The 144,179-nt window shown below is 37.8% G+C and overlaps 1 protein-coding gene across 1 annotated transcript; it reads right to left on the minus strand.

Annotated features, from left to right (window-relative positions):
• Nucleotides 1-32,957: 32,957 nt before the first annotated feature.
• On the minus strand, nucleotides 32,958-33,761 carry LOC149234356 (uncharacterized). The gene has a single exon (XM_089368249.1). The coding sequence runs from the start codon at nucleotides 33,759-33,761 to the stop codon at nucleotides 32,958-32,960; it is 804 nt and encodes a 267-aa protein (XP_089224375.1).
• Between the last annotated feature and the right edge of the window lie 110,418 nt (nucleotides 33,762-144,179).

Here is a 144,179-nt window from a genome sequence, read left to right on the forward strand (position 1 = left end):
TATGAACGAATGGACCTTAGGTAGACATATCACCGGAAGACGAGATGGGGTTTTGATACAATGATGAGGCACTAGGAGTGCCTAAAACCAACTTAGCTAGAAAAGTATAACCATGCGGCAATATGGTCTCACTAAACTCAGGATAAGAAAGGGATGGGACTCTTCCCGTGAAAGGGAAACCTTCCAGAGGGAATTCGTATCCCTACTCATCACCCATGTGAGGAGTGTGAGTAGCAGAAACTTCCGACTGACTTGGAGAGGAGACCAGTATTTCGCCTTTTGACTCCATAGAAAGCAACCGGCGATGAGCCGAAGATGAATGAGGAGACAACTCCAAAGGAACACCAGGCTAATCGTACAGACTATAAGGATGCTGAGGAGATATCACAAAATGATCTGGTGGATAAGAAACTGGTCTTTATGGGCTTTCAAGAGCCTGTGGACTCTCAGGAGTCTAGATAGGATTACTAGAGGATTCCGGGCCAGATTCGTAAGATGACCCAGTCTTTGAGGGAGGCGGACGAGATGATAAAGGTTGAATACTCAAAACAATCCCAAGTTCAACGCCTTAATCCTCAAGTGATTGCGGAAGTTCAAGGAAAGCTTCTCCGGATGACCTTCCAGATGTCAGAGAGGAAGAGGAACGAGGCAAACCTGATGGTTCAACCACAATGACTTTGTCTCAAACAAAAAGTGAAGAGATATTAATTTCAAGGCTTATTTAAAATATATTAAGGATATAGCCACGATGTGGTCCAGAATAAAACTATCAAGAATGTGATGTTATTTTGGGAAACAATTTTTTAAGACGCTAAAATAGACTTATGCATGTTCATGTTTTAAGAGTCGAGAACAAGGCAAAGATGACTCTAGTCACCTTCAGTTTGAACGAACTTGAAATCTAGGCAAAATACCAGGTAATCATGAACTGTAGAATACCTCCCGGTGAATAGAAAAGTACGAGCATGCAATCTCCCCTAATGTCGTGTTCAATGTATCAAGTTTACAAGGTGGCAGACTCAACTTCCTATGGATAAAGGATTGCAAACCTAGTGGGGTCTCTCTTTATATACGCAATGGTATGAGGAGCACAAGTCCGTACTAACAATGTTTAATGCTGAATCAAATGACATATGCTAGGTTTAAAGATGTCGGAACATGTCTCTAGCCTAGACCTCTAAATGTGTGAATTTAGTTTCAAATGTGCCTTAGGTTAATTGAATATATTCTAAAAGTTTATCTTGAAATTAAGTCAGTTTTTAGGCCTTATCGATGTCACCTGAAAAAATCGTATGTGCAGCTATATGAGACAAAACCCTTTCAATTCGATGAATGCTTACACTAATTGAGAGAAGAGAAAACAATAAATGCAACAAACAAGCAACTGAAAGTAAGATGACTCTTCACTACTTCGCTTTTCAAAACAAAACAATGAAAATTATTTTCCACTTCCTACTCTTCCTATGAAATGCACTTCAACTAGTCCTTTTAACAGTAAAAGAAGTTTATTTTATTTCAAATGCTCATGATGATGTAATTCTAGCTTTCAATGATGCTACTCAATGCAACATGTCAATTAAACAAACTAGAATGATGTATTTTCTTCAATGGAATGCTAGAATGAATCTTTCACATAAACATTTCAATGAACATTTCAAACAACCGAACATCAATCATATGCAAATCACAATACAAAGAACTCCTTTCAAACCTATATGCATGTTAGAAAATTATATATTACTGAGCAATGGAACACATAAAATATCGCATAAATATAAACACAAAAAATGCATAAAACAAGAGAGACACAGATATACGTGATTCACCCAGTTTGGGCTACATCCACGGAGAAACAGCCAGTCCTTCTTTTATTATATTATCTAGCAAATTGAAGAGATACAACCTACAACAGATCCACTATAACACCCTCTTCTCTCTCAATCTCCCCTCTCTTCCTCACTCAGAATACAGATATGCATAGACGCAATACAATTCCCTCATATATAGTGAGGGGTTGCCTTCTAGGGCAAAAAACCCTAAATTAAACATAACTTCTACCGTCAGATCATCTGCCTAAAGAACGGCCTAGATTGACTAGAAATTACTAGACTTTTAAAAGGCAATTTTACATCTATTTTTAGCTTCGGGGGTACTGCCCCCGAACCCCTGCTGGGGGACCGCTGGCCCTCGGACCCCCCAGCCGGGGGGATTTACCCCCCCGAACCCCCGCGGGGTGGAAAATTCCCCCCTGCAAACCCCTGCATGGAGGGGTGTACAGTCTTCCTGGGGTATACATCTGGCTGAAACCTTTGAATATAGAAGATAATCAGGCTCCACACCCAACAATCTCCCACTTGGAGACTGATTATAGCAACTCCACCGCTGCTTCATTTGCTAGACAATGACTCCACTTTGGACTTGGTTGTTTCTCATCTTCTTCATCATACTTGAAGACCAATTGAAACTGAGCAGATTCTCAGTTTCTCCCTGGTTACAACTTTTGTTAACATATCTGCAGGATTCAGGCTAGTGTGCATCTTTTCTAGCTTCAACTATCCATCTTCCAACGCTAACTGTATGAAATGGTACTTGAGTTGTATATGCTTAGTCTTGGAATGAAATGCAGAGTTCTTTGCAAGACGTATGGCACTCTGGCTGTCACTGTATAACTTTCCCAACTCCTGCTTCTTACCCAATTCATCCAGAAACCTTTGTAACCAAAGCATAATGCTTGATTTGTGGTACCTCTCAAATACCTGAGAATCCACTTCACTGCCATACAATGTTCTTTTCCTGGATTGTTCATGTACTTGCTTACAACTCCCACTGCATGTGCAATATTAGGCCTTGTGTAGACCATTGCATACATTAAGCTTCCAACTTCTGATGCATATGGAACTTTAGACATATGAGCCATTTCTTCCTGAATCTTGGGACATGCCTCCTTACTTAATTTGAAATGGCTAGCCAAAGGTATACCAACTGGTTTTGCATTCTGCATACTAAACCTTTTCAACACCTTGTCTATGTACTCACTTTGAGACAATGTTAATTTGTGATTCTTCCTATCTCTAGTTATTCTCATACCAAGGATATGTTTTGCAGCACCCAAATCCTTCATTGCAAATGAGTTTGCCAATTTTCTTTTGAGCACATTTATCTCCTGCATGTTAGAACCTGCAACAAGCATGTCATCTACATACAATAACAATATAATATAACTGCCATCATTTTGCCTTTTGAGATAAAAACAATGATCAGAGTGACACCTAGTATAACCTTGTTCAGACATAAACCTGTCAAATTTTAGATACCACTACCTTGGAGCCTGTTTTAAGCCATACAAGCTCTTCTTCAACCTGCACACTAGTTTCTCCTTCCCTTTTACCTCATATCCTTGTGGCTGCTGCATATATATATATCTTCCTCCAAATCCCCATGGAGAAAGGTTGTCTTTACATCTAACTGCTCAAGATGTAAATCTTCAGCACCTACGAGACTTAGAATAGTTATGATTGAAGTCATTTTCACAACAGGAGAAAATATCTCATCAAAGTCTATACCCTTTTTCTGTGCAAACCCTTTCACCACAAGTCTAGTTTTATACCTTTTTCTACCTCCATCTTCTTCCTTCAACTTGCAAACCCATTTATTCTGCAATGTTGTTTTACCTGCAGGCAACCTAACTAAGTCCCAAGTTTGGTTATGTGCTAAGGAGTCCATCTCTTCTTTCATGGTTTGCTCCCACTTCTTCTTGGTTTCTACCTGCACTGCTTCTTCATAACATTCTGGTTCACCAGAATCAGTCAACAATACATAATATAATGAAGGAGAGTATCGTTCAGGGGGTCTACTTATCCTAGTAGATCTTCTAACACCACTTTCAGGTGTTTGAAGTGCTTGTTGTTGTTGTTCTGGCTGTTGATCATTATGATTTTCAGGCACCATCACTTTTCCTGTGATATCGTCAAGAACTGTGTATTCTTTGTTTTCTTTTCCTGTTTCTTTTCCTGCAGCTAATCCTTATATAAACCTTTTCATTGAATATGACATCTCTGCTCCTAATGATTTTATGTTTTTCATAATCATAAAAGCGATAACCAAAATCATTAACACCATATCCAATAAAGATACATTTCTTTGATTTTGCCTCAAGCTTTGCTCTATTTTGTTTGTTAATGTGGACAAAGGCTTCACAACCAAAAGTCTTTACAAAAGAGTAGTTTACCCTTTTTCCTGTCCATGCCTCCTCTGGAATACTACCATCCAAGGAACTTGAAGGCCCTCTGTTTATTAGATAAACAACAGTATCTACAACATATGCCCAAAATGGTAAAGGCAATCTTGCATGTAATCTCATGCACCTTGCACGCTCCATGATTGTCTTATTCATTCTTTCTGACACGCCATTTTCTTGTGGTGTTCCTGGAACTGTCTTCTCTCTATGAATTCCATTCTCTGAACAGTACCTATCAAAATCTTTGCTACAATATTCACCCCCATTATCTGATTTGAGACACTTCAACCTTTTTCCTATCTCATTTTCAACCAAAGCTTTCCATTTCTTGAAAGTATCAAATACATCAGATTTATTTCGAATACAATAAATCCAGGTTTTTCTAGTTGCATCATCAATAAAAGTAACATAATAACGAGAGCCACCAAGAGATGATACCTGAGCAAGTCCCCATACATATATATGCACAAGCTCTAATTTTTCACTCTTCTTTTCTTTCCCAACTCTAAGGAATCTGACTCTCTTCTGTTTTCCATAAACACAATTCTCACAGAATTTTAAATCAACATGCTTCAAACCTGGCAACAAATTTCTTGAGTGAAGAATCTGCATCCCCTTCTCACTCATGTGCCCCAACCTATGATGCCACAATGCTGTATCTTCTCCTGTAGAGGCTAAATCATTAACAGAATTAGAAATACCATTGCATAAATACAATGTACCAACCTTTTCTCCTTTCGCTATTACTAGGGATCCTTTAGTGACCTTCCAAGTTTTATCTGTGAAAGTACTTACGCAACCTTCACCTCCCAACTGCCCTGTTGAAATTAGATTTTTCTTCAGATCTGGAACATGCCTTACCTCCTTCAATAGCCATTGATTTCCATTCTGTTGTTTTATGAAAAGCATACCCATTCCAACAATTTTACAGGGTTTATCATCACCCAAGCAAACTTGTCCAAAATCTCCTTGAACATAATCATGAAAATGTTTCTTATCAGGTGTGGCATGGAATGAGGCCCCTGCATCTACCACCAGGGAATCAGTAATATTTTCAAAAGAAAGAATCAAAGCATCTTGTAACACCTCACCTGTCACATTTGCTTCATGATTGTTTTCTTGCTGCGCATCTCCTTCTTTTCTCTTCCGAGATCTACAGTCTTTATTTAGGTGTCCTTTATTTATGCATTTCTAGCACACTATCCCTGATCTGGACTTGGATCTGCCTTTCCTTGATTTACTGCGATATCCTAAGATCTTTCCTCTTTCCATTTTTCTTCGCCTAGACTCTACACTCAAAGCATTACCTGATGCCTCACCAGAGCTTTTCCGTCACATTTCCTCGCTAAGGATTGCACCGACAACATCATCAAACTTTAAAGTACTAGATCTAGAGACAAAGTTACTAATAGCCATAACTAAACCATTCCACCTTTCTGACAATGAGCACAGAAATAACAGAGCCCTAACTTCATCATCAAAATTTAACCCTACAGAACTTAACCGACTTGTATCTGTACTAAAATCATTTAAATGGTCTGCAACAGATCCACCTTCTGACATCTTCATATTAATAAATGCTTCATAAGAAATACCTTATTTAAGGCCGAGGGTTTTTCATATAGTTTGGCCAATGCCGACATTAAACCCTGTGTTGTCATTTCCTTTCAAATATTAAACGCTACTGACGCCGCTAGGAATAGCCGTATTGTTCCAAATGCCTTTCTGTCGAGAATATCCCATTCTATTTCTGTCATACTCGTCGATTTCCTTGTCTTTCCACTCAATGGTAGGTATAGATCTCTCTGATATAGATAATATTCCATCTACATATTCCACAGCTGGTAGTTTTGGCCGTTGAATTTTTCGACCCTAAACCTACCATCTTCCGCCATTGCTCCCACTTGAACCAGGAACCCTTCTCTCCTGCGAGTTTATTATCCAAATAGACCTTCGGCTCTGATACCAGTTGTTAGAAAATTATATATTACAGAGCAATGGAACACATAAAATATTGCAGAAATATAAACATAGAAAATGCATAAAACAAGAGAGACACAGATATACGTGGTTTACCGAATTTGGGCTACATCCACGGAGAAACAGCTAGTCCTTCTTTTATTATATTATCCAGAAAACTCAAGAGATACAACCTACAGTAGATCCACTGTAACACCCTCTTCGCTCTCAATCTCCTCTCCCTTACTCACTCAGAATACAGATATGCATAGACGCAATACAATTCCCTCATATATAGTGAGGGGTTGCCTTCTAGGATAAAAAACCCTAAATTAAACATAACTTCTACCGTCAGATCATCCGCCTAATGAATGGCCCAGCTTGACTAGAAATTACTAGACTTTTACAAGGCAATTTTACATCTATTTTTACCTTCGGGGGCGCTGCCCCCGCACCCCCCCCCCCCCGCGTGGAGGGGTGTACAGTCTTCCTGGGGTATACATCTGGCTGAAAACCTTTGAATATAGAAGATAATCAGGCTCCACACCCAACAATGCAAAGATTCAACCGAAACAAACCGAGCAACGTAATCTATGCTCAGAAAAGAGACGTTCAACAAGAGAATAGCAAACGAAACTTTTTCACTTGTTCAATTGAAAACAAAGAAATATAGATGCAAGGAATAAAACATGAAATGCATGAAGTAGCAAATCAACAACTTGACTTGATGAGAAGATAAGAAAATGAATGGACAATGACCTAGATTCCATAGGAACACAAACCATCCAATAAGTCAAAAAATCAAGTAATGTAATCTCAAACCAATCAAGCAAACAAATCAAGCTAATAAAGCATTCTAGCTAGGGAGAATAAATGCGAACAAGCCAAGAAACAAAATCTATGAGGACAAGACGCACTGGCAATGATTTAAGAGAATCCCTTATTTTAACCTACATGAATCAGCACGACTATCTAACTAGCAACAAGCGCCATAAGGTGTTGTGGCACAGCTGTTCGAAAGGAACTCGTGCTGGTCAGCGCTATTGTTAGCAAAATAAAAGCGTTGATCCAGGGATTCAAAGAAAAACAAAAAATTTCCACAAACCAAAACCAGACTTGTCACTCTAAATTCAAGAATCAAAGCAATAGATAACGTAAGGTACAGATTACAAAAAAGAAAGAGTGTTATGAGAAAAGTCGCCACAAATCATGAAATGAAAAACAATCCAAAGAGAGGGATGGTTCCCCAATGGAGTTGCCAATTTGTGGAGTAGGAAGATTCTCTCTGCGGACAGAAACAATCCCTCTAGCCCAAGTGGGAGGGTCTAGCCACAAAAAATACAATCTAACATAATTTCCCTTAGACTGAGAATGGATAAGATCCTACCTCTTGTATTGCTAATACTTGTTTGATGAAGTCCTTGTGTCCTTGCTCCAACGATCAACTCCTTAATGTCAATCAAGTACTTGAAACAAATAGACAAGAAGCCAAAGCACACATGATAGCATACAATAGATTCAACCTACTTAACAGGCTAAGGAGTCTTAAGCTACCAAATACCATATGCAATTGATATAGGAAACAAAATATCAGTTGTATTATTATGAAAAAAGGAAAGGACAACCTTCGCCTTAGCGTTGCATGTTTCCTTTGACGTGTCCAGGTTCTAGCACCACTATTAGCATCTCATGATTCACCTCAAACAATGGAAGTTCAAAGCCTCTTCCTCTTTGCTCCAAACCAAACAAACTACAAGCTTATTCTCCCTTTACAAACATAAAGTAGAAGGATAAGGCTATCAAGAGTTGTTTTGGCTATCAAGATTTTGCAGATTATTCCAGCCTTTTCATTAGCTAGATGAGGTTGGAATCGGAGGAGTTTATATAGCTTGAGAGAGGGAACATGGATCCTCTTATGATGGGAAAGGTCTTATCCCTTTGTGTTTGTTCCATTTTAATAGGAGAAAAGATCCCAAACAGTGTCTCTCGGCTCTATCTTGACTAACCATTTACTAGACTTCCATTCATGAAGCTTCTAGCCCTGGAAGCTTCGACTCCATTTTTAAAAGCATTTAAAAAGATGATTGGCATGGGTAATGGATGGATACTAGCACTGACCAGCGCTAGGCTCAATGTTGAACTCTGCAAATCAGTGCGGGGAAGAAACTGAGGGATAGCTCTGGCCTTTAAAACTGAGTTTGAAGGAATATTCTTGGGAAATGATGTAAGAGGGAAATGTCCTGCAGATGAAGAGTGATGTAAAGACATGTTCTTCATGATAGGAAAAGACATGAGGTTCACTGTAGAGGTCCTCTAGGATTGAGGAATTGGGAGTACAAGAACAGTGACAAATGTTGTGTAACACTCCTCCCTGACACATCTCCTCAAAATTTGATCTGGGCCTATCTTGAAGAGATTTCCTCCAATCCAAGTGAATGGGGCACTCTTTCTTATGATTCTACTCTTTTCCTTAGAGGACAGATTTGGAGGGAACTGTGTAGCCACTAAGTAGTTGTCTATGTCAGAAAACCATGGAGAAAGAACTTAAATAGAAAATAAATGCTCATCTGGAAACTGATCATCAACCATTCCTTCCTCACCTACAGGAAAAGCAAGTCTAGAGAAAAAATCTGCAATTACATTTTCTCTACCAGTCTTATCAATGATAGTTAGATCAAACTGTTGTAATAAAAGAAGCCATCCAATAATTATGGCATTCACATGAGGCTTGTTCATCAAATATTAAATAGCAGCATGGTCATTATGTACAAAGGTCTAGTAACCAATGATGTAATGTCTAAATTTATTCAAGGAATGGACAACAACTAGGAGCTCTTTTTCAGTCATAGTATAGTTCAATTCAGCCTTGGACAGATTATTGTTGATGAAATAAATGGCATAAGGAAACTTGTTATCTATCTGTCCTAGAGTTTCTCCTAAGCTTTTTCAAAGGCATCAACATGGATGTGGAAAGGAAGAGCCCAATTTGGGCCTCGGAGTATAGGTGCAGTATTCAACTTGTCCTTTAAGGTTTCTAAGGCCTCTTGGCAGTTTTCTAACCAGAAACATTTAGATTCCTTGGCCAATAGTCCAAACAAAGGTGAGGCTACTTTGCTAAAGTCCTTTATGAATCTCCTATAGTATCCAGCTAAGCCCAAGAAACTTCTGATATCCCTCTGCTTCTGAGGAGTAGGGACCCTCTTTATGATAGCAATTTTATTTCGATCCACTTGCAGTCCTTCCTGGGATATTCAGTGACCTAGAACAGTTCCCGCATTCATCAAGAAATCACACTTCTTAGGACTAAGGGATAGGTTCATTTCAATGAATTTATTTAATACTTTCCCTAAGTTAGAGAGAGCCTCCAGGAAATCACACCCATAGGGAGTGAAATCATCCATATAAATTTCTACAGAGCCATGGACTAGCTCTGTAAAGATGCTTAGGATTGCCCTCTGAAAAGTGGCAAGGGAATTACATAATCCAAAATGAAGGACCTTATAGGCAAAGGTACCCCAAAGACAAGTGAAGGTCGTTTTATCTTGGTCCTCTAGGCTGATCTAGATCTGATTGTAACCACTGAATCCATTCAGGAAAGAGAAGAACTTCTTTCCTGCAAGACCATCCAAGACTTGATCAACGAAAGGTAGAAGGAAATGGTCATTTTTGGTGGCTTTGTTTAACTCTATGTAGTCCACACATATCCTCCACTTTCCATTCTTCTTTGGGACCAAAACCAAAGGAGACACCCACTCACTATCTGAGATGGGATAAATGAACCTTGCATCCAACAACTTCTACATTTCTTCTTTAACTTTGTCTTTGAGGGCTGGGTTCATTCTCCTCTGAGGTTGGTGCACTGTCTTGCAACCTTCCTTGATGTAAATTTGGTGAGTACACACCTAAGGGTGAACTCCCTTCATTTCCTTATAACTCCACGCAAAGGCATCAAAATTCTCTCTTAGCATGTCACATAACTCCTTTTCCTGATGTGCGGAGTGTTGGGTGTGGAGCTATCTTCTGTATTCAAAGGTATCGCAGCATTGGACCCCAGTTTGAAATGGCCATAAAATATTCACTACAGGGGGGGTCCAGGGGGGGCAGCTGCGACCTTTTAGGAGCCCCCCCCCTGGTGGGGGGTTTCGGGGGCAGCACCCCTGAAGCTAAGAATAGATGTAAAATTGCCTTGTAAAAATATAGTAATTTCTAGTCAATCTGGGCCGTTCATTAGGCGGAGATCTGACGGTAGAAGTTATGTTTAATTTAGGGTTTTTTGCCCTAGAAGGCAACCCCTCACTATATGAGGGAATTGTATTACATCTATGTAGATCTATATTCTGAGTGAAGAAAAGAGAGGAGATTGAGAGCGAAGAGGGAGTTACAGCGGATCTGCTATAGGTTGTATCTCTTCAGTTTGCTGGATAATATAATAAAAGAAGGACTGGTTGTTTCTCCATGGACGTAGACCAAATTGGGTGAACCACGTACATTTGTGCCTCTCTTGTTTTATGCGTTTTCTGTGTTTATATTTCTGTAATATTTTATGTGTTCCATTGCTCTATAATATATAATTTTCTAGCGACCTCCATTTTCCATTCTTCTTTGGGACCAAAACCAAAGGAGACACCCACTCACTATCTGAGATGGGGTAAATGAACCCTGCATCCAACAACTTCTACATTTGTTGAATTGAGGCTTCTGTGATCCATAATAGTTGAAAGAATAACTTCAGCGTAAATCACATGTAGACAGACATTTGTCGACGCGTTTCGAACCAACTAGTGTGGTTCATCGTCAGGGCAAGTTGAAGAAACAGATCCAGCTTAGCATGTTAAATAGTCTGAGCAGAGTCTCCAACGGCTAAATTGACTAACGGCTAATTTTGACCTTAGGACCCATGTCAAATTATTATTTATTAATTTAATATTATTATTATTTTATTATTATTATTTATGGAAATAAGTTAAATTAGGTAAAAATACATAAATAAATAAAATAATTTTAATGGTTGGTTTAAAAAAGCAATTTATTTATTTATTTAAATTAATTATTAATATATATAAATATATATTTTAATTAAAGTTATAATATTAGGTTATTAAGATAAAAGCTAGGATTAATAAATAAAATAATTTCAAAGTTAGTTTAAAAAGATTATTTATTTATTTATTTAAATTATTTAATAATAATTATTAATATTATACATATATATTTATATTTTAATTAAAATCATAATATTAGGTTGTCAAGTGACCAGTATTTTCGTTCAATAATAATTTTAATTGTTGGTTAAAGAAGTAATTTATATATATATATATATATATTAATTAAAGTTATAATATTAGGTTATTAAGATAAAAGTTAGGATTAATAAATAAAATAATTTTAATGGTTAGATTAAAAAGATAATTTATTTATTTATTTAAATTATTTAAATATATATATATATATATATATATATATATAGAATATTAGGTCGAGAATTTTCATTTATTAATTTAATAATAATTTTTAATGGTTAGTTTAAAAAAATAATTTAATAATTTATTTATTAATAATCAAATATATATATATATATATTAATTAAAATTATAAAGTTAAGATAAAACACTATATAAATAAATAAAATAATTTAATGGTTAGTTTAAAAAGGTAATTTATTTATTTAATTAAATTATTTATTAAATATTGTTAATATTATATATATACATATATATTCTAACTAAAATTAATATTAGGTTGTTAAGTTAAAAAAATAAAAAATAAATTAATAAATAAACCAATAATAATAATAATAATAATAATTATTTTATATATAAAAAGAGCTCAAAAACGAGTAGGGGGCAGAAAAACCGACTAAGAAGAGAGTGTTGGAATCCAGTACCTACTGATTTTCCAGCCATCATCTCTATTGAGATTCCTCGGCCTCTTTTCAATCTCAGTAACTTCCCTCAATTTACGATGATGGAACTGAGCAACTTTGGCAACAACCTTGGCCTCCTCAATACACACCTGATGCTTGGTCTTTTCCACATGCTCAGCTAATGCTGAAGACTTGGATCTCCCATGTCTTAGGTCGGCCGCATGTTCGCAGATCCTTTGATGGATGGAGCGCCCTGTTTCCCCAATATAGGGGGTCCCACAAGAACAAGGGATCAAGTAGACACCCTTCATGTCCTTAGGGTTAACGAGATCTTTCACCAATTGGAGGGAATTGCGAATGGTGTTGAAGGGCCTAAAGGTTGAGGAAATATCATACCTTTTAAGGATCCGAGCAATCTTGTCCGTGGTTCCTTGAACATAGGGAAGATGGACACCTAGACGACGCTCTTTTGGCTCTTTCTTAATTAACGCATTTTTAGAGGCTTTACGGAAAGCCTTCTGACCCAGGCGTCTACTATATCCATTCTCCACAAAGACATTAAGGAGATGGGATCTCTCATTATCAAAGATCTCACAATCAGAGATCCTAATGGCACGAGTAGCGAGGGTGTTAAGAACACCCAACTTCTGAGCAGGGAAATGATGGGAATCAGCATGAAGATACTGCTCAATATGCGTTTTCTTTCGGAACACAGAGTGGGAGAGAAAGCCATCATTATTCCGAGATATAAGAATATCCAGGAAAGGGAGGCAACCATTGACCTCTTTTTCCATGGTGAACTTAATGGCAGAGGACCGGCTGTTGAGGTGATTAAAGAAACGATCCATCTCCTCAGGGCCATGGGGCCAGATGACATTGGTGTCATCCACATACCTTTTCCAAAGCTTAGGAAGAAGACGAGCTGAGGATAAAGCTTTGGCTTCGAAATCTTCCATAAAAAGATTCGCAACAATAGGGGAAAGAGGGGAACCCATGGCAACACCACAAGTCTGCTCAAAGAATTCACCCTCAAAACAGAAGAACGTGGAAGTGAGACAGATCTCCACCAGATGCGCGGTATCAAGGATCTGTTAGGCGATGGATCACTTCCAAGGCCTCCTTTATAGGGATGCAAGTATAAAGGGAGACCACATCAAAGCTGACGAGAATGTCCTCGGGGCTAAGCTTAATATCCTTAAGCTCCTTAATGAAGGATGCAGAGTCTTTCACGAAGGACTCAGTGCGGCCAACCAGGGGCTTAAGTTTAAGGGCAAGGAACTTAGCCAGAAGATAGGTCGGACCGCCAATGGTGTTGACAAGACCAAGCATGTGGAAAAGACCAAACATCAGGTGTGTATTGAGGAGGCCAAGGTTGTTGCCAAAGTTGCTCAGTTCCATCATCGTAAATTGAGGGAAGCTATTGAGATTGAAAAGAGGCTGAGCAATCTCAATAGAGATGATGGTTGGAAAATCAGTAGGTGCTAGATTCCAGCACTCTCTTCTTAGTCGGTTTTTCTGCCCCCTCCTCGTTTTTGAGCTCTTTATATATATATAATAATTATTATTATTATTATTGGTTTATTTATTTATTTATCTATAATTTATTTATTTATTTATTTTTATTTTTTTAACTTAACAACCTAATATTATAATTTTAGTTAGAATATATATGTATATATATAATATTAACAATATTTAATAAATAATTGAATTAAACAAATAAATTACCTTTTTAAACTAACCATCAAATTATTTTATTTATTTATATAGTGTTTCATCCTAACTTTATAATTTTAATTATAATATATATATATATATATATATATATATATATTGATTATTAATAAATAAATTATTAAATTATTTTTTTAAACTAACCATTAAAAATTATTATTAAATTAATAAATGAAAATTCTCGATCTAATATTATGATTTTAATTAAAAAATATATAGTTGAATTGAGGCTTCTGTGATCCATAATATTTGAAAGAATAACTTTGGCGTAAATCACATGTAGACATACATTTGTCGATGCGTTTCGAACCAACTAGTGTGGTTCATTGTCAGGACAAGTTGAAGAAACAGATCCAACTTAGCATGATAAATAGTCTGAGCAGAGTCTCCAATGACTAAATTGACTAACAACTAATTTTGACCTTAGGACCCAGGTCAAATTCTTATTTATTAATTTAATATTATTATTATAATTATAATTATTATTATTTTTCTTATGGAAATAAGTTAAATTAGGTAAAATGGTTGGTTTTAAAAGGGAATTTATTTATTTATTTAAATTAATATATATATATATATATATATATATATATATATATATATATATATATATATATATATAATATATAGGTTATTAAGGTAAAAGTTAGGATTAATAATTTCAATGGTTGGTTTGAAACGATAATTTATTTATTTATTCAAATTATTAAATAATTATTATTGGTATTATATATATATATATATATATATATATAATCATAATATTAGGTTGACTAGTATTTTTATTCAATAATAATTTAATGGTTAGTTTATTTTTATGGAAGTTAGTTAAAATATAAAAATAAAATAATTTTTTTTTTTCTCGTTAAGACTATGCTATTCTATTATATACATTAACAGGAAAACATTTACAGTCATTGAGTCATACTGCCAAAGGCCATGGATGGCACTTTGGACTGAAAGTTAACAGAAAAAGTAGCCCACGCAGGGGCACCGCAACTGAGACAAACCACCCGCGCAGGGGCGTTAAACCACCAAGGAACTATCAGTGCAAAAATTGACAGCCCGCGCAGGGGCTCAAAAAAGAAAAAGAGACTTTCAGTAGAATCCCTCGCAGGGGCATCGGAAGCATTGAACAGGATTTCTTTCAAATCATACATAAACATCAAAAACATACAGTAAGCCATTGTAACAGACATAGTAAATCATGGGTGGACCTGAGCAGCGTTTGAGCAGGTGATGCTGAGCGAACGAACTACTAATCATCCGGCTCCTCCTCGATGATCCTATACCAGCCGCATCCTTCCGGGAACTGGTCCCATTCTGTCTTGTCCCTCGCTGGAGAAGGCTCTGCCTGAGTCGGAGGTGGGTTGACAGCATGCTCTGGACCAGCCTCTGGCGATCCCTCGACACCCCTTGAGCTTCCTGCCTGGTGCATCTTCGAGCTGGGTTGTTCCTCGCCCTCATCCTGCGGTTCTTCAAGGAAAAGGACCGAGACATGGGCGTTGATGCGGGATGTTCCTTGGGAGCTGCTGAAAGAGAAGACGACAGTGCCAAACGCAGGAAGAGGTGCCGAGTCCGAATCTGGACTGCTAGAGTCCAAGAATTGGCTCGATTGGATGGGATGGGCTTCTGCAACTTGATGGCAGAGGCATCGACAGCAGCGGGATTGGGGAGTTGCAACTGAGGGCCGAGAAGACCCACCTCTGCTAGAGCCTCGACGGCTGAGAAGGCGCTGTCGAGGCCTGACCATTTTGCCACAGATAGCAGGGGGAAAAAACAGAGTAGAATAGGAGGAATTGGGGAAATTGAGACGCCCTTCACCCACACTTTCAGACCTGATGCAACAGACAATTGGCAGAGGAGTGGCGTGAGCAGAAGCTCTGTGAACCATCGACCAAGCAGATGCACACCCCCAGACACATAGACCCAATTCCAGATTCTGAGCTCGACCCAGCATATTGCAATCCACCCCCTCTCCATACTTAAGCTCCTCCTCTGTTCCTCGAACTCTGCATGCCATAACTGCAGATTGAATTCGCACCTGAACCCCGGACAGTGCAATGAATTGCCGTCCATGATCGCGCCTGAACCCACGCTTAAATTCTTTGACGGCGGATCGAATTGAATGCTTGTCTTAGTCTTGGGGCCGCACATGGCTTCCATGTGGCACCTCGCGCTCAACCGTAGTGTCACCCGCATCCGGGGAAAAATAAAATAATTTTAAGGTTAAAGATGTAATTATTGATTTATTTAACTTATTTATTAACAATTATATATATATATATATATATATATATATATATATATATATTCTATAATTAAAGTTATAATATCAGGTTATCAAGGTAAAAGTTAAGATTAATGGTTAGATCAAAAAGATAATTTATTTATTTATTTAAATTATTTAATAATTATTTATATATATATATATATATATATATATATATATATATATATATATATATATACTAATCATAGGTTCAGAAAGTAATTAAATAATTTATTTATTAATAATCAAATATATATATAATTTTAAAAAGTAATTTAATACTATATTTATTAATAATAAAAAAAATTAATTAATTAATTAACTAATAAATAAATTAAGTTAAAATAAATAATGTAAGGTTAGTTTAAAAAGATAGTTTATTTAATTATTTATTGCTAACATTGTTTGGTCTCAGTGGACGTTAACCATCATCATCATCATCATATTATAATATTAGGATTCTTAAAAAAAAAATAAAAAAAAAATAAAAAAAAAAAAATTTAAAAAAATAAATAAATAAATTGGAGGGGGCAGAAAAAACGATTAAGAAGAGAGTGCTGGAATCCAGCACCTACTGGTTTTCCAACCATCATCTCTATTGAGATTGCTCGGCCTCTTCTCAATCTCAATAGCTTCCCTCAATTTACGATGGTGAAACTGAGCGACTTTGGCAACAACCTTGGCCTCCTCAATACACACTTGATGCTTGGTCTTTTCCACATGCTCTGCTAATGCTGAAGACTTGGATCTCCCATGTCTTAGGTCGGCTGCATGCTCGCAGATCCTTTGATGGATGGAGCATTCTGTTTCCCCAATATAGGGGGTCCCACAAGAACAAGGGATCAAGTAGACACCCTTCATGTGCTTAGGGTTAATGGGATCTTTCACCGATCGGAGGGAATTGCGAATGGTGTTGAGGGGCCTAAAGGTTGAGGAAATATCATACCTTTTAAGGATCCGAGCAATCTTGTCCGTGGTTCCTTGAACATAGGGAAGGTGGACACCTAGACAATGCTCTTTTGGCTCTTTCTAAATTCATGCGTTTTTTGAGGCTCTCTGGAAAGCCTTCTGACCTGGGTGCCTGCTATATCCATTCTCCACAAAGACATTAAGGAGATGGGATCTCTCCTTATCAAAGCTCTCACAATCGAAGATCCTAAGGGCATGAGTAGCGAGGGTGTTAAGAACACCCAACTTTTGAGCAAGGAAATGTTGGGAATCGGCATGAAGATACTGCTCAGTATGCGTTTTCTTACAGAACACAGAATGGGAGAGAAAGCCATCCTTATTCCGAGATAAAAGAATATCCAGGAAAGGGAGGCAACTATTGACCTCTTTTTCCATGGTGAACTAGGTGGCCGAGGATCGGATGTTGAGGTGATTAAAGAAACGATCCAGCTCCTCAGGGCCATGGGGCCAGATGACATTAGTGTCATCCACATACCTTTTCCAAAGCTTAGGAAGAAGACGAGCTGAGGATAAAGCTTCAGCTTTGAAATCTTCCATAAAATGATTTGCCACAATAGGGGAAATAGGGGAACCCATGGCAACACCACAAGTCTGCTCAAAGAATTCACCCTCGAAACAGAAGAACATGGAAGTGAGACAGATCTCCACCAAATGCGCGGTGTCGGGATCTGTTAGGCGATAGATCACTTCCAAGGCCTCCTTTATAGGGATGCAAGTATAAAGGGAGACCACATCAAAGCTGACGAGAATGTCCTCAGGGCTAAGCTTAATATCCTTCAGCTCATTAATGAAGGAAGCAGAGTCTTTCACGAAGGACTCAGTGCGGCCAACCAAGGGCTTAAGCTTAAGGGCAAGGAACTTAGCCAAAAAATGCTCCCAATCCTGCAATTAATGCACATTAGACCACATGACATAGCATCTCACCTTTACCCTTCTCACTAAGAAAAATATAATAAAATATGTAAAGAAACTTGAAAAAAATCAATTTTAATAAGCTGGGGAGTGGCATTAAGGCCCATATAATTTATCTATTGATGAGCCTCATCACTTATAGGATATTAAACATAGAATGTCATAGAGCGTGAAGATGTCTCAGAGACAGAGAGAAATGAAAGTTGTGAATCAAACCTAAAATTTCATATATCCTGGCCTGGTAGACGAATAAAATGGGGAACATATATTTTCTCTACCAGCCACCAATGAGACTCTCTACACCGGCTCTGACAACAACACTATTAGAGTGTGGATATTTTCTCGGCTAGAATTTGTTGAATACAACCGTCTGGATTCCGAAAGCGGCATGGTAAGGGCAACTTTAGGATCTGACAAAATTCATGGAGGTAAAACCAGGATGGATATGTAGATTTATTTGGGCAGAGATACCTTGCCGTAAGTGTCCTAACTGGGATCAGTATGCCCCAACTTACCACATTCAGCACTCCGTGTCTATTTTTGAAAGTTTGATGTGGACTGGTGGTAGATGTAGTTTCCACTCTAGACTTGAGATCTATAGTTCCCTTACTCTACAAATTGGCCCCAGCCAAGGAGTGTGAACCAGGAACCAATTCTTTGACTTCTATGTTGGTATTCCACACATGATTCACAGTGGTCTAATTGTTCTTGAGCGTCCATGTTGCGAAGATAGTGATATGGTTTTTCTTGAACTTTGTGATCCTGTCAACCACAATGTAATCGATTAGTGATGGTTACATAGGTGCGCCCTTGTTATTAGTCGTTACGTTGTATGTCAGCACGAGGAGGCTATTGTTGGAGTGCCTAAATGCGATCAGGGATCGAGTCCCGCCCATGAGCATCACCACCAGGTTGATTCCCCACACGACCCACTCGTTCAGGGTCTCCAGCCGGGCCGTGAAGGCCATGTGGATGGATCCATTTCCGGGCTCATACATCCAAGTGAAATTGGTGCCCCACTGCTGCAGTGCCTGATAGTCTCTGAACAACTTGTTACTATCGAAGGAGTTGTTGCATGTCTGCACCCACAATGGGTGTCCGACATTGTAGAGGAAAACAAGACAGAACAATAACGTGAGTGATTTCACCTTGAAAAAATAGTATTAGTGTCGGAATCGCTGAATTCTCGAAATGAAAATGGGGTGAAACGGATCGCCCCACCTGTGTTCTGCTCAGTGATCTCTACTAGCCATCAAATCTCCCATACAACGAATGATATACAAACCTCTGTGGATTTAATGTTGTGTTGTATAAATAACTAAAATAATGAAGAAAATACAAAGAAACCACAACAGAATGACCAAGACACGAAACTGAATTTGATTGGAATTTTTATTTAACAATGATTCTCCGCATTACATTTCATGGGCATTTGATAGTTTTTATATCATTGACTGTCGTTACATAACTAATTATTCAATATAAAACTGTCTAGTTACATTTTACCTAAAGTTACTAATTTGTTGTCAAACTAACAAACTCCACCTTGACAACAATTTTCCTAATTTCTTGCCCATGCCCATTCATCATCTTTTCTGCAAGCCAAGAGAAGCTAAACACCACCGCAGCTTCTCTATTGTAACTGGCTTTTTGAACATGTCTGCACAATTCTCTCGTATATGGACCTTTTGAAGAGCTACTTTTCCGCCATTGATCACATGTCTCAGAAAATGATACCTTACATCAATGTGCTTGGTTCTGCTGTGATAAGCAGGATTTGTAGCCAAGTGAATAGCGCTTTGACTGTCACAAAGTAGATTCACTTTCTCTTGCATCCTTCCAATCTCATCGAGCAGACCCTTTAACCAGATTTCTTCTTTACTGGCATCTGAAGCAGCTATATATTCAGCTTCGGTAGTGGACAACGCAACTGTTTCTTGAAGCTTTGACATCCAACTAATTGCTCCACCTGCAAGAGTAAAGACATAACCTGTAGTAGATCTTCTTTTGTCCAAATCACCTGCATAGTCAGCATCTACATATCCGCAGACTGATCCTTCACTACCATTAAAGGCGATGCAATGGTCACTTGTGCCTCTTAGATATCGAAGCACCCATTTCACTGCTTGCCAATGTTCTTTACCTGGATTTGTCATGAACCTGCTGAAAACTCCAACTGCATGTGAAATGTCAGGCCTTGTAGCTACCATCGCATACATTAAGTTGCCTACAGCGTTTGCATATGGTACATGAGACATATACTGCTTTTCTTCATCAGCTCTAGGACTCAAAACCAAAGAAATCTTAAAATGGGAAGCTAAAGGAACATTAACAGGTTTCACATTATTCATAGAGAACTTTTCAAGTACCTTCTCCACATACTTCTGCTGTGACAACCAAAGCTTACCATTTTTCCTGTCTCTATGTATCTCCATGCCCAAGATATGTTTTTCTGCTCCAAGATCCTTCATATCAAACGTCCTAGAGAGTTGAGCCTTTAACCTGTTGATCTCTTCCATGCTTTTGCTTGCAATAAGCATATCGTCAACATACAAAGCTAAGATAATGAATATGCCATTGAAACTTTTGAAGTACACACAATGATCATACTCACTTCTTATAAAGTTCTGGCTCACCATGAAGGAATCAAACTTCTTGTACCATTGTCTGGGAGACTGCCTCAGACCATACAATGATTTCCTGAGCTTGCAAACTAATCTTCTGCTGCGACCTCGTACAAAACCTTCTGGTTGTTCCATATATATCTCTTCATTCAAATCACCATGTAGAAAAGCTGTTTTAACATCTAACTGTTCTAACTCAAGATTAAGCAACGCAGTTAGTGCCAACACAGTACATATAGAAACAAGTTTTACAACTGGAGAAAAAATCTCATGAAAGTCTATACCTTCAACCTGAGAATACCCTTTTGCTACCAATCGCGCCTTATACCTTTCAATACTACCATCAACTTTCCGTTTCAGCTTGAAGACCCATTTACATCCAACAACACTTCTCCCTTCAGGAAGCTCTACAAGATCCCAGGTATTGTTCTTGGCTAAGGAGTCCATTTCTTCTTCCATAGCCATTTTCCATTTCTCGCTATCTGTATCATCTACTGCTTCCTGATAACAAGAAGGTTCCCCATCTTCAGTAATCAAAGCAAAAGATGAAGCATAATCTCCATACCTTTTGGGAGTTTTCCTTTCCCTTGTAGACCTTCTCAGAGCGACTGGTTACTGAACTGGTTCAGAAACTTGCACTGGTTCAGAAGCTTCAACGGCTTCCTTTGTGTCTTCAACACCTTTTTCTCCAGAAGTCTCTCCTTCCTTTCGACTGTCACCGAAAGGTATAGCCTCCAACTGAACTCGTTGACTCGACGATACCTGCTCCTGTTCAATTCTTTCAACATTTGATTTTAACAAAGAGGATTCATCAAATGTTACATCTCTACTAATGACTATCTTCCGCAATGTAGGGTCCCACAACCTATATCCTTTCACTGCATAGTCATACCCAACAAAGACATAACATTTCGACTTTGGATCTAATTTTGAACGCTGATTTTTTGGAATAAGAGAATAAGCATCACATCCAAATATCCTCAAATGTGAATAGTCACAAGACTGACCTGTCCAAACTTCTTCAGGAATTTTACAATCAATTGCTACTGAAGGTGATCTGTTAACTAAATAACAAGCAGTAGATACTGCTTCTGCCCACAACTCCTTTTGCAAGTTAGCATTGTTGATCATGCTTCTGGCTCTTTCCATAAGAGTTCGATTCATACGCTCAGCAACACCATTTTGCTTAGGAGTATAAACAACAGTTTTGTGTCTAACAATGCCCTCATCCTTACAGTATTGTTCAAATTCAACAGAAGTGAACTCACCACCATTGTCAGTTCTTAGACATTTAATAGATTTGCCTGTTCTTTTCTCTACCATTACTTTAAATTGTTTAAAGACATTTAATACATTAGCTTTCCTTTTTAGCATATAGACCCAAACTCTAAGGGAGTAATCATCAATGAATGTTAAAAAATACAATGCACCTCCATATGACACAACAGGGGAAGGCCCCCACAGATCAGAATGGATGTAGTCTAAAACATCTTTACTATTATGATTTCCAACTTTAAATCTTTGTTTACACTGTTTTCCATACACACAATGTTTACAGAAATCTAAATTCAAGGATTTCAGACCGGGAAGAGATTTACGTTTCATCAGTATATGAAGACCTTTCTCGCTCATATGACCCAATCGTTGATGCCACAGACGAGTACCTGCTTCTTCCTTTTCTGACGCAACCGCTGCTTCACTGACCTGAGTACTTCCTTTTAACCTGTAAAGATTTCTGACCTTTTCTGCCTTCATAACCACAAGGGCTCCTTTAAAGACTTTCAAGACGCCATCCTGACCTGTAAACTTATAACCATCTGAATCCAACACTCCCAAAGAGATTAAATTTTTCTTCAAATCAGGTACATGTCTAACACTAGTTAATGTCCTAACTGTGTTATCATACATCTTAATCCTGATATCTCCCATCCCAACAGTCTGACATGACACATTGTTACCCATAAACACAGAACTACCGTTTACATTTTTATACGAAGTAAACCAATTTCTATGTGGGCACATGTGATGCGAAGCACCAGAGTCTAACAGCCAGCTATCAAAACCCTGAGAGACATTACATTCAGGTGAAGTTTCATCTACCATACATAATTCTTTAGCAGATAAAACTTCGTCTATCATACCTGAATCGACCTGATTCACTTCATTCTTCGGGTTTTCGGATTCCTTCCATTTCCAACTGTCCTTCTTCAAGTGTCCAACTTTACCGCAGTTCCAACATTTTGCCTTACACTTCTTGCCCTTCGATTTCGACCTGGAAGACCCCCTTGGTTTTTCTCCTCTTTCCTTTGAGCGTCCTCTAGCGACCATGGCTTCTGATGCAGCTGTTTCAGTGCTGGATTTCCTTCGTACTTCTTCAGACAGAAGAGATCCCACGACTGATTCAAATTTCAAAGAATCAGCAGAGCTGACGTTGATTAAAGTTACGAAGTGATCCCATCATTCAAGAAGAGAACACAGCAAGGTTATGGCTTTATCTTCTTCCTGTATTTTGACTTCCATATCTGTTAATTGACAAATTAGTGTATTAAAAACATTCAAATGTTCTGCAACGCTTGAACCTTCTTTCATTCGAAGACTGTATAACTGTCGTTTTAGATAAATTCTTTTGGTTAATGATTTTGTCATATAGAGGTTTTCAAGTTTTTGCCACAATCCTGACGTCGTAGTCTCTTCAACAATGTTGAAGAGAACTTCATCCGCTAGGCATAACCGGATGGTACTGAGAGCTCGGGCATCCAAGTCCTCCCAGTCTGAAGTAGTCATGGTTGCAGGTTTCTTAGTTGCCCCATCCAATGCCTTGTGCAACCCTTGTTGCACAAGCAGATCTTTAACCTTCAGTTTCCAAAGAGAAAAATTGCTCTTTCCGGTGAATTTCTCCACCTCGAATTTTGCATTCGACATCTTGGCCATTTTCTAAGACTTTCAATCTTCAGTCTAGGGTTTTTTTTTTTTTTTTAATTTCAATTTTCTTCTTCCTGTTGAGATTGCAACAAGATGATGGAGCTTAGTGAAAAGAGTCGCCTTCACTAAGTGGGCCCGCAGGCTATTTTTGGCGCAAGTCTATTTTTAGACTATGTCTATTTTTAGACATATGGATCATGTCTATGGATTGCAGGTTGTTGTTTATGGATGATTGATCAAGTTGTGAAAAAATAGATGGACTTCTATTTTTGATGAAAGTGTGAGTGATCACAGTGTGAGTGATCAAAGTCTATTTTTAGACTGGCTGTCAAAAATAGAAAAGTCAAATATTATTATCTCACAATAATATTTGGACTATAAACTTAATCTTATTCTCTTGGAGCACTTCAGTTTGAGCTACAGAGGTGGTACATGCAGCTGTCAGAAGGAAATACGCTTTTCTTATGAGTCAGTTGAGTTGTTGCATGCATGACTTCAGTTAGAACTCAATCAGTTGAGTTTGGTGGAGTTGATTGTGGAGTTGATGGAGTTGTGTTCAGTTTAGCTTTGTTAAACTGGTTGTATTTAGTCTAACTGGAAAATAAACTAGAGATGAGTTGGGTGAATTAGTTATTAATTAATTCACAAGTTATTAACTCATAAATACAACTAATGAATACATCAGTTAACTCAGTTGCATGTCAGTGCATGTTCAGTTCAACAGGGACAGGTGGTAGAGAATCAGATTGCTATCAGTTGTGACTATAGTTGTGCACCACATCTTGCACAATCAAGGGATTGAGTATGCCAATGAGTTTGCTCACATATTTTCCCACATTATAGCTTGTGCTCACGTCCAACAAAGAGTGAGTGACTATTTTTCAGGTGAAAAACGAGTTTGGTGAGCCATTCTCATCAGTTCTTGAGCAGGTATTGAGCAGTGGAGGCAGGCAAGCAGTGGAAGAGATTTGGAGATCAGATCTGAGTTGTATTGTGTGTAACAGAGGTGGAGATACTTGTGAGAATTATTATGCTGTGTAATGTTACATGACTCAATCATTAATATACAGATAGTTGGGGTTTTTAGCGAGATGCTTTCCCCGGGATACATACTGTGTTAATGTGTGAATGCTCTTGATGTTTTATTGTTATTGATGCTGCTATATTGATGATCAACGTAGAGGAGATTATGTATTGTGTATGTTTTCCGCAATAGTACATGATCAGGATAATCTCTGTTGAATATGTGTTAAATTATTCAAAATTTCTACACTTCCAAAAAAATTTTTCCAATGCCAACAAAGGATTTCCAAGTTTTAACTCTCCCTACTTCATTTTTTTAAAAAAATTGCTGAATAATTTTTCTAGGGAAAAAACCTTTGTTTTTTTTTCGATTCAAAGAAAAACCCTTTTAAAAAAAAAAACTTTTTTTTCTCCTTTCCTTAAAGAAAAAAAACTTGTCTTCTTCTCTTCAAATTCTCACATTCACCCCTTTATTCAAAAACTTTCTGAAACAAAATTTCTTAAAAAAAAAAAATACCCGGATTTTAACAGCAACTTCGGCTCCTTCACGCAGCAAAGAAAAACGCCTCACGCAGATCAATCATGCAACTCGCACTGCAGGTTCTCACTCTAGGCAGCAATCTGGCAATCTCAACTCGCACTGCAGGTTCTCATCAAGCAGGTTTTCACACAGGCAATTATTCAACTCGACTGCAGGTTCTCATCCGCTCGCCCTTTTTTTTTAAATACGCAGCAATCTGGCTCTGCGTTCCTTGCTGAACTGCAACGTCTTCACACAGTCACGCAACAATCTGGCTCTGCGTTCCTCGCTGGACAGTGCTCTGCGTTCCTTGCTGAACTGCAACACACAACAACTCCACTACGCAGGCTCTGTGCGCACAACGACCTTTTTTTTAACACGCAGCAATGCAATGCCTCACGCAGGTGCACAACCACCTTTTTTTAAACACGCAGCAATGCAATGCCTCACGCAGGTCTTGGTCTCACGCTCGATTCAACGCACAACCACTTTCTCTCATGCCCAGGCTCACCGCCCTCGGAGCTCCGATACCACTTGTTGTATAAATAACTGAAATAATGAAGAAAATACAAAGAAACCACAACAGAATGACCAAGACACGAAACTGAATTTGGATTGGAATTTTTATTTAACAATGATTCTCCGCATTACATTTCATGGGCATTTGATAGTTTTTATATCATCGACTGTCGTTACATAACTAATTATTCGGTATAAAACTGTCAAGTTACATTTTACCTAAAGTTACTAATTTGTTGTCAAACTAACATGTTGGTTGTCTCTCATGGGAACTTTTCACATCGTAATGATGAGTACATATTCTGACGTATCAGTTTCAAGTTTCTGGCATCCATAAACGATGGGAAACAATCTTGACATTGATTGATTCTATACACTGATGGATGAAATTGAAACCCAAGGTTCTTGGATGGGAGCAGAATCATGAAAGTAATCTAGTGGTGATGCACACAGGAAAAATATCGTCGCCCACTTATCACGACAGTTTCTTGTATTCAGGTTCTTGGGACAAACTGTTAAGGTGTGGATAATTTTGGATCTCAAGTGCGTGGTAACCATTGAAGCCCATGTAGGTACCATGTACGCCATTGTTTTCAACCATAATGGATGGCTTTTTAGCAACTCGGATGACTACATGGTCAATATCTGGAGAAAAATATCAGATGATCCCCGCATTTGCTGTTGGCAACCCTATGCGACTAGAACTGGCCCGTCAAAGCTCTTGCTATGAACTCCAATGGATATGCTCTATACGTGGGAAATTCCAATGACCGAATGATTTGGTGGTAGAAAGATCGATACTCCACCCAAATGCACCACATCGACATCCTTAGGGTACATCTACACGCAGTTCACTTTTTGACAGCAATGATGGATTCTGATCTGTTATTCAATGGTTTTAATGATGGAACCATTATTGTTTGGAACATTGGAATGGAATCTCACATGTGTACTTGTTTGGAAACTATTCAAACACATGGAGTTCATGTGCCTAAATTAGAAATTGCACAAGTCATCCATGGCGTTACAGTGACCATGCCAGAGGAAGTCGCCTTCTTTCTTGAAATCTATAACTGGCAACTTGATTCGGCCCTCCATTCTTTCTTTGAAAACAACAACAATAGTGATAATTCTGCCCCCATTTCATCGCTCGTCTTCGAGCCTCTACTAGTTACGATTCTTTGAAAACAACAACAATAGTGATAATTCTGCCCCCATTTCATCGCTCGTCGTCGAGCCTCTGCCAATTATGAAACCTAGACCTCTTCCTATTCCTCCTCAATGATATCATGGATGATTAGGAAATAGAAGTCCATTTCTTTACGCACAATCGAGGTAGAATAAAATTTTAGCTATGAGGAAACTTAGTTGAGGAATATTTTTGGAGAATTGTTTGAGTAGGTCTTAGATACAACAATTATATATTGCAAAAGAAGGTGGGATCTAATTGGTAAAGAATCATGTGTTTCATGACAATTCCAAGCATATTTATATCAGATTTCATTACATACATGACATGGTGCAAAGAAGAGTTGTGAGACTCCATCATACTTTGACTCATGAGCATATTGTAGACATAGAGCATCTTGGACTGATGTATGTGACCCTCTTGGGTAATGGTCCTGGATGATCAAAGACATTGAGCTAGCTCTTCCCTCCTGTCTGAGCTCCTAGGGTGATGAATTGAACCAAATATCTCCTAGGGTTAAGGGAACTCGTAGAAAATAAGTGTGTTTGATCCTTACCTCATAGTAAGTGTGTATCTCCCTCTGTCGAGTATACCCTAGTTGGCATCTATCTTTTCCACCCATCTAGCCAATGGGTGTTGGTTGCTTGTGTTAGGCGTGATCCTTACCGTTTATGGTAAGTGTCATCTCGCCCTAGCTATAGATGCAAGTGTTCTGCCACTAACTCTTAAGGGTCAAGTTGGAATATCAACATATAATAGGATAGGCGTGATCCTTATCATTTATGGGAAGTGGTATCCTTCTTATTATGAGGTAAGGAACAATCCTTACCTCATAAGATAAGTGGCATCCCTCCTATTGTATGTTGATTCCTAGGTAGTAGCATTGGCTCCCCATTGGAAACGTTTCTCATCTTATAACATTGAGCTCCCCATTGGCATGGTTTTTGAAGTTGTAGTATTGAGCTCCCTGCTAACAAATATTCCTAGGTTGTAGCATTGAGCTCCCTACTAGAATATTCTCAGGTAGTAGCATTGGAATCCCCACTAAAATATGATTCCGAGTAGTAGGAGTGACTCCCTGATGGATTGAGGGTGTAGCTTGAGCTCCCATCCAATTTCAAATTCTTCTTCATTTAGATTTGAAAGTGTTCAGCATATGAGTAGAAATGAGTAGTGACAACATTTGATGAAGATGAGATATCTGATGGGACATATGTCATACTCAGTAATTTCTCCCTAGCTGAGAGGGAGTGTTAATTTGAAAGCTCAGGGAAAAATTCCCTTCTTTGGACAACATTCTTCATCAAGCAAAACCCCTCCTAGCCCTTAGAAGAATTTAATGTTGGGTGTGTCTTATATTCTTTCCACAACTAGTCACACGCGTGAGGGGGTCACAGGGGGGAAGGCCCCCCTGTTTGTTGCGTCGGGCGCAGTAGGGGGGTCACAGGGCGGGCATAGCCCCCCCCGATAGGGGGGCAGTAGCCTCCTTGCACGGGGTCCGAGAGAGCGCCCTAGGAAAAAAAATTAGATCCTATATTAGGTGGGCAGACCTACCTATGGTTTTTTGCATGGATTTTGCACATGGTTTTGGACATGATGATTTTTTGCCAATAGTATTTTGTAGATCCGGTCAAGGGAACTATGTCTATGTTCTAATCCAGGGATAATGGATTGGGGTTTATGAATGCTTCGGCATATATATATATATATATATATATATATATATATATATATATATATATATATATATATATATATATGTGTGTGTGTGTGTATGTATATATGTATGTATGTATATTATATATATATATATATATATATATATATATGTAACATTGAAAGGAACATAATGAAAGATCAATCTGGTAGTCCCAGTTTGGGACCCAGGGGAAACTTTATGTGTATTTGTTTTATATTCTCATCATTGTTTATTTTCTATTTTTAGAATTCTTCTACAGGTAATTTATGTACAAGGTTAAACCTACAGGAAAATTTTATTTTTAATATGGAAACCCACATGTGCGCAAAAGTTCAAGTCAACCAAAAAGATAAATTGGACACCCTTAGATGGCTATAAATACAAGTCAATAGAACCTCATTTGGACATCATCATCGAGCATTTTCTTCTCTCCTTTTTGCTAGCTTGCACAATTCTAAAGTTGGTTTGCGGAAATTGGTCCTTACAAGTCTAAAATTGCATGGTCTAAGCTCGCACGTATGGATTAGGGTTTTGATCTGTAGCCGCAAGGTTAGAACAGGTAAATTTCAGTTGGAGCTGCACACATATAGGCTTCTCAATACAGTTAGAGCATTTCAGTCACATGCATGATACAATGCTATGTGCGGTTGGGAACTAGGGTTTCTGTTGACAGTTGACCACAAATCTTGACAGTTGACCGCAGGCTTGGAACATTGACTCTAATCAGTATTATTGTTGGGCTCATCTCTTGGATACTGTTTGGTATTTTTTGTCTGGATAGTATTGTGATTGAAGAATTGGAACATTGTACTCTTTCTTTTCTAAACATTTTATGACAATATAATAAGAAGAAGAATTTGAAATGGTTTTCCCCCTTGTGTTTTTCCTTGGCCTTTGACCAATCCTGGTGTCTCTTAATTGTCTCTTATTATTCTTTGCATTTATTGTTCTATTAACAATTGCTATTGATAGTTGGAAGATTCAATTGTGTTTAAAGATTGCTAATTGAAAATAAGAATTGTGCTAAAGTAATTATAATAGCATAGATCAACAAAAAAATTAACATATTTGGTATAAATATTGAATCAAAACTGAATATAAATGAAGGTCATTAACCAACCATCAACTAAGACAACAATGTACAGAATTTGAAGGTCCAATCATGATCTTTTGGAGAGAAAAATATTTAAAGAAAGACCATGATAGCACGAACTTATTCAAGTTGTAACATATATCCCTTAGTCTAATCCAAAAAGGTCCTAAATTCCTCCAGGAAACCCTTCTATATTAGTGCAAAAGTTCTCTTATATTCAGAAAATTGAAACACCACCCTCTTTTACAGACCTCCATTATATGATCATATAGTTTAGTTGAAAACATAGGGTTGTTTAAAGACAATTCAATTCTTATTTTTTTGGAGTTGATTAATCCAATTTCCCTCTGAAATTCCAGTCCATGAATACTGAGACTCCATGTGGTGATAGTCTTATAAAAATTTGTGAAAATGTTCACAAAATTATCATTAAAAACATATTAAAACTCAAAGCAAAACTCGGATCTAAAAATATTCAAAACTAATGATTTTAAGAAAAACTCAATTTAGTTGGAAAAAAATTCCTAAATATAATCCCAAATTGTTTTCTATTATTGCATTATTTGGAAATACACAACATTGTAATGTGGTACAATCAATAAGACACTGTGGCAGTCAAAATTTTCTTAAAAAATTTACACCGGAATTTCAGTTTGTTATAGTTTTATAGCCTACTTTTTACTGAATTTTTAGAAAATTTGGATTGTATATCTTCCAAAGTAAATGATCTTAAATTGTTCTCTTTCCTCTGAGCTTTCCAATGAAGTATCATGGGCTTGATTTCATATTGCGTACCTCGATATATGGCCTCTAGAAGACAAGGTCTTGAACAGTTAAATTTCAAAAAGTTTTATCCCACGTGCGGACAATGAGTTTCAAGGGGTTTATATTATTTTCTGAGTTATATGAATTTTGTAAACATGTAGGGAACCTTAGTAGACCCGTGTGTGTGACAACATTTTCACTGGAAAAGCATTGTGAAAACCAAGGAATAAAATATATCAATGTGAAATTAACCTTAGTGAATTAACCCTCATGCCAAGTGAGTGATGTGAGGCATTCGTGCTAAGTCAGTGAGTGATGCGGAGACATTTGTGGCAAGTGAGTGTCATGGATGCTTAGGTGGAATTAGTTGCAATATAATAATAAAATTATGTGCCATCACCAAAAACCAAATATTAACTTCCGATAAACCCAAGTGTGATGAAATTTGGTTAAGACTAATGTAGTGGTGTTAAACTATAGTGAATTCACGTAGATTCCACATGGAGTGAGAATAAAATAATGTGGAATATGAACATTTAAATCATATGCAGAGGACTAAATCATGGTTAGAACCCTATAAAACCTCCCCAAATAGTGCCCAGCTTCATCCTATAAAATCATGTGCATTCTGTCATTGGTGCCAAAACTAGAAATGAATCAAATTGAACTTAGCGAGAGCCAAGAAATGGGACCCACTTGTTGATGTGGCATCTTGGTATAGGTGCCACGTGGTAGTGATGTGTTAAATAGTGTTGATGTGGTAGCTATGTGGTGTGTGGAAAAGTGTGTTTAGATGTCGATGTGGCCAAGATGTAATGACACATGGTAGTGATGTGGAAGAACTTTGTGTAAACCTTTTACAATGTGGGATATGCCAAGTTAGCCTTGTCATGTCATTTGCCACGTAGGTTTCCACATGTCATGCCACCTCATCAATCTAATGGAAAAACATAAAGCTTTAAATGGCCATAACGTTTTATTTGAGAGTTGAAATGAGGCAAATTTTATATCGTTGGAAAGGTCTCAACAAGATAAAAATGATGGGATTATCTAAAAGGATGAAATGTGAAACCCAAAAATAACTAAAAATAGGAAACCAAAAGAAATGTAAGGTGATATTTCTAAAATTTTATAAGGGGCCCTCTTTATTTTCAAGAAAAATTAAGGGGAGTTGTTAAGCCCTTAACAAGAGGAAAAACCAATTGAATTGGATTCGGGTATGATCAATGAAGTATTGTTTTTTTTCTAAATAAGATTAATCTATTAACAAAGGGAGTAAAATTACATAGTGACCGTAGTCAAAACCACTGCCCTGGTGAAAGGCAGAATTCTCAAGATAAACATATATGGAGACTGCCCAAAGACAAGGAAGTCAGTCTTGAACAGATTACCAAAACCCACGCAGGGGAGAAAATTATGATCTTCTTGATGTTGCAGAGTTTACAAAGTTCCAAAAATAAACAAAAATTCAACATAGCAGTTTGAACATAAACTTGCCCAATTGTATGGGCCGCAAGGCAAGATAACAAGACAACAGTGAGCAAACTAATCATCTGGAGGCTCTTCAACTATATGGCACCAACCTGTTGCAAGCAGATCCCTGGCAAGAGCAGCTTCGGATTCGGAAGGACCAGGATCAACCGGCGCCATCTCAACATCATGAGCGCTGCGAGCTTGAGCATCCGGAGCCTGCATAGACGCGCTGCCAATCCCCATCTGGAGGTTCGAAGTCTGAGCATTGTCAGAGCCGAGGCCCGCCGGATGAGAGCTTGGCTCCCCCAACTGGGCTTCCTCATGGAAGACCACCGTAATGTGAGCGGTTATCCTTGGGTGGTTCAGAGAACAGTTGAAGGAGAAAAGCGCGGAGCTAGTCGTGGCAGGAGGACGGGGAGCAAGGGAGCCCAAACAGTGGCTGGAATCATGAAACCACCCTCTCCCACTGCGGGTGCGAGTGTAGTGGCCGACAAAGAAATCACTGGAGAGGGAGGGCGAATCGGAAGATGGGCTGGAAGGCACGTGCAGAGGACTGCCCCTGGTGCCACCCCTGCGGCACCGCATTCTATGGCGCAGGCGAGGTATAGGGGAGACAAAAATAGTGGGAGCAAAGCAAGGCCAAACAGTAGCGATGACGGGCCAGAGAATTTCAGACATAAGCCAAAACAAAGGCCAGAGGCCCGAGTGAAATGCCAGAGGATCAACTGAAGCGGCTCCGCTACAAGACCAGAGCGAAGCTCCAAATTGGCCTCCCCATTCAAGCAACGAGAGGCAGCAGGGATGACGAAGCCAACACCATACAGACAGAATCCAGAATTGAGGCCAGAGGCCAAATAGAAATGCGAGTGGTTCGACGGAAGCGGCTCCACAGATAGCACATGGCCTAGCTTCAATTTATCTTCCCCTGTCACGCATCGAAAAGCACCACCGTAACTGTTGCATTGAAGAGAGCCAAAGTCTGAAGCATGTTGGAGCATGCAGAGGCATGAACCGGAGCGGAGGACATGATATGAGATCTGGAACCACTTAAAACAATGCCATTGAACCCTACGCTTCTTAAATGCAGAGATCCGTCGATCAGAAGCCAATTAACCGCCATGTCCTGGGTAGACAGATTTCACCCCACCTCACCCCACCCCTGTCCCGTCATATTTAATGCTCGACTATACACCTGCATCTGGGAGAGTTGCATCCCTATGGACCAGTATTTTGCACTCCTGATTTTGATCATGATTCTGAATTATGTCTAGAGCTCCAGTGAGAAGAATGTGCCCACTTTCCACCCCCAAATTGGCAAGTAGATTAGCGACCTTGTTTCCTTCCTGTTTAACGTGATTGAATATGATGGCACGATTGGTTTGAAGCAATTGTTCTATTGCATCCAATCTGGCTTCGAGTCTCCAACTGTTGGCAATTTTATGCGCATGTGCCCCATTGAGGAGTTGATTGGCTAGGTTGATGAGGATTAGGGAGTCACCTTCGATCTCCAAAGGTTGGAAACCATGACGCTGGGAAAGGAGTAATCCTTGACAGAGACCCTCCAGTTCAGCCGAGTTATTCGTGTCCCAGCCAATGTTTCCAAAGTAGATTAGGAGAGGCGAACCCTCATGATCTCTAAATATGCCGCCAAATCCTGCTTTGTCGGGATTACCATTTGAAGCTTCATCAAAGTTAAGTTTGAAAGAATGCTTTGGAGGGGGGGTCCATAAGTGCTTTCTGATGTTGTTGCCTTCTGAAGGTCTGTGATTGTGAGTACCTTGTGGGAGTTGTATGTTCCAATTTTCCCAGATGGCTTTCTCATTTGCAAGAGTGGGAAAATCTTCCGAATGCCAAGTTTGAAGCGCCAAGGTCTCTTTAAGATTGAGACAAAAGTTGCCCCAAATGATTTCTAAAGGAGTGCTTTGATCTTTGAATATGCGCTTGTTTCTTTCTTTCCATATTGTCCAGAGGAGAAGGCCGGGAATCATTCTCCATAATTGGTTTAGTAGTTCGCTTTTATATGGGTTCTAATGCCAATGGCGAATGGAGTTGATTTAATCTTCGGAAACTCTGCATCTTTTTTACAACAGAAGCTCGCCTTCTCCCACAGTTGGTTGGCAAGAGTGCAAAAATCCAAGAGGTGTTGGAGATTTTCCTCCTGAGAATTACAATTGGGACATATGGAGGGCCCATGAAAGTTTGTTTTTCTAAGATTGTCCCAAGTGAGGATTTTCCAGTGCCCAAAAAGCCATAGGAATAGGGAGACTTTGGGCCAAGTACCTGATGACCAGATTCTGCCCCAGATAGGATCCAGGGGCATTGGAACATTGCATATAATTTTATAAGCCTCTTTGGTGGTGAAGAAACCTTTTGGGGTATATCCCCATCTTAAAATGTCCCTGCCTTCGAATGATCTAATGCGTCGATTCTGGAACTCACTCTCCATGACCTCCTTAGTCTAGTTATCTGCATTCTTGATGAGCCTGTCGATCTGCTTCCATTGTCTATACCCCTGTTCTGTCTACGGAATCCATTGTTGCTGGACGGATTCCTTTTGTTGCTCCTCCCACTCTTGACAAGGAGGTGGTCTATAGATGCCATTGAGCTTTGGTAGTTGGTGCCAGGCATCCATCCAGAACCGAGCAGTGCTGCCGTTCATTATTTCCCAAAAGCTGTGTTGTTGGATCAGCAAGAAGTGTTGTCTGGCAGTGTTCCATATTAGTGATCCCTTTTCAGTTGGAGTGAATCTAATTAGCTCCTCCGCTGGTATGTGATTGGCATATTTGGCTGTCTAGATGGCTGCCCATGGCTTATTGGGAGCAAGAGCCATTGCCACCATATTTTTTCACCCATGATTACATTGTTGTAATGAGGATTGCGCAGACCTATACCCCCTTTTTCTTTGGCCTTGCATGCTGTCGACCATTTTGCCAAAGCCCATTTGCGATTTATGCCAGTTGCACCCCAAAGAAAATTGGGCTGTAAAGCTTTTATTTTTTAAGGACCCATTTAGGCGCTGCCAAGATTGAGAAAAGGTAGAGAGGCATTGCATGTAGCACAGCTTTGATTAGCACTAATCTGCTAGCTATGTTCAGAGTTCTATGAGTCCATAAAGTGAGACGAGATTCAAGTTTCTCAAGGAGCATACACCAAGAGGCGTGCTTGATGGCAGAGTCTATTAAGGGAGCTCCAAGGTATTTGGAAGGTAAGGAGGCTATGGAGAAGCCCAGAATGCGGGCAATAGCATGTTGAGTAATAGGGGGGTGTGAAAAAAGAAGATCTGTGATTTAGCCATGTTTATGCTCGTCCCTGAAGCATCAGAGAAATCATTCAGAAGGGATTTAAAAAGGGAGGCTTCCTGAACAGAAGGGTACCCAAACAGCATGTTGTCATCAATGAACTATTGATGAGTGATGGCTAGAGAATTGTGTATGGATAGACCTTTGAGTTGCTGGGAGAGGAGGGAATGTTTGATATGGCGACCCAGACCTTCCACCATTAGAACAAAAAGGAATGGGGAAAGTGGATCTCCTTGTCTAATACCTCTAAAGGGGCTGAAAGGTCGAGAGGGTATGCCATTTATGAGGATAGAGAAAAATGTTGTGGAAATTAAACTCAGAATCCATCGAACCCACATTGGGGAAAAACCAAAGGCTGTTAGCATTTTTCGAATATAGGTCCAGCTTAACTTATCAAAAGCTTTAGGGAGTGCTTGAGGGAGTGTATGATTTCATGATTGAGGATAATGCTGTCCAGTATTTGTCTTCCTTCTACGTATCCAGATTGTTTAGGCAATATGAGCAAGGGCATAAGCGGCTTCAACCTGTTAGAAATGACTTTGGATATCACCTTGTAAATAACATTGCATAGTGCAATTGGACGGAATTTGTCCGGAGTACTGGTATTCTCTTCTTTTGGGATGAGGGTGATGAAAGTTGAATTCAGAGAGGGCAGAAGCCAATGTAGAGTGCGTGATTCCTCCACCACTAGCCACACCTCCTCTTTGATAAGATCCCAGAAAGAGTGGAAGAAGGTAGTAGTGAAGCCATCCGGACCAGGAGCTTTGCCCTCCTTGAGTTGGTTCATAGCTAAATCCACCTCCTGAGGCATTACTGGTCGAAGAAGAAGTTGGTTGTGTTCTTCTGTGATAATTTTCGGCACATTTTGAGCGATATTTTCTATAGCAAGGTATCTATCAGTTTGGGGTTCTTGATGGACCTCCTGGAAGTGATTGATAAACTCCTGTTCGATCTCTGCATGGCTTTCCACTCTTTCCCCTCCTCGCTTTTGTATGAAAGAGATGGTGTTGTGCATTCTTCTCTGTATTGTAGTTCTGTGGAAGAATTTGGTGTTCCTTTCTCCTTCTTTCAGCCATCTAATTCTAGATTTTTGCTTCCAAAGAATTTCTTCCTGCTTTCTTCTCTCCTCCAATTGATTGTGAATGTGCTTTTCCTGTTCCAATGTCCCTTCCTTGTAGCCCTCTGTGATTATCTGTTGCTGGAGTTCTCTCATTTCTTTGTTTAGATCTTGCTGTGCCTGGAAGATGTTGCCAAAAGTCTCTTGATTCCAGCGCTTGATTTGGGATTTCAGGAATTTGAGTTTCTGTTGAAACTGATACATTTTTGATCCCTCTGGCGAAGGGAAGTTGGTCCAGGTGGATCTGATGAGGTCGTTGAAGGCGGGGTGGGTGAGCCAAAAAGCTTCGAAGCAGAAAGGATGCCTGGTAGAGTTTCCTGGTCTTTGCCATTGGAGAGAGATAGGCCAATGATCTGAGCCTGAAAATGGAAGAATTGATGTCGAGATGTCACCTCCAAGATGCACTGCATTATCTGAGATGAGGAATCTGTCTAGTTTGGAAGCAATTTGTTGCTGCCCAACCCTGTGATTGCTCCAGGTGTGCATTCCATTGCAGAATTGCAGATCAATTAGCATATTGTTTTGGATAAAATCTTTAAAGTGGCCATTTTCCTGTTCTAGCTTGGCTCGACCTCCCTGCTTTTCCTCCAGCTTGGTGATCATGTTGAAGTCTCCTCCAATGATCCAAAGAGGATGGAGTCTATTGAAGTTGAGCGCTTCTATTGTGTCTAGAAGAGAAATTTTGTTGCCTGCTTCCTGTGGGAAGTAGACATTGGTGAGATGGCCATGAATGTTGGTGCCGATTATATGAAAAGTAGCCTGTATAATGTGATGGGAGGCATGAAAGTCTGAGAGAGTTATAGCTTGCGTGTTCCAGGCAATTGCCAGTCCCCCGGAGGCACCCGAAGCATCCACTGCAACCGAGTGACAACCTAGCCATGATATAGAGAGGATGTTTCCAAGTGTGGTACTATTACATTTCGTTTCCTGCATAAAGAAGATCTGGGGCTACTCCTGCTTTATCATGTTTTTTATCATTTTGAGTTTCCCGGGGCTATTGAGCCCTCTTAGATTCCATGAAGTGAGCTTCATGATTCACTATTAGTGGTGGGCTTGTAGTACTTTATCAACTTAGTGTATCTCCCTGAGTCTACCAGGATTTTCCCTATTGTAATAGTTCTTTGAAGAATTGTCTTTCTTCCACGTTTTTTGGAGTCTTTAGGAAAGAAGCTGCCATCCCATTGACTGCCCAATTGTATGCCCAGTTGTTGTTGCTGGTAAGCCCTGGAGATGATGACTTCCAGGGTATTGAGCTGATGCTCTTGAATCTTGTCGTAGTCCTTCCTTCTGCATGCTTGTTCAAGCTCGAAAATGTCAAGTCCTCCCAAATCAATTCTTTCCGGTTCTTCTTCCATATGTTGCGTCTGACTGCTTTCTGCTGAGGTGATTGCTAATTGCAGGGTCTGGCTGGGGATACCGTCAACATCCATTCCATTGGGTTTCCAATTAGGGTCCTTTCGAGCCGCCTCAGGAATCCCAATGTTGTCACTCAGGGGCAAGGGAGTGGGAGAAGATCCAGATAGGGGGGGGAGAGGTCGTGATGATCAGCGGAGGGATTGGCAAAATGTTCTGAGGTGGGTCTTTTGAAGTTTTAGCAAGGACCTCAAAGCTATTGCTTGTGGAGGGAATGGAGGCAGTGTCCTACATGGGATTTTTCCCGGAGGAAGGTTTTTATGCGATCTTTTTTTATTTGTGACCTTGGTAAAGCCATCATGGGCCGGCTTGTCTGAGGGGTCAGAGGTTTGGGGTTTAGCATTTAGAGGGCAGTCCCAAAAAAGATGCCCATGGGCATGACACTAACGACAATGAAAGGGCACATGCTCAAAATCTAAGGGTTCGATCCATTCACAGTCATCATGGAAGAGACTTACCGCGTCCGGAAGGGCTTTGTCCAGGCGCATGAAGACACAAATACGGGCATAGGAGGTGTATCTGTGCAGCTTCATTTCTTTAGCAATTTTTATAAACTCCCCCAGCCCCTTGCTAATGTCTCTCAACGATTCCTCATCCCAGTATTCCAATGGGAGCAAGTACATCCGGATCCAAACTGGTGCCTAGCTGAAATCCTCCTTGTCAGGGTTAAATCTCTCTACCATTCCCTTAAATACAGACCGACGGAGTTGAAGAAGTAGGGACCTTCATCCATAACCCTATTCTGGTCTTCGATGCAAATGAAAATCGCAGTGAAAAACCCTTTTGGTCCTAGTTGCAGGGTGACATGTCCCTTGGGTTTCCATTTGGAAAAGATCCATCATTGCAAAGCTTTTTCAGTCGGCCAGTATCCAATAAATTTTCCAATGAGTGCATGGTCCCTCATGTACTGGATTTGACCATTGATTCTATGGCTGGGAAGTTCTATCTTGGGTCGTTCAGCTGCTATGGGTTTGCATGTTGTTGATGTAACCTTGGGCGTTTCCTGTTGCCCAATCTCTCCTTCTTGTACTTCACTGCGCCTGTCTGACTGATCAGTGGGAGCGTTTGTCGTATCTTGCATTGGGGAATCTCTTGTATCCGTGTTTACTTGTTCTGGACCGGAAGGCTTTGTCGGTTTCTTCGCTTGATTATCTCTCTCGACTGAGGGGGAAGGCTTTGAAGCCCCCCCCTGAGGGTCAGCCATTGCAATGTGGTCTATGCCAGCAAGTTGCTGTCACGAGGAGGAAGGTGAACGGAAAATAGAGGCAAGGAGGGTTCAGACTGCACCGTTTCAGGGGCGAACAGAAAACCCTAGGTTGCAGAGCACACTCTAGACCTATTCTTGAACCAATTCCCGTCCGATCGATGAAGTATTGTTAATTGTAGTGTTTTTAAATATTATGAATTATAGCTATTCGATTCTTGTGCTTTTCATCATATGTGTCCACATAAAAATTGGTTTTTAACATATAAAGTTGTTGATGGTGGATTTTTCCATATAGGTGATAATATATCCTCTAAGACTATTGGGGTTGGAAGTGTCAAAATCAATATGTTTGATGGTATTATGAGAACATTAACATGTGGTACATGTACCTGAATTAAAGAATAATTTAATTACTTTGGGAGTGGTGTAATCTTGTGTTTATAAGTGTACAGGTCAACATGGAGCACTGAAAGTGTCCAAGGGCACTTTAGTGGTCATGAAGGCTACTAAGATAGGGAACCTTTATAAGCTAGATGGAAGTACTCATATTAGCAAAGCAATGGTGGCATATGAGAAGGCAACAAAATCCACTCATTTTTTATGGCATAAACAATTGGGTCATATGAGCGAGAAGGAACTATAGGTTTGATAAAGTGCAAGCTACCTCCAAAATTGAAATCTCTAAATTTAAGTTTCTACAAACATTGTATATTTGGAAAACATTGTAGCGATAAATTTAAGGCAGGAAACCATAGTAGTAAAGGTACTCCTTATTACATTCATTCAAATTTTTTGGGGTCATCCCCTATTGTTTCTTTCAGAGCATAATCATATTATGTTTTATTTATAGATGATTTATCTAGAAACGTATGGGTCTATGTATTAAAAAGAAAATATAATGTATTTAAAAACTTTAAACAATTTAGAACTATGGCTGAAAAGAGACTTAGCAATACAATAAAATGTTTAAGAATAGATAAAAATGGTGAGTTATCTTCTTTATATTTGAAAAATATTGCAACGAGGTTGGGATCATGAGACACAAATGTTGGGTGTGTGTTATATTTTGTGCATGGGTTTTGCACATGGTTTTGGGCATGATGGTTTCTACCCATGGTATCTTGTAGATTCGATCAAGTGAAATACGATTAGGTTCTAATCCAGGGTTAATGGATTGGGGTTTATGGATGCTTCAACATGTATGTATATATATATGTATTGTAACATTGAAAGGAATATAATGAAAAATCAATCTGGTAGTCTTGGTTTTGGGATCCTGGGGAAATCTTTGTGTATTTGTTTTGTGTTTCTAGCCATTGTATATTTTCTGTTTTTAAGAATTCATTTGCATGTAATTTTTGTACATGGTTAAAACCTACATTTGGTATCAGAACCAGGTTCAGCTTCAAGGGGACACCTTTACCGCTAAAAGGTTTTTCTCAAGCTTGTGGTAGACCCTGTTCAATGGTAGATCTGCGGGATCGATTCTTCTAGTGATAGAATATGGCAAGCAGTGGAAAGATAGAGATCGAGAAATTTAATGGTTAGAGTTTTGAGTTGTGGAAAATCAAGATGGAGGATTTGTTGGTGGATAAAGATCAGTGGATCGCGGTAGATCTGGGTACTAAACCAATGGAAATGTCAGATGAAGACTAGGGGAAGTTGGATGGGGAAGAAAAGAGCACAATACAGTTGTGTATCTCAAATTCAATATTGTTGAATGTATCATGGGAAGCTACAATGAAGGCTTTGTGGCACAAGTTAGGGACTTTGTACCAATCTTTGTGTCTAGTGAACAAACTATTCCTACGGAAAAAATTGTATAACCTGAGGATGAAGGATCGAGACTCAACGACAAAACATATGAGCACATTTAATACTGTGGCAAGTTAGTTTTTATATGTTGATATTAAAATTTAAGATGAAGATAAGTGCATCAGTTTGTTTTGTTCTCTACCATATTCATGGGATAGTTTGGTTGTTGCAATAGGTAGCAATACAACTACCTTGAAGTTTGATGAATTAGTCTCATCCTTGTTGTTGGAGGAGATGAGACAAAAAAATATGGAGGGACAGAATGGATATGTCTTGTCTATACAAGGACGGTACCATAATAGAAATAAAAATAAGTCCTCGAGTGGGAGATCTAAATCTCCAAGAAAACCTATAAAGGTGTGCTAGAAATGTGAAAAGGAAGGGAACTTCAAAAAGGATTGTAGATCTAAAGCTCCTAAGAAAAGAAAGGGATCTGATGATTCTCCTTCTGCAAAGGCGAAAAAATCTCAAATGAAGATGGGGATGTGTACTTGGCTTCTTCTTCAAGTACACATGTAGATCATGAGGCATGGTTGATTGACTCAGGTACATCCTTTCACTTCACTCCCCACAGGGAGTGATTCTGAAGATATGAGAAATATGATGGTCGTGATGTCTTCTTAGGGGATGACAGGAAGGCTAAAATCATCGATCGTGGAAAAGTTAAGTTGAAGTTGCAAGGTGGAAGGATTAGAACACTTTTGGATGTTCTGCATATTCCTGCATTGGCCAGAAATCTGATTTTCGTAAGAAAGATGGATGATGCAAGTGTAAAAAAAAAATTCAGGAAAGATACTTGCAAGATGGTTCGGGAAGCAATGGTATTGATGCAGGGAGTTCAGATTAGAACTTTATACAAGCTTATGGGTAGCACTATTATTGATGGGTGCAACAATTCTGTGGTTCCTGGAAGTGGAGCAGAAAACCTTGTGGTCTCTTGATAAAATACCTTGCTATGGCATCAAAGTCTTGGACATATTGGAGAGAAGGGCCTTCAAATACTTCATGGTAATAGTATGGTAGAAGGTATGTCTAATTTCGCTCTGGATTTCTATTTATGTGAACATTGTGTCTATGGGAAGCAAAATCGGGTGAGTTTCCCCTCTGGTGCTAAGAGGGCAAAAGGGATATTAGAACTTGTGCATAGTGATGTGTTTGGGTGTATGTCAGTTCCATCACTAGGTAAGTATGTGTACTATGTATAATTTATAGATGACTTCTCAAGGAATACATGGATATATTTTTGCAGGAAGAAACCTAAACGCTTTGACAAGTTTAAATAATTTAAGGCTCCGGTGGAAAACTAGACAAAGAAGAAGATAAAGGTGTTGAGGACAGATAATGGTTGAGAGTTCTATAAGAAGGAATTTGAAGAGTTCTATAATAAGTGTGGTATAGAACGGTAGAAGACTACTCAATACACACCTCAGCAAAATGGAGTTGTGGAAAGAATGAACAGGACGTTGATGGAAAAGGCAAGAAGCATGCTCAGTGGTGCTAGGTTAGGACAAGAATTCTAGGCAGAGGCGATGGAGATTGCATGTTACCTGGTTAATAGATCACCTTCATCAACATTGGAGGATAAGTCTCCACAAGAGGTATGGACTGGTAAGAAATGCTCTCTTTCACATCTGAGGGTATTTGGTTGTGATGCATATGTACAGGTTCCAAAGGAGAGAAAAACCAAGTTGGATAGTAAATATGAAAGGTGCATCTTTATTGGGTATAAGGATGCTTTAAAAGGTTATAAGCTTTGGAACTCAAAAAAAAGGAAGGTTGTGTATAAACGAGATCTGGTGTTTAGAGAGGTGAAAGATGTTATTAAACAAGAATTCCTACCAAAGGAACCTGAGAAGATAGAGTTTGATCTAAAGGAGGAAGAATCAGACACTACAGTAGAAGAGGAATCAGAACATGAAGAGCCACAAACTCCAGCTGTGAAAAGATCATTTCGAGAAAGAAGGCATCCAGAAAGGTATAGTCCATATGCTTTCTGTTCAAATTTTTCTTTATCTATTACTGATGATGATCGTAGAAGTGTCAGGGAAGTAGTAGATTCAGAGGATGGAAAACTATGGAAAGAGGCCATGGTTGATGAAATGACATCTTTGGACAAAAATTAAGCTTGGGATCTGGTGGAGTTATTGGCTGGAAGAAAACCCATTGGAAGAAAATGGCTATTTAAGAAGAAGATGAATGCAGAAGGCATGGTGGAGAAAAACAAAGCTCACTTGATAGCAAAAGGTTATTCCCAAGTGTCGAGAATTGATTTTGGTGATATATTTTCTCTTGTTGCCAAGGTAGCTTCTATTAGATTACTTTTATTTGTTGTTGTTACTTTTGATTTTGAGGTAGAACAAATGGATGTGAAGACAACATTTCTTCACGGGGATCTAGAAGAAGAGATCTACATGAAACAACCTGAATGCTTTATGGTGAAGGGTAAGAAAGAACTGATATGCAGGTTAAAAAAGTCTCTGTATGGGTTAAAACAGTCACCAAGGATGTGGTATCAGAAATTTGATACATTTATATGGGGACTTGGCTTCATCAAAATAAAAGAAGATCACTGGGTGTATTTTAAATTAACTAGTGACAGTGTTATTTGTCTGGTCTCATATGTGGATGATATGTTGTTGATTGGAAATGACAAAGAAATTATCGAGGATTTGAAGACCTAATTGTCCTCCAAATTCGACATGAAGGATCTCGATGTTGCAAACTATATTTTGGGTATGGAAAATAAACAAGATTGAGCAAAGAGGAATCTTTGGTTAAACCAGAGGAAGTATGTCGAGACAATACTGCAAAGGTTTAATATGCAGGATAGTAAATAGGTGAAGGTTCCTATTCTTATAGGTGTAAATTTATATGTTGAACAATTTCCCAAGACACAAGAAGAGGAAGAGGACATGTCCCTTGTTCTATATGCAAGTGTAGTCAGTAACCGAATGTATGTAATGGTCTGTACTAGACCAGGTATTTCACATGCAGTGGGAGTATTGAGCAGGTTTATGTCAAAACCAGGAAAGGAGCATTGGACAGCAGTGAAGCGGATTTTCAGGTATTTGCGTGGCACTAGTGATTACGGTTTGTGTTACCAAGGTAAACCAGGATTGGATAGAGTTTTGGACATTTGTGGCTTTGTTGATGTAGACTACGCTAGATATATGGATCAGAGAAGATCTAACAGTGGGTATGTGTTTAACTTATTTGGAGGTGTAGTCAGTTGGATGAGCAAGACAGTCTGCAGTGTCACTTTCAACTATAGAGGCAGAATACATGGTATCCATTCATACAAGCAAGGAAGCAGTTTGGTTGCAGAGATTGTGTTCAAGTATGGGGTTAGTACAACAAGCTATAAGGATATACTATGACAGCCAAAGTGAAATTTTCTTAGCAAAGAACCCTGCTTATCATTCAAAGACAAAGCAAATTGATGTTCAGTACCACTTTGTGAGGGATATGGTTGAGGACAAAAAGGTTTTGTTGGTAAAGGTGGACACTTTGAAGAATGTTGCAGATGCATTGACAAATTCTGTGAGCACTGAGAAATTTTCTTGCTGTAGATAAATAATGGGCATTGCAGGGTTGGACCAATTACTAAGAAAACCACAGTAAATACTCCTCAACGAAATGGTGTGGAAGAATGCATGAACAAGACACTTTTGGATAGATCAAGGAGCATGCCAAGAAATGCCAATTTGCAGCAATATTTGTGGGTAGAAGTTGTCAGTATTGTTTTATATCTTTTGAATCAATCACTATCTATTGCAATAAATTGCAAAATCCATGAAGAGGTATGGACAGGTCATCCCTGTGATTATTCAGATTTACATCTTTTTGGTTTTGAAGAATCAAAGAAATACATATTTGTTGGTTATGATGATTTTTCTAATGGATATAGGTTGTGACATCCTACTACCCATAAAATCATCTTCAATAGAGATGTCATATTTGATGAATCTTCTCTTGTTAAATCAAATTGTGCAAAATATGTTTGGAAATGGGAACTGATACAAGAACATACACCGAATAAAAAAAATATAGTTTAATAATAAACCATCTATAGACACATGGAAGCAAGAAGAACTTTCTAATGATAATAAAATCGTAGATGTTGAAGACACATGAGAAAGTGTTGAAAGTATAAAATCAACACTAAGAAGATATGCACGAGAAAGAAAACCTCCTAAAAAGTATATTGATTGCACTTCATATGTTTCTTTGGCTACCAATTATGGAGAACATTCTTGTTTGTAAGAAGTAGTAGACAATATCAATAATTCCAAATGGATGTCAGCGATGAAAGAAGAAATGGATGCCTTGAAGAGAGATAGAGCCTGAGATTTGGTAGAACTTAAGATAGATAGAAAGGTTGTTGGATGTAAATGGATTTTCAAATTGAAAAGAGACATTGATGGTAATATTGAAGATTATAAGGCCAAACTAGTCGCAAAAGGTTACTCTCAGATGAAAGGTATAGATTTCCAATTGTTAAACTTGTATATGTTTGTATTGTGTTAACACTAGTTGTTTTTATTAATTTGTATTTAGAGCAATTAAATGTTAAAAAAGCATTCTTGCATGGATATCTAGATAATCCAGGTGGATATTGGTGGCCACCCACCTATTCCACTTGGACCCCCACCATTTTTTCTTTCAGTTTCCTTAATTGTAGCACAATTTACTATTTTTGGTAGTTTTTCAGGTCCTGAACTTCCATAGCCATTTTGAGGCCCTAAAAACGTTTTTTTGGGAAAACGGGCAAACCCATTTTTCACAACAAGGGTTTGTAGTTGAAATTTGTAGTCCTCAGATAGATATTTCTAATAAGGTATCGTAAATGTCAAATTTAATTCGTATTTCAAAGTTACGACCATGGGAAGTTAATGTACCAATTTAACCCAATGGGGCCCACAAAATTTTGGTGCTTCATCTCCTAGGGTTATGTTTTTGGATGTTTAGGATTTTCCATTGTTTCTAAATAATAAATAGGCCTTCGGGCATCATTATAACGCAATTTTTATTCATAATTTATGACTGCAGATAGAAGTATCTTCCCTAGACCTATTGGCTTGGTCTAGAACAATAGAAAGAAAAGAATATAAAGTTCCCCTTAGAGGAATTGGAGAATGGAACTATGCTTACTTGTGACGCGTCCCAAGATATTCTCTCCTCTCAGCTTGTAAGGTCCAATTTCTATAATTAGAACCTGCACATACAATCATCACAAGCCAAAGATCTTGACACCTATGTAGCATTATCCAATCACTATATTCAATGGATCAACAAAGCATTGAAATATATGAATGTAAACATAACATAACACATATAGGAAACTGATATACTCTTTGTATTAATATGAAAAGGAGAGAGTTTACAACCAAAAATGGAAGTTGGTCTTGTATAGATCTCCTCAAGTTGACTTGTCTTTCCTTGTCACAAGGCACACCTCAAGGTCACCCTAATGCATGAAGATGATAACTCTCTAAGGTTCAAATCAGAAGCATGAGGGTATGATTAGTCTCCAAAATCAAGCCCTAATGTTGTAGATGGTTGTAGATTTATAGGATAGTGTGGTAGTTTAGGAATTATTATCCATTTACTAATCTAGGCTTCAGATCCACTCTTGATGGGAGGATGAGGTCAATGGATAAGAGGTAAAATATCAAAGGTAGGATCATATAGGATTCGAATTTCTTATCTAAGGTAAATGGTTGAAACAACTCCTGGAAGCTTCAGAAGGGGAAGCTTTGGGATTCTTTTTATTTTTCCCATATTTCTAGAATAAGCGCACCCCCAACAAGGGACACCCCGTTGCTAATCAGAATTGGTGCAAAACTGAGCACCATGTTGTTGAACGCAGCTCCCTAAAGGGCTAAGGTGCGCTAGGCCTTAAAAGCACCAATTTGAGGCAATCAAACCCAGAAACTCAGGGATTTCGAAGAGTCTTTATTATCACTTTATGTAGGGATGATGACAAGGTGTTCATAGATGTGGATTGATCCGGTTTGCAGGCCTATTGACTAGATGTGAATAAATGGCCTACAACAATACTTCAGAAGGCATGTAGCCACCACATCTCTTCTCAGAGATAAAATACCATTGCCTAAGCTAGTTTATTTCCATTCTACATGTAAATATTTTTTAGTACTTTGTTATTAATAAATTGTGTTTCTTTTATATATGTATTTCAGTTTTTTCCTTAGTAAATTTGGATCATTGGATGAGGATATTTATATGGAATAGCTAATAATTGTTGTGCAACATTGTAATGAAATATTAGTTGCAAGCTCAAGAAATAGTTGTATGGCTTGAAGTAGTCATCTAGGCAATGGTACAAGAAATTTGATTCCTTCACAATGTGTCAAAATTTTACTAGAAGTGAGTATGATCATTGTGTGTACTTTAAAAGTTTGAATGGCATGTTCACTATCTTAGTGTTGTATGTTGACAATATGCCCATTTCAAGTAAAATCATGGAAGAGTTCAATAGGTTGAAGGCTCAAATGGATAGGATGTTCGATATGAAGGATATAGGAGTTGTAAAATAAAACTTGGGCATTAAACTACACATACATGGGAAAAATGGTAAGCTCAGGTTTTCACAGTAGAAGTATGTAGAGAAAAATCTTGAGAAATTTGGGATGAATAATGTGAAATCGATTAATGTCCATTTCTCTTCTCATTTTAAGCTTTCTTTGGGATTATTTCTTAGTAATGAAGAAGAAATGATGTATTTTATGCTAATGCAGTAGGAAGTATGATGTATGCAATGGTTTCTATTATACTAGATATTTCATGTGAAATTGGTGTTATCAGTAGGTTCATGGAAAATCCAACAAAATAGTCTTGGTTTGCAGTGAATGAGTGCTTCAGTACCTTAGATGCCCCAATGATTATTGTAGCACCTTTAATGGTTGTAATTATTATGTGTGTGGATATGTTCATTTATATTTTGTAGGTGATTTGGACAAGAAAATGTCTACTTTAGGATTTGTATTTACTCTTTTAAGGGGGTTCCATTAGTTGGATGTCGAAGCTTCAAGAAACAATTTATTTATCCACCACAAAGGCAAAGTACATTGTTGCCTCACATGCTTGCAAAGAGGTAATTTGGTTGAAGGGTTTTCTAGGTGAACTAGGGAGAGTGAAAAACAAAATAGCTATATTATGTGATAGTCAAATTGCTCTACATTTGGCTGCAAATCTAAATTGTAATAGAAGGAACAAACATATTGATATAAAATACCATTTTGTAAGACATGTTATCAATGAAGGTGGAGTAGATCTCAAAAAGCTCCAGACTGGAGAAAGCTATGTATACATATTTACAAAATTAGTGTTGATAGAGAAGTTATGGTGGTGTCTAGCTTCTCTTGCCTTGTCGAAAAGGTGATAGGACTTTGGAAAGGAATTAGGAAATCTTTTTTTCAAGGTGGATATTGTTAGAATATGACAAAAAATGTTAAAATAAAATGTAAATGTAAAACTAATTCATTGATGCAAATATTGTTGTGGTTATTCTATTAGAGATAGTTTACAAACCAAAAGATAGTTACCAAAACTATTGTAACAATTCCTACTTCATATGTTGATTCTAAGAGATGAGGGGGACGAGTGAATAAGCCTGATTGTAATATTTCTCCCCCAATAAAATCCTATTTTCCTTGCCCATGGATGTTTCCTTGATAAATCGTCAAGGTTTTACTAAGTAAATGTTGTGTATTGGTGTATATTTATGTGTCATTTTTCTTGTGAATAAATTCATGTACAAAGTATGAAAATAACAGGCACTAGATTGAGTGTAATGTTATGGGTGTGCATAATATCATATGAGGGATCAATGGATAAACCATTTTGGTTATTAAAGGAAGCCAACATTCATTGGTTCACTAACCCAAACGTGGAGAGGCATTTTTCTTCCATAAAGGTGACAAATATAGCCCAAAAACCTTGTGCCAAAATTGTGTTCATTGTAGATCACAACTAAATTGTAATCCATGTATAATTTCATGAATTGATGGTCGACATTAGTTAAGGAGGTAGTGGAAATAGGGAAACACTCAAGCAAATGACCATAGACTTGTTTTTGTTTTATCCTTAAATACATATTATTATCACTACAAATCTAGTATTTGGTATCACTAAAATAGGCTCAATAGAGGTCACTAGTGCTTCATATATGCCCAAATTTCCAAAGATTTTGGTTAGATATTTTGTCCATGATCTAGATTTGAATGGATGTTATGATGTGGAATAGAGGGGGAATAGGTATGGATTTATTAGATGCACACAAATTTGTTTCCCATGGTGGACACAAGCATAACATGAACAACACGAATTATGAGAGATCTAATCTACAAAACTTGATCTATAGCCATAAGTGTGAATATTTGCAGCTCGAGAGAAATATTAACAAATTTTAGCCCATGTCATTTTCTTCTAACATGCATTTAGATTGAGTTTCTATAGTGGCTGCTCGAGACGAGATGAAGATGAATTGGATTTATTGGACAACTTCCTTGACCAAAATATGTGAAAATAATAGCCAAAAAATTATTACAACAGATCATAACAATATTGTTTAACAAATTGATTAAACAACTATTTTGAAATTTACACTTAAAATAACGAAAAATCTATTCCACAATTTTACCCCAAGAACCTCAATGAAGTAGAATTAAAAATGAAAATGTACTTGTTGCATATTTGATGTCCACTTTTCATCTTTTCCATTGCCTATCCAAATTTATTCTTGAGGTTGTATATGTCGCTATTATCAAAGCATCATGCCTTTAAGATCAAATCTAGTTTTCTAATTTTTATGCTCTCAACCTCTCACAGATATATTAGGCCCAATGGAAACCTACCATAGAGGATTGATCATGTCCCTTAAGATTAAAGAGGCTCTAATACAAATTGATAAAATAGTACAAGAAAGACAAAACAAGAGACAAAAAGTTTGGTGAAAAATGCCTCAAGCCATATTCTATTGTTGTATTCATTTCAATGATATAAATATATAATACATTATTAAAACAACCTTTTTGTTCTCACCTCAACACTTCATCAAGAGATAAAGTAGGTGGAAAATAGGAATTTAGAAACATGCTTAGGATAACAACTATATCCCAAGATATGAAATATATAAAGGTAGTATACTAGGACTTCATGATTTATATGAGTAAGATGCTAACAACAATGGCTTGCCCAAGCTTCTAATTCTATTCCTAATTATTAGTAATCAATTTTTTATTGAGGTCATATGCACCCATGAAATTTTCATACTTGACCATAAGGTATCTAGGTAGGTTAGCCATCAAATTTTATTGGGGCCATATGCATCCACTAAATTCCCAAACTTGATTATTGGTATCTAGGCAAGTTTATACCCATAGCCTCTTGATGGTATACATATAATTGTGGGTCATATGCTTCAAATGATGTTGTTTTCCTGTTTTCTGTGCATTTGAAATTGGTTGCTTACAAGTAATTGAGTACATAGAAGGATTTCTTGCAATATCATAGTCAATTAGTCTTTTTATCACAAGAAAGCACACCCTAGAGTGAAATTTAAAATTCATGGTATGTATTACTTTTTGGAATAGAGCATTAATTGCTAGTACATCCTACCATCTCCCTCAAAATAAATTATAATGATTTGAACCTTTAACCAACATTACTTCCTATAGTCATGCCTTGCTATTGTTTTCTCAATGGGCACAATAAAACCATTCAAGTATTTTTATGGATGATTCTCATCCCAGGGGGACAACTCCACTGATGATTGAATTAATGGAAAGTATGAGATATTCAAGGTTCAAACCGCCCGGATTATGTCTTGGTTTACGAAGAGGAGGAAGTTTACTAGTAGATAGGTGTGAGGCGACCTGTTGGGTTCCTCTGGGATACAAAAAAAAAATTTGAGCCCATGGGGTGTAGTTCATGACAATATGAATTATTTAGTAAAAAATAAGATTCAAGGTTCAAATCCTAGTGGGTCAAGCCAGCAAAAAAATGGCTGATTATATTCTTTGGACGTGGAATTTCCCATATCCAAGTGGAATCCAATCAACACTTGCTTTATTTTTCTAAGTTGAATCATGACCATGAGAAATAGAAATGATGCATAGGTATGGTTAATTCCCTCAAAATGTGTTATATATTCCAAAATTATACCTTTTCTCCAAGTTGGTTACATCATGGGAGTAGCTACAAAAAATGATTGTTACCACTTAAGCAGTAATTGTGTAACTACATTGCACATCATTTTGATTGGACTGCATAACATATGAGAAGAAGAATTGGTAATAAGGGTGGAATAGAGCATTAATGGATGATATATCCTCCTACCTCTCTCAAAATATTTTATAATGCTTTGAACCTTCAACCAACACTACTTCCTATAGTCATGCCTTGTTATTGTTTTCTCAATGGGCACAATACAACCAATCAGGTATTTTCATGGTTGATTCTCATCCCAACGGGACAACTCAATCAGTGATTGAAGTAACGTGAAATCTATGAAAAATGAGAGATACAAGGTTTAAATGCCTCCAATTTTGTCTCTATTTACAGAGAGGAGGATGTTTACTAGTAGATAGGTGTGAGGCAGGTTATTGGCTTCCTCTGGGATAAAAAAAATAAAAAAAATAAAATAAAAATTAAAAAAAAAATAAAATAATCCTTTGAGTCCATGGAGTGTAGTTGAAGTGGAGTTCATCGTGATATGAAGTATTCTGTAAACAATAATATTCAAGGTTCAAATCCTTGTGGGTCAGGCCAATAAAAAAATGGTTGATTCTCTTATTTGGACGTGGAATTTCCCATAGCCAAGTGGAATAAAATCAACATTTGATTTATTTTTCTAAGTTAAATCATGACCATGAGAAAGGGAAATTATGCAAAGGTATGGTTAGATCCTTCAAAGTGTGTTATCTATTCCAACATTATACCTTTTCTACAAGCTAGTTGCATCATGGGAGTAGCTACATAAATTATTGGTACCACTTGAGCACTAATTTTGTAACTACATTGTGCATCATTTTGATTGTGCTACATAGAATTTGAGAAGAAGCATTGGTAAGAAGGTGGAAAGTTTCCCTTATTCTTGTAGCAAGTAGCTTTGTAATAACTTGATTGTGCAACACTATTCTCCTTGGAATTGTAACATTGTTCCCATATATAAAACTAAGAACATACTACTCCCATATACTTAATGTGTTATATATATATATATATATATATATATCTATATATATATATATATATATATATATATATATATATATATATATATATATATATATATATATATATAGATATACATATACATATACATATACATATACATATACATATACATATACATATACATATACATATATATATATATATATATATATATATATATATATATATATATGAAGAATAGGGGCTATATAAATCTTTGATTTTGGATAATATTGTTATTTAGATAACATAAATTAGAGCTAGAGCATATAAATCCCCAATGTCAATTCCAATCAAGAGTTCATTCAAGACAATTTTGATAACCATTTAACAATATATTAGTAAACATGTTTCAAGGCTTTCCTAACATGTCTGCGTAATGGATTTTGTCATTTTGATGTGTATACACAATTGAAATTCTACAAGTTACATATTTCTCAACTTGATACCTAAACTAGCAAGCACTCTACTTTGTGTTGGATAGTATTGTCTTTGAAGGAGAAGCATTCATATTGATAATCGAGAAATAGCCATATCCATTCTTTCATTTCACAGAGGAGAATCTCAAATGAGTAGAATATAGAGAATAGCAATTACTTGCACCAAGAATAGGCCTCATCAACTCTAAAGGTAGATGAGTTGACACCATATGAAGTTAAAATCCTAACATCAATTGGCACATTGAGAACATAGATTCAATTTCCATCAGATTGTCATGTGGTTTATTGTGTGTGGGTTACAAAAAGGAAGGATCCAAATAATTAATCCTGAGTAGAGGTTACATATAGAATGTAAGTCTTGAATCTCATTCTATATAAAGAATAGAGAGACTTTCATTTTCTAAAGAGTAGTTGTGTTGGTTAGGAAATTGAAGTCCCTCATTTATAGATCAAAAACAATTTGACTTTAATGAAATCTTATTCATGATACTGGTAAACAAATTTCCATATTTCACATAAAAAAATATAAAGAAGTATTTTTTTAGTTTTAAGTGGTGGTTGAAGAGATAAATTAGTTCCAAATAAAACCTGGGGCTAATGGAGTCATGAAAAAAATCTAACAGGATTATTTTCTTACGTTATTAGGGATAGAAAAGCCACACAATGCATGTTATAACTCCCCTAGTATTGATAAAAATAAATGCATAAAATTCACAAATAAAATCTCTAAAAGAGATGCACCTTCTACTAGTTAAATGGGTTCTCTAGAATTGTAAATACAAATTTTCAACCATTCTTAAGGTGTACATAATTATACCAATACTAAAATAAACAAGGAAAGAAGAGGGTAAGGATACAACAATTTCTTCAATTGTAGTATATGTACTAAGCCATGGACCAAGTAACTAGCACTTGCATGCAAATAGAGAAATGTCAAATCCAAGCTTGAAGCTCTAAAAATATTTAGCACACATATAAAAGAAAGTCTCCAAAATCTCCAAATCATTTATTGTAACTATCCCTCCCACCCCCTTGGACTAAACCTAGCTTAATGGGAGGTGTTATTTTTAACTAACCCAGCCTCCATGGTCTCATTATGGAAATGGGTTTACAAAATTATTCATTTCCCAAAGTTAGAGGAATTAATGTTGGACAACACCATTTCATCCTACTTTTCAAGAGCTTTCTAGTGATATATTTTTTTCCCTGATCCAATGCATGGATCAAAATTTATTCCCAAGTGAAGTTTACACCCCCTTAACCTTGCCACATCAGCAAAGGTTCACCATATGGAACCTTCTCTTATGAATTCAACCATGGAACCCACCATATCATAGTGCTTGAGCACCATTGTGCTCCATGCCTATTGCTTGGAATGACACTCCTCACCTCTGTAGAGCACTATTTAATTTCATGCTAAATGACATGGACAATTCCCATCTCATGGCTTCTATCTTCTCTGCCCCCCGTGGTAGAACCACACAACAAGAACATCGGCGGCCTAAAGCTCCAAAGTGACGTGGCTTCCAACCATGAGTACTACTTTTTCAACATCATATGGCACTTAATGCCAAGTCATACCACAACCAAAACCATGCATCCTCTTATGCCACATTAGCTCATGTCATGGGCCCCATTGGGCCTCGAATATTCATGCAACACAACACTTTCTCGTTCAATTATGAGGAAGGACTTTATGTCCCACCATTTGTCAACAATGCTAACCTTATCAACACAAATGAAGCCCTCGTCATACCTCCACGATGCAATGGAAATATTGGCGATAGGTGATAGCCCGCGACCTCTGTCAACCAAACCCCTTCTCGCAACCAACCACCTTGTTTTCTTGGCATGTCATGACATGAATATATACAACAGATAGTGGGAGTGTTTCATTCTAGGCTTCTATCAATTCATGGATTTTACTTGTGATTCCAAGTCTCCATCTCATGGAGGCACATCTCTGTTCCCTAAGATGTAAATGAATCTTACCACTAACATCTTTTTTTGCTAATGCAAGAGTCGTTCCTTCTATTCAAAATGTAGAAAGGGTAAAATTACATAAAACACAAAAAACCATGGGCTAAACCTTTTAGCCCTATGTAAAAGCCTTACCAAAATAAAAAAAAACCCGCCAACTAGGTCCTAAAGACCAAAACAACAAACCCGAAGTAACTCAAATCCAAAATAAACAATACATAAATGGCCAAAAGACCTGGACCCACCAATAAGCACGTTGTTCCCTGACCGTTGATTCTCCTCGCCTGATCCAATGGCAGAGGATCATATCGCGTGAACCAAAAGCACAGAGAATTACCCTGCGATCACCTTGTGACCCACCGCGCGATAAAAGGCCCAAACCCACTAATATGCACATTGTTCCTTGACCGTTGATTCTCCTCGCCTGATCCAACAATGGAGGATCATATCGCATGAACCAAAAGCACAGAGAATTACCACGCAATGAGGGCGGTATTCTGTCCCCAACCTTGGCCACGTGTTGCGTGGTGAGTGGAATCGCTCCCAACTCCGAAAAACCGCTCCTAGCTTTGAGTGCATGCGATAAACTAGAAACCACCCTAAGGGCAGTATTGACACCACAGGAAGTAATGTAGGGGGTTTTGAGTCTGCTGAGAAAGCTGGGACTCCAGTCCCTCGCACCATCCCAACTCCTCAGGTGCTTGAACCAAAGGAAAATGAAAATCTTCTTACATTCTTGATGTTCTCCATCCGGTCATACAAGAACCACTGTCTGCCAAGCAACTTCCACCTGAGATTTCTGGGTTTGCCCTTACCTGGGCTGAGGAGGGAGATATATACCTGCACCCCAATTGTAACATCACTTCTAAAATAACACTTCATATTGAATCCAAATCAACTAGACCTCATCTCTGTGTCTCTGTTTCGAAATAACGTCTGTCCTCATCCCCCTGATTGAGACAATGCTCCCTCAATCTATTTTGAGGCATCTCTTGCCAACTCAACTTGATCCTACTTTTGGTGCAGAGCACCCCTTGATTGGCTAGAATATCCGCCAATTTATTTTCCGTCCTTCGCACATGAGTAAAACTCACGATACGCAAGCATAGAAGGTGAAACTGAATCCTTTAAAAGACCTGAAGCAGCCTCCAATGTCTTGATACTTTTTCCAGCTCTGTGCCACATCAGATTCTCTTGACTGAGTTAATGATTAACTCAGAATCAGCTTCAATTATTATATTCTGGAGATTGTCTTGCTTCAGGATTTCTAAGCATTGCTCAAGTGCCATTAATTCCGCCATATTGTTTGTAGCTCTTCCCAAATGGAAATAAAAAATAAAAAGGATGCAGCCATTTTCATCCCTTAACACCCCTCCAAAACCAACAATAGCCAGGTTGCCTTTTGAGGCCCCATCAATGTTGCATTTCAAAAAACCCTGAGGGGGAGGATGCCAACAGTCTGGCTTATTGACCAGTTTCTTCACCTTCCTGTCCATGCCCTATGGTATAAGCCCCTGCATACCCAACTGAAGAAGTATCTGCATTTCAGCTTCTGAAGGTGGATTCTTTGGGGAAGTTCACACTAAAGTTCCCACCGTCTCCTTATTCTGTCTTAAGATTTGTGCAATAATACGCTGGGAGGAATTTTTTTCATTTTTGAAGATTCTGTAGTTCCTTTCTTTCCAGACATTCCATATTATGATGCTTGGAGTTAAAGCCCAAGCTGAGCGAAGAATTTCATAATCAGAGAAGTTTCTTCTCCAGTTATTAAGGGTGTTGATAATGCTTCCTTTGTCCATGTCTGTCTGTTTGAAATTGTGGCAAAAGTATCCCACAACCTGGAGGTGAAAATGCAATTATTAAGAAGGTGCTCCATTGTTTCCTCTTGGGATTCACAAAGCTGGCATCTAGAAGATCCAAAAACACCCCTCTTCTGAATGTTTTCCCAAGTCAGAATTTTCTTATGATGTACCAGCCACATGAAGATTTTGATTTTCATCCATCCTTGGTGCCTCCATAGGTTCTGCCAAACCTTGTCTGGTTCGTTGGAATCCAACTCCAGGATTATGTGCCTTTCCTCCTTAAGATTGAAGGTACCTTCATTATTTTTGCCCCGTCTAAGTTGGTCATACCCCTCTGAAACCATAATTTTCCTTTGGTCCAACATTGTCAGAAGTGCATCAGCTTTTGCTTTCAAGGGGCTATCATCCCTGTATTCCATATTCTTCCAGGTTCTCCATTTTCCTTCACTATTGGTTTGATCCCAAAAATCTTTTACCCTAAGTATCCCTTTGGTATCAGTATCTTTCTTAAGGTCCACAAAGTCCTCTCTTAGTAGTGTAGGTTCTTGTTGACATTTATCCTCCCAAAACAAAGCAAGATCTCCCTCTCTAATTTCCCAGAACCTATTTTTTTGCACTAAGCCTCTATTCTCCCAGGCTTTCTTCCAGATGTAGGAGCCTTTTATGATGCCAATCATCCTTATGTGATCATTATCCTACCAATTTGTGGCATATTTTTCTTTCCAAGTACGAACCCACTGAGCCTTTGTATCTTTTACCCAACGCCACCATAATTTTGCCCCTAAAACTTTGCTTAGCACTTCCGGATCATCCAGTCCAAGACCTCTGTGGTTTTTAGGTTTGCAAATCTTATCGCAGGCTACCAAGGCCCATTTCTTTCTCTCCTCCCCCTTACCCCAAAGAAAGTCTCTTTGAATGGTTCTAAATTGTTACAAAACTCCTTTTGGAGCTGGAAGGGCTGAAAGCATGTAGACTGGGATTGATTGAAGTACAGCTTTTGTAAGCACCAACCGACCCGCCAAGTTTAAAGATCTAATGGTCCATTTCCGGGTTTTATCCTGCATCTTGTTAATCATCAACTCCCAAATTCTCTTGTGCAAAGGTTTATCAGTTAGAGGAACTCCCAAGTATTTGGAAGGAAGGACATCCCTTTGAAAGCCCAGAATTCTGGAGATATTCCTCTGGATAGAAATATTAGTGTTAAAGAAGAAAATCTTATATTTGGAGAGATTTACCTCCATACCTTTAGCCATGGCAAAGTCACTCAAGATTTGTTTATAAGCTAGTGCTTCTTTGACCATTGGGATGCCCTGCAGCATGGTGTCATCAAAAAATTGTTGATGGGTCAAAGCCTGGCCAATCTTAGAGAGTTGGAGACCCTTGATGTTACCCACTTCTTTAGCATGCTTGATAGAACGACCAAGTCCTTCCATCATGAGGATAAAGAGAAAGGGGGAGAGCGGATCTCCCTGCCTGAGGCCTCTTGAAGGAGTAAAAGTCTTGGAAGGAGAACCATTAACCAGAATTGAAAAGCTAGAAGAAATTACCAGGGCCATAACCCATCTTACCCAGTTATGGTCAAATCCAAAAACTAGAAGGACCTTCCTGATATAGGTCCAATTCAACTTATCATAAGCTTTGGCTAGGTCCAATTGCATAATCATTCCCGCCTTCCGATTGCTTAATAATGAATGAACCACCTCATGCGCTTGAATGATGTTATTGAGAATTTTTCTACCATCCACATATCCTGATTGCTCCACAGAAACTAGAGTAGGAAGAAGGGGTTTGAGTCTATTAGCAATAACTTTGGATATTATCTTGTACACCACATTGCACAAAGCTATGGGTCTAAATTTGTCTGGAGTCTGAGCAATGTCCTGTTTGGGGATCAAAGAGATGAAGGATGTATTGAGAACCTTCAAAATGGTTCTATTCATCCTGGAATCCTCCACGACATTCAAAATATCTTGCTTGACAATGTTCCAGCAAGCTTTAAAGAAATCCACATTGAAACCATTAGGGCCTGGCGCTTTACCATTCTAATGACCTCACTAACCTCCTCTTTAGTCACTGGCCTATTGAGATTGAAATTATCCTCTCTTATTACTAGCTTAGGTATGTACCTTGTTAAGTCCGTGATAAAATGAGCTTTGTCTAAATGGTCTCCTCCGCGATACTCCGAAAGTGTTGAACCAACACAGCTTCTATATCTTCATGGGTATTGAGTATTTGACCTCTGGCATCCTTGATCGATGAGATCCTGTTATGAGATCTGTTCGCCATGGTGGATCTGTGGAAAAACCTAGTGTTACGCTCTCCTTCTTTTAGCCATTGAACTCTTGACTTTTGTCTCCAAAATATCTCCTCTTGTTTACATAAGTTCTCCCAGTCTTGATGATTCTTGGTGACTTGATCATTTCTGACTTTATCAAAGCCACCCATGATAAGGGCTTCATTAAGTTCCTGCATTTTACCTTCAACAACTTTTTTTGCTTCAAAAATATTACCAAATTCATTCTTGTTCTAATCTTTGAGCCTAAGCTTGATGTGTTTTAGTCTTTTGTGTAAAAGAAACATTCTTGTACCCTAAATATGTAGATCTTTTGTCCACCATTTTGCAATGTTGCTAATAAAATCTGGGTGGGTGAGCCAGATATTCTCAAATATAAAAGGTTTGTTCTTGGGGGTGCCAATGCCCTAAACCTCAAGTTGTATAGGCCAATGGTCTGAGCCTCCAAAGGGGAGAATTCTCACTGTCATTTCCTTATCTGTGAGCATAAGGTCCTCTGAGATTATGAATCTGTCTAACTTTGAGGCTACTTGAGACTCTCCTCCTCTCTTATTGTTCCATGTAAAGAGGCCATTACTCATATCATTGTCAACTAGCTTCATATTGTCTATAAAAGTTTGAAATGATATAGAGTCTTTGCTTAAAGTTATGGTTCCACCTTTTTTCTCCGATAGTGATTTGATCATGTTGAAGTCCCCACCCATGATCCATGGTACTCCTGCATGTCTATCTCTTAGTTCCACAAGAGAATCTAGAAGCCTGAGTTTATCATCCGGTCTTTGGGGGCCATAAACATTTGTAATCAAATAAGTCTCCCTATCTCCCACAGGCTGAATAACCACTAATAAATAATTCCTAGATGCCTCAGCATCTATTATGCCAATCTTTTGGGGGTTCCAAAGAGTAAGTATACCTCCTGTTGTTTTATCTGCTTTGACTTCTAGAAACTCATATTTATTGAGCCATTTACTGTGTATTTCTTTTATTTTTTGAATGGAACATTTAGTTTCCTGGATAAAGATCATATCCAAAGCTTCTTGTTTCATTCTATTGCTAAGTATTCTTTGTTTTCTTTTACTTCCTAGACCTCTGATATTCCAAGATGTGAACTTCATTATGAAATATGTGTAAAGGAGTAGCTAGTTAGATCTTTCATCTTACCTGAATCTATCATTAGCTTTCCACATTCCATCAAAAACTCATTCTAATTTTTTCTGCCTCTTTTCCTTCCTGGATTTCTAGGAGCTAATCCTGGTGTGGTTTTCATAGTTTTCACACCTTCGTTGCCCCACCTTTTACTGTTTCTTTGCCTTTCCAGCCCTTTAGCCTGAGTTTTCCATAGGAACAGTTGTTGTATTATGTTAAACGCTTCTTGAGGTAGTGATTCTACCCCTCCCATTGTCCCCTGTTTTAAGAACCCTTCCAGATCTAGGTGTTCTCTATCAAGAATATCCTGCAATTCATGATCCTCCATTTCCATCTCACTCTGGGTCATTTCTTGGTCCATTTCCAATTCTCCATCGCTCAGCGTAGTCTCTTTCTGTTTATTAATATCTTGTGTTTGCCCACTATTTTCTTCTTTCTCCTTCTCCCCTGGGCTGCCTTCCATTACCTAATCTACCTTTATTGCCTCTTCCTCTTCTTCTAGTACTTAGAACCTATTCAGACTAGCCTGTTTTCCTTCTATTTGATGTTTCTTTGGCCCCCTTTTTCCCCCTTTTCCTCTATATCCCACTTTGTGAAATTTTTCAATGTCTTTCATTGTGGTAGCTTTACTTTTGTTCTCTATTTTATTGAGAGGGCAGTCTCTAAATAGGTGCCCATGCTAATGGCACCTGTGACATCTGAAAGGAATATGTTCATAATCTACTGTTTGCACCCATTCTTCATCAAAAACTTCCAAGATGACCTCATCCAGTAGAGCTCCAGAGAGATCCATCTCCACACATATTCATGCGAAGGAAGTATATTTTCCCTTTCTAGTGGCCTCAGATGCTTTGACAAAATGTCCTAATTTGTTTCCTATGGCATATAAATATTCAGTTTGCCAGTAATCTAGAGGTATGGAATAGAGTCTTACCCAGACCGGGACTGAAGTGAAAGTCTCTCGCTCCGGGACAAAATTCATCATCCAAGGCCGCATGTAGAGGCCTGCAGCTGCATAGAAGTAGGGCCCTCCTTCAAACAACCTGTCTTTGTCCTCAATATTTGTGAAGACCACAGTGAAGAAACCCTTTGACCCAAGATGGAGGTATATGCCTCCTTTAAGTTTCTAGTGGTATTTAATCCATGCTTGTAGCGCCTTTTCTGTGGGCCATAATCCCATGAATTTACAAATGATAGCATAGGTCCGCATGTGGTCCCTGTGCACCTATAGAGCAGGATCATTTAAAACTACTCTAGGTGTGACCTCAGCCTTAGGTTTACATGGCCCCTTTTGTGTTTTGTTTTCTGCTTCCTGTTTCTTATCTTCTTCCTCACTTTTTTTTGTTCTATTGTCCTCTCTTGTATTGGTCAAATCCTGTTCCTCTTCAATGTTCCTTTTCCCTTCTCCTGAAGGACCTCTGGCAGTTTCTATCGATTTCTTACCTCGGTTGGCTACAACCTAACTGTAGGAGGGAGTGGAGCTCCCCCCTTTGCACCCCTCCATGGAGTTCAATGCTTACAGAAGCTTGTAACCCTAGCTCTTCGTAACCCTCCCATGCATCCACTCTGCAACCAAAAACGCATTCCAACTTTTCCATCCACCTAATCTTACCACTAACATCAACTATAATCATGTGGAGGAAACTATTTGTTCCCTAGCACATAAATAAATCCTACAACATATGGGTATTCTTCAACCTTCATGGCTATGAATCTTTGTTAGTCTTAATAGATTAATCCTCTCCAAATGCAAACTTTTCGTTCAGAAAAAAACCAAGCTTAGAGTCTTAAGGACCCCAATGGCTTACGAAGTCATTATAGGTGACCAACCATGCTTTGCACCATTAATATAATAGGTATAAATCCCTCATTTCCCCATTGATTCTCCATGCATTAAACATAGATATAAAAAGGAAATAAATTATAAATATGCCTCAATATTCACAAATAAAACCTGTCTCACACACATCGACCACAAAATTCCAAAATTCCATATGTAACCATTATCCATGTTATTGATGCATTTCAATGATACAATTACACATAGAAACAATCAACTATCTCAATAATTAATCATACATATTAGATAAGTAACCATGCATTCAAGAGTTTATCAACAACCACAAGGGATCTACAACTCCCTTCCAAGCCATTAAAGCAATCCCATGTGTAACTTATCATGAGAAACTAGGAAAATCACCATTCCTCCATAAGTAATGCAATTGCATTCATTGTTATAACACATAACAATAACATTCAACATTCATAACACAACAAAATCACATTCAACTACACTTATATGTTTACCTTAATGATCGGAAACTAAGGGAGGGACTTCAACTCTCCACCCAACCTTAGGCTAGATACACTACTATATTTCTTGCAATTAACAAATCCCAAGGGAGATTCAGAGTCTGAGGAGGTAGTTACTCAAGAGTTATCTCACCAGCAACCATTCAATAGATGGTAAGAGGAAAAGTCCATTTCTCAAGTGATTCCTCACAACCCCCTACAAACTCAATTCACAAGCACACTCATAGGCCTCAACAAACATGAGGAATGTCATCTTGAAGGCAGAACACATGATTTCACTAGTTATCTCTTCTTGGATGTTATGAAACTAGCTCAAGAAAAGATAGAAAAGAAAGATCAATGCCTTAGAATTCAGCCTCTTCGAGGGGGCAACCTCCTTTACATTACATAAATGAACAATTCTTGGATGATCCAAATGACAAAACCTCCTTTCTATATATAGGAGTCTAAGGAGTCACAATATAATCCAGCCGACCTAACAATAATAATATAAAGCCACAAATAATAATAGAGGGATTCTATGGGGCACAGAAATAACAATATGTGGGTAATAGGGGCACAACAATATAAATAAGGGGTATAACTACAATAGTAATGGGGTAATCACTAGTATTATAGGGACCCAACATGCCCCTCTCCTTCAAAAAAAGTGTTGTCCTCAACGCTTGAGCAGTTCTGGATACTTCTGCATAAAATTCTCATCCTCCCATGTGGAATCTTCAGCGGATAAGTTCTTCCACTTGATAAGATACTCTGAAATTGATCGATTTCGTAGCTGCCGAGTTCTTGTTTCTGTGACTGCTTCCGGTTCCAATATAATTTTTCCTTCCTCGTCAAGTTGTGGCAATATTGTTTGAACTGGGAGCTTGTCGCCTATAACCTTCTTTAAACATGAAACATGGAAAACTGGGTGCAATCGAGAAGCTGCAGGAAGCTCCAATTTGTATGCCATAGTACCAATCTTTTCCAACACCTTGTACGGACCATAATACTTTGGTGATAATTTATTATCCTTCTTAGCTTGCTTTAGGGACATTTGCTTATATGGTTGTAGCCGTAGGAATACCCAATCACCTACATCAAAACTTCTTTCACTGCGATGTTTATCTGCCTGTTGTTTCATTCTATTTTGTGCCAACACGAGGTTATCCTTTAAGAGTTGGAGGACTTGTTGTTGATGTTCGATGTGATGTTCCACTGCTTGAACCTTAGAATTTTCTCTTAAATATGATGTGATTTATGGTGGTTGGTACCCATAAAGTGCCATAAATGGGGTCATTTTTGTTGCTGTATGGAAGGAAGTGTTATACCACCATTCAGCCAGAGGCAACCATTTGACCCATTGTGTCTGTTTATCAGATACAAAGCAACGAAGATATCCTTCCAAACATTTGTTTACTATCTCAGTTTGCCCATCAGATTGAGGATGATAAGATGAGTTATGAGCTAACTGAGTACCAAGACAAGAAAATAATTCTGTCCCAAAATTTCCAGTGAAAATGGGATCTCTGTCACTTACAATAATCTTTGGGTTTCCATGTAGCTTTTGAACTGTTTCCATAAATGCAGTAGAAACTGTACTGGCTTTAAATGGATGTGATAATGCACAAAAGTGTGCATACCTGGTAAGTCTGTCAACTACCACCATGATGACACTCTTTCCCTCAGACTTGGGTAAACCTGTCATAAAATCCATTGAAACCTCCTCCCAACGTTGGCTTGCAATGGATAAAGGTTGTAATAGACCCGGTGTCTTAATTGTTTCAACTTTATTTTGTTGGCAAACCAAACATTCCGCTACAAACTTTTGAATATCTGATTTAAGGCCATCCCAAAAAAATTCCTTCTTAACCCTGTGGTAAGTTTTTAAAAATCCTGAGTGCCCTCCTAAGGGAGAAGTGTGCAATTCCATAAGAATCTTTTGTTTTAGTTGGGAATTCTTACAGAGGTATAAGCGATCTTTGTACCATAACGAATCATTTTTCCAGCTAAATGTATCAGAAGTACTTGAATCTTGCTGTAACTTTCGAATAAGTGCCCACACTTCTTCATCATTCTTCCATTCCTCCTTTGCTTCGTTTATCAAATCTGGTTGGATAATAGAAATGGCACACAACAATGCTTCCATATCCTCATCCTTTCTTGAGAGTGCATCTGCCACCACATTTTGCTTCCCTTTTTTGTAGATGATTTCAAAGTTGTAACCCAACATCTTTGTGACCCACTTTTGTTGCTCTTCAGAGGGTAATCTTTGTTCTAAAAAGTATTTAAGGCTATCATGATCCGTTTTTACCTTGAAGTGTCTTCCCATTAGGTAGGGTCGCCATTTCTTAAGTGCATGGAGTATTGCCAACATTTCCTTCTCATAAATAGCTTTGCTTAAAAACTTTCCCTTGATTGGATGACTTTCAAAAGCAATGGGTCTTTCATCTTGCATTAGAACAGCACCAATTCCATTTCCTGAAGCATCACATTCCACAATAAAGGTTTTTGTGAAGTCCGGCGTAGCTAAGACTGGTGCTTGGCACATTGCCTCCTTAAGATGTTTAAAGGCCTTTGTTGCTTCCGGAGTCCATGAAAATGAATCTTTCTTCAATAATGTTGTTAGAGGTGCTGCTATTCTCCCATAATTCTTAACAAACTTGCGATAATACCCTATCAACCCAAGAAATCCTCGCAGATGCTTTATGGATGTGGGGATTTTCCATTCCTTAATGGCTTTAATTTTGCTAGGGTCTACCTTAACTCCTTCATGAGATACAATATGACCCAAATATTCCAACTCCTGGACTTCAAAGAAACATTTGGATCTTTTTGCATATAATTGTTTCTCCTCCAACAGTTGTAGCACCTTGTCAACATGTTCAACATGATCCTTCCAAGACTTGTTGTAGATTAGTATATCATCAAAAAATACTAACACAAATTTTCTAAGGAATGGTTTGAAAATTGAATTCATCAAACCTTGAAATGTTGAAGGTGCATTGGTAAGGCCAAAAGGCATGACCAAAAATTCATAATGACCCTCATGAGTTCTAAATGTCGTTTTCGGAATGTATTCAATCTTCATTCTGATTTGATGATATCCCGAACGAAGATCCAACTTGGTGAAGTAAATTGATCCATGCAATTCATCCAGTAATTCATCAATGACAAGAATGGGGAACTTATCTTTAATAGTGAGCTTGTTGAGCTCCCTATAATCTGGACACATGCGCCATGATCCATCCTTCTTGTGCACCAATACTACTGGAGCTGAGAAAGAACTTTGACTCGGTTGAATTATACCAGCCTCTAGCATTTCTGCAACCATACGTTCAATTTCACTTTTTGGACATATGGATATCTGTACGGCCTGATGTTTGGAGGAACACTTCCTGGAATCAGATGAATAGCATGATCATGATCACGCATAGGTGGGAGACCTTTGGGAGTCTCAAATACCTTGGAATGATTGTCCAGGACTTTTTGGAGATCTGGAGAAATAGATGATTCCAATGTGGAAACATCTAGCGAACATAATTGTGCAATTACACCTCTTTGCTCCTTTTTTAGAAGCTTTGTCATGCCATTAGAGCTGATTATCTTTCCTGGTTTCCCTGCAATACCCCTTAATTCAACTTCCTTTCCTTCCACAGAAAATTTCATGAAAAGTTCTTGAAAATTAAAAGCTATTGTACCCAAGGATTGTAGCCATTGGACTCCTAGTACAACATCAGCACCTCCCATTGGAATGGAAATCATTGGGCTAGTCAATACATATTCTCCCATGGATAGCTTGATATTATGGCACTTTCCAGAACAATTTATAGTTGTGAATGGTATGCTTCCTAGTTGCCATAATTTTGCTTTCCATTTTTCTTGCTAACCTGAATGCCTTCTCTAATGAATCAAGTTCCCAAAGGCGCACATCATGTTGGATATTATCCTTTAAAGACCCTATGAACACATCAATCCTATGCTCCTCTGGAATATCTTTTACCCTTATGTTCAATTTTTGGAACTCCTCAATGTGCTCCATTATTGAACCCTTTTGTTTGAGACTTATCAATTGGCTAAAAAAAGTGTTGCTTTTTGTATCCTCATAATGTGCTATCAATTCTTCCGTAAAAATTGCCCAAGTGATAAACTGTTTACGAGAACAAAGCCATTGATACCATACAAACTGATTTGGTTCCAAATATAAAGTTGCCATACGTACCTTTTGTGTGTTTTGCACATTATTGAGATCGAAGAATTGCTCCATCTGTAATATCCATGTGGTGGGATCCTTGCCATCAAACTTCCTCATATCGATTTTTGGAACATGGTGAGTCTTCGATCCAACATTAGAGTCTATGGAATCATGATTAAGATTTCTTTTGTTCTCATCAAGAGTTTCCTTTAGTACTCTTTCACCCTTAGTGACCATTTCTTGTAGCAACTTATCCATCTTATCATCCATGCCATCAATTTTAGCGTCCATGCCATTCACCTTAGCTTCCATGCCATCCATCTTAGCTTCTACACCTTTCTTCAAACCGTCCATATTAGCTTCTACATCTTTCCTTAAACCATCCATTTTAGATTCTGTTGCTTTTTGTGCACGTGACACTCGTTGCACTTGCTCTTGTAATTTTGATATATCATATAGCATTTCTTCTTCTTCTTCATGAGTCATGCTAGAGCTTTCAAGCTCCTTACTAGGTGTTTGCATTTTATTTCCTCGGGGCATCAGTTACCGATAATAATTCTCTAATATGCCCTTTGAATTCCTTCAAAATAAATTTTCAAACCAAGCTTAAGCAAAAATTAAAGAAAATCTACACACCTTTTTTCACTTTGTAAGAGCTCGATATTGCCTCCGATGTATCTCTGTACTCTCTAATTATCTAGTTCTGAATTTGTGACCTGTAGTAGCCCTCTGTGTCCTGTTTCCAATGCCACAAGTCTGACCCAAATTGGATTCTCCAAGGAAGAGTTATGCGAAATCTCCCACAGTGACTTGATTATAGACTAGTTCAGTAGAGCGAACTTGTACGACGTGCCACGTGTCACTGTTTCAACCTTTGACTCTAAAAAATATATAAAAGAAAACTACAGTCCGTCCTGTTTCTGTAACTTCTTACGAAATTTCAATCCGATGCTCAGAAAGAAAGTTATGACGATTTTCCCCAGGTCACCTGTTTTGAGTGTAATTCAGGAGTCTGCAAAAAGACCAACTTCCTCAGATCATATCTCCGAACATATCGTGCGAAAAACTCTGAAATTCGGACCCAAGGTTCAGCGCGATTTCTTCTCAAATGGGTTTTTTTTGCGACTTCTGAAACGTCACAAAAAAAAGTTATAGTGAAAATGCCACTATGACCTGTTTGAAGCAGCGAAACCCTAGAATCCAAAGCTCTGATACCAAATGTTATGAAACCAGCTCAAGAAAAGATAGAAAAGAAAGATCAACGCCTTAGAATTCAGCCTCTTCGAGGGGGCAACCTCCTTTACATTACATAAATGAACAATTCTTGGATGATACAAATGACAAAACCTCCTTTCTATATATAGGAGTCTAAGGAGTCACAATATAATCCAGCCGACCTAACAATAATAATATAAAGCCACAAAAATAATAATAGAGGGATTCTATGGGGCACAGAAATAACAATATGTGGGTAATAGGGGCACAACAATATAAATAAGGGGTATAACTACAATAGTAATGGGATAATCACTAGTATTATAGGGACCCAACATTGGAAGTGTTAAATTTTCTTAGGGATATATTGTTCTTTGCTTTACATAATTGAATTTCATCTTTTACACATTGAAGTCACCAAATATAATTATAACATCATCACATCATTACCAATTATGTAGAAAGAACAATATCATCAACCATGTAGTGGAACAATAAAAGGAAGATCAGAAGAGAAGCATGCACAAATAAAGACACCAATATTTGGTTGGAGACTAGGGAAAAACCCCACAAGGGGGAAAACCCGGAATTCAATTCTTCTTCTTCTATTAGATATTCATTAATTGTTCGACAAAGATACAAAGTACTAATATCATGAGACACAAGTATGCCCAACACATTAGGCTACCTAGGGCCTATATATCTTGTGTTCACAACTTCATTTGTGAACAAGATTCATTGCCAATACCTTCCATACAATATTGATATCAATAATAGATAAATCATTGTTATCAAAAAGACCTTTGCATATATTTGAATCAAGAATTAGAGCTTCTCTTCAGGGTTTCTGGAGGTAAGGTCTCTAATGAGCCTCATCATTGGGTAATTATATGGACCTTAATTCACCTCCTAGCTTAGCCAAATCAACTCTTCTCACAATTTATTACACATTTTGATTATATTTTGTTTTACTGAGATGAGTCAAAGTGAGATATTATCCCTAGTGGACTAATATGCATTGAATGCAGGTTTGTGAGAGAAAATCGGGGAATTTTGACTAGATTAAGGGTCGAAACTAGATTGAGACAAGGAAGAGAGATTGTAGAAGGTAAATCCTCCTCATTTACTCCTCGCTCATTTGAATATTCCTCCATCAATCACACTAGCTCATAGTACAAGCAGCCAAGTCATGGAGATCAAAAGGCAGTCGAGCAAGTGACAATTAAAGAGTTATTTTATCTCAAGTTTGGGATTCGAGCCTCCCTATATTTAAGGAAGTCATTGGAGACTTCAATTGTATAAATAAAGAGGCCTAGAGCCTCATTAGGATTCGAATTTTTGTTGTAAAAACACTAGTCATTTTCGAGTTCAAGAATTGTGGAAGACATTGCTATGAAATTTTCTATTTTGATAATGAGAAGGAGAATTCCCTTGATCCAGCACTGAGTTAACTCAGAAGGCTAAAACTCTTGGGTTAGGGCCCAACCCTAGCAGCAAAGGCTCCTCTTCTTGTATTTGTATGCTTAGATTGATTTCATAGCTCAATGGTTGAATTGTCTTTAGGATTATTCCATTACAAGTAGTGTAGATTTGATTAGTTTTCTTATTATTTTGCTTACATTTGTGATTTACTTCAGAAGTAGTTTAGAATAGATAAAGGAACATCAAAAAGCTTTCAATAGGTGTTTTGGCCTCACTTCTTCCTTCAAGGATCATGATTTGAGGAAAGAACTCCTATGCAGCCCCAAAAAGACAGAATTCTAGTTTCTCATGGAATTTAGGGTTTTCTGTACTTAGGCTAGCATTTGATTAGTTTGCAAGAGTAGGATTTAGTTATCATTTCTTCCATATTCAGTATTACATTAGATCTCATCAATGATTCGATCTTATTCTACAAGTTTTCTTCATGTATGAAGTAGACAGTTAGCTCATTAAACTCTGTTTTCCTAGATCATTGAAATTCTTCTTATTTACACGATTTTTGGGTAAATGTCATTGTTTTATGCAGTGTAGGTGTTTCAAAAGTACAGAGAGATCTCATAGTTAGCAACCTCCTTCCAACTTCATCCATCCATGATCATTCCTTGCTTTCACTAAAACCCTTGCCAATTTCATCATTTTACAAGGAAACTTCTCCAAACTTGTTGAGAAAATCCAGCCATCTTCCAGCATTGGTTTTGACTTCTTGAGTGATCCTAGGTATTTTCCTTGCCTCATTCCATCCACCAACCACCTTCCCTAAGCCTTCCATCGCCTTCAATACCCATCCTTTTGCTCTCGGTTGTATCCTGTAGAAATACAGGGAATCTTGTAGGATTTTAGGACATACTGTAGGTTTTCCTGTAGTGACCTATTTTGAGGCTGAATTGAGGGAGAAGCCTCTAGGAAGCTAGAAAAGGTCACCTACTGGTATCCCAACCTTCTAACCATTCACAATCTGATATGAAACCAACTCACAAAAATATAGAAAAGATAGATCAACGCCTTAGAAATAAGCCACTTCAAGGGGGCAACCTCCTTTACATTACACAAATGAACAATTCTTAGATGATACAAATGACAAGACCTCCTTTCTATATATAGGAGCCTAAGCGGTCATAATATAACTAGAGCCGACATAACAATAATAATGTAAGGGCACAATAATAACAATAGTGGGCTTCTATGGGGCACAATAATAACAACATGGGGACTAAATGGGTACAACAATATGATAAGGGGGTTGTACTAATAACAATAAGGGGTTAAACTAGTATTATAGGGGCCTAACATGCCCCTCTCCTTCAAAAAGTGTTGTCCTCAACACTTGAGTAGTTCTTGATGCTTCTGTATAAAATTCTTGTCCTCCCATGTGGAATCTTCAGCGGGTAAGTTCTTCAACTTGATGAGATATTCTGAAATTGATCGATTTCGTAGCTGTCGGGTTCTTGTTTCTGTGACTGCTACAGGTTCCAATATGATTTTTCCTTCCTCTTCAAGTTCTGGCAATATTGTTTGAATTGGGATATTCTGCAACTTTTGAATGAGTGGCCACACTTCTTTGTCCTTCTTCCATTCATCCCTTGCTTTGTTTATCCAATCTGGTTGGATAATAGAAATAACACAAAACAATGCTTCCACATCCTCATCCTTTCTTGAGAGTGCATCTGCAACAAAAATTTTCTTCCCTTTTCTATAGATGATGTCAAAGTCATAACCCAACATATTTGTGACCCATTTTTCTGTTCTTCTAAAGATAATATTTGTTCTAAAAAGTATTTAAGACTATCATGATCCATTTTTACCTTGAAGTGTCTTCCCATTGGGTAAGGTCGCCATTTCTTAAGTGCATGAAATATTGCCAACATTTCCTTCTCATAAATGGCTTGCTTGATATGTAGCCGTAAAAATACCCAATCACCTACATCAAAAAAAAATTCACTACGATGTTGATCTACCTATTGTTTCATTCGATTCTGCACCAAAGTGGTGTTATCCTTTAAAAGTTAGAGAACTTGTTGTTGATGCTCAATGTGATATTTCATTACTTGAACCTTTTTCTTCTTGATATGTCCTTCTATCTTGAGAGTTTGAGGAGTGGTAATTTCTTCCAATGCTTTACAAGATATGGTCGAATTCATTTCTTGATGCTCAATGTGATCTTTCACTTCTTGAACATTTTTCTTCTTGATATGTCCTTCTATTTTGATAGCTTGAGGAGTGGTAATTCCTGCCAATGCATTACAAGATATGGTTGGATTCATTTCTTCTTTCTCGATTTGATCTTTCACTTCTTGAACTTTTTTCTTCTTGACATGTCCTTTTATCTTGAGAGTTTGAGGAGTGGTATTTCTTGCCAATGTTTTACAATATATGGTCGGATTCATTTCTTCTTTCTCTGGGGTTGGGTCCTGGTGTATATCCTCTTCTTTTGATGTTTCTTGATCTTTTTCTTCCTCCTCTTCATACTCTATGTAAAATAATTTCTTCCCAGCACACTTACGACCTTTAGTGCATTTTCTATCACAATTGTCACAAAGCCCTTTTTCTTTTTTTTCTTCAAATTGTTGTGGTGTAAACCTTATAGGTTGTGGAAGGCTAGGAGAAGAAAAACTTCCATAATTATAGTCTCGAGTGGTGGGATTCCTTGTTTCCATAATTTCACTTTCAATTTTTCTTGCCCACCTGAATGCCTTCTCCAATGAATCAGGTTCCCAAAGACGAACCTCATGTTGAATGTTATCCTTTAAAGTACCTATGAAGACATCAATCCTTTGCTTCTCTGGAATATCATTTACTCTTATATTCAATTTTTGAAAGTCCTCAATGTGTTCATCCATTGAACCCTTTTGTTTGACATTTATCAATTGGATAAAGAAGGTGTTGCTTTTTGTATCCTCATAATATGCTATCATTTCCTCTGTGAAAATTGACCATGTAATAAGTGGTTTACGAGAACAAAACCCTTTATACCATAAAAATTGATTCGGTTCTAAATACGAAGTTGCAATACATACCTTTTGTAACAGTTGCACCTCATGTAGATCAAAATATTGCTCCATCTGTAGTATACAATTTACCAGATCTTTGCCATCAAACTTCCTCATATTGCCTTTTCTTGATTTTAGGAGCTCCATTTTGAAACGGCTATAAATCTGTAAATTTAGCTCTTCCAATTCTAAAGTTGTTACCTACAATAGCCCTCCATGTCCTCTTTCCAATGCCACCGATCTTATCAAAATTGGACTCTCCAAGAAAGAGTTATGCACAATCTCCCAAGATGACCTGGTTATATACATTTTCAGAAGAGCGACCTTGTATGAAGTGCCATGTGTCACTGTTTTGAGCTTTGGATCTGAAAACTATATACACGAAACAACAATCCCTCCTCTCTCTATAACTTCTTATGAAATTTCAATCCGGTGCTCAGAGAGACAGTTATGACGATTTTCCCAAGGTGACCTGTCTGGAATGTAATTCAGGGGTCTTCAAAAACCCTAACTTCCTCAGACTATATCTCCGAAAATATAGCGAGATAGGCTCTAAAATTCGGAGCCGAGTTTAGACCGATTTCTTCTCAAATGGGTTTTTTGTTTAGCTTCTGAAACTTTCTAGCAAAAGAGTTGTAGCAAAAATCCCACGATGTCTTGTTTTAGTTTAAATTCTGGAGCCTGAAAAAACCCTAATTTCATCACATCATATCTCCAAAAATATAACGAGACAAGCTCTGAAATTCAAATATGAGATTCAGCACAATTTCATCTCAAATGGGTTTTTTTTTCGCCTATGAAACGTCGCAGAAAAAATGTTATAGCGAAAATGCCACGATGTCCTATTTGGAGCAGTGAAAACCTAGAATCCAAAGCTCTGATATGAAATGTTATGAAACCAGCTCACAAAAAGATAGAAAAGATAGATCAATGCCTTAGAAATAAGCCTCTTCGAGGGGGAAACCTCCTTTACATTACACAAATGAACAATTCTTAGATGATACAAATGACACAACCTCCTTTTTATATATAGGAGCCTAAGGGGTCATAATATAACCAGAGCCGACATAACAATAATAATGTAATGGCACAATAATAACAATAGTGGGCCTCTATGGGGCACAATAATAACAATATGGGGACTACATGGGTATAACAATATAATAAGGGGGTTGTAATAATAGCAATAAGGGGTTACACTAGTAGTATAGGGGCCTAACACCAGCATCCATAATCCACCTGCCACATCACCAAAAGAGATTAGCTTTCACACTTTTCCATTAAAAAAAAAGGAAAAAAAGAAAAACAGATTTATTTTAGTCATTTACATGCATAGTAGTAGAATGTTTGATGTTTTGAATTTACATGCTTAGGACAGTAGGATTGCATACATGTTAACTTAGCATTCTTTTTGAAGCATAGTCTCTTAGCAGTTAGTTAGAAAATGGTGTGTTTTTAGCATTTGATTTCAGTCTTCTTCCTTATTGCAGTAGACAAGCTTTCTCTTAGAGTAGATTTCTCTTTCTCTCATGAGTAATCAAGCTTCTTCTGAATCCATAGAAGTCTAGCTTGAAAAACCCTAGTGGTCTATCGCCAGTTGAGTAGTGACAAAGAGTAGACCCATCACTTTTACTTGTGTATACAGCACTGTCACCTCCAAGTTTGTATGAACCCCGGGTTGATAAAGTAAAGTTGGTAGCCCCAGGAGTTATAGCATTCTTGTTGCAATACTAGTGCTCATCACTTTTTGGCGCTATTGTGGGGGAGGTGTCTGAGTATTATGTGATTACTGCTTTTTTCTTCCATTTCTTATTTCTGATATTATACTATTAGTTTCGTTTTTGCAAGAGTAATTTAGTTTGCTTTCTTTTCCATTTTGCATTGTTTACTTTCCTTTCCATTTTGCAAGTAAGGTTTCATTCAAGCAGTTAGTTTTCATTCAGTCTGCAATTTCAATTCTGCAATCATTTTCAAATTTTGAAAAAACTCAAAACAAAAACAAAAACACTTCTTTCATGCCTCGTAGGAGTAGGGATAACTTAGGTAAATTCTTGCCAAATACCCCCACCGCTTCAAACAGCCAACTTTACCTCTTCTTCGGTGGCTGTGAATTAGAGGAAACCTTAGGTGAGCAACGAGAGATATTTGAAGAGCCTATAGGGGAAGAAGAAGAAGAAGAACCCATTCCTAATAAACCAATGGCTAAAAATAGAAATGATAGAGGAAATAGAGAAAGAGTTGAGGGTGCCTTCCCCATCAAGGAAACCATTGGGGATACTAAGATGAAAAATATAAGCCCCTCTGCCCTTCCTCATTTCCATGGCATGACCTCAGAAGATCGAGACACTTTCTTGTTTGAGTTTGCTATCATATGCAAAACCTATGACTACACCAATCATGAGCAGAAGTTGAAACTATTCCCATCCACTCTCAAGGATGCAACTTTGTGCTGGTTCATGGGTTTACCTGGGGATAGCATCACAACCCAGGCTTAGATGCAACAAGCCTTCAACAAAAAGTATCGAGACTATTGTAGGTCTAAAGACACTAAAGAGGAAATTTTCAGGATGACCTTAGGACATGATGAATATCTAGAGGAATATGAAGAAAGATTTCAACTTAACTACAAAAGGGCCAGGTGCACACTTGATCCTGAGTCACGGAAGCTAGTCCTGCTTAGAGGGGTAAGGGAAGATCTTTTAGATACCCTAAACTTTTTAGCAAGAGGGGACATATACCAATTACCCTATGAGGATATCAGGACTTTTTTTAGAAACCATTCTAGGGCAGCTAGGAAAAAGGGTAGGGATAGTCAACCTATGGTCAGTCCATCCTCTTCCAATACATCCATCAACGGTGAAATTGGAAACATGCTGGAGGATTTCAAGAGTGAGATGTTGGAAACCCTTGCCCTACAAATGGACAATATGCACATTAAGATAAAATAGGAGGAAGCAGAGAGAGCCTTATCCATTTTCTGCCCTAGATGCACAAGGAGGCACCCTAGGAATGAATGTCCATTAAATTCGATTGAAATTTTCTCAGTCTGTGAAGAAAACCACTCCACAAACAAGTGCCCTTCTCTACCTGGACTAAAAGTTGTATATCAAAGAGCTGAAGGGGTGACCGAATAGCTCTGCTATATAAATCAAAGGAGACCTCATGGGCCTCGAACATACCAACAAGGCATGCAAGGGTCATCCCGTGCATATTACAACCCCAACCAGACCACATGCATTCCCTCTTGGGGGGCCCCTACTCATCCTTCTTGGTATACAACTCCTCCTTGGTCCTTTGCACCTTAGTATCATTCCTAGCCAACTAGCTAGTCATTTCAATCATATGCTTTGCCACAGTCTCAGTGGAATGCATTGCCCTAAGGGTGGAGGCCCCCATACAACAATGCTCCAGCGTTATTGCCTTCACCACCTGATCAACCACAGATTTTGTACCCTGCTCCACCTAAATAACCCCAGATGCCTACCCAACCAAATTTGAACCTGAACAACAGACAGACACAACAAGTATACAGTGGAGAGATATCCTATCCTGCTTATGCTATGGAGATTCAAGAAATCAACCTGAGATCTAGGAGAGTACTCCCGAACAATCAACCTCTACCTCCACCTAGGGAGGTTGAGGAAGAAAGAGAGGAAAGCATGCCTAAAGTAAATCCACCACCCTTTCCTGAGAGATTAACCCAACCACTCCAACCTACCCCAGAAGAGACTGAACTTCTGGGAGAACTGAAAAACCTATGTGTCAAAATTCCACTTCTCCAAGCTATAAAAGATGTACCTATTTACAACAAGTTGATTAAGGAGAAGTGCTTCAAGCATCTAGGGAAGCGAAAAAGAGATTCCCCTACCATTCATTTCATTGGACAACTGTCCGAGTAAATGCTGGGGTAGGAAATTTGTCCAAAATATTTGGACCCTAGAAGCCTTGTAATAGATGTGCACATCAATGGCACCATTGTCCCACACACTTTGATTGATCTTGGGGATACCATTAATGTGATGACGAAGGACACCACGCTCAAGCTCAACCTCCAAGGTTCATTGAGAAATACCACAACAGTCCTGCAACTTGCAGACCACTCCACAGTAACCCCTGAGGGGATTGTGGAGGATGTGATGGTCTCCATTGACTCTTGGGAGTACCCTGCAGATTTCCTAGTTATCCAGCCTAAGGCCAAGCTTACTAGTTACCCTCTCATCCTTGGGAGGCCCTGGTTAGCCACTGTCGATGCCTACATTAGCTGCAGGGCTGGAAATATGACTATAAAAAATGGGCATATGTCCAAGCAGTTAGTCCTATACCCTCCTACCCAGCCATCTCTAGAGCATGACTTACCTTTATGGCTAGATGGGGAGGAAGAAGATGAAGTTTATTCCGCCCAACTCTATACCTTAGAAACAACCATGGGAGGAGGACAACCAGATGAAGATGATTTGATTGAACACATACTCCAAATTCCAACTCCCAGTACATTGTCCTTAGAAGAAGTAGTAAAGGAAACCCAGAACAACCATCAGATTGATCTCTGCTTAGTTGATTCCAACCCTACCCATGTCAAAACCATAGAATTCGGCCATGAGATAAATTTGAAGATCAACCCATCTCTTTTTGTTCACCAAGAAGAAAAGTTGTGCAACATGCTAAAGGAACATCTAGATGTGTTTGCTTGGAGTTACAAAGAAATGAAGGGAGTGCACCCCTCGGTGTGTACTCACCACATTTATATCAAAGAAGGATGAAAACCAGTCCGACAACCCCAAAGGAGGATGAATCCATCTCTCAAAGATATAGTCAAAGAAGAACTGCAAAAGCTGCTAGATGCAGGATTCATTTACCCTATCTCAGATAGTGAGTGGGTCTCTCCTTTGGTGTTGGTTCCAAAGAAAAATGGTAAGTGGAGGATTTGTGTCGATTACAAAGAGTTAAACAAAGCCACAAAGAAGGAACACTTCCCTCTACCTTTCATCGACCAAGTGCTAGATGGATTGTCAGGGAAATTTTTTTCTCTTTCCTAGATGGATTCAGCGGGTACAACCAAATCCAAATCAACCTGGAAAACCAAGATAAAACCACATTCACTTGTCCTTGGGGTAATTTTGCCTATAGGGTCCTTCCTTTTGGCCTATGCAATGCTCCTACCACTTTCTAGAGAGCAGTCATAAGTATCTTTTCCGAGCTAGTCCATGATGCAGTTGAGATTTATATGGATGATTTTACACCTTATGGGTGTGATTTATAGGAGGCTCTGTCCAACTTAGGTAAGGTGCTAAACAAATGCATTGAAATGAACCTATCTCTTAGCCCTAAAAAATGTGAGTTCTTGATGATTGCAGGGACTTTGCTAGGTCATTCAATATCCCAGCAAGGACTGCAAGTGGACCCAAACAAAATAGCTATCATCCAAAAGGTCCCACCTCTGCAAAAGCAGAGATATGTTAGAAGTTTTCTAGGTTTAGCTGGATACTATCAGAGGCTCATAAAAGACTTCAACAAGTTAGCTTCTCCTTAATTTGGGTTGTTAGCCAAAGACTGTGATTTTGTATGGTCAAAAAGCTGTCATGAGGCCCTAGACACCCTGAAGGACAAGTTAACCACTGCATCGATTCTCTAAGGCCCAAATTGGGCCCTTCCTTTTCATATACATGTTGATGCCTCACACATTGCCTTATGCCATTTACTTTATCAGTAAGAATCTGTCAAAGGGCTAACTGAACTACACAATGACCGAGAAGGAGCTCTTAGTTGTTGTGCATTCATTGAACAAATTTAGGCATTACATTATAGGTTATCAAACATTTGTACATAGTTACCATGCTGCAATTAAATATTTAATGAATAAACCTGATTTGAATGCCCAATTATTAGATGGTTACTTTAATTACAGCAGTTTGATCTAACTATTGTTTGATAAGCATGGCAAGGAAAATGTTATTGTATATTTTTTGTACAGATTAACTTTGCCTACAGGTGAGGAAGGTGTAGGCTTTAACCCCATACAGAAATTACCTACAAACGAATTCTAGAACACATAAAATAAACAATGTGAGAGCATAACACATGAAACACATATACACAGAGATTTTCCCCTAGATCCCAAAACCGGGACTACCAGCTTGATTTTTTATTATGTTCCTTTCAATGTTACAATACATATTTATACATGTCGAAGCATCCAATACCATGGACCGAAAACCATCGCGTGCAAAACCATGGACCTAAAATCATCGCGTCCAAAACCATGTGTGAAAAACATGCACAAAACCATAGGTAGGTCCGCCCAACCTAATATAGGGTCCAAAACCAAAAATTTTCGGGGCGTTTTGCACCCCTCAAACCCCTTGTGACTCCCCCCGCTACGCAATCAGCACAACGAAGGGGGGACTCCACCGCCCTTCTAACCCCCCGGTTAACTATGTGGGCTATTCATGGAAAGAATATAACACAACCCAACAGAAGGAATGGTTGATGATCAGTTACCAGATGAACACTTATTCACCATTTTAGTTCTCTCTCCATGGTTTGCTGACATAGAAAACTATTTGGTATCTGCACAATTCCCACCGAATTTGTCCTCCAAAGAGAAAAGAAATATTGTGAGGAAGAGCGCCCCATTCACTTGGATTGGGGGCAACCTCTTCAAACTAGGTCTGGATCAAATTCTGAGAAGATGTGTCAGGGGGGAGGAAGTCATTGACATCCTTCTGACCTGTCATGATGGGCCTTGTGGAGGTCACTTTGCAAGAAAGAGGACAACATTCAAAGTGTTACAAGTTGGTTATTATTGGCCCACCCTTCATTAGGATGTGAGAAGATACACTAGTCAGTGTGATCGGTGCCAAAGGATGGGAACTCCTACTCCAGGGGATGAAATTCCTTTGCAACCTCAAGTGACTTTCAAGCCATTTGACACGTGGGGCATGGATTTCATTGGACCCTCCTTCTAAGCAAAAGCAGTACATCATTGTGTGCACTGACTATCTGACTAAGTGGGTTGAAACCAAGGCAATCAAGGCAACAAAAGAGGAGAAGGTGGCTAAGTTCTTAAGGGAAAATGTCTTTTACAAGTTTGGGTACCCTAGAGAAGTGGTCACTGATCAAGGCAGCCAGTTTACATCCAATGTGATTGAAGACTTGTTAAGCCCGCACAAGATCAAGCATAGAACCTCCACTCCCTATCACCCACAAGCTAATGAGAAATTGGAGGTTACCAACAGAGCGTTGGAGGGCATTTTGACCAAAATGGTTAGCAACAACAGAAAATATTGGGCAAATAGATTAGTTGAGGCCACCAGGGCCTATAATACCACCTGGAAGACCATGTTATAGACATATTTGGGCACTGCAACCCCAAACTCATATGTCTATAAACTAAGGGCTCCTTAAGTCCCTAAAAGTTTTGTTTCACACCCTAAAGAATCATGGTCAACTGATTACATCATTTCCAAGAAGTTCCACCTAAAAAACTACTTAGAACTGGCCAAAACTGGACCATACAGACTGCTCCATGGGCAAGGTGCGATGCATACTGACTGCCTAATTGGCCAAGTGCTATGCATATTGAAATGGCCTTCTGTGGGGTGTGATGAGCAAGAATAGACAAATGGCAGAGATAGTTTGCAAGGTGGATGATCATGGAATCTTCCAGAAACTTCTCCTGTAACACTTGCCTCTCTGAATTCGCCCAGGGATGAGTAAGAGATCATGAAATCTCCAAGTGGAACCAAGAACTGTCAGTGGAATGAAACTAATCAAAAACCTAGAGCTGACTCACACCCTTGCAAGACATCTATATATGGATCCTTCATCTGAGAGATCTACAGGCTGGAATTTTGTATTTTGTAAGGAAGTGTTGTTGGTTTGGTGAGAAGAGATATTGCATTGTTGGGTGATTTGCTTGTTCATGAGGTGAAGAGGGCTTCTACAACTGGGAGGATGATGCTGGATCAAACAGCTGGGTTGTAATCCTCTCTTACATTACTATTAATAAAGTTCTTTGAGTTTTCCTCCATATGATCTTGTATTTTTGAATCTTATTGTTTATAAATGCAATTGTATGGTTAATGTGATTCTGATTTTGCAGTGCTTACGATGTTTTAGATAGAGATGCTTTGATAGTTCGTTGTTACTTTGACTCTACAGGTACTCTTTGAAGTGGGACAAGTAGGAGAGGAGTGGCAAATTCTATCAAGGAAAGGAGAAATCAAGCTAGGATCAAAGCGAAAGATCCAGGTTGGTCCTCTTTTCCTCTCTTCCATCTATCACACATAAAGGAACTCTTGAAAAGCTTTCATTGTTTGCTTCTAAGGTAACTACCTATCTTAGTGGAACTAACAGTTCGAATCGACACTAGTTTTCCCTACAACAAAATGGCAACTCCACTGGGGAATGAATAGTTTGTTTTGTTTGTTTATTGTTTACTTTATAAACTACAGATGGAGCCTGAAGTTAGCCAGCTAGCCTTCGAAACGCCTTTGCTATGCAGTTTCGAAGTAGATAAACGTTGCTTCAGTCAATCTTTGGGTTGTTTTATGAACTAAACATCTGACTTAAAAAGCATCCTAAGTGCCCTTGTGGTAGCTTAGAACCTCATTAGATCTTACCCTTATGCTTTGTGTTTACTGTCCATAATTACTCTGCCTAAATCACTAAAATTAGCTGCAAGTTTTGAGCAAAAACTAAGCTCAGTTTCGCTCCCTAGTCCATCGCACTGTCTGTAACTATGCAACCTAGATGCATCACACCTCCCGTGTGTTGTAAGTGAGATGCATCCCTGTTTCCCTATGTTGTAGGTGTGATGATTGGGTAAACTTTTTTTATTCTCTGAAATTTGGTTTTTTCTCCTTATTTTCAGCTTTATTCGGTAGTTTTGTTGTTCATGATCAGTACCTTCTTGCTGAAACCATCTTCCTTCACATTATTTCAGCCTCCATCAATTAGGAATTGTAATTTTTTTTGTGTATTTGTCAATCATTTACAATCTTCCTTTGTCGAAATTAGCCTAATCAAACTGTCGTCTTTGATGCAAGTGTCGTAATTGTCATTCTGAATCAAAAGAAGAGTGTCATAAAATCTTCATCTTATAGATAGTTGATTGTGCTTTTGTCATTTGTACTTGATTTTGAGCTTATTAGTATCTCAAGTGTCGAAAACAGTTTTAAATTTGAAATCGAAAAGTGTCGTCTTAGTCTTCCTTTCGTTTTTGAAAAGAAAAATTGTTAGTATTGTCGCTTTAAAAGAAAATAGTTCACATTTGTACTTAACTTTCTTTTTGTCATTCACACATTAAGAAAGCAGAAAACAAATACATGCATCTGCATCTGCATTTTGACTACTTACGAAATTTGGTTCAAGAAAGTGCATTTAGTGTGTGCTCTATGCTCTTTGCTGAAAGAAAATTATTATCTTCTTTCCTTTGTAGCTAGGATTTTCATTGCTAAAAGAACATAAACGATTGTTTATCATTTTATATTTCATATTTAGGAATTTCACATCTACATCACGCGGTGAACCTTGAAAGACAAACTTCTAAGCAATATCAACCATAAAATAAATCTTAATGAACATAAAAACGCTTTGGAACCTAACACAACACATCTGAAAGTCTAGGCTAGATACGTATTCTCGCGTCGTAAAACCTGGTAACTATCGTTTTCATTGTAGGTTGGGTGATTCCTCCTCTTTGATACGACAAGTGCCAGTACGGACTTGTGCTTCCCGTACCGTCGAGTATATATCGGGAGACCACAATAGGCTGATATCCTTTATCCTTAGGAATCTGTTGAGTCTTGAAAATGTCATTCATTTGCATTACACTTTCACTATTATGTCCATTATATCACTTCCATTTCACCTCCATTTCACTACTATGTCACCACATTCATCCCACTTTCATTATCATTGGGCCACCTTTATGTTTTTCCAATCTTTATTATTTCTAAGCCTTTTAAGTGAATTTGTGGTTAAACATTAGAAAATAATGTGCATATGCTTATACCTAACAAATGGGTTGAGTTTGTTGACATGTGTAGGTTGAAAGGAGGCTTCTAAAAGACCCTTATGTGGCACTCTAAGGCCAAATTCGAATTTGGTTGGAAAGAATCATGGGATCATGAGGATATGTGTCACATCTCCTAATTGTATTGTAACTCTAAAAAGACATGTGTCTTATCAGTTCCTATTTTGATTAGGACTCTAGAGGTAGAGGGACAGATTCATGGACTATCATTAATGAGATGGCTCTCATCTTTTTGTATAAATAGGAAATCTCTCTCCTTCATTTGCTAGTCTTTCCTTTAGTCTTTCCTTAGTCCTTTTAGCTTGTTAGTCCCATGGCTTTTGAAAGCTTTTGTACTTTGTACTTTTGAAGAAATTGAATAAAGCTTTGATGTTCTCAACATGGAAGGAGATGTGAAGTAGATGTCATGGAGCATATTAGGATGTAAGTAGAGTAGATTTCATTTTGTAAGATGTAAGGTAGATTAGATTTTCATTCATGCAATTTTAATTTATGCAAGTGTGTTTAATTTTGCTTTGTTTTCATAGGTGGTAGGGGGCCCCTGCCTTGTACAAATGTCTTTGTTGTATTTGCTTTATCTCTAATGGTATTTTCAGTTGTCATATTCATAAGTTGCTGCCTTTATTTTATTTTTCTAGCTTGATTTCTAAGTTTAGTTTCTCAAGTTGTATGCTAACATATTGATGGTCTCCTTATCATAAGTTGTTCATCTTTAAGAGATCAGAATACTAATAAATCATAGCTTTCTTTGAGTAGTTTTTGACTTATATCACTAACTCTTTCTTCACTTGTTACACATTACAATGTATGTTGGAAGCAGAATGTTGGAGAAAGGCAAAGTGGTGTTATAATTTGTCATCTTAGAGCTTGATTACTTTTTAGACTTATATCTAACTACTTCTTAATCGTGTTTCACATAGTACTATATGTTGGAAGCAGAGTGTTAGGAAGAGATGAACATTATAATTGGTCTTTAAAGTGGTTTTTCTTACCTTTTTATTGCAGCAGCATGAGTAGTGACTAGTGCCATTAGAAAGTGGTTTTTATGCTTTGCTTTCAGTTTCATTTCAAGTTATTTCTTTCAAGCTCTTTCTTCGCAAGTTTAGAAGGTAGTTAGAAACCACCAGTTACACACACTCACTCATTTAGAAACCACCATACACACACAAATCACTCATTTGTTTATAAAACCATTACTATAAACAAAATAAACTATAAAACAACGAAGTAAGAAAAAGGTTAACTAAGCACATATAGTGCACCACACTTCATCAGTTTACGATACCCAGATTGATAATTTATGTAGAGCAATTTAAGACGTTAAATTGACTAGACATTTTGGCGCCGTTGCCGGGGAAGTGTAATTAGGAGACCTTATTTCTTACATCTAAAAAAAAAAAAATATTAACAATTATTGAGTATGCTCTCCTCCTGCACTTTGTGTGATCTGGAGGATCAGAAAAATGATTGTTATGTAAAAAAAAAAAAAAAAAAAGTTAATGATTCTTGAGTATGCTCTCCTCTTGCACTTTGTGTGATCTGGAGGATCAGAAAAAGAATTATTATGTAAAAAAAAAAAGAGAAAAAAAGGGAGACAAAATAAACTTCAACATTTCAATTGATTCAATAAAAAAAAAAAAAAAAAATGATGATGAAAAAATGAAACTCAAGTGCTTTGATAGGTTCAAATTGTCCAAAATTGTCTGGTTATGCTTTGTAGTGGTCTTCAAAACACTGTATCCTGTTCAAATAAGGTTTTGCAACTTAGCTGCAGAAACTGCCTGATTCCGCAGCTAGCTGACAATTCCGCAGCTGTTTCAAGGTTTAGCAGGTTACAGGCATCTAATGAAAAAACCGACCACATGGGCATCTCTAGAATTGTCCCGACATGGATCCTATCCTAGTCACCCAGCTCAGATCGATGAAAAACCAGCCTAGGACCTCAGTCAAAGTTTTGTTTTTAGCATGTTTTTCTTGAAGTATTTGCTGCCTGAAATTGAAAATCATTAATCCTTTTTATAAAATTTTACAATTTCAGAGAAGAAAAAAGAGAAAAGCAATCTATGGCTATCTCCATTCCTAGCTTCCATTATGGCTGAGAGAAAAAATAGATTGAATTGCATGGACTGCTGTGTTAAAATAAAAACTCTGTGTTTTTGGGCCTTGGTTGGGCAAGCAGCTTGGCTGCAGGGGAGATAGAGAGTAGATTTGAATATGCATTATTTGAAGTACGGATTGAACTTACTGATGCTGGGCAAGAGCATATGGAAGAGATAGTTGAGCATACATTCCAGTACCTTCACATTTTAAGGAAAAGCGGTATTGCTGAATGGATCTTTGATGAGGTACGGGTTATTTGCAATACAATGTTTCATTTCCAAGACAAGATTCCACCAATTAACTATGTAACAAACATTGCTTCAAACTTAGAGAGATATCCACCGCAAGACTGGCTTGTGGCTTCGTCGTTGCCTTCCAATTTCATTTGTCTGTCCTTCAAATCGTTTTGAGGCACAGAATATTCTGGACTTATTAGGAACTAGCTGCTCCAAAACCATTTGAATTGCTTCTTGATCAGAACCTTCAGCCGCCTCTCCTCCAAGTACCCTTTTAAAAAAAAAAAAATCAAAATCAATTTCACAGCCGAATGCAACAATTCAGAAAGTCAAAATTGATAACTCAGAAAACGTAAACAACAGAAAAACGTCAAACTTTACACGCTCGATTTGCCCAAATGGTAGCGAATTTCAAAAAACTAAAACATGGGTTTTTTTTCCAGGTGGGTTAATTAGATAACCCAGAAACCGTTTGAGAAAATTCGTGGCGGTCTGGGAGAAATCTTCGGTTCTTTGGAGCCTCTTTTTTGCCGCCGCGTGAAGAAAAACGTGAGTTATTAACTGATAGTTTGATTAATTAATTAACTCCGCGTGTCTGAGGAGGAGAAATAAAAATAGGAGTTATCTATGTGCTGTTGTTCAAAGCCTAATTATAGTCTTATTCGTTATACTCTTGAGACGTGACCGATGTATCCAAATCATGATGCTGAGTGTGCTGTAATTCTGTCATAGGCAATGGATGATTTTGCGTTTGAATGAACATGTTTGACTCCTGTGTTGCAAAGCCTTAAAATTGCATTGTTCATTACGTTGATATATGTTGGTGCAGCATGTTGACAAAAACTGTTATGCAGCACAGTGTAGCCTAAGCTCCCATCAATATTTGGTTCAGTCATTACTACAGCACCATACCTTGACTGATAGGATTCATTTAAACTGGTGATCAGGAATTCACTCATAGATAATAGGCTCGGTCCCAATTGAGGTCCTGCTACAGCAATAGCATCAGCCATCACCTGCTCTGAATCTGGAAAATGGTATGTACGTGGCTCTTGCTTTTGAACCCAACCTCCTTTGAGATGCCTTGCAACCTGTTTTGCCACTGCCAGTGACATATTGAATGGGATAGGCCCAGAGTAATAGAAATTTGATCTCGATGTGGCCTCAGCTTTAATAAGAGTAGCCCAAGAAACAAAAACAATGCCGGTACAATTAGCTGGAATGCAATAGTTCTTTTATCTCTTCGAGCACATATTGCACACTTCTTAATAAGAGCCTTAAAATGTTCCCAGAAAGAAGGGCTATCTGCGTTACTCACTAGGCAGTGATTTTGTGTTCTACATAAGCCTAGTAAACTAAAAAACATAGAGAATATCAGTATGAATGAGCTACATACCATACACCTCACATGCTTTGCTGAAAAATCGTCAAACTCAAGTGATTTATTTGAAGCGAAAGTCAAATCAGTTAATTGCAGCTCAAACAAAGCTTGGCAGAGCTGAACCGTGAATTGCACTAGTTAAGTTAGTTGTCTTGAAGGGGCACATTTTTTTTCTCTTCCACGCACACAGCCATTCCATTTCACAGCACTTTCTACACTCTGCACTTTCCGCAGCCGATACAGCGTTTCCGCAGCCAATCCCAGATTCCGCAGCTGTTTTGTTAAACTCTAGGTTGTAGGTGTCATCAGGCAAAACAGGTCACATGGGTAGCTAGGGAAATGTCAGTACATGGATGGTGTCCTATTCATTCGGTCAAATTTGATGAAAAAGACCCCGGTCAAAGGGAAGTCAAATTGGGTGTTATCACAAAGTCGCCACACTGAGTCGCCACGCTAAGTCGCTGCATGTCAAGAAAAAAATAATAATTTCGAATCAATGAAATGAAAAAGTTATTTTCTCACTTTTCTGAAGGTATTGATTAATTTTGGACTGATAATGAAAGATGAATGGCTAACTTTTTATTCAAGATTTTTAGCTACAGAGCTGTTCCCCAATTCCGCAGCCAGAAAAACCTCATTGTTCAAATAAGCCTATCTTTCTCATACAAAATCAGATTTTGATGATTTAAGTACCATTGGAAAGATCTCAACAAGATCTATACAATGAGAAATATATCATTAGAGTTTGAAATGGCAAATAATGAAATAAATTGCTGAAAAGAAGCAACATCAACTTGAGGCACTAATTCCAAAGCAGGTATAAATTCTTTTGATTTTTCCTTTGAGAACTTGTTTCATTAATACAAATTCTTAGTTTTGTGTGTAAATATCATAACTAGAGAGATTGGCCACCTCTCTCCTTTGATAATCTTACATTCCATTGCAAAAGAAGTATTAGTTTTTTGCAGGTTCCAGGAGGAAGGACAAATGACTACAAGGGAATGGTGTCTCTCTAAGAGACCAATTTGTTTCTTAAGAGGATGATCAGCAACAAAGAGGAAATATGTTGATGCAAAATCAGATCCAAACACTTGAAAAACTTTCAGATACTATTGTCTCCATCACATCCATCCATCACATCCATACTTCATAATAAACCATTCACCTCATTCCACTCCATATTTTCCATTTTCATTCACATACACTTTCCATCTCTTTTTGTCCATTCATAACCCACCAATAAAAGCAAAAGGCTCATTCACATGCTTATTGCCCATTGTCATTTCTGTTCTCCATTGCCATTTTCCATTTTCATTTTCCATTCCTTGTCATTTTCATTCCGCAAATAAACCCTGCTTCAATGCAAATTATTGAGTCCATAGTCCTTTGAGTCTAATTTCTTTGTAAAAACACCTTGAGGCTTGCATGCCTTAATGGCAAGTCCTCATGCTGACAAAAAATGGGAATACATTAATGTCCCTTGTTCGTTAGATCTTCTAGGTGACTCGACATCAGCAAATTCATTCGTACCTAGCAAGATGTGTTTGGGCATCTTGACTCTCATTCTCATCAATGGTGAGAGTGCTCGTGTTGACTAGTGGCATCCATTAATGGCCACTAAGCCAACAATTTCCTACTATGTTCGACATCAGAACATCTTTTCACATAGTAGGAATTGTGCCAATGAGTTTTGAAGACATGAAGACTATTATTTTCAGCATTTTGGAGTAGATTCAGCAAGTTTTAGTAGAAGCAATAAAAAGGCATCTTATCTCTCTATCCATGACTCCTCTTGATCAGCCACTTGAAGAAGAAAATGATCAGAAGTTTTCAGCCACTACACATACAACTCATCCATTCCAAAGGGTAAGTGAAGGTACGACATTTTCTAACTTTTAACCATAGAATTCCATAAAAAGCTAGAATGATAATTGTTGGAAAAACATTTCTCTTCCTCATTTCATAAAATTGCCAATACCATCAGTTGGGGGGGGAATACATTCATATTCATATCTTGCCATGTCCATATCATATTCAAGAGCTCACATACTTCCAACATATATTAAATATTACATTGCTATTATGAGCATACAATGGCTTTTGAAAAAGTGCTTAAAGGATAAATTGGATACAAACAAAATCATGGTTGTCACACAAGAACCAACCATCATGCAATCCAATAAAGATATACTTTGCAATAATAATCAAAATATCATTACGCAAAGTTCAAAGATCAAAATAGAAGGCAACAAAAGAAAAAAAAAAATGGTTGTAACACAAGAACCAACCATGTTGCAATTCAAGTAAAACACTTTGCAGAAATATGAAGTTATCAAATGATATCATGCAAAGTTAAGCCAAAGCTCAAGAATCAAAAGAGTTAATGTAATATATATTGCATGAGGACATGCAATAGCTTCAGTTGGGGGGTATGTTGAGTCTTGAAAATGTCATTCATTTGCATTACACTTTCACTATTATGTCCATTATATCACTTCCATTTCACCTCCATTTCACTACTATGTCACCACATTCATCCCACTTTCATTATCATTGCGCCACCTTTATGTTTTTCCAATCTTTATTATTTCTAAGCCTTTTAAGTGAATTTGTGGTTAAACATTAGAAAATAATGTGCATATGCTTATACCTAACAAATGGGTTGAGTTTGTTGACATGTGTAGGTTGAAAGGAGGCTTCTAGAAGACCCTTATGTGGCACTCTAAGGCCAAATTCGAATTTGGTTGGAAAGAATCATGGGATCATGAGGATATGTGTCACATCTCCTAATTGTATTGTAACTCTAAAAAGACATGTGTCTTATCAGTTCCTATTTTGATTAGGACTCTAGAGGTAGAGGGACAGATTCATGGACTATCATTAATGAGATGGCTCTCATCTTTTTGTATAAATAGGAGATCTCTCTCCTTCATTTGCTAGTCTTTCCTTTAGTCTTTTCTTAGTCCTTTTAGCTTGTTAGTCCCATGGCTTTTGAAAGCTTTTGTACTTTGTACTTTTGAAGAAATTGAATAAAGCTTTGATGTTCTCAACATGGAAGGAGATGTGAAGTAGATGTCATGGAGCATATTAGGATGTAAGTAGAGTAGATTTCATTTTGTAAGATGTAAGGTAGATTAGATTTTCATTCATGCAATTTTAATTTATGCAAGTGTGTTTAATTTTGCTTTGATTTCATAGGTGGTAGGGGGCCCCTGCCTTGTACAGATGTCTTTGTTGTATTTGCTTTATCTCTAATGGTATTTTCAGTTGTCATATTCATAAGTTGCTGCCTTTATTTTATTTTTCTAGCTTGATTTCTAAGTTTAGTTTCTCAAGTTGTATGCTAACATATTGATGGTCTCCTTATCATAAGTTGTTCATCTTTAAGAGATCAGAATACTAATAAATCACATCTTGCTTTGAGTAGTTTTTGACTTATATCACTAACTCTTTCTTCACTTGTTACACATTACAATGTATGTTGGAAGCAGAATGTTGGAGAAAGGCAAAGTGGTGTTATAATTTGTCATCTTAGAGCTTGATTACTTTTTAGACTTATATCTAACTACTTCTTAATCGTGTTTCACATAGTACTATATGTTGGAAGCAGAGTGTTAGGAAGAGATGAACATTATAATTGGTCTTTAAAGTGGTTTTTCTTACCTTTTTATTGCAGCAGCATGAGTAGTGACTAGTGCCATTAGAAAGTGGTTTTTATGCTTTGCTTTCAGTTTCATTTCAAGTTATTTCTTTCAAGCTCTTTCTTCGCAAGTTTAGAAGGTAGTTAGAAACCACCAGTTACACACACTCACTCATTTATAAACCACCATACACACACAAATCACTCATTTGTTTATAAAACCATTACTATAAACAAAATAAACTATAAAACAACGAAGTAAGAAAAAGGTTAACTAAGCACATATAGTGCACCACACTTCATCAGTTTACGATACCCGGATTGATAATTTATGTAGAGCAATTTAAGACGTTAAATTGACTAGACAGAATCCATGTCTGTCGCCCTATCGATCATAATGCACTGAACACAGTATTCGGGAAGATTGACTGTCGTACATAAGTCCTTGGTAATTTCTCTATTATTTATCACCAAGGTGTATTTTGCAGTTTTACGATCGATTTGGAAAACCCTCTGTCTAGACTTCCAGAGCAGTCACTTTCGTTCCTTTTTGACTCCTTAAAAGAAAAGGTCCATCTGAGCACTTGTCACTTCAGGCTCATTAAAAATCAAAGGCGACTAGAGTCACCTTTAGCTTTCTCTCGACTCTTAAAAATTGAAAAAGCAAGTTGCGTCAAAGTGTCTTAAAATTTATTTTAAACAGAATAACATCCTTGTTCCTGCGTTGATCTGAGTTTGAGATAATGGAGTCTTCCAATCAAGGAACCCCTCTTGGAGGGAATCCTAGTCCTTTCTCCTCTTGGGGAGATATTGTTTCTCCATGTATGGCTACATTGTCCCTTCCAGGAATCACAATCGGCCTGTTGGTCTAGATTTTCTCGACCTGTATCGTTCAAAACACCGCAATTCCTCAACAATCTAATCAACAACCAGATGATACTGAAGTTACCCCTTTGCCTTCTACTTCGTTTGTTTCTCCTTCCCCTTCTTCCTCTTCGCTTGGTGAAACTAGTGACACTAAAAACCAAGTAGCTGAGAAGAAAAAGAAAGGGAAGGAGAAGAAGAAGAGGCCAGCTAAACAAGGGAACACCAATGCATCATCTGGTGAAAATCCGCGCACTAAAGTTTCCAAACCAAAAACTCCATGCACGATTTGCAAGGAGAACCATTACAATAGAGATTGCCCTTGCATCCCGTGGATCTTGAGAGAATGGTATCCCCGGTTGCACCATTCGGTGTCATCAACCCCTGATAGTCAAGTTGATAGTGCACCATCAACTAGTGAAAACGAAGTCAATCGACAGAAAGGAAAAGTTAGAGTTCCATGTAGGTTATGTGAGGGTGATCATACTCTTCACCGTTGTCCTTTTCTGGACGAAGCCAAAAGCATTTTGGATAACCATCCTGCTTCACCGCAGCAACTTCCACCCGGATACAAGAAACTCTTGCCAAGTCCTTTGCTAGTTGAAAACCCAATTGACATAACTCAATTGTCGATCGAATCACCTATCATTGAAAGTGAACCTTCTGAGTCCATACCGGATCAAAGTCAACTGGTCGAGATGGCAGTCGACCCAATCTTGCCTTTAGAAAATCCACCTTCAGATGATACAGTTTCCAAAGAGGATGAGAACTACACCGATCAAATTCTTTTTGTCGATGTAGAGTCTAATGAACTTGGGGGCAATCCACCCATTCCTTCACAATAGGAAGAAACCCCCCCAGTTCATGAAACTTATCTAGACATTTATCCGGTACCTCCTCCGAGCAGTCTAGTTGTTTTCTTCGACTGGAATCAACTAGCAAAACCCTGCCTTCCATCTAATGTACCATTCCGAATCATAGTACAAGTTTAAAAAATGATCGTGTCTGGCACTATCATAGATGAAGGGGCTTCAATGAGTATCCTTTCCTCAACTTCTTGGAAAGCACTTGGTTCACCATCGCTTTTTCCTGAGAAACAAAATTTGTCGGGCTTCAACAAAGGAACCAGTCGACCATTAGGGATCCTTCCAAAGTTGCCTATAACTTTGAGAAAGAAAACCGTTCATTTGAACGTGATGGTAGTCCAAGGTCCACTAGATTACAATCTACTCCTTGGATGTGATTATATATATAGCATGGAAGCCATTGTTTCCACATTCTTTCGAGTGATGTGCTTTCCACATGAAGGCAAACTGGTGAAACTTGTCAACCATCTTTCATTTCCTGGTTCAAACACAGCTATAAATCAACCATCATCCCTAAATGGTCTCTTCGCATCAAAAATGTCTCTTCTGTCTTCATCCCATCCACCTAATTACCGCGAGTAGTTCGGTGAGTGTGATGAAGATTAGGGGGCATGCACCCTAGTCTGCTTCGGCATGCGAACCCGAAGGAAAAGAGAGATTTTCTTGAAAGGTCATAATACTTGGATAGGATAACATTCCCATATAGGTTATGTGATCAGTTTGACGCGATTATTTCCTTTGGACAATTGTGAAGCTCACAGCATTCACCTCGTACGTTATGTGATTGGGGCTCACAGTAATCACCTTTGTCTATTTCGATGGACTTCGCAAAGGAAGAGTTTTTGTCTCCCAACGGAAACGATCCTGCCTAACTGCAAGGACTTCCATTTAATAACCTGGAAACTCTCCTTTTACTGAAAGACCTTTGATTTTCTTAGTTTGTAGGTTCTTAACCCTTTAACCTCATAGCTCGGTCATTTTTAGCTTACATAAAAAGGCCATGAGCACATGTTATAGTAGTGATCAAGCTCATTAAAAAATAAATCTACCAAGAGACATTATCAAAAGACTGGGAAGAGCAATGTTCCCATAAGGTTCAAGCTCGTTAAAAAATCAGCCTACACTAAGCACATGTTGACACAACGTTCAAGCTCATTAAAAAATAAACCCGCCTTTAATAAATAACCTTTTGTGATTTCTTTGCTATCTGCCCTTTTGAACTTTGGTTGTGTTGCTTCTGTCACCTCCATTTCATTTGGCCGACCATACGCTTCCACTTGATTGTTTACCCTTTTGAGAAACATCTGCGACGAGTGATTCTGATTGCCACCCTCTTCACACTGCCATGTTTTGAGAAGTTCCAAACTTACCTAGAACCGGCTGCTACCCAGAAATATCACTCGTTCCTAAAAAACGAGCCTCTTTTAAACTCTTTTTAGACTCGTTAAATATAAAATATTGTCGAGCTATTGTCCTTCACGGCTCGTTAAAGTAAGGCGAATGCCATCCCTCTCATATATTTTAATCTTTTTGGACTTGAGGGATCATTAAACAAAAAGATTGAGTGCTTGTCTTTGTCGGCTCGTTAAAACTATCGAAAAGTCATCCCTTTCGTATTATTTTACACTTCTTTGGACTTAGGGGATTATGCCACGAAAAAGGACTGTTGGAGTCTCCTTTTCGTCCGTTTTCAGACTCTCTAAACAAGAAAAGGACCGAGTTATCTTTATCGTTAAACTCGTTAAAAAAATAGCGACAAAACTTGTCCACCCAAACAAGAACGAGTCTCACTGACGCTAGGCTCGCTAAACACAAAGCGACAAGTTTGCCCGAAGGGAAAATTATAGACCAAGCATATGCTATCCTCCTCAAGCTTGTCAAAAATAAAGAGGTACTGGTCAGCAATGACTGGGGAAAAATGGGAAGAAAACTTGAAGAACTCTATTGGTAGCGAGTCTCTCTTGAACATGACACTTTCACTCCATCACCGTGATTGAGTTCGATTGGGTTTTTCCGTTCACCGCCACCATTGGTCCGCCGTGCCATCCATGGGGTTAACGCTACCAGTCCATATCAGTGTCGCCAATATGTTCAAGAGAAGTCATTCAGAGAATTCACCATCCAGCAAACGCCTTATCCACTGTAGTACATCCACGCTTCATTTTTCATGACCGCCATTCCTGAACCTCATATCATCAGATCAAAAATCATTTGCTCCGTTTCGTGTCGTAGATGTGGGATACATCAAGGCCCTCCTGTGACAGGTCACTTCTTGTCGACATTAGCTCATTATCCAAGAAGTTGACTTAGAAAGAACCCTTTCAGTACTTTGAAGCTTGCATGCCTCAATGGCAAGTTTCTCACTTCCGACGACAGGTTTACATCAATGACCTTCGACCGAAAGACTTTACGTGTGTTCGACATCGGCTCATATATTCACACCACGTGTGTACTGTAGTACCTTGAGGGTCATTATCATTATCGGTGATTCCTCTTGCGTCTGTTAATAGCTCACATTATTGGCTAGTAATCAGATGATGTCTTTCCATGTTCGACTTCAGAACATCTTTTCACATGGATCGACTTGTACATCGGGCGAAGATTAGATGAGTTTTGAAGACCTCGGATCTAGTTTCATCCATCTGGACTGCGATATATTCAAGAAAATAAAGACATCAATTGTACACAAAAGCTGCACAGATAGTCATCTAAGCCAGAGAAGATGACTCTTCATGCAAAGAATCACCAGTCTGCAACAGCAAATGATTGTCTGTCCTATGTACATGAAAATGAATTTATAAAGCTGAGCATGGGAATGCCCAACTCAGCTAGATCATGAAAATATATGATGATGATGTATTGTATTGTATCTTATGCAGGTCACCTTCTAATTCGAATACCTCGGATCCTCATGAATAAAGCATTTCACCTGACATCAGAAGATTTAAGACCTCATGCTTTAGGGGGCAGCTGTTATAGACATATTTGGGCATTGCAACCCCAAACTCATATGTCCATAAACTAAGGGCTCCTTAAGTCCCTAAACGTGTTGTTTCACACCCTAAAGAATCATGGTCAACTGATTACATCATTTCCCAGAAGTTCCACCTCAAAAACTACTCAGAAATGGCCAAAACTAGACCATACAGACTGCTCCATGGGCAAGGTGTGATGCATATTGACTGCCTAACTGGCCAGGTGTGATGCATACTGAAATGGCCTTCTATGGGGTGCGATGAGCGAGAATAGACAAATGGCAGAGACAGTTTGCAAGGTGGATGATCATGGAATCTTCCAGAAACTTCTCTTGTGACACTTGCCTCTCTGAATTCACCCAGGGATGAGTAAGAGATCATGAAATCTCCAAGTGGAACCAAGAACTATCAGTGGAATGACACTAATCAAAAACCCAGAGCTGACTCACACCCTTGCAAGACATCTATATATGGATCCTTCATCTGAGAGATCTACAAGCTGGAATTTTGTATTTTGTAAGGAAGTGTTGTTGGTTTGGTGAGAAGAGACATTGCATTGTTGGGTGATTTGCTTGTTCATGAAGTGAAGAGGGCTTCTACAACTGGGAGGATGATGCTGGATCAGACAGCTGGGTTGTAATCCTCTCTTACATTACTATTAATAAAGTTCTTTGAGTTTTCCTCCATATGATCTTGTATTTGTGAATCTTATTGTTTATGAATGCAATTGTATGGTCAATGTGTTTCTGATTCTGCATTGTTTATGATGTTTTAGATATAGATGCTTTGATAGTTTGTTGTTACTTTGAATCTACAGGTACTCTTTGAAGTGGGACAAGTAGGAGAGGAGTGGAAAATTCTATCAAGAAAGGAGAAATCAAACTAGGATCAAAGCAAAAGATCCAGGTTGGTCCTCTTTTCTTCTCTTCCATCTATCACACTTAAAGGAACTCTTGAAACACATTCATTGTTTGTTTCTAAGATAGCTACCCGTCTTAGTGGGACTAATAGTTCAAATAGACACTAGTTTTCCCTATATAGACCACCACTATATTCACACCCTATGAGTTGGTCTATGGGAAGAAGGCCCTGTTGTCCATTGAATTTGAGTACAATACATTGAGGATGGCAGCCCAACTAGATCTAGATCTCAGCAGTGCACAAAAAGAGAGATTGCTCCAGTTGAATGGGTTAGATGAGTTCAGAATGCAGGCCCTCCTACACACAGAGGTAACTCAAATTCAGAGGAAGATCTAGCATGACAAGAACATCAAGGACAAGTAATTTCAAGAAGGTGATTGGGCTTTGTTATATGATTCCAGATATAAAGACTTTAAGGGAATGTTAAGGACTAGATGGTTAGGGACTTATGTCATATAGAAATGCTATGATAATGGTTCAATGCAGATTAGAACCATAGATGCAGAGGCCATTCTTTTACTTGTTAATGGGCACAGATTGAAAGTTTACAAGAGGCCATTTTCAAAGCACGAGTTCATTGATGGTATCAACAAAACAGTGATGTTGGTGGAGCAAGTATCAGCTCCTACCTCATCAAGCCACTGAGAAAAAGAAAAAAAAGAAACATAAGGAGACTGAGGTGAAAACCTCGATGAGGTGCCTGAGTCCCACTATTGGGTTTAAAACCTCTTAAGGCGGTGCAATGGTGTCGAGAAAAAAAAAAAAGAGAGAGAAATAAAAATATCTCTGGGTGAAAACCTCTCTTGAGGCGCCCAGGGAAAGCAACTAGGATGAAAACCTCTTGGAGGTAGACTAGTTGTTTTCAGCAAAAAAAATAAAAAAATAAATAAAAATAAAAAAAGGAGAAAAGAAAAATTAAGAAAATATTGTTTGCAGGTCAGCAGGAGGACGATCAAAGCAACAATGGAGAATAAAAAGGGACCTGTCCAGCTCATGTTTTATTTCTCCATTCATTATCCTTCATCATTCCATCATTCCTTCCATTTTTCCACTCATTTTCCTTAGTTTGCAAGGGTTCTGTGTTTTCTACAGGATTCCCTGTAAACCTACAGGATTCCCTGAAAATCTACAGGATGATCCTGTAGGATTTATAGTGGCTTGGGAATCCTAAAACAAGTAACCCTAGAGAAAGGGGATGACCTACTCATGTCAAAAAATAAATCCCTACTTTACCATGTCATCACCATACTTCTCTCCACCATGATCACCCCTGCATTCATCACAAAAGTCAGTTTTCAAAAAATTGCATTTTTCAAAAAAGAAAGAAAAACACAGAGGAAAGAGGATGAAGACAGAGAGCAAGGGGACAACACCTAAAGGTTATTTCTCCTCATGCACAAATCCCTAGACCACTTCTCTACCCATGGAAATCATCCTCATGTCCCAACAGTAGAAACGATTAAAATTTTTGAGGGAGAAGCAACTACAGGACATCCTGTAGGAAATCTTGTAGCAGCCTACCCCACAAAACAAAAATCACAAATTTCAGTCATTTTCAATCATGGAGATCCAAAGGTAGAAGAAGCTCCTCCAGAGCCTAGCATCAACATCATCATCATCATCATCATCACCACTAGGTACCTGCATATCAAAGAAAATCATCAAAGGACAATAAAAAGAAGGGAGAAAAGCACATGCAACCAACACACAACAAAGACTTCATTTCTTCAAAAAAATGCATTAAGGTATCATTACCATAGGTAAGTAGCTCACCTCCACTCTCTCATTCGCATAATGTGATAAAACGATGTAAAAGTTGTGAAATAGTTAGTTTATAAGAAAAAGGTGGCCAATTAACTTGGTCACCTTCATTCAGTCAACGAGGACAAAGCAGTTAGTCCTTCCACACGTGGTAGTAGTCAAGTCAAGGAAAAGAAGGATGAGGTCAAAAGTAGTTAAGCTACAGATGCCCAAAGTGGGAGTTGATTATGAGGTGAGGAGAATGATGATGTGGTAGTGGGACCAATGGTCCAAAAATAGATATTTGTACCTCGACTACTAGCACACCACCTCACTCAAATCACCCATATGAGGAAATAAACGTTGATCCCCATGCATAGAAGCATTCACATTCTCGAGGCTCACACTAGCAAAATTGCTCTCGGCCCTCAAGCAATTTAAAGGAAAGGCAAATTTCATTTTCTTCCTATGCAGGACCACCTACAGGATCCTACAGGAAATCCTACAAGAGATCCTACAGGATGCAGTTAAGCATTCTATAGGATTGGCAATGAGCAGCTTCAAAAGGGAAAAATAGAGGGTGGTTTCATCAAGAAGTCTTAAGCAGGTAGGCTCTACATTTCCCCACATTTTTCCAAGTGAAAGAAACATAAAAAAATCTTCTAGTTTGTTGAAATTGATTGCAATATAAGGGGATTGTATACACAGAAAATTCAGTTAAATTTCCTCCTTCATTAAATTTTATATCAAACATCTACACTCCTCCATCCATCAAAGAAAATGACAGGAGGGTTTAATAAAAGGGATCCTATCAACACCGTGAGGATTCATCAGCACCCTCTTATGCAAAAGATATTCACAAGGCATAATTGGATGGGTTTCTTTGATAAATTGAGGGGGTATGATGATGAAGTAGCAATAGATTTTTCTCTCTCTCTCATTCCATTGACTAGGACCCATGCCACTATTGTGGTGAGAGGCCTCTCCGTAGAACTCACCCCTAAATTCATATTCATAATTACCACACTTCCCTTAGGAGTGCCTTGGAGAAAGGAGGACAAGGGAAATAGCCAAACTGCAAAGAAGAAATTCTTTTTAGAGGGAGAGGAGGCCATGGAAGACAAAAATGGAGTGAGAAGAGAAAGCCTACCATATCCCTGGAATGAAATAAGCTACCACATTATAAAATATATATCATGTGAAGGTAGGTACAGTGTGGTATATGGATACCACTTTAGGCTTCTTGAATAATTGAGGTTTGGAGCAGATACACCTCCTCACCATAGACTCAGCATACCCTACTTCCTTCTTCAATCAGTGATAGATATGAGAATGAAGGTGCAGGAAGGAAACCACCAACATCTAGCCCATCATGGGTTAATTAGACTCATCATAGAATATGCCCTCCAAAACCTTAGAATTCCTATCACATGGGCAATTTTCAGAGACATGCAGACAGAAGAGGATATAAACGCCCTCGAATATGACAAGATCCCTACTACTAGTGAAAGGGATGAAGAAGAAATTGAAACAAATGAAGAAGAAACAGAGAGGGATGAAGAGGAAATAGATTAGGAATGAAGAGGAAATAGATGAGGAAGAAGAGGAAGAGAAGGAGAAGGAAAGTGGTGAAGAAACAGAAGAAGATACCAAGGAGGAAACTGATGAACAGAGTTAGGAACTAGAGGGAGAAGAAGAGGAGAAAAACAAAGATGAGAGGGGGAATGGAAAAGAGGAGGTAGAAGACAAGTAGGAATCACCCAGGGTGTCTCCAGAACCCACTGAGAAAGAGGCATTAGCTGCCCACACCGCCCTTAGTACCCCTATCAAACAAAAAGGCAAAAGGTAGAGACAAACTCCATTGTACTTTCGGACAAGAAAAAGTACAAGAATAAGGCAGGGAAAACCTCAAACTCCCACCAAGGTTCCCATTGTTATTGAAGAATCACCTAAACAACAGGAGAAGATGGCTCCTCTTATGAAAACTCAAGGAGAAGGATTTTCAGGACAAGCCTCCCCTAAGTCTCCTATCACTTATGTGAAAAGGCCTGTGACTAGATCTGCCTCATCCAAGGGAAAATTCATCCTACAAGATACATAGCAGGACCTACAGGAAGAAGAGGAAATCCTACAAGAACTCAGAAATTGGATAAGGAAGGCAATATGCAGCAAGAAATAAAGAACGAGGATCCAGAGCTAAGGGAACCTAGTCCTCAACCTAACCTTGACTCCTACTACAAGTTTATTGAAGGGGGTAGAGTCATTCCACAAAAATTTGACATCCCATTATTCTTTGAGCTTGAGAAAGAAAGAGCAAGAACACATAGATGGATGCATATTGTGAAGTCCAAGGGAGTGGATGACATAGGTCACATGGAAAAAAAGCTTAAGGAGATGGGTGGAGAACTGAGCAGCCTGAGGGACAGAGAGGCCATAATGAAAGCTCAGTCGGAGGAATAAAATGCATGGTTGAAAGGATAGCTACAAGAAAGAGAGAATCAATTGGAATCCATGGCAGGTCTATCCTTAGAGGCAATCCAATGCAGGATGATAGCTATGTCCTATGCATTATACCTTAAGGAACAATGGTTATAATTCCCAATCAAGACCCTAGCATAGAGAGGCATTATGCCATTCCAGGATTATAGACAATTCATTGATCTTTGTGATCAAATCACATTGGAGGATAGGGCTAAGATGTCTGAGTTATACCTACATAACTTAGCCTTGACAGCTCTGAATGTATGGGACCCTAAAGCAAAACTAGGGGATTTACAGTTGATGGCTTTGGCATCATGGATGAACCATGAGGAAGTAAGGGCTGCATAAATGAAGAAGATAATGGCAAGGAAACAAAAAAATCCTCTTATGATAAGCGTTGAGCAATCAAATCCAAGTTGTCATCAGCACACATAACTTAATTGCAAATGATCCTCAACTTGCACCCAGGTATCTTGCTACCCAAGAGAAAGAAATTACACATTTTGAGGATATGTTTAGGTTGTTAGGGGATGACAACATGCAATCTTGCCAAAGGAGATGGAATACTTTGCCATACAATTTGAAAATAAGAGAGTACCATTCTCCTCAAAGAATGAGAGAAGCACTGAACATGACACCCATGTATAAGCAAACCTTCCAAAGACTCAAAGTCAGTTGAATTGGCTTGAAACTCAGTGCACCGTTGCCCTTAGGGGTGTTAGAAGGAAGGAAGGAAGAGGAAGAAAGAAAGAAGTGGGAGGAGATATAAAGGAAGGTAGGATTCTATGCACAAGAAGAGGAAACTACGGCAGAAGCATGGGATGTCAGGGAGGCCACTAGAGCTATGAAAGACATGGATATTGATTGAGTTGCTCAAAGGATGAGCAACACTTTCAGTAGGGGGGTGATGATGAGCCTCATCATTGGGTAACTATATGGACCTTAATTCACCTCCTATCTTAGTCACATCAACTCTTCTCACAATTTATTACATATTTTGATTATATCCTGTATAATGAGATGAGTCAAAGTAAGATATTATGCCTAGTGGACTAATATGCATTGAATGCAGGTTTGTGAGAGAAAATCAGGGAATTATGGCTAGATTAATGGCTGAAACTAGAATGAGACAAGGAAGAGAGATTTTAGGATGTAAATCCTCCTCATTTTCTCCTCCCTCATTCGAATATTCCTCCATCAATCACACTAGTTCAGAGTACAAGCAACCAAATCATGGAGATCAAAACGCAGTCGAGCAAGTGATAGTTGAAGAGTTAGTTTATCTCAAGTTTGGTAGTCGAGACTCCCTATATTTAAGGAATTCATTAGAGACTTTAGTTGTATAAATAAAGATTCCTAGAGCCTCATTAGGATTTGAATTTTTTCTATAAAAACACTAGTCATTTTCGAGTTCAAGACTTGTGGAAGACATTGCTATGCAATTTTCTGTTTTGATAATGAGAATGAGCATTTCCTTGATCCAACATTGAGTTAACTCATAAGGTTGAAGCTCTTGGGTTAGGGCCCAACCCTAGCAGCAAAGGCTCCTCTTCTTGTATTTGTATGCTTGGATTGATTTCATAGCTCAATGTTTGAATTGTCTTTAGGATTATTCCATTGCAAGTAGTGTAGATTTGATTAGTTTGCTTATTAGTTTGCTTCCATTTGTGCTTTACTTCAACAGTAGTTTAGAAGAAATAAAGGAACAACAAAAAGTTGTCAATAGGTTTTTTTGCCCCACTTCTTCCTTCAAGGATCATGATTTGAGGAAAAAACTCCTATGCATCTCCAAAAAGACGGAATTCTAGTTTCTCATGGAATTTAGGGTTTTATGTACTTATATCAGCATTTGATCAGTTTGCAAGAGTAGGATTTAGTTATCATTTCTTCCATATTCAATCTTACATTAGATCTCATCAATGATTCCATCTTATTCTGCAAGTTTTCTTCATGCATGAAGTAGACAGTTAGCTCATTAAACTCTGTTTTCCTAGATCATTGAAATTATTCTTGTTTACATGATTTTTGGGTAAATGTCAATGTTTGATGCAGTGTAGGTGTTTCATAAGTACAAATAGATATCATAGTCAGCAACCTCCTTCCAACTTCATCCATCCATGATCATTCCTTGCTTGCACTAAAACCCTCGCCAATTTCATCATTTTACAAGGAAACTTCTCCAAACTTGTTGAGAAAATCCAGCCATCTTCCAACTTTGGTTTTGAGTTTTGGAGTGATCCTAGGTATTTCCTTGCCTCATTCCATCCACCAACCACCTTCCCTAAGCCTTCCATCACCTTCAACACCCATCCTTTTGCTCTTGGCTGTATCTTGTAGAAATACAAGGAATCCTGTAGGTTTTCTTGTAGTGGCCTGTTTTGAGGCCGAATTGAGGGAGAAGCCTCTAGGAAGCTAGAAAAGGTCACCTACTGGTCTCCCCAACCTTCTAACCATTCACCAACATCCCTAAGCCACCTGCCACATCACCAAAAGAGATTAGCTTTCACACTTTTCCATAAAAAAGACAAAAAGAAAAACAGATTTATTTTAGTCATTTACATGCATAGTAGTAGAATGTTTGATGTTTTGAATTTACATGCTTAGGACAGTAGGATTGCATACATGTTAACTTAGCATTCTTTTTGAAGCATAGTCTCTTAGCAGTTAGTTAGAAAATGGTGTGTTTTTAGCATTTGATTTCAGTCTTCTTCCTTACTGCAGTAGACAAGCTTTCTCTTAGAGTAGATTTCTCTTTCTCTCATGAGTAATCAAGCTTCTTCTGAATCCATAGAAGTCTAGATTGAAAACCCCTAGTGGTCTATCGCCAGTTGAGCAGTGACAAAGAGCAGACCCATCACTTTTACTTGTGTATACATCACTGTCACCTCCAAGTTTGTACGAACCCCGAGTTGATAATGTAAAGTTGGTAGCCCTAGGAGTTGCAGCATTCTTGCTGCAATACTAGTGCTCATCAGCCTCTGCATAAGAAGATACAAGACATTTCATGTTTAACTAAGTATTTATGAAAAATTTAGATGTCGTCATTGCTACACTATATATGATGCCATGAATAGATACCATTATTGCTATGAACTATAATGATTCCAAAATGTAAATGAGCAGGTGTTGTCCCGAAGGAAACCATATATAATGCATAGGAATATAATATAGAGATTCCATATATAGCACAAAGAAGTATTTTGATACAGTTAATCATCGAGACCATACAAATTATAGAGGAATATGATATATATATTATGTATTGATGCAAAGTAGTGATGCCAACAATATCGCAGAGGAACAACTGTGTAGAGAACCATAATAGAGGAACCATAATGGAGAGACCATACAAAGTTTCACTCATATTCCATAGTGATACCATACATATATGCGATTGAATGACATTATAGTGATACTACCAGATGTACCATAAGAGTGAGATCATATGTAGATGTGGTTGGGTTCCATTACAGTCAGCATACATATATGTGATGAATGTCATTACAGTGACCATACAGAGATGTGATGGATTCCATAGAGTGACCATACATAGATGCGATGAATTCCATTGCAATGACCGTACATAAATGCGATGAATTCTATTGCAATGAACATACATAGATGTGATGAATTTCATACTTATTGTGATGTTGAGGATGTCATATATAATGCAAAGATATCATACGCTGAGGGTGCCATACATAACTATTGTAGCTACTGAAACACCCTCCAAAATTTTGGCTTGCACTCAAATTTCAAAGCCTTCCATGGTCTTTTCCTTGATCGTTGCAAACACTCAATCTCATCCCATGAGCTTTCTTGAAGTTTTTTGGCCCCTTTTGCTTGTTGGATTAACTATCATCTTTTTGCATGTTTGAATATTATGTAATGTTTGCAAGCCTTTTCTGGTGGTTTTGAAGGTAGGTATTTGTGTATATGATTTTTCCTAACCATGTAAACATCTTTTGAACTCATACACAAAGTCTTGAGCCTGTCGCACAATTGTCGTCACAGTCATCCCAAATTTTATCTTAAGTGTCGCACTTGTCACATCTTGTCATGAGGCAGTCACACAAAGGGGAATGATTTGTTTATTTGTTCTGATTATCTATGTTTTCATGTCATAAAAATAACGTTAAGTGTGTGATCACAATTCCAGTTCATCACAAGTCCATCTCCCTTCCTGCACTTAGCCATTTTCGGAAAATATTCCCAAATAGGAAACTTAACTTCACAGAGCTCTGACTGAGTTGCGCACTGCGTAGTATCAACCCTCATTGTTGTGACATTTCTTCCTAGAACTACTCCAGGGTTGTGGTTTTGTGGAATTCCAGAGTCCAACATCCTTCCCTGACCCCCAAAATTGTAGTTATGCCTCCTAGTCTGCCTTGAACTGCGCACTTTGCACCTTCAACTCTCAAGCTTTTCCCTTTCTTGTTGGAAATGTACAATGCGCAGAGAGCCCAAACTCTCTTGGACTCCAAAACTGTGCAGATGCTTCCTCTGGTACCCTTCCCTCATGCAAAACTCACTTCCTTCAGAAACTGTGCAAATTTTCTCTTCAGGCCTCTCTGCTGCCCAGTCCCCTCGGGGCCTTATCCCACAACATCCTTTTCCTGATTGAACTGCACTATTTTGACACTTAGTGGCCACTATGCAATTTTTATCCTCAGTGAGGATTATGCTGAAAAGTTCCTCAGTCAAGCCTGAGTTGTGCTCTGTGAATTCTAAGTGATCAAGCTCTCTACATGTCAACTGGAATTGCATAATGCATAGTCATTGAGCCCTTCCTCCTAATCTGTGACTTGCCCCGAGCCCAGTTCATGGATAATAATGCATCATCTTAGACTAGGGAGTTTTTAGATTGATGTCATCTCGTCATGACTAAATTATAGGAACAAACACACTATCAAGTCATGGCTAGATGATGAAGAAGGAGAAGAAGGAGGGAAGCATGCCTAAAGACTCACTTGTAGTTGAACCTTCGAGTGGACCTATCAAGAGAAAGAAAAGGGAGACAAGTTTTCAACCACCTTCCAAGACTGAAGATCATTAAAGACCACGCATCACCAAGCTATGTGGAGGAGAAGAGAAAGCATATCCAAGAACATATCTAGAACTCAGCAGCAATAGTGACTTGACATCTACTAACATTATTGTGACTAGCTATAGGACGCGCGCTCTACTCTCGCCTGCTAGGTCAAGCCGCTTGATCTCGCCTTGGCCTTTGGCTCTTAGCCATGGCCCCTACATATACTTCAACAGAGGTGGCTTCTGCCCAACAGGCCTTTTATGCCCTTGTTAAATCCTTACCCCCTCAGCGCCCTCGCCCAGCAATCTCTAAGTTTGTAAAGAAGCTAGATGTTCTGCAAGAGGTCAACCTTCCTCCAACTCTTCCTTGCATGGCCAATCTTTCATTAGCAAAACGAGGTCTCATCGAACAATTCACTAGCCTTTGGCCATCTCCAAAGACAATGCAAAGATGGGTTGAACGAAACTGGTCTGATAAAATACAAGGCAAAATCTCCATTCGCTTCTGCAGGAAAGGGTATTTCACCTTCCATTTCGAATCAAGAGAAGACAAGGATCTAATCTTCAGAAATGGACCATATTTCATGGATTCCAGAGGCCTATACCTCAACAAATGGACTTCGAATTTTGACCCTGAATTGGATGTCCCTAACGATGTTCTGGTCTGGGTTCGGCTCCCTCACCTTCCCTTCCATTGTTGGGGAGACGAATCAGTTCGAGCTATTAGGAATGTTGTTGGAAGATTCATTGACCGTAGTGAGCCAAAAGATAATACGCAAGCCTGTGCTCGCATATGTGTAGAAGTTGATCTAGGCAAAGGCCTTCCTGAGGCCATCAAACTCAAAGTGGACGACTGGACCCACACTCAGCAACTAGACTACGAGCAAATCCTATTTAAATGCAAGGTATGTCACGAATATGGCCATTTTGCCAATCACTGTTCTAAACTAATTGATGTAGAGAATGTTTCACAAGATGAACAATGGGAAATGGTCAAGAAAAAGAATATTTCCCCCATCTCCAAGGCACACCTTGAAGTTGTCCCTCCTAATCAAAATGCATCCATCCCCTCCACCTCATCCCTCTCTAACTCCTCCCTCCGCTCTCTAGTCTATCCTCCCCCTCCCCCTTCTTCATCCAATCCTTTTTCTATTCTTTTTCCCCCTGAAGACAACCACCCTCCCTTGCCCCTAGCGCCCTCCCCACCTTTGCTTATCTCCTCCTCCCTCTCCCTAGAACCTCCCTCTTCTAAAATTACCAGGAGTTCTTCCAAAGAGCATGGAGTAACTATGGCCGCACAAAAAAAACATGGGCCGAGAAGGAAGTCTACCAAACAGCAGAGAGATAAAAATGCTCAGAAGGATATTGCCATGGGCACTCAGAACCCCATAGAATCCTAAATTTTGGGGCAATATGATAAACAAACAGTAGACAAGGAGCAAGGAGGGTGAGAAACTCTCAATACCCCGCACACTCTCTTGGGTCCCTATAATACTAGTGATTAGCCCATTACTATTGTAGTTGTACCCCTTATTAATATCGTTGTGCCCCTATTGTCCACATATTGTTATTACTGTGCCCCATAGAATCCCTCTATTTTTATTTTTGTGGCTTTATATAATTATTGTTAGGTCGGTTGGGTTATATTGTGACTCCTTAGACTCCTATATATAGAAAATAGGTTTTGTCAATTGAATCATCCAAGAATTGTTCATTTATGTAATGTAAAGGAAGTTGCCCCCTCGAAGAGGCTGAATTTTAAGGCGTTGATCTATCTTTTCTATCTTTTTCTTGAGTTGGTTTCATAACATTTGGTATCAGAGCTTTGGATTCTAGGGTTTCGCTGCTCCAAACAGGTCATCGTGGCATTTTTTCGCTATAACTTTTTTTCTGCGACGTTTCAGAAGCTAAAAAAAAAAAAACCCATTTGAGAAGAAATCGTGTTGAACCTCGGTTCCGAATTTCAGAGCTTTTCGTGTTATATTTGCAGATTTATGATCTGAGGAAGTTGGTCTTTTTGCAGACTCATGAATTACATTCCAAACAGGTGACCTGGGGAAAATCGTCATAACTTTCTCTCTAAGCATCGGATTGAAATTTTGTAAGAAGGTACAGAAAGAGGACGGACTGTAGTTTCTTGTATATATTTTTAGAGCCAAAGGTCGAAACAGTGACTCGTGGAACGTCGTACAAGTTTGCTCTACTGAATTAGTCTATAATCAGGTCACTGTGGGAGATTTGGCATAACTCTTCATTGGAGAATCCAATTGGGGTCAGACTGGTGGCATTGGAAAGAGGACACAGAGGACTACGGCAGGTCGCAATTTCAGAATTGGATGATTTGAAATTACAGAGATACATCGAAGGCAATATTGAGCTCCTACAAAGTAAAAAAAAGGTGTGTAGATTTTTTAAATTTTTGTTGAAGCTTGGTTTGAAAAATTATTTTGAAGGAATTCAAGGGGCATAGTAGAGCATTAGTATCGATAACTGATACCTCGAGGAAAGAAAATGCAAACACCTAGTAAGAAATCTGAAAGCTCTAGCATGACTCATGAAGAAGAGGAAGAAATGCTACATGATATATCAAAATTACAAGACCAAGTGCAACAATTTTCACTCTCACAAAAGCTAACAGAAGCTAAGATAAATGGTGTGGAATCTAAGATAAAGGGCGTGGAAGCTAAGATTGATGATTTGAAGATAGATTTGAAGGCAGATTTGACAAATTTTCTACAAGAAATACTTACTAATGGCGAAAGGGGAGTAAAAGAAACTCATGATGCAAACAAAGGAAATGTTAATTATGATTTCATAGACTCTAATGTTGGATCGAAGACGCACCATATTCCAAAAATCGATATGACGGAGTTTGATGGCAAGGATCCCGCAACATGGATATTACAGATGGAGCAATTTTTCGATCTCAATAATGTGCAAAACACACAAAAGGTCCGTATTGCAACTTTATATTTGGAACCAAATCAGTTTGTATGGTATCAATGTCTTTGCTCTCGTAAACAATTTATCACTTGGGCAATTTTTACAGAAGAATTGATAGCACATTATGAGGATACAAAAAGCAACACTTTTTTAGCCAATTGATAAGTCTCAAACAAAAGGGTTCAATAATGGAGCACATTGAGGAGTTCCAAAAATTTAAAATAAGGGTAAAAAATATTCCAGAGGAGCATAGGATTTATGTGTTCATAGGGCCTTTAAAGGATAATATCCAACATGATGTTCGCCTTTGGGAACCTGATTCATTAGAGAAGGCATTCAGGTTAGCAAGAAAAATGGAAAGCAAAATTATGGCAACCAGGAAGCATACCACTCACAACTATAAAGACGGAAGTGTTGTTGCCGCTAGTCTTCCACAACCTATAAGGCTGACACCACAACAATTGGAATAAAAAATAGCAAAAGGGCTTTGTTACAGTTGTGATAGCAAATACACTAAAGGTCATAAGTGTGCTGAGAAGAAATTATTCTACATAGATTTTGAAGAGGAAGAAGAAAAGGAGCAAGAAAGGTCAAAAGAAGAGGATATACTCCAGGAACAAAGCCTAGATGAAAAACAAATGAATCTGACCATATCTTGTAATGCATTGGCGGGAATTAGCACTCCTCAAACCATCAAGATAGAAGGAAAAATCAAGAAAAAAAAAAGTAATAGTGTTGATTGATTCAGGAAGTACCCACAATCTTATTCATTATAAGGTAGCAAAAGAATTGAATTGATTCTTATATCCAGCACCAGAGTGTCAAGTGATGGTTGTAAATGGAGGAACAATAAATTGCTCTGGAAAGTGCCATAATATCAAGTTATCCATGGGAGAATATGTATTGACTAGCCCAATGCTTTCCATTCCAATGGGAGGTGCTAATGTTGTATTAGGAGTCCAATGGCTACAATCCTTGGGTACAATAGCTTTTAATTTTCAAGAACTTTTCATGAAATTTTTTGTGGAAGGAAATGAAGCTGAATTAAGGGGTATTGCAAGGAAACCAGGAAAGATAATCAGCTCTAATGGTATGACAAAGCTTCTAAAAAAGGAACGAAAAGGTGTAATTGCATAATTATGTTCACTACATGTTTCCACATTGGAATCATCTATTTCTCCAAATCTCCAAAAAGTCTTGGACAATCATTCCAAGGTATTTGAGACTCCCAAAGGTCTCCCACCTATTCGTGAACATGATCATGCTATTCATCTGATTCCAGGAAGTGTTCTTCCAAACATCAGGTCGTACAGATATCCCTATGCCCAAAAGAATGAAATTGAACGTATGGTTGCAGAAATGCTAGAGGCTGGTATAATTCAACCGAGTCAAAGTTCTTTCTCTGCTCCAGTAGTATTGGTGCACAAGAAGGATGGATCATGGCACATGTGTCCGGATTATAGGGAGCTCAACAAGCTCACTATTAAAGATAAGTTTCCCATTCCTGTCATTGATGAATTACTGGATGAATTGCATGGATCAATTTACTTCACCAAGTTGGATCTTCTTTCAAGATATCATCAAATCAGAATGAAGACTGAAGACATTCCGAAAATAGCATTTAGAACTCATGAGGGTCATTATGAATTTTTGGTCATGCCTTTTGGCCTTACCAATGCACCCTCAACATTTCAAGGTTTGATGAATTCAATTTTCAAACCATTCCTTAGAAAATTTGTGTTAGTATTTTTTGATGATATACTAATCTACAGCAAGTCTTGGAAGGATCATGTTGAACATGTTGACAGGGTGCTACAACTATTGGAGGAGAAACAATTATATGCAAAAAGATCCAAATGTTTCTTTGGAGTACAAGAGGTGGAATATCTGGGTCATATTGTATCTCATGAAGGAGTTAAGGTAGACCCTAGCAAAATTAAAGCCATTAAGGAATGGAAAATCCCCACATCCATAAAACATCTGCGAGGATTTCTCGGGTTGACAGGGTATTATCGCAAGTTTGTTAATAATTATGGGAGAATAGCAGCACCTCTAACAACACTATTGAAGAAAGATGCATTTTCATGGACTCCAGAAGCAACAAAGGCCTTCGAACATCTTAAAGAGGCAATGTGCCAAGCACCTGTCTTAGCTACACCGGACTTCACAAAAACCTTTATTGTGGAATGTGATGCTTCAGGAAATGGAATTGGTGCTGTTTTAATGCAAGATGAAAGACCCATTGCTTTTGAAAGTCATCCAATCAAGGGAAAGTTTTTACACAAAGCTATTTATGAGAAGGAAATGTTGGCAATACTTCATGCACTTAAGAAATGGCAACCTTACCTAATGGGAAAACACTTCAAGGTAAAAACGGATCATGATAGCCTTAAATACTTTTTAGAACAAAGATTATCCTCTGAAGAGCAACAAAAGTGGGTCACAAAGATGTTGGGTTATGACTTTGAAATCATCTACAAAAAAGAGAAGCAAAATGTGGTGGCAGATGCACTCTCAAGTAAGGATGAGGATGTGCAAGCATTGTTGTGCGCCATTTCTATTATCCAACCACATTGGATAAACGAAGCAAGGGAGGAATGGAAGAATGACGAAGAAGTGTGGGCACTTATTCGAAAGTTACAACAAGATTCCAGTACGTCAGATACATTTAGCTGGCAAAATTATTCGTTATGGTACAAAGATCGCTTATACCTCTGTAAGAATTCCCAGCTAAAACAAAAGATTCTTATGGAATTGCACACTTCTCCCTTAGGAGGGCACTCGGGATTTTTAAAAACTTACCACAGGGTTAAGAAGGAATTTTTTGGGGATGGCCTTAAATCAGATATTCAAAAGTTTGTGGCAAAATTTTTGGTTTGCCAACAAAATAAAGTTGAAACAATTAAGACACCGGGTCTATTACAACCTTTATCCATTCCAAGCCAACGTTGGGAGGAGGTTTCAATGGATTTTATCACAGGTTTACCCAAGTCTGAGGGAAAGAGAGTCATCATGGTGGTAATTGACAGACTTACCAAGTATGCACACTTTTGTGCATTATCACATCCATTTAAAGCCAATACAGTTTCTATTGCATTTATGGAAACAATTCAAAAGCTACATGGAAACCCAAAGATTATTGTAAGTAACAGAGATCCCATTTTCACTAGAAATTTTTGGACAGAATTATTTTCTTGTCTTGGTACTCAGTTAGCTCATAGCTCATCTTATCATCCTCAATCTGATGAGCAAACTGAGATAGTAAACAAATGTTTGGAAGGATATCTTCGTTGCTTTGTATCTGATAAACAGACACAATGGGTCAAATGGTTGCCTCTGGCTGAATGGTGGTATAACACTCCCTTCCATACAGCAACAAAAATGACCCCATTTATGGCACTTTATGGGTATCATCCACCATCCATCACATCATATTTAAGAGAAAATTCTAAGGTTCAAGCAGTGGAACATCACATCGAACATCAACAACAAGTCCTCCAACTCTTAAAGGATAACCTCGTGTTGGCACAGAATAGAATGAAACAACAGGCAGATCAACATCATAGCGAAAGAAGTTTTGATGTAGGTGATTAGGTATTCCTACGGCTACAACCATATAAGCAAATGTCCCTCAAGCAAGATAAGAAGGATAATAAATTATCACCAAAGTATTATGGTCCGTACAAGGCGTTGCAAAAGATTGTTACTATGGCATACAAATTGGAGCTTCCTGCAGCTTCTCGATTGCACCCAATTTTCCATGTTTCATGTTTAAAGAAGGTTATAGGCGATAAGCTCCCAGTTCAAACAATATTGCCAGAACTTGACGAGGAAGGAAAAATTATATTGGAACCAGAAGCAGTCACAGAAACAAGAACTTGACAGCTACGAAATCGATCAATTTCAGAGTATCTTATCAAGTGGAAGAACTTATCTGCTGAAGATTCCACATGGGAGGATGACAATTTTATACAGAAGCATCCAGAACTACTCAAGCGTTGAGGACAACACTTGTTTGAAGGAGAGGGGCATGTTGGGTCCCTATAATACTAGTGATTACCCCATTACTATTGTAGTTGTGCCCCTTATTAATATTGTTGTGCCCCTATTGTCCACATATTGTTATTACTGTGCCCCATAGAATCCCTCTATTGTTATTTTTCTGGCTTTATATTATTATTGTTAGGTCCACTGGGTTATATTGTGACTCCTTAGACTCCTATATATAGAAAGGAGGTTTTGTCATTTGAATCATCCAAGAATTGTTCATTTATGTAATGTAAAGGAGGTTGCCCTCTCGAAGAGGCTGAATTTTAAGGCGTTGATCTATATTTTCTATCTTTTTCTTGAGCTGGTTTCATAACACACTCAATGATGAAAGTTCTATCCTGCAATAGTAGGGGATTAGGGCACCCCTCCAAAATAGTTGCCTTAAAAGATATTATAAAACACGAGAAACCAGGAATTCTATTGCTACAAGAAACAAAACAAGGACAACTAGAAATGAAAGGAATAATTGGTCAACAAAAGCAGTATAATGGCAGCATTAGTGAATCAAGGGGCGCCTCCGGGGGAATTGCAACCCTCTGGAACCACAACATTTGGAACCACATAACAGACACAGTCAGCCAGCACTGGATAAAAGCCGTTCTAGAGAACATAACAGATAGCCAAAGGATAGTCATCTATAACATCTATGCACCAAACCATTACAGAGACAAAGAGCAGTGTTGGGTTGCTCTCAAAGCAAACATAGATGAAGAAGAAAGCAGTAATATTATTCTCGGGGGAGACCTCAATCTCATACTCCATTCCAATGAGAAAAGAGGAGGCTGCTTCTCTCATGACCCTTACAGAACGCAGTTGGAGACCATCATGCAGGATCATGATCTTATTGATGTTGTTCCAAAAAATCGAAGGTTCACATGGAGCAATTACAAGTTGGGCAAAGGCAATATCATGGAAAGGCTTGAAAAAATTATGGTGAATGTCACGTTCTTTTCATCCTACTTCACTGCTTATGCCACCATCCTACCCTTCTATGCTTCTGATCATTACCCCACAACTCTTATTCTCGAAGCCCACTGCCCCTTAGGGCCCATTCCCTTTAAATACAGCCCTCTGTGGAACAACATTCCCGCTGTCAAAGAGATCGTTCAAAGCACTTGGTGTCAGCACATAGAAGGATCACCAGGATACATATGGGAAAATAAGCTAAAAAGGACCAAATATGCCTTAAATGAATGGGCAAAAAACTGCTACACCGAAACTAAGAAGGTAAAAAAAGAGATAAAAAAAATATATTGGAAAACATTCACAACATAACAGAGGAACGTGGACTCTCACAAGAAGACAAAGACCGTGAAAGCGATCTCTACTTCTAGTTATATCACGCAAATAGAGAGGAGGAGCAGAAATGGAGAATAAAATCTAGGCAGCTATGGCTGCAAGGAGGAGATAAAAACTCTTCTTTCTTTCATAAGCAGGCTACCGTCCGGAAAATTAGGAACAATGTTACATCTATCATAGATGCAGAAGGCAATCTTCAAACCACTCAAGGTGCTATTAGAAAGGCAGCCTCAGATCATTACAGTGCTCTTTTAACAGAAACAAAAGAGGAGGAAGATTACTCAGATCTGCTGCAATATCTCCCCACTGAGATCAGCAAGGAAATAAATGATAACTTGAACACAAAGATCGAAGAAGAAGAAATAAGAAGAGCTATTTGGACACTCCAACCAAACAAAGCTCCTAGCCCAGATGGTTTCCCAATCTGCTTCTACCGAGCTTATTGGGGAATAATTAAAAAAGATCTAGTCAAAATGATAAAATGGATTCAATGCAAGGGAAAAATTGGAGGTTTCACCAATGCCACCCATCTTGCCCTCCTTCCCAAAGAGAACCGGCCTTCATCTTTTTCCCGATTTCGACCCATTTCTCTTTGTAACTCATCTTACAAAATCCTGACCAAAATCCTTGCTTCTCACCTCAAACCTCTCCTCCCCTCTCTCATCTCTGAAAACCAAGGAGGATTCTTGGCCAATAGGCAAATTTCCGACTCAATCCTCCTTGTCCAAGAAGCTATTCAATCCAGCCAATCTAGAAAGGAAAAAGGCTTCATTCTAAAATTGGACCTAGCCAATGCCTTCGACAGAGTAAGGCATTCTTTCCTCATTGTTGTTCTAAAGAAAATGGGGTTTGTTGCGCCCTTCCTTGATCTCATCAAAGCTTGCATTTCAGGTCCTTGGATCTCGCCTCTTGTTAATGGAAGACCAGGACCTTCTTTCCAATCCTCTAGACGGCTAAGAAAAGGCTGCCCTCTTCCCCTTATCTGTTCATCTTGATGGTTGAATCCTTCAGTAAAGCATTGGACTACAATCAGCGGGTTGGACTCATCACAGGTATTAAATTCGGGAATGGAGTCAAAAACATAAACCACTCTCAATTTGTTGATGATACTTTGTTAATAGGAGGAGCCTCCAATATAATAGCCCGCCGTTTCAAAGCCCTCTTAGACAAATACATGAGATACTCTGGAGGTATGGTCAATCAACTCAAAAGTTGCATCTATGGTTGGAACACTACAACTCAAGTCCTCCATAACATCGCCAACACCTTTGGGGTCCCTTGCAAATTAGATTGGGAGCACTTCACTTATCTGGGCATGCCAGTGAGTGCTGGTCCTTTGAAAGCTAAAGTTTGGGATACTATCATAGATAAAATGAAAAGGAAAGTGCAACAATGGGGTTCCACTTGGCTCAATCCAGCAAGTTGCCTAGTTCTCCTGAAAAAAGGTCTTTCTTCTCTACCCTTATACCAATTCACGCTTCTGCAAGCTCCTGCCATTTTCCATCATAAAATGGAAATCATTCTCTGCCATTTCCTTTGGCAAGGGGGGGGAAATGAAAAAAAGAAGTTCAATCTTGTTAGTTGGAAGCAGGTCATTCAAACCCAAGATCATGGAGGCCTAGGAATTAGATCTCCCAAGTTCCTAAATCTGGCTTTTGGTGGCAAGATCATTTGGAGATTCATTAGCGGCCATTCCGCTTGGTGGAAAAGAGTGTTGGAGGCCAAATATCTAAACTTTCTAAGACAGCACCTTTAAATTATGATATCCCTAACAGAGTTTGCTCTAAAATCTGGAGATTGTGCAAGAAAGCAATCCCCTTTCTGGCCCAAAACATTTCTAAAGTTCCCAAGGGCGACACCAATATCAAAATCAAAGCAGATAAAATTATGGGACAGCAGCCTATTAGCAGCCAAACTGGAACTGATCAAATTCTCTCCTTTGACAACACGGGGCTTCATTACTTAGATCAGATTTCTCAATGGGATACCCAACCTCAGATTTGGACGGGATGGACCTTTCTAGCCATACCCATAGACCTCAAGGTGAGTTTTTCTATTCTCCAAGCTCACCTTCATAGCATAGCTCCTATTAAAAAAATGGTATCGATGGCTTCCATTGGGATCCTTCAGGATCCAATTACACAATTCAAGCTACCCATCAGTATATTTGTAGCAGTGAACACCCCACGCCCATTTGGATGCATTGGAAAACTGTCTGGAAGTCAGAGGCCCTCCCAAAAATTAAATTCTTCATCTAGGCTCTTCTAAAAGGGAAAATACTCACTTCTGACAACTTGCAAAAGCGAGGCATAATCGGACCTTCCCGCTACCAAAACTGCCAAGCTACTGAAGAAACCATACAGCATCTGTTTATCGCCTACCCCTTTTCCACCACCTGTTGGAGAGAAATATCCTCCAACACCAATCTCCCCTAGAGCCGCCATAACTCTATTGGAGAAGTTTTGCACCTTTGGAAGAAGAACTATCCATGGCAACAAAAGAATAACAATATAGCCGAAAGGGTTTGGGATAATCTTCCCTATTCTCTTCTATGGAACATTTGGTTGGCAAGAAACCGCATGGTCTTCAAAGACAAAGAAACCATCACAAGGAAATTGTGTAATAAGGCAAGGAGTCTTACTTTAGAAACCATCTCAGCTAAAAGTCAAAAGAAAATTGATATCGATGGTCTCTGTGTTGAAGAAAGGAACTTCATAGGCTATTTGTTGGATAAAAGCAACAGTAGCCAGAGCGGGAGTAACATCAACAACCAGCTCAACAACTCTAATCACAATTGGAAAGTAAGATTGAAAGATGAGGAGTTCTCAACTTGGCTCAGAAACAGCAACACCTGCTATCTCTTCTTCGATGGTGCTTCCAAATCTAACCCTGGAACAGCAGGGGCAGGTGGAGTCATCTACAATGCCAACGGAGATATCAAAGTTACTTATGAGTGGGGGTTAGGCCCCCTCTCCAACAATAGGGCAGAAGCTCTAGCACTATACCAAGGGCTTGTCCAGCTTCAAAAACTTGGCATAAACACAACAATGATCTTTGGCGACTCGGCTGCCATCATTAGTCTAATGGTTCACAACCGAAATGCCTCCAATGTGCTACTACAACAAACTATCAACCAGTGTCAAGCTCTCATTCAACAAATGACTGACCTCCGCTTCTTCCATGTTCTTCAAACCTTCAACAAGGAGGCCGACACTTGTGCCAATAGAGCTTGTAGCAGATCCATAGGCAATCTCCTATGCAACTCAGTCGAATCCCAACAATATCTACCATGATCAGAATCATCTCAATGCTCAGAATGGCCTGCAGCAAATCAACTGTCACTGACAATCGCAGCGTCTTCAAGAAGATTCAGGTCCTGATCGCTGCTAAAATACGCCTAGATAGTCGACAACATTATGACTTCTCCACCGAATCTCTGGAAACGATCCGCACAACTCTTTTTTGTCCCATCGCCCATGCTGCTCTGCCCCGCCCTTTCCTCCCCCGTGATCCTCCTCGTCATTTTCCTGTGATCTCTACCCCCCTCTCCCTTAACCCTCGTCAGACCTCTTTTCAGAACCCGCCTTCTTATCCGCTCTCTCCCTCCCTCATTTTTGCATCTCCTCTTCTCACTAGTAGCATTCGCTCCTTCTGTCGTTTGCTTCCAGTTGTTCCTCTACTCTGAGCCATCGCTCTCATTCTCTCTTCACTTTCATTCCTCCTCCAAGCTCCCTTTTCCCAGACTCGTTAGTTCAGTAGTTTAGTAGAGCTCTTCTCTCTCAGAGCATCGAGAACACAATTTGGCTTCCCTCAATAGCGAGAAGCGAAGACTTCCTCCATTGCGCCGATTTGCAAGTAGAATTGGAACACTTTGATTTAGGTGTTGACTTTTAAATTTTTTCTAGTTATGATATTTGATTTATAATTTCATGGTTGAAAAATGTTGAAATTTTAAATTTTTTTATACTCATAATATTTGGTTTTAATTCCATGGTTGAAAATGTCATAATTTTAAAGTTTTTGTGAGTCATGTTATTTGGCCTTTAACATCATGGTTGAAAACTGTTGATATTTTAATATTTTCTATGATCATGATTTTGGTTTTCAATGCCATGACTGAAATCCACTTTAAAAAAAGGGTGATGTTGCATCACAACATTTCGCTTTTAGGGTGTTTTTTCATGTTTTTTGCAGAAAGAATGGCACATTTTGAGCTAGAGTTTTCATTTTGAGGTTACATGTTAGAGAAAGAAGACTTGACATGTAGAACATGCATATATAAACCGATTTTTATTATTGAATATTGATTGATTGATGTTACATTACCTTCATGATGATTGCCTATATAGGCATTGATTGGCACGAAAGTAAATGGTCATTTCATTTGATCCTTTAACTTTACATAACTTATAAGTGTTAATAATTAATTAATTTTTAATTATTATATTTTTAATATTTTATTATTATTTAATTAATTAATATTTTATGAATTACTTTATTCATAACATTGCCCCTCCCTTAAAAATGTTTTGTCCTCAAAACAGTTGTAACAAGCGGTATTATTGTCGGAACTTTTTTGTTTCCCATGAAGAATCTTATTCTGGGAGTTTGTTTTCCATTCGATGAGGTACTTCTTAATAGTTTTGGAACATAATACCTTCTCTCCGGTGGCGAGAACTCCTTCGGGTTATAAAATTATCCTTCCTTCATCATCAACCTCGGGTATCTCTGTTTGAGTTGATTGATTTTGTCCCATCATTTTTTCGAGACATGATACATGGAATACATTGTGGATCCAACAATTATCTATTAGTTTCAATCCATAAGCTACGTCACTGATTTTTCTGATTATTTAGAAAGGCCCATAAAGTTTCGGAGCTAACTTATTCTTCCATTGTTGTTTCAGAGATCATTGCTTGTAGGGTTGAAGTCTTATGAAGACCCAATTGTCTTCTTTGAATTCTCTTTTTATATGGTGCCAGTCGGCTTGTTGTTTCATCCTATTGCTAGTTGTTGTTAAATTTTCCTTAATATTCTAATGATATTGTTTACTTTCCTCCAAATATTTCTTCATTGCTTGAACCTTAGAGTCATTTAATGAAAAATCCTTCCATTTTGGAGGTTCATGATCATACAGGACTTGAAAAGGGGTCATTTTAGTTGAGGTACATTAGGTGGAATTGTACCACCACTCTTCTAGGTCTAGCCATTGGGACCATTTGTTTTTCTTATCAATTACAAAGCAACAAATATATGTTTCCAAACATTTATTCACTATTTCCGTCTAACCATCTGTTTGTGGATGATAAGCTAAGCTCATGTTGAGGGATATTCTAGTTTGGTTGCAAAAATCCTTCCAAAATTCCCCTTAAATCTTGCATCTCTATAACTGACAATGACCTTTGGAAGGCCATGTAATTTGTATATGTTCTTTCAAAATACTACCGCAATTTGTTTTGTTGAGTCTATTTTCTTGACTACCCTGAAATGTGCATATTTGGTTAGTTTTTCCACCACAAAAAATATTTTGTCCTTATTGTCGAACATGGGTAGCCCTTCAAAGAAAGCCATTGAGATTTCTTCCCATTTTTGGTTTGGAATATGTAAGGGATGAAGTAATCTAAGAATTATAACATTCTCATTTTTATTCCTTTGGCAGATGTTACATTCAGTGATAATTTCTGAATTTCTTTCCTTATTCCCTTCCAATAAAATCATTGGCAAGTGTTCTAATATGTTTTGAAGAACCAAACATGCCCAACTACAGGGAAACTGTGTAATTCCTTTAGAGCCTTCATTTGAAATTTGGATGACGGAATTAGATAAATTCTACCTTTATACCATAATATGTCATTTTTCCATTCAAAGTTAGAATGTTCATTGATATTTTTAATTATAAAACAAGAGTCTGGATCTTTGGTGTATTTAATCTAAATTTAATCTAACAAATCAAGAACTATTACCAATGCGGAGCATGTTGGGATGTCTTCATCTTTTCGTGAGAGCGCATCAATGACCAGGTTATCCTTCTATTTTTATGTAATGTTTCCATGTCAAATGTGGAGAACTTCCCATCCATTTATGTTGTTTTATTATAAAGTATTTTTTGTAACAAAAATTGAAGATTGTTGTGATATGTTCGAATTGAGAACTTGCTTCCTAGCAGGTTTTGGCACCATTTATTCAATGCATGTATGATGGCAGCATTTCCTTATGGCAAGTAGACTTTAAAATTTCCCTTTTGCTGAGCTTCTGATTCTAAAATTATTTGGGGTGGTTGTCTTGCGTTAATACTGCTCCAATCCCAAACCCTAAAGCATCAGATTCTACCACAAATGGTTTGGATAAATCTAGGGTTATTAGCACTACAGTAGATGACATTACTTCTTTTAATGTCTTGAAACACTTGTTTCCCTTGCTATCCCATTCAAAAATGCATTTTTATTTAACAAGTTTGTTAGTGGTGCAATCAAATGTGAATAGTTTTTTATAAACCTTCTTTAATATCTTGTTAATCCAAGAAGCCCTCTTAGTTTTGATATATTTCTTGGTTTCAGCCACTCTTTGATTTCCTTAATTTTACTGAGGTCTACTCTGACTCCTTCCCTGTATATGATGTGCCCAAGGTATTCAACCTCTTTGTTTCCAAAGGTGCATTTGATAGTTTTGCATAGAATCGATTCTTTTCTAGTAAGGAAAGCACTTCCTCCAAATGCTTGAAATGTTCCTTCCAAGTTTTGTTGTAGATAAGGATATTGTAAGAAAAATCTAGTACAAACTTCCATAAGTATGGGTGGAAAAGATCATTCATTGTTGCTTGGAATGTGGCTCGTGCATTGGTTAAACTGAATGGCAAAACTTTGAATTCATAATTTCCTTCATTAGTTCCAAACGCAATTTTCTTGATATTCTCTGGCCTTACTCGTATCTAGTAATACCCTGATATTATATCTAACATTGAGAAATACTTTGCGCCATGGAGTGTTGAAAAATGTAACTAGGTTTGGTCTTCATAAATGTATTTGAGTCATTATGTAATGTACTTGTCAAAAGAATGAAAAAGAAAATTTGTATTATTATCACAATGACTTGTTAAAGCATGGCTATCATGCTTGGGTCATCTTTTATTAGTCAAAGTCCCCATTGAGGAATCCTAGGATTTATATTGAGTCATTAGAGTCATTGTACATTTTATGAGACCCTTCTTGGGTTTTTGAATCATGTAAAAAGATTTATTATTGAGTCAAATTAGGTATTTGATACCTCCACACCAAGCCGGTCTCAAGAATATCAAGTCGGCCTCAAACAGGGAAATTCGACCTCACCTCGAGCCTATATATACAATGAGATTGAATTCATTTGGAGAACTCTCTCACTCACTCATAAGTTCGATATCCAGAAGAAAGAGTTGGAAAAGTGTGAAGAAGGAAAGGAGGCTAAAAGAAGTGTGAAGTTGGAGAAAGAGGAAGGAAAAGAGAAAATCGAAGTTTTGGGCTATCTCTCTCCCTCTCTCGTTTGGATTCCTCTGGGAGATTGAAGTTTTTTCTTTTCTATTCGAAGTTGTTGTTTTTGCTTCCATTTTCTGTGTTGAAATGCTACTGCTTCAAGGTCGAAATTCTGGGTCAAAGTTGCTAGAAGAGGAGGTTGATTTTATGGTTGGAGGAGGTTTGTGTCTAGGTTGAAGAGTCTCAAGAAAACTATTGAAGGAAGAGATTTTGACTAGGTTTTCCCCTATATAGGGGTTTTTCCCTGAAAGAATGCATACATCTTGTGTCTTGTATTTTTGTGATCTTCATACACACATAATTTGGTAATTCTTGATGAAAGATAATATAACAAAGAAGTAAAAGAAGCCAACATAATTCACAAGTAATTAGCAAGAAAGAGAAATACCACATTTTAACAAGTCTTGAATTAGCCTTTATATCTCTGTTTTGTGATGATGAGGATAATGGTATGGTTTGATATTCACAAGTGTAGCATCTAATTTAACTTCAATGATATTTTCTATCTTCCTTTCTAGAAGTAACTTCATAGGAAATTCTTGAAATTCCTTGTTATATTTTTGGATTAAGCTTGTAATCTATGGTTTTTGTGGTTGAACTCCCTCTATAGTAAATAAATCTAAATTTTGACAATGTGCAACATATACAGGTGATCATTTTCAAAGAAGTTTCTTCATTTTCTACGCAAACACAATTTGAGTAGGAGGTGGTTGAAAACCAAACAATTTATATCTTCTACCAGCCCATTTGAACTTAATGAATTGTTTTTGATGGTTTACGAAGTACATTCCTAATGTATGTAGCCACTATATTCCAAAAACAACGTTTATGCCACCTAGGTACTGTGTAGAAACTAAATTCTAAGTCAAAATCACTCAATTTCAATTTAGCCTTGTGACATTTACCAACTCCATATATTTTCTTATCGTTTGCCACCATGATTGTTATATCTATTGTAGGGTATACAAATATGTTTATTCACCTCACAACATTTACATCTGTAAAGTTATGAGTGATCCCTGTGTCCACAAATCCAATGATGTTCTCCTTTTTTTATGTGTCCTTTTAATTTTAGGGTTTTTGGTTATGTTATCCCTGTGATTACAACTAGGGAAATTCTAGGCATGGATTCCTCTTTTGGCTCTATGTTTGGAACTTTATTTTCCTTGCTAGTCTCTTCATTTGAGTCCCCACTCGATCAGTCATCTTCCTGTTTTGATTCGTAATCGTAATGTTTCTATGTGTTAATTTGTTCCTGGCTATATATTTGTCTCTACACTTCAAAAAAAATTTGTCCTTTTTATTTTATAGGTTTGGGTAATGGTTACCCTCTTCTCGTAATTGGGGTGGTATATACTTGTTAGAATTCTTTGGAAATTTTTACTTGATTTTTCAAAATTCATGAATGATGGCTTATTAATTTTGTTCTTTTGTTCAATATGTTTGGTTTCATGCCTAGTTCTTTAACAGTCCCTGGCTTGAATAGTTTCAATTTTGCACAAATATAATCTTGAATTCCATATATATACATCTTCAATAATTGTTCATTGATGAACCTGCTTTGTCTATTCATTAAAAATTCATGTTCATGTGTATACTTCTTGAAACTTCCTTTTTGTTTCAAGTATAAAAATTTGTTTTATAGGTTGTAGTCTTCGTCGTAGAATCTTTTCAGTAAAGCATCCATGAAATTTTTCCAATGAAAAGAATGACCATCACATTTTTTGGACCACCACAAGAACCAATCATGTGATTCTTCATCCAAATTGTTAGATGTTGTCATGATTTTCTCATGTTCACCTAATGGTGGGCTTGACTCGAAAATGCTTTCCTTTTTATTAACCCAAACAGCGTCATCTCTATGGTATTTACCATTATATTTGGGTATCTCCTTTTTAATCCACTAGTAGTCCTTTTATGGAATTTTTGTATAGTATTGGCTACCCAAGAAGTGTATTTGTGGAACCTCATGATTTGGGGGATCTTCACTATCTTGAGATTTGAGACTTTGTGTTGGTTCTTGAGCATTAAGGGATTTACAAAAACTAAATTCACCCTTTCCACTAGTTGCTCCATTGTTTCCCCTTGTTCTTTAACCCTAATAGTTGCTTCATGTTTGTCGTTCTCTCTTAATTTCAAGATGACTTGCCAACGATAATCCAAATCTCTTTCTTGGTTTGCATTCCTTGCAACATTTTTTAAATATTTCCTATTTTGTTCATATATGTTGTTAATCACTCCTAAGTTCTATGTTTCAATTATCTTCTTTTGTCCTTCTCCTAACTTTGTTTGCTCCTTTTCGACATTGTTGAGGTGATGGCATACTCTATCGAGTTCTTCTCAGTATTTATTTATGCCAATTTCATCATTATTCACCATCCTCGATCTGTTTTTTCTTGGCAAAACCCACTTTTTTTTAGTTCAATGAATTAATTAACTATATAATTGATTATATAATTTCAAATATACACACACACACACACGAAACTTGTAATTAAATTAATTTACATTGTATATGAATTTTGTATAATAATATCATATGTGTATTATGATGTAGAAAAAGTGAATTTAAGGTTACTAGGGGCAAAGATTGTGAGTGTGATAGTCGACGTTAGGACAATAGTGGGCGCCAAATCAGCAGAAGACAGTGATGAATCGAAGGTTGGCTGAACGGTCATGTCGGAAAAGTGGCAATTGGTGTTTAAAGATTTGGTTGTGATTGGTTGTATGACCATCACAACGGTTGGGAGAGGAAGGATGCAAAAGGCAGTAAATGACAGGGCAAGGAAACTAGTATGGAGGGAGCAGGACAAGGCGTGGAGATGAAGGAGGAGGACAGAATGATCTCAGTGTGGAACGATATGGAGGCAGGATGACAGCGGAATAGTGAAGCATGAAATAGAAAAGAGCAGTGGATGAAAATGACCAGCAGATGGAGTTTCAAGTGGCATACGAATGACCTATGCAACAGGAGAGCATCTGAAGACCAAGTGCTATGATACCATTATTAGAGAACGAAGACTTGATATGCAAAACATACATATATAAATTGATTTTAATTATTGAACATTGATTGATTGATGTTACATTATATTCGTGACGGTTTCCTATATGGGCATTGACGGGCCACGAAGGTGAATGGTCATGCCATTTAACCCTTTAACCTTACATAACTAATAATTGTTAATAATTAATCAATTATTTTATTATTATTATATTCATTTTATATTTTATTATTATTTATTTAATTAATATTTTATGAATTATTTTATTTACAACATTATAGTTCTCGTTAAGTTGGTAATCATTATTGATCAGACAACTTGAAGTCTATTGCGGGATTTAGAAGAATGTGGATGGAAATTCAAAGATCCAAATCACCTCTTTTCAAATATGTGGCACAACCTTGATCTAGTGGAAGAGTAGAACCCAAGAATATCTCCTTCAAAATGGTAAAATAATTTCTTCTTGGTATTAGATCGTAGTTGCATTAAAGAGATAATTTTATCCATTAAGACTACATGCAACAAGTGATAATGGATTGACAAAACTTAAGGCAAGATAAAGGACAAAGTGTTCAAATTTATACTCAAGAGTTTAGAAATAAAGGTTTGATTTTGGGTATTCCTTTATATACACAAGAAATTATTCTCAAGTACATTGATGGTTTGCATAGTTATCTTCAACATTCCATCATTATGTTCAATCTAACTAACTTAGTTGATGTTTGTGTTCAAGCAACACATCTTGAATCTAGAGGTTAGAATGTTCATAATTATTTTTTGAAGAAACCATCTAAGTCTACTAAAGGTAAGTCAAAAAGAAAATGAACAACTACCGTGAAGAAAGAGGGTGAAAAACCTAGATTGTAGGTTTTAACCCCGTACAGAAATTACCTACATACAAATTCTAAAACGCAGAAAATAAACAATGCGAGAGCATAACACATAAAACGCATATACATAAAGATTTTTCCTTGGATCCCAAAACCGGGACTACCAGCTTGATTTTTCATTATGTTCCTTTCAATGTTATAATACATATTTATACATGTCGAAGCATCCAACACCATGGACTGAAAACCATCGTGTCCAATATCATGGACTGAAAACCATCACGTCCAAAAAACATGTGTGAAAATCATGCACAAAACCATAGGTGGGTCCGCCCAACCTAACATAGGGTCCAAAACCAAAATTTTCCAGTGCGCTGCCCCGGACCCCATAAAGTGGGGTTACGGGTGCCCCTCAAACCCCCTGTTAACTACGTGGAAAGAATATAACACAACCCAACATTCTCCCACTTGTTGTTTTCTTTCCACAAGGGACCACAAGAGAGCTTAGTCATTTTTCCAGCCCTGAAATACCCATTATCTCTCTACACCAAGAGAACTTATGAAAGCTCACAGATTTTGTCAATGCATCTACAATATTCTTCAAAGTGTCCACCTTTACTAGCAACACCTTTTTGTCTTTTATCATATCCCTCACAAAGTGATACTGAACATCAATGTGCTTTGTCTTTGAATGATATGCGGGGTTCTTTTCCAAGAAAATTGCACTTTGGCTATCACAGTCTATCCTTATAACTTCCTGTACTAACCCCATACTTGAACACAATCTCTGCAACCAAACTGCTTCCTTGCTTGCATGAGTGGCTGCCATGTATTATGCCTTTGTAGTTGACAGTGCCACTACAGATTGTTTCTTACTCATCCAACTAACTGCACCTCCAAATAGGCTAAACACATACCCACTTGTAGATCTTCTCTGATCCAAATCTCCAGCCCAGTCAGCATCAACAAAGCCATGAATATCCAACACTCTGTCCAATCCTGGTCTTCCTTGGTAGCACAAACCATAATCACTAGTACCACACAAACACCTGAAAACCTGCTTCCCTGTTGTCCAGTGCTCCTTCCCTGGTTTTGACATAAACCTGCTCAATACTTCCACTGCATGTGCAATGTCTAGTCTAGTACTGACCATTGCATACATCAGGCTACCTACTGCACTTGCATATGGAACACGAGACATGTCCTCTTCCTCTTCTTGTGTCTTGGGACATTGTTCAGCAGATAACCTCACACCTACAGGAATAGGAACCTTCACCGGTTTACCATTATGCATATTAAACCTTTGCAATATTGTCTCGACATACTTCCTCTGGTTTATCCAGAGCTTCCTCTTTGCCCGATCTCTTTTAATTTCCATGCCCAAAATATAGTTTGCAGCACCAAGATATTTCACGTCGAATTTGGAGGACAATTGGGTCTTTAAATCCTGGATAACTTCTTTGTCATTTCCAACCAGCAACATATCATCCACATACAAGACCAGATAAATAACACGGTCACCAATTAATTTAAAATACACACAGTGATCTGCTTTGCTTCTAGTGAAGCCAAGTCCCTGTATAAATGTATCAAATTTCTGATACCACATCCTTCATGACTATTTTAACCCATATAGAGACTTCTTTAACTTACATACAAGTTCTTTCTTACCCTTCGCCGCAAAGCCTTCAGGTTGCTTCATGTAGATCTCCTCTTCCAGATCCCCGTGAAAAAATGTTTTCCTCACATCCATCTATTCTACCTCACAATCAAAAGCAATAGCAACAGATAAAAGTAATCTAATAGAAGTTACCTTGGCAACAGGAGAAAAAATATCATCAAAATCAATTCCCGGCACCTGGGAATAACCTTTTGCTACCAACCAAGCTTTGTATTTCTCCACTTTTCCTTCTACATGTGTCTTCTTTTTGAACACCCATTTGCTGCCAATGGGTTTCCTTCCAGCTGGCAACTCCACTAGATCCCAAGCCTCTTTTTGTGCAAAGATGCCATTCCATCAACCATGGCCTCTTTCCAGAGTTTTCCATCCTCTGAATCCACTGCTTCCTTCGCAGTTATGGGATCATCATCAGTAACAGAAAAAGCAAAATTTGAACAGAAAGCCGATGGAATATACCTTTCTGGCTGCCTTCTTTCTCGAACTGATCTTCTCACAGCCGAAGTTTGTGGCTCTTCATCTTCTGATTCCTCCTCTGTTGTAGAGTCTGATTCTTCCTCCTTTAGCTCAAACTCTATCTTCTCAAGTTCCTTTCATTGGACTTCATATTTAATAACATCTTTCACCTCTCTGAACACCACATCTCGACTGTACATAACCTTCCTTGTTACTGGGTTCCAAAGCTTATAACCCTTTAAACCATCCTTATACCCAATAAAGATGCACTTTTCAGATTTACTATCCAACTTTGTTCTTTTTTCCTTTGAAACATGTACAGATGCATCACATCCAAATACCCTCAGATGTGAAAGAGAGGGTTTCTTACCAGTCCATACCTCTTGTGGAGTCTTATCCTCCAACACTAATGAAGGTGACCTGTTGACTAGGTAACATGCAGTATCTACTGCCTCTACCTAGAATTCATGTCCTAACCCGGCATCACTGAGCATGCTTCTTGCCCTTTCCATCAACGTCTTATTCATTCTTTCTACAACTCCATTTTGCTGAGGTGTATATGGAGTAGTCTTCTGCCGTGCTATACCACACTTCTTGCAAAATTCTTCAAATTCCTTACTTCAAAACTCTCCACCATTATTTGTCCTCAGCACCTTTATCTTCTTCTTTGTCTGGTTTTCCACTAGAGCCTTAAATTCTTTAAACCTATCAAAGACTTCAGATTTCTTCTTAAGGAAATATATCCATGTATTCCTTGAGAAGTCATCTATAAATGTTACACAGTACACAGACTTACCTAGTGATGGAACCTTCACACGTCCAAACACATCACTGTGCACAAGCTCTAATATATGTTTCGCTCTCTTACCACCAGAGGGGAAACTCACCCGATTCTGCTTCCCGTATACACAATTTTCACAGAAATCAAAATCTAGAGAGCTATTACTCATACCTTCTACCATACCTTTACCATGAAGTATTCGAAGGTCCTTCTCTCTAATATGTCCAAGCTTTTGATGCCACAGCATGGTCTTTTCTCCAGAGACCACTAGATTTTCTGCTCCACTTTCAGGAACCACAGAACTATTGCACCCATCAACAACAGTGCTACCTTGCAGCTTGTACAGAGTTCCAATCCGAACTCCCCGCATCAATACCAGTGCTTCCCGAACCATCTTGCAGTTATCCTTCTCGAACATTGTTTTTACACCTGCATCATCCAGCTTACTAACAAAAATAAAATTCATGGCTAATGCAGGAATATGTAGAACATTCGGAAGTGTTCTAACCCTTCCACCTTGCAGCTTCAACTTTACTTTTCCATGACCAATGATTCTAGCCTTCCTATCATCCCCCAAGAAGACATCACCACCATCATATTTCTCATACTCACTGTTGGGCCTCCAAATTAACCTTAATTTTCACTCCATTTTCACCTTTTATCCTCATTTTGTCATCTCATTTCACCATATTATCATTACATCACCCTATATTTCTATTACCATATGAGTTTATATTCTCATTTTCCAAAGTTATTAATTTCATGTATTTAGAGTGAATTTATGATTAAAAGTTAGAGAAATAACATGTATTTGCTTATACCTAAAAGTGGTTTGAGTTTGATGACAAGTGTAGATCATTTGGAAGCTTCCAAGGCACCCTTATGTGGCCTCCCAAGATCAAATTCGAATTTCAACTCAAGAGGTGGACCATATTCCAAGGAGAAAGATCATGGAGATTTTGATGTGTCATGGGATTTGTTTCTAGTATTTAGGGATAAGTTGAGACAAGTGTGGGTCTAGTAGATATTTAAGGGATCTACATTTATTGAGTAGATATCCCTAATTCATGTATAAATAAGGGAGCATCCTCCAAATCATGTAATGAAGGAGGAGGAGGGAGAGAAAACAATCATCAGTTATTCATTAGCATTAGATTTATGCTCATTCAACATGAATAATATCATTTTCTCAAAATCATGAGTTATGAGTGTTGTTTGATTCTTAAGGTGTGATAATTGTTCATGTGTGCTCATTGAGGAATGGAAGGATCCCCATACTGAGATAAGTACACTTTGTTGTAGAATAATGTTGTGAATATACTAATTTCAATTCTAATGTTCATCTTATTTCTTTGTTGTAAATAATTGTAGATAATTTCAATATGAATTCATGATATGGCCATGTTTTGTTGTGTGAAGGTTGATCTCCTTTCAGTAGCTAGTTTTGATGTGAGAAGGACAACCAGGAACTCCTAAGTTAGGAGTCTCTTCTCCATGAGCTAGATTAAATTGAAATAAGATTTACTTTCTCTTATGCTTTCCTAGATTACATTTATGTGAATATTGATTCCCTTTCAGTATCTAGAGAAATCAAGTCCTCCTAAGTTAGGAGACTCTTCTCCATTAAGAACTGAACTGAAAACAATATTTACTTGCTTTCATTTACATGCTTTCTTTCCTGCTTTCTTAGGTGTTTGGCAATGTTATTATAGAAAGATGGTAGAAGGACAACCAGGACTCTTGAACAAGAGACTCTTCTCTATCTTCTAAAGTAGAATAATTCCATTGATCAAACATTATTTTTATGCTTTCATAGAATAGATCTGATAGTTTAGATTTGTAATATGCATTTCCATTCTAAACAAACTTCTTACACCTATTTCATCTAAGGTCCCATATATATTGGTTTGCTTCTAAGTTTACGACTCCCCGGATTGATAAATTAAATGACAGGGATTTAGCGGACAACTAAATCGCCCAACATTTTGGCGCCGTTGCCGGGGAAAGCAAACTTAGATGTAAGCTAGTTAAGAAGATTGTTTAGGAAGAATTTTTATTTAGGATCATTTAGGGTTAATTGCATTTAGGAATTTTCATTTAAGTTTATTATCATATAGAAAACATAGAAATAGAACGCAAATCAAAAACCCCCCCATTAAAAAAAAACAAAAACACAATAAAGATCCATATGTATATATGGAAAAACGATGAGTATAAGTTTGGAACAGCTCGCTCAGATCCTAGCAAATGTTAGGATCTCCTCTTCTTGCGAAGAAGAGATCTTGACAGCAGCCAAAAGCTTAACTACTCCTCTAGAAGAAAACAATGAATTAACATTTGAAGAATCATCCTGTATATCTGACGATGAACCATTGTTTGAACAGGAGAATGAGGAGGACGAAGAGAAGTTGCAGCATGATCTGAATGAGAATGGAAATCACGCCTATGAAAGCCTTATCGACAAGTGGTTTCGATGGTTTCAAACAAGTACAAGGTTAGATCGATTTTGTTTTTATTTCATTAGATCATATTCACAAAAACTAGATTCGATCATCCTTGTATATTTTCATTTTAAAATTGCGAAATTGAAAATGAATATATTTTTACTACTATTGCGTGAATGGTTACATTGGAAATTTAATTACACGTAATAGTTTGTAATTTTCAATTAGCATAGAGTAGGTAGGATCATATTTTCAGTTTGAATAAGTATGCTCTCCTCCTGCGTCTTTGTACGATCTCGAGGATCAGAAAGTAGCATGTTTATAAATGTTTTCAGGGTAGCAATATACTTGTCTCCATTTGCTTAAAAAAAAAAAAATTGATTTAAAAAATTAATTTCTTTTATTTATAAAAGAATTGATTTTAATAAAAAATAGAATAAAATAAAATTCTTTAGAAATAAATTTAGAAAAATTTTTAGTTTTCATTTATAATTTAAAAAAAATTGATTTTCAGATAAAATTTCTTATGAATAAATTTAATTTCTTTTTACTTTTATTTATTTATTTTGATAGTACCTAGGAATAGAATTTATTTTAATTTTTTTTAGTTAAAAAAAAAAACAAAAAAAATTGATTTACTAATTAAAAAAAACAAAATAAATCATTTTTTTTTAAGTTAGAAAGAACATTACAAATAAATCATTCTTTTTCTAGTTTAAAAAAAAGATAGAAAATAAATCATTTTTTTTATTAATTTTTAGTTTAAAAAATCAAAAAAGTTTAGGAATAATTTTTTTTTTTGAAATTAAAAAAAATAAAATAATAAATAATAAAAAAAAATGCACATACGTTGCTGTGTATGATGTGGGTTTGAAAAAAAAATCATTCTTGACTTTCCACGGCCTGAGGGATTTATCAGTTACCCATTTCACGCGCTGCATTGAACACAACTCCTCCTACGATAACCAAGGCCAGCGTGTGATATGACAGATATTATTACTGCACTCAGTATTACCGTTGAGGTTGTATTTGTTAATAAAGGAGACAAATCTGCAAATGATGGCCATAAAACTAACTCCACAGCAAAGAAGCATTCAGCAACAAGTGCATTAAAACAGATAATTCCACAGCAAAGAAGCATTCAGAAACAGGTGCATTCAGCAACAGGTGAGAAAATTCCAGCAGATAATCGTTTTCCTTTACCGCAATGGGAACATTAGAGGTCGTGGTTCAATCAGAGATGAAGGGCTGATCGGCCATATTTTGTGCGTAGCGCCAGACAGTTGTGGCTCACCAGAATTCCAAGGATAACCAATCAAGGGAAGAATATTTGTCAACCGGTCATTCCCTGTGCGCACCACCTGGAGCCCAAGGAGTGAGATCATTCAGCTGTTCATTTTGACAACAAGGACAAGGAACTAAGAATTCTTTTGATGAAGGAAACAAGGCAGAGATTGTCACTTCGTGAGGGAGAAATTCAGCTGCTGTGTTTGAAAAGATAAGAGATGCTGCCTTGGAGAAAAGTGGCAAGATGACAACGAATCCCAAAAATAATGGAAGGAAAATCAGGTTTCAGTTCATAAAATATGGAAGAGATCGCGCTAATTCCTCATGCAAACTACTGGCAGCAGGCAAGATGGGCCGATTCAGTGCACTTCTCTTCTTGGTTTTCGCCTTTGGATTGATTATGTCAACCTTAATGGAAAAAAACTCCCATCGCTGCAATGCCCAAGCAATAGCCGACTGACTCTCCCGAAGCATCTCCACCGGCTACTGGCGGCTAAATTTAGAAAATGACTACTGGCGATTTAGTTTTCTGCTGATAGTGCTGTGGCAGCTGAGATTTAGTTGGCGGTAAACAACGGTATCAATGATAGCGCTGTGGTGGCTGAGATTATCGTGGTCGACACGTCGATTGCCACAACACCTGTAGACCACAGAGGTTGAGGCCACGTATATAAACGCAGCCGTCGTAGTTGTATATTTACATATTTTTGCTCTTGGGTGCAGGGAATTTGGTCAGACCTGCTCGCCATTTTGCTCTCGTTTTCGAGTTGAAGATATTCTGTGCTGAAATTATTTCTGGAATATTCTGAAGTCTGATTGATTGTAGAGAGTTAAATTAAACAATTGATGTGGTTGTTGTTGGTTGCACTTCAGCGAGCATTCTGAGTTTTTTATTATACTTTGGTAACACCATTTTAAATGGATGTCGTTGTCCCAATGGATTGTCTTTTTGATAGAACTCGTGTTCATGGTCACATAGTGTTGCAATTTTGATGATGTCTCAAGAGAGTTTGTTATCGCAATCCTTTATGATGTTTGAATCGAGTTTTTCTTCACACTTGTGATGAGGTGTGAATATGATCGGTATGGTTAATGGTGTGCAATGGTAGTAGCCGGTGCATTTGTGACGATGTGTCATATATAAAAGGGGTGAGTGGAGGTTGTCGTTGCACGGTGATGGCGTGTGACAAAGTCTTTTTCTTTGCTGATGGCTGTTATGGGCCTACTTTTCCCAGCTGTGCTGCACTTTACTCATAGGGAACTCCATGCTGGTCAATCAGAGTTAGCTCTTTCAAGGTTTACAAGCTGTGTCATGCTTGAAGCATATGCATCTGGGGAATGATGGAGGGTGAGAGGAAGACGATCTTCCAAAGCTAACATTGTGGGAAGCAGTATTATGGCTCGCTATAGTGACTACATTAGTTTTTTTTCTGTCCAGTTATCTTGTTAATACAATGAAGGGGGCATATGATAACTGGAAAGTGTCAGTTTCCTTTATGAGTGTTATCGTGCTTCCATTAGTTGGGAATGCTGCAGAGCATGCAAGTGCAGTGATGTTTGCCATGAAAGATAAACTGGACATTTCTTTGGGTGTTGCAATTGGATCCTCAACACAAATATCAATGTTTATGATTCCATTTTGTGTTGTTGTTGGCTGTATCATGGGAAAACCTATGGATCTGAACTTTCAGCTCTTTGAGACTGCCACACTCTTTATCACAGTTCTTCTGGTAGCATTCATGCTTCAGGTTTATGATTAGCTCTTGCGTGACACATTCAAACAACAGACATTTGCATCCAACGTGTCGGGTACTGGTCAAGCCCCCTCAATTATTATGATAGCAGTGATATTGCTTTTTATTTACGATCACTGGTTTCATCAAAGTGTATTACTTACATGCTCATAGTTTGCAACTACTTCTACTTTAATAAAAGAAAAAAATAGTTTTAAATTTTAGTTTTATATAAAAAAAAACAAATAAAAAAAATCAAACAATTAGAAAAAAATCAAAAATCAAATCAAAACCATTAAAAAAAAAAAACAAAAAAAATCAAAGCAATTAAAAAAAAATTCAAACAATTCAAAAAAAAAAAAAATCAAAACAATGCAGAACATTTTTTTTATTTTATTTTTATATTAATAACAATCCAAAGCAATTTTTAATTTTAACAAAACAATTAAAAAAAATCAAAGCCATTAAAAATATATATATATTAAAACAATTCAAAAAAAAATAATTAAAAAACCAATTAAAAAATAAAAAAATTCAAAATAATTAAAAAAATTGCAAATGGAAATTTCTTAATAGCTGGAAACATTTTATGTTAACTTGTCTTGTTGGAGTTGGGAACGAGCGCGCAAAGGCAACAGGTAAAAAAAAACTCATTTCATTTTATTTTGGTTGCTAAGCATTCATACTCATTCTTGCATTTTATATCTTTCGAAGAGCTCTTAAAGTTTTCATGCAAGATTTGTACTAAGCTTTTACAGGCGCGCGAAGATCCAAGTTCATGCATATGTGATCTCGAGAAATCACATTCATCATTGAAAGCTTGAAGGAGTTAATTACAAATGTCGTGACATTTGTCACTACAGAGAAATGTTTTGTCATCATGATTTGTTTCCCACACTTCTCCTTCAAAGCCTCATCAGTCATCCATGTTAAAGTCCATTGATTCATTGCCTTATCCATCATGACTTCATACATGTCTACTTTTCTGAGTCGCATACATTTTTACCCTCATTTCAGTTCATCTTTTTCCCTCATGAATAAACCATCCATATCTCTACATTGCCTTGATTTCCTTGACATAAAAACTGTTTGACCATAACATCTTGTATCTATAGTCCTACCAATCATTTGTACGAACTCGCGTTGACTGATGTGGGATTCCTTAAGGCCCACCTTTCAACAAGTCTTGACCCATCGACCTCAGCACCTTATCTGGGATAAAGACTAGAGTCACTATTAGTACCTTGAGGCTTGCATGCCCTAATGGCAAGTCTTCTCGCCAACGAACAATGGGAATACATTAATGTCCCTTGTTTGTTGGATCTTGCAAGTGGCTCGACATCAGCTCATTCATTCGCACTTCGCAAGATGTACTTGGGTACCTTGGCACTCATTGACATTAATGGTGAGTTTGCCTCGCATTGGTTAACGACATTCATCAATGGTCGGTAATCCAATGACTTCTTTCCATGTTCGACATCGAGACATTCATTCACATGGAAAGAATTGTGCCACGATATGGGACGAGATGAAGACTATATGACTCAGGAGCAGATTACTTTGGAACAGTTTCAGTAGCAGTAATAAAGGATCTACATTCTCGACTTCATCCATCATATATGCAACCAAGACACAGATCACATTCTTGTATTCTTCATTCCATGATTCAACAACAGGAGCTACACATTTCTACATATACACAGTTTGTCCACTCAGGTAAGTAAAGGTATGTTCTTTCCTAGCTTTTTATCATACAATTCCTTTAATACTAAAATTATAATTTTTGAAAAATGTTTCACCATGTTCATATTCACATCCATATTCCATTATCACCCTCCATATGTCGTATATATCCTTTCTACACATATCATTCTAACCAACATACTTTTTCCAACCAACTACTATTGCATTATGATTCAAATGTTACATGTTTTGCAAATAATGATCAAAGAAAGAAAGGTTGATTAAATGTTTTCAAAGACTTTTGATGCAACACAAAAACAATGAAAGTATTGTTACACAAGAACCAATACTAAGTAAATTTTGGTTGTTACACAAGAACCAACCAAACTAATATGTTGCACTCGATTAAATGTTTTCAAAGTCTTTTCATGCAACACAAAAATAATGAAAGTATTGTTACACAAGAATCAATACTAAACAAATTTTGGTTGTCACACAAGAACCAACCAAAATAATATGTTGCAAGCAAATGTTTTTAAGAGAGAAGACTTTGCAAAAAAGGAACAAAGTTGTCAAAAAGGAAAATATGTGAAGTTAAAAAATTGACATCAGCCAGAGTTCATGTAAAAGCAAGACAATTCAAAAGATCAAATCATGATCAGTGCAATAGATTGCATGAGGACATGCAATAACTTAAGTTGGGGAGTATGTTGGGCCTCCAAATTAACCTTAATTTTCACTCCATTTTCACCTTTTATCCTCATTTTGTCATCTCATTTCACCATATTATCATTACATCACCCTATATTTCTATTACCATATGAGTTTATATTCTCATTTTCCAAAGTTATTAATTTCATGTATTTAGAGTGAATTTATGATTAAAAGTTAGAGAAATAACATGTATTTGCTTATACCTAAAAGTGGCTTGAGTTTGATGACAAGTGTAGATCATTTGGAAGCTTCCAAGGCACCCTTATGTGGCCTCCCAAGATCAAATTCGAATTTCAACTCGAGGTGGACCATATTCCAAGGAGAAAGATCATGGAGATTTTGATGTGTCATGGGATTTGTTTCTAGTATTTAGGGATAAGTGGAGACAAGTGTGGGTCTAGTAGATATTTAAGGGATCTACATTTATTGAGTAGATATCCCTAATTCATGTATAAATAAGGGAGCATCCTCCAAATCATGTAATGAAGGAGGAGGAGGGAGAGAAAACAATCATCAGTTATTCATTAGCATTAGATTTATGTTCATTCAACATGAATAATATCATTTTCTCAAAATCATGAGTTATGAGTGTTGTTTGATTCTTAAGGTGTGATAATTGTTCATGTGTGCTCATTGAGGAATGGAAGGATCCCCATACTGAGATAAGTACACTTTGTTGTAGAATAATGTTGTGAATATACTAATTTCAATTCTAATGTTCATCTCATTTCTTTGTTGTAAATAATTGTAGATAATTTCAATATGAATTCATGAGATGGCCATGTTTTGTTATGTGAAGGTTGATCTCCTTTCAGTAGCTAGTTTTGATGTGAGAAGGACAACCAGGAACTCCTAAGTTAGGAGTCTCTTCTCCATGAGCTAGATTAAATTGAAATAAGATTTACTTTCTCTTATGCTTTCCTAGATTACATTTATGTGAATATTGATTCCCTTTCAGTATCTAGAGAAATCAAGTCCTCCTAAGTTAGGAGACTCTTCTCCATTAAGAATTGAACTGAAAACAATATTTACTTGCTTTCATTTACATGCTTTCTTTCCTGCTTTCTTAGGTGTTTGGCAATGTTATTATAGAAAGATGGTAGAAGGACAATCAGGACTCTTGAACAAGAGACTCTTCTCTATCTTCTAAAGTAGAATAATTCCATTGATCAAACATTATTTTTATGCTTTCATAGAATAGATCTGATAGTTTAGATTTGTAATATGCATTTCCATTCTAAACAAACTTCTTACACCTGTTTCATCTAAGGTCCCATATATATTGGTTTGCTTCTAAGTTTACGACTCCCCGGATTGATAAATTAAATGACAGGGATTTAGCGGACAACTAAATCGCCCAACACTCACAAAACCACTCTCTATGGGGAGTGAAGTGAAAGGATGCACCTGAGTCAATCAACCATGCCTCATGATCTACATGTGTACTTGAAGAAGCCAAGTACACATCCCCACCTTCATCTGAGGTGGTTTTTGCCTCTGCAGAAGGAGCCTCATCAGATCCCTTTCCTTTGTCAGGAACTTTAGATTTACAGTCCCTTTTGAAGTGGCCTTCCTTTCCGCATTTCTAGCACACCACCTTTACAGGTTTTCCTGAAGATTTAGATCTCCCTCTAGATTTAGATCTCCCACTCGATGACTTATTTTTGTTTCTTTTTTGGGACCGTCCTCGTACAGACAAGGCATCACCATTTTGGCTCTCCATATTTTTCCGTCTCATCTCCTCTGTCAGCAAGGCTAAGACTATTTCATCAAACTGCAAGGCAGTTGCATTGCTACCTATTGCAATAACTAGACTATCCCACGAATCTGGTAGAGAACACAACAAACTAATGCACTTATCTTCATCTAAAATTTTAATATCAACAGATGCTAACTGACTTACCACAGTATTAAATGTGTTATGCTCTGTCACCGAGTCTCCAGCTTTCATCCTCATGTTATACATCTTTTTCCGCAGGAACAGTTTATTCACCAGAGACTTAGATTGGTACAAAGTCCCTAACTTGTCCCACAAAGCCTTTGTTGTAGCTTCCCCTGATACATTCAGCAATACTAAATCTGAGATACACAATCGTATTGTGTTCTTTGCCTTTCGATCCAACTTCTTCCATTCTTCATCAGACACTCATGTTGGTTTAGTACCCGGATCTACCATGATCCACTGATCTTTATCCACCAACAGATCCTCCATCTTGAGTTTCCACAACTCAAAACTCTGACCATTAAATTTCTTGAACTCTGTATTTCCACTACTCGCCATCTTCTTTCACCACTAGAATCGATCTCGCAGATCTCCCACTGAACAGGGTCTACCATAAGACCGATCAAAACCCCTCAGCAACAAAGGCGTCCCCTTGAAGCCAAATCTGCTCTAATACCAAATGTAGGTTTTAACCCCATACAGAAATTACCTGCATACGAATTCTAAAACACAGAAAATAAACAATGCGAGAGCATAACACATAAAACACATATACACAGAGATTTTCCTAGGGATCCCAAAACTGGAACTACCAACTTGATTTTTCATTATGTTCCTTTCAATGTTATCATACATATTTATACATGCCAAAGCATCCAATACCATGGACCAAAAACCATCGTGTCCAAAAAACATGTGCGAAAATCATGCACAAAACCATAAGTGGGTCCGTCCAACCTAACATAGGGTCCAAAACCAAAATTTTCCGGGGCAAAGTGGAGTTACGGGTGCTCATCAAACCCCTTGTTAACTACGTGGAAAGAATATAACACAACCCAACATAGATGTTCTCACTGCAAGAAGAAATGACATCATGAGGGTAGACGTTGGAAGTTGCATCCAAAATCGAGACCAAAGAAGTTCATAAATAAGGGAAAACAAAAGATCGTTGCTACAGTTCAACAAGATCATAGATCTGACTCAGGTGATGAAAATAAGATCACAATTATTAGAGTATAGGGTATATCTTCTCATGTTAGTTCTAGCTATACTATTTAATCTTCTAATTTTGAAATTAAACATGATGAAAGGAAAGTAAGTGAAATTTTTCATATTAGGGTCATAACAAAACATACTAAATTTGACTCATTTTTATATAGTGATTCCCAAGTAAATCTCATTTCTGAAGCAATTGTCAAGAAGTTAGGGTTCAAAACTAAACCTTATTTAAAACGTTACCATTTGGGATGGGTATGTGATGATGCAAAATTACAAGTAATTGGACAATTAAAAGCCAGATTTGTAATCACCTCTAACTTCATAGATGAGGTTGACTTGGATTTAGTGTTGCTTAAAATTTGTGGAATTATGTTGGGACACCCATACCTACATGACTGAAAATCCATCTTCTATAGAGAGGAGAAAAACTACCATCTCATGGGTGGAATTGAATATATTGTGAGACCTCATCGCATGAAGACTAACTTATCTCTTGTTAGCACAAGATAAATGAAGAGGCTTGAAAATTCTAGCAAAAACTTTGTACTAATGATTGTAGAAGCTAAGGATATTGATAATGTTGGATAGAGTTGTCATTAATGTCAATATGATGACAAAATTTAGGTGCATTATTCAAGCAACCGTATGTCATGGGGTATATGTTAATGGGTCACTTCAAGTATGAAGATATGATGTTAGATGAAACCCTAGGTGTCAAATACATGCATGACAAGCCCTATACATGATGCCCTTGCATAAGCCCTGGAAGGTTGTTGATGACAAACCCTAGAAAGCTTGTTAAGGAATACGTCTTGACATTTATATAGGAGCTTGAAGCAAACCCTTGTGGAAATCACTAAAGCATATGCCATGATCAAAATTTGAAATAAGAGATCCTCCAAGAATGATAGTCACATAAGGGCCCTATCCTAATATTGAGAGACTCCAAACAAATAGATTCCAAACAATGTACTCAAGGTACACTTGGACTCACACTCTTTGTTCACTAAATTGTTTTAGATAAGGCCACACAAACATCACAAACATGTTACATTTCCTTGGATTTGGTTCCCAATGTGTTGCCATGGTTAACAACTTTTTCTCCCATGCTTTAAATTTAGTTATTGTTCTCCTCTACCTATACATTTTAACAGTTAATATTTTGGGATATTTCTTGGAAGCAGGGAAAATTTTAGGGGCTAATACTCGCAGGTGGGCTAATATTCGATGGTTTTTCCAAAAAAAAGATTCGCCAACTTCCATTTTTTTTAAATGAATTCGCCCAAATTTTATAGTATAAAATTATTTTACCTTAAAAATAACCAATATTATATATTGTCTAATATAAAATAATTAAAAATCTAAACTTTTGCACAAAATTATCATCAAACATTTTTAAATTCGGATATTAGAGACTAGTAAGATTTTCTAAAGTTGTTAAACTTTAAGATAAACTTCCATGCTCAAAATTTTCCATGCTTGAAAGTAAGTATAAGTAGATATTATGCAAGGAAGAAATCGGGATATCTCTCTTCCCAATGGCGAAAAAAATGTTCAACAAAATTTAATTCATTTTGAATAGGTCGGCTTCATTAAAATACACAGATTTGCTCCTTAAGATAATAATTTAAATAAATATTAAAAATTGCAGATAGGTCGTCTCATGCTAAAATATGGACAAATCAGCTCTATTGTAGAGACATGTCTTTTCACACACTCAAACAAGTATAAATATCCCATTGTCTGCTCCATTTGTGACACCTCGATTCGATCAAGCATAGAAAATAGCACTTGGACATCAAAGGATTGCAGATCTGAGTGAGGAAATACGGAAGGCTATAGAGGATGTTTCTTTGGTTAAATCTTATGTTTGGTTTCTACAATAGAGTCAAATCTCACTGTAAAGACTTCATCCCTAATCAAGGCAGGAGTATTGGACCTGTAAACCTGTGTATTGTAGAAGGGACATTTATAATTCGGACCTCTGGTGAATTAAGAAACTCGGACTTGCAACAACAATTGCAAACATGTGGCTTATGTCCCTGCAATTCGGACCTGACGACCTGAGGATTGTGGAAGCTCAGATTTGACGAAAATTTCAAACCAAAACCAGTGGCCAGTGTATTAACTAGCTCCTTGTATCTATTGGAAAAAAATTTAAGAGATCTTAATTGGTAAAATAACAATTGTAAAAGGAAATATTGATTCACACTCCCTCTCAGTGTTTCCAATAGATAAATCTGATGCTTTTAAAGGATATGATCCTAATAATGCTTAAAGATGAATTAGTTAGATTTATTTCTAATTATGATGAAATGTTTTAGGGACCTGAAAGATTACCTACAAAAAGAGAGATACAACATGATATACAGTTGCAACAAGATGGGACTCATTTCCTAACATTGGTATGTACAAGTTGTTAGTGTTAGAGAATGTAGAGATCAAGAAGTGTTGAAAATGCAACAAGAAAATCCTTTTTTTTTCCTTGAATTAAATTAGGAATAAAATTGTAATTCCACATCACAAGACAACTTGTACGAGTTAACTAAGTTAATTTGAATTAGATGGCTGATTTAATTCGAGTTGAGGGTCTAACATGAGTCATGTAAAGTGTCTCCTACATTATAGGAGCTTTGGTTGAGTTTATTTTTAGTTGTAATTAATTAATTCAGTTTAACATAGTTAAAGTCGGTTAAACTCGTTCCAACTGATGTAGGAACTAGTAGGAGGTCAGATAGTGGGGTTCTCATGTGTTCAACCAGTTATCTGATGATTCACTCAGAAATAATTCATGCAAGATAGAGGATGTTTCTTTGGTTTCAAGGTAGAGCTCCTAAAATCAAGAAAAAGCAAGATGAGGAAGTTTGATGGCAAGGATCCGGTAAATTGGATACTTCAGATGGAGCAATATTTTGATATAAATGGTGTACAACTGTTACAAAAGGTATGTATTGCATCTTCATATTTAGAACCAGATCAATTTTTATGGTACAAAGGGCTTTTTTCTCGTAAAAAACTTGTTACGTGGTCAATTTTCACGGAGGAAATGATAGCACATTATGAGGATACAAAGAGCAACACCTTCTTTAGAGCAACACCACAACAATTGGAAAGAGTAAAAGGGATTTGTGACATAATGGAAAGCAAAATTATGGAAACCAGGAAGCATACCCCTCACAACTATAAAGATGGAAGTGTTGTTTCTCCCAGCCTTCCACAACCTACAAGGGTTACACCACAACAATTGGAAGAAAAAAGAGAAAAAGGGATTTGTTACAATTGTGATAGCAAATGCACTAAATGTCATAGGTGTGCTGAGAAGAAATTATTTTACATAGAATATGAAGAGGAGGAAGAAAAGGATCAAGAAACATCAAAAGAAGAGGATATACGTCAAGACACCACCCCAGAGAAAGAAGAAATGAATCAGACCATATCTTGTAAAGCATTGGCAAGAATTACCACTCCTCAAACTCTCAAGATAGAAGGACATATCAAGAAGAAAAAGGTGCAAGAAGTGAAAGATCACATCGAGAAAGAAGAAATGAAAATACCTCCTTTCTATATATAGGAGTCTAAGTGGTCCCAATACAATCAAAGCCTACATAACAATAATATTGTAGGGCACAACAGTAACAATGGTGGGCTTCTATGTGGCATAATAGTAACAATATGGGCACTACATGGGTACATCAATATAATAAGTGGGTTATACTAATAACAATAAGGGGTTACACTAGTAGTATAGGGGCCTAACAGCATGTTAGATCTGAGAGTTACCTAGTTGAGATTGGAGTTCAAGGGCAGTGTACTATCAATTGTATAATCATCTGAATTGTACAGGTGGTGCATGCAGTCAAAGGATGGCCTATGAGCATTGCGCAATTCATATTGAGTAATTTCCCTAATTAATGGGGGATTATTTCCCAAGGAAACGATGCAAGGAAATAGGGACTTGGGCAAATAGAAAATGGTTAAGTATTAGCCTAGGCTTGTCTAAGAAGCTTTGAGACATATAGAGATAGTGCAGAGGTTGCTCGGGCTTGAGCAAAGAATTGTAATATTCTCATATTTTCTAAATAATACAATATACATATAGCAGGGAATTTTAGTTTTGGCTTTCCCCAGGAAATCATTGTGTAATGTGTTGATTGAATTCTTTCTCTTGTATGCTTTGTGATTTCACGATTGTTTAATTGTTTCCACTAATGAGCAGAGTAGATTCAAGTCTATTATTTTAGTAAATTACAATTATCAATTTCAATCTACAAGAAGTTTCTACATGGTATCAAAGCAGAAATCACTCTAGAAGAGGAGAATGAGTGTTTTTGTTTTGCAGGTGAAATCAAATTTGCAGTATCATTCTTCAGAGCCAGCAGGATGTTGTTATGTCCCTATAATACAAGTGTATTCCCCTTATTGTTATTAGTGTAACCCCCTATTGTTATTGGTGCGTCCATGTGTCCCCCATGTTGTTATTGTTGTGCCCCATAGAAACCCAATATTGTTATTGTTGTGCCCTTACATTATCATTGTTATGTGGGCTCTAATTATATTGTAACCCCTTAGACTCCTATATATACCAAGGAGGTTTTATCACTTGAATCATCAAAGAATTGTTCATTTATGTAATGTAAAGGAGGTTTCCCCCTCGAAGAGGCTAATTGTTAAGTCATTGATATATCTTTTCTTCTATTTTGTGAGTTGGTTGCATAACATTTAGTATCAGAGCTTTGGATTCTAGGGTTTCGCTTCTTCAAACAGGCCATCTTGAAATTTTCTCTACAACATTTTTTATATGAGGCTTCAGAAGCTGAAATTTTGACCACGTGAATTTAAAATCTTGGTGAAATTCGTGTAAAAATTTCACAACTTGATTCGCTATATTTTTGGAGATATATCTCAAGAAGTTGGGGTTTTTGCAGGCTCCAAAATTCAATCTCATATAGGTGACCTAGGGAAAATCGACATAAATTTCTCTCCAAGCATCAGATTTGAATTTTGTGAAAAGTGATTGAAAGTGCACAGACTCTAGTTTCTGGTGTATTGTTTTGTAGGTTGGTATAATTCAACCGAATCAAAGTTCTTTCTCTACTCTAATATTATTGGTGCACAAGAAGGATGGATCATGGCATATGTCTCCGATTATAGGGAACTCAACAAGCTCACTATTAAAGATAAATTTCTCATTTCTGTCATTGATGAATTGTTGGATGAATTACATGGAGAAATTTACTTCACCAAGTTGGACCTTTGTCCAAGATATCATCAAATTAGAATGAAGATTGAAGACATTCTGAAAACAACATTCAAAACTCATGTGGGTCATTATGAATTTTTGGTCATGCCTTTTGGCCTTACTAATGCATCTTCGACCTTTCAAGGTTTGATGAATTCCATTTTCAAACCCTTCCTTAGAAAATTTGTGTTAGTATTTTTTGATGATATACTAATCTACAACAAGTCTTGGAAGGATGATGTTGAACGTGTTGACAGGATGTTCAAACTATTAGAGGAGAAAGAATGATATGCAAAAGCCTCCAAATGTTTCTTTGGAGTACAAGAGGTGGAATATTTGTGTTATATTATATCTCATGAGGGTGTTAAGGTAGACCCTAACAAAATAAAAAACATTAAGGAATGGAAAATACCCACAACCATATAGCATCTTTGAGGATTTCTCGGGTTGACAGTATATTATCGCAAGGTTGTTAAGAATTATGGGAGAATAGCAACACCTTTAACAACACTATTGAAGAAATATGCATTTTCTTGGACTCCAGAAGCGACTAAGGCCTTTGAACATATTAAAGAGGCAATGTGCCAAGCACCGGTCTTAGCTACACCTAACTTTACAAAAATATTTATTGTGGAATGTGATGTTGTAGGAAATGGAATTGGTGTTGTTTTAATGAAAGAAGGAAGACCCATTGCTTTTGAAAGTCATCCAATCAAAGGAAAGTATTTACACAAACCTATTTATGAGAAGGAAATGTTGGCAATACTACATGCACTAAAGCAATGGGGACCTTACCTAATGGGAAGACACTTCAAGGTAAAAACGGATCATGATAGTTTTAAATACTTTTTTGAACAAAGATTATCTTCAGAAGAGCAACAAAAATGGGTCACAAATATGTTGGATTATGACTTTGAAATCATCTACAAAAAAGGGAAGAAAAATGTTGATGCAGATGCACTCTCAAGAAAGAATGATAAGTTGGAAGCATTTCTTTGTGTCATTTCTATTATCCAACTTGCTTGGATAACCAAAGTAAGGGATGAATGGAAGAATGATGAAGAGGTGTGGGCACTCATTCAAAAGTACAGCAAGATCCTAGTACATATGATACATTTAGCTAAAAAAATGATTCATTATGGTACAAAGATCACCTATACCTTTGTAAGAATTCCCAAGTCGAGAAAAAATTTATTTTGGAATTGCACACCTCCCCCTTAGAAGGGCACTCGGGATTTTTGAAAACTTACCACAGGGTCAAGAAGGAAATTTTTTGGGATGGCCTTAAATCTGATATTTGGAAGTTTGTGGTGGAATGTTTGGTTTGCCAACAAAATAAAGTTGATACAATTAAGACCTCGGTTTTGAAACAACCTTTAGTCATTCCAAGTCAGCATTGGGAGGAGGTCTCAATGGATTTTATCACAAGTTTACCCAAGTCTGAAGGGAGTGTCATCATGGTGGTAGTTGATAGACTTACCAAGTATGCACACTTTTGTGCATTATCTCATTCTTTTAAATCCATTACAGTTGCTACTACATTTATGGAAACAATTCAAAAGCTACATGGAAACCCAAAGATTATTGTATGTGATAGAGATCCCATTTTCACTGGAATTTTTTGAC

Source organism: Pinus tabuliformis, chromosome 8 (genome assembly GCF_031772625.1).
Source record: "Pinus tabuliformis cultivar Carrire ecotype Pingquan chromosome 8, CPIR1, whole genome shotgun sequence".
NCBI classification, from domain to species: Eukaryota; Viridiplantae; Streptophyta; class Pinopsida; order Pinales; family Pinaceae; genus Pinus; species Pinus tabuliformis.

Bases quoted from the DNA above. Each gene is read 5' to 3' on its own strand.
- LOC149234356 (XM_089368249.1), bottom strand. From the start codon at position 33,761: ATGATTCCCGGCCTTCTCCTCTGGACAATATGGAAAGAAAGAAACAAG.